General features: G+C 39.3%; 2 protein-coding genes across 10 annotated transcripts; both read left to right on the forward strand.

Moving 5' to 3' along the window:
- Nucleotides 1-23,827: 23,827 nt before the first annotated feature.
- ATP13A3 (ATPase 13A3) lies at nt 23,828-112,649 on the forward strand. 7 transcript variants are annotated; one of them, XM_049628385.1, is made up of 35 exons: nt 23,828-23,917; nt 24,684-24,727; nt 42,018-42,077; nt 49,220-49,318; nt 50,735-50,908; nt 52,126-52,308; nt 52,597-52,667; nt 54,331-54,411; nt 55,587-55,656; nt 57,904-58,038; nt 58,497-58,569; nt 61,296-61,427; nt 62,700-62,879; nt 63,016-63,173; nt 64,114-64,302; nt 66,241-66,302; nt 69,806-69,956; nt 72,645-72,761; nt 73,623-73,640; nt 73,733-73,886; nt 73,981-74,101; nt 83,150-83,274; nt 84,837-85,012; nt 85,875-85,997; nt 86,081-86,160; nt 86,977-87,019; nt 87,106-87,215; nt 87,513-87,609; nt 88,530-88,602; nt 90,422-90,599; nt 92,461-92,648; nt 97,558-97,646; nt 101,042-101,122; nt 102,618-102,707; nt 109,302-112,649. In XM_049628385.1, the coding sequence occupies exons 4-35, from the start codon at nt 49,268-49,270 to the stop codon at nt 109,497-109,499; spliced, it is 3,771 nt and encodes a 1,256-aa protein (XP_049484342.1). In that variant the 5' UTR covers nt 23,828-23,917; nt 24,684-24,727; nt 42,018-42,077; nt 49,220-49,267; the 3' UTR covers nt 109,500-112,649. The 7 variants fall into 7 exon arrangements, with proteins under 7 accessions (XP_049484342.1, XP_049484341.1, XP_049484345.1 ...); XM_049628384.1 differs by lacking the exon at nt 42,018-42,077; XM_049628388.1 differs by lacking the exon at nt 42,018-42,077 and having other exon boundaries at nt 110,972-112,649.
- Nucleotides 112,650-116,282: 3,633 nt separating this feature from the next.
- Nucleotides 116,283-121,443, forward strand: GP5 (glycoprotein V platelet). 3 transcript variants are annotated; one of them, XM_049628392.1, is made up of 3 exons: nt 116,283-116,424; nt 116,963-117,107; nt 117,385-121,443. In XM_049628392.1, the coding sequence occupies exons 2-3, from the start codon at nt 116,980-116,982 to the stop codon at nt 119,129-119,131; spliced, it is 1,875 nt and encodes a 624-aa protein (XP_049484349.1). In that variant the 5' UTR covers nt 116,283-116,424; nt 116,963-116,979; the 3' UTR covers nt 119,132-121,443. The 3 variants fall into 3 exon arrangements, with proteins under 3 accessions (XP_049484349.1, XP_049484348.1, XP_049484350.1); XM_049628391.1 differs by lacking the exon at nt 116,283-116,424 and having other exon boundaries at nt 116,897-117,107; XM_049628393.1 differs by lacking the exon at nt 116,283-116,424 and having other exon boundaries at nt 116,988-117,078.
- The last annotated feature ends 1,953 nt before the right edge of the window (nt 121,444-123,396 follow it).

Consider the following 123,396-nt stretch of genomic DNA (forward strand, 5'->3'; position numbering starts at 1 on the left):
GAGTAAACGGCTATGTGAAATTGTTAGCCATTGCCAGCTTGCCCCGGAAACTGATTTCCATCTGCAGCGAATTATAGCCGTGACAATACAGCGACTGGACTGTGGCACGGAGGAGACCCAGCGGCGATCCCACCCTCTCTGCAGCAGGGGTGCACCTTGACCGACAGTTTGCCCAGTGCTGCCGCACCTGGGGTACTTCCCAAATCCTGGCCCGAGAGGAGACACCATCCCGCCACCCCGCCACCCCACCTTCCCAGCCCAAGGCTTCGGGCTGCTCCGTGGCAGGCAGGCAGAGGGCATGTTAAAGCAAAATCGGCCTCATTTAACGGAAAAGTTCAAGCAAATGTAGCAATTTGTTATCAGAAGGCAGTCAGCTCTCTCAGAAGACTAAGTGGGGACCAGAAGACGGGGCCAGGTGGCCTACAGCTGTGCTTTGAAGAAGACAGTCCGGGCCAGGGCTGGTCACCTGCCATCTCTGGGAAGACAGCAGCAGCCCACGTTTCTCTCAGCGTTGCTCTTTCAGCCTCTGCTGACATCAAGGATCTCCTGCAGAGGTCCTGACAGCTGGAGAGCGAGCTGCTTTTGTTTCTGACAGCCTCCCCTCTGCGATGGTGTGTGTGAGCCTCTGCCGCAGGGCAGGCACCGAATGGTGACGAGTATGTCTGCCCAGCCTGAAGCTGAGCATGCGCTCTGCTGGGCCTTGCCACCGGCTGCCTGGGATCGCCACCACGTGCGGAGAGGACAGGGCTGTGAGCTTCCTGAACATGGGGTTCCGATCTGCATCTGCACGCTGCTGCCCACGGTCCCTGGGACTGACACTCAAACAAAAGCCGCTCGGAAGTGGGAACTGGCGTCCGTCCGAGGCTTTCAGTAGAGATTCACAGGACAGAGTTGGGACTAGAAGCCCTTTGTAAAGGCTAATGTCAAGTGAAATTATCGTTATTATTAGATAGGTACTCAATAAATGTTTAACCGGTGATTAAATAAATGATGTGGAGAAAAAGGGGATGGTAGGAGTAAGTGTTCCAGAAACTCCGATTAGCATGGGGGGAGGGGTTGCTGAAGAAGGGTGACGAGGATGGGCTTATGGGAATGGGGAAAATTTCTAGCCAGGGAAACGCTGCGCCAGCACTCAGCTCAGCAACAAGCACAATTTATCTGCAGCAACATCCTGGTCAGCGGGGCCTATAAGGAAGTTGTGAGAAATAGGGTCCAAAGGTAACTCAGTGATAGCTAACATTGATCAAGAGTCACTTTGTGCTAGGCACTGAGGTAAGAGCTGTACCTTGGTAACCTTGCTCAATCCTCAGAACAGCCCAGTGATGCAGTTACTATTATGATCATCCTCAACCTATAGAACAGGTAATTGAGACCCAGAGAAGTTAATTAATTTACCTGAAGGCTAGTGAGAGCCAAACCATTTAGTGCTTTCAATGCTAAATTAGGACTCTGACTTTCCACAGTGGCACAGGGGAGCCCCTGAAGGTTCTTGAGCAGAAGAGTAACATGGCAATGTAAGTGCTTCTGAAAAAAGCAATAAGGCACAGCAGTTAGGAATTTGGACTTTGACACCAATCTGGTGTTTTAAAAATCCCAGTTCTGCCAGTTGCTAGCTGTGTAATCTTAAAACACTTAAAAAAGTTTTTTGTGTGTGGGGGGCAGAGACAGAGAGAGGGAGAAAAAGTGAATCCCAAGCACAGCCCACACTGTCAGGGCAGAGCCCCAGGCGGGGCTCGAACTCACAAACTGGGAGATCATGATGTGAGCTGAAATCAAGAGTCACTTAACCGACTGAGTCACCCAGGTGCCCCCTAGCCTAATCTTAGGGATATTATTTGACAGCACTGTACTTCAATCTCCTCATCTATAAAATGGGGGTAATAAAAGCATCCAGCTGTTAGGATTTTATGAGGAATAAATGAGATAGGGAAATGCGGAGCCCTTAGAACAATGATGGCACGTATGTGTATGACAAGTGTCAGCTATTATCAATGTGTTATCTGTCCACTGGATGGACTAGAGAGGTCAGAGGCAAGGGAGGCAAGCAGAAGGTTGATGGCAACTGGAATAGAGAGCAAGGTATTTTAGGGGTGCCTGGCTGGCTCAGTTGGTAGCATGTGACTCTCAATCTCAGGGTTGTGAGTTCAAGACCCACATTGGCATGGAGCTTACCAAAAAAAAGAGAGAAAGAGAGAGAGAGAGAGAGAGCGCAAGATATTTTAAAGTAAGTTCCAGGGGCACCTGGGTGGCTCAGTCGGTTAAGCACTTGACTTCGGCTCAGGTCATGATCTCACGGTTCATGGGTTCGAGCCCCACGTTGGGCTCTGTGCTGACACCTCAGAGCCTGGAGCCTGCTTCGGATTCTGTGTCTCCCTCTCTCTCTCTCTCTCTCTGCCTCTCCCTCACTCACACTCTGTCTCTGTCTCTCAAAAATGAATAAATGTAAAAAAAAATAAAGTAAGATCCAGTGGGAGTCATTCACTGGAAATGTGGGATAAAGAAGAGTAGTTAATAAGGACTTTCAGGTTTCCACTCTCATTAACTGGGAGAAAAAGGACTTCTGATAGCAACAGAAAAACTAGGAGAGGGACTAGTGCTTCGAGGGCAAGACACAATTTGGGAACCATGGGAGTGATGTCAGGAGGACCTTGGGTTCTACAGTGGCCTATCACCTTGGCAAAAGCCTCCTTCCTCCTCCAGGCCTGTTTTCCCATCAGCGAAATGAAACTTTTACCCTTGAGATCTCAAAAATCTCTCCCAACTCAGATATTTTCCAGTCTCACCTGGGAGTGCTCTAACGGGAGAATAAATGCTGATGGCCTGGCTCTTAGGCTTTATGAGGTTCAGGCCTAGGTGACAGGAGGAAGGCAGTAATATACGAAGAGGACCACCCCCCCCCTTATTTTTTCACACCCCCTTAGGTGTTATACCTCGTGCCCTGTGATAGCGCCCTCCTCCAGGCTCTCCAAAACAGCTCGTCCCGTAGATCCTTGCACCCCTCAAGAGATATTAGGCACTGGTGTCAGAGAAAGTGAAGTTCAATGTTTATTTGATTTAGCCACACTCTCTTTCACTTGATTGGTTCCTGACTTGGGCTTTGTTTTTCTCCCAGATTAGAGAAGAAAGAGGAGGTTGTTTTTAAAAGTTCACTGTCCTTAGCACTGGCGTCAGACTCACAGCAACAGTGAAACTGAACCCTTGTAGTGGCAGCAGACCAGGAGAGCTTGTATTTACAAGAGGGCGCACCTGAGGGGTCAGAGCACTGTATGCCCAAGTGTGCGCCTGCAGATGGCCTCCGGCAGGTGCCTGCAAGTGACTTCCGTTCAGGATGGCTACAGGAGAATGGGCAGGCACTCTTCTGAGAAAAGCTGCATTTTGAAATAGGAGTTTCACATAAAATAAAATAGAAGGACAAAAACAGGGCTGGGTAATGAAAATGTTGAATGTATGCCGATCAACTTAGGTAGAAACAAACACCTGGGGAGATATTCTTCCCCTAGTAAAGTACCGCTTAACTCAACATAGACGCCCCTTCCTCCTTTTTCTTTTTTTTTTAAACTAGCAACTGTGCCTAGAACCTTTTTCTCAGGTTGTGACAATATTTAGGAATTAAACTTAGGAGGTACAATTAATTCTAACACATAGTGATTGATAGTCATTTAAGAAATCTTAGGGTGCCTGGGTGACTCAGTTGGTTGAGCGTCTGACTCTTGATTTCAGTTCAAGTCACAATCTCAGGGTCATGAGATCGAGCCTCACATTGGGTTCTGCACTGAGCCTGGAGCCTACTTGGGATTCTATCTGTCTTTCTCTCTGCACATGTCCCAGCTCGTGCTCTCTTTCTCTCTCAAAATAAATAAATAAACATAGAAAAAAAAAAAAAAGAAAGAAACCTAACTCAAAAAGAAGTGACTCAAACTTAATGACTAGAGGGAACTTTAACAATAAGTAGGTTTTTTTTCACATCATGCAGAATCATCACTGCTATTTGTGTCAGTAAATATTTACTGGGTATTTCTGTATTTAAAGCATCCTGTTTGTCAAAAGTATTTTGTACACTTTATTTTTTTAATTTTTAAAAGTTTATTTATTTTGAGAGAGAGGGTGAGAGGGTGCATGCATGCATGAGTGGGGGAGGGCTGAGAGTGGGGGAGAGAGAACTCCAAGCAGGGTCTGCACTGTCAGCCCATAGCCCAACGTGGGACTCAAACTCACGAACTGTGAGATCATGACCTGAGATGAGTTCAAGAGTTGGAGGCTTAACTGACTGCACCACCCAGGTGCCCCTTTTATACATTTGAAAGCACTGTGCAAAGATGTTAGCATGTTTGTTGGATTCACAGACTCTAAAAAATGGTCCCTGTCTTACAGAGAGGGAAACAGAGGCCTAGGAAGCAAAAAGAATTACCAATCATCTTTCTCTATTTTAAGTGATAGCACCAGGCTCTCGTGAGACAAGGAGACAAGACACACAAATGATAATCCAGCTCAAGAAAGAAGACATGGAGAAATTCAACCCCTAGTGTTTAATTCCTCGTTTGTACTTCATTTGAATTGTGCAGACTTGTTCCTCTGAAGGTGAACGGGCAAACTGGGAACCCAAGTGTTCTGAGCAAGGCTGGGGAGACAGGAGAGCAACCTGAAAGGGAAGCAGGCAGAGAAGTGACTAGATACGGAAGCAAATCCCTGGGTCCCTGGAGAGAGAGTGCTGCTGAAGAGTGATAGTGACTGAGACCTGACACAAGTATCAGATCTCTAGTAAGAGGCCTGGGAGTCCACTTTTAACCAGCACCTGCAGGGACTTCCGTGATTGGCTAAGTGTCAACACGGAGCACATAGGGAAAGAACGAGGGGAGTGTGGGAAGAACCCTGCTTTGGCCCAGTCGTTCCACTGAGGCTGATCTCAGTGACATAATCAGAAGTATGGACAAAGGTTTACACTTGAGAATGAATTATAACGCCTCTGTTCTCCCCTTGTCTCTCTCCCCCTTGCCCTCATCACGCTGAAATACTTGTGGTTCCCCTAAAAGCGCTGCATCCTCTCTCTCTTGTCTCTAGGCCTTTATACATATGTGTATTTCATTTTCCATTCTTCACTATCCTTCTAGAATCAGCTAAGTGTCATCTCCTTCAAGAAGCATTTTTCTCTCACTAAATGTTTTGGGCTGAATTGAATCTACGTGTTGAGGCCCTGACCCCAATGCCTTGGAATGTCACTGTGTTTGGAGATCGGCCTTTAAAGTAGTGATTTAAGAGGAGTTAAGATGAGACAGTTATGGTGGGCCCTAATCCAGTCTGGGGTGGTGTCCTTGTAAGAAGAAATTTGTACGCACAGACACCGGGGATGCAAGCCCAGAGAGGAAGGACCGTCAGAGGTTACAGACCACCTGTGAGTCAGGGAGAGAGACCTCCGAAGAAACCAGACCTGCATCTTCCAGACCCTGGAAGAATGAGAAAATACATCTTTGTTCGTTGAGCCACTCAGTCTGTGCTGCTTTGTAAGTTCTTTCCTCTTGGGGCGCCTGGGTGGCTTGGTCGGTTAAGCGTCCGACTTCGGCTCAGGTCATGATCTCACGGTCCGTGGGTTCGAGCCCCGCGTCGGGCTCTGTGCTGACAGCTCAGAGCCGGGAGCCTGTTTCAGATTCTGTGTCTCCCTCTCTCTCTGCTCCTCCCCTGTTCATGCTCTGTCTCTATCTCAAAAATAAATAAACGTTAAAAAAAAAATTGTCTCATCTTATATATTGATTGTTGATGTCTGTTTCCAAGTCACTTTGCTTCTGCCTTTGGAGTTCCTGGAGGCCCAGACTTGCTCATTTTTGTATCATCAAACCCAGCACATTGCCCCATTCTTGAAAGGCAAGAGTTCAACAGACGCAGAATGAATGAATTAATATGAATGGAAACAACATGCAACGTAAATGATAAGCCATGTGGGACTGGATAAGGAGACTATGGCATATTGATACGACTAAAATAACGCTTACGACCAATTTTTAATAAATCGGGGAAATGTTTATATTCTTATTTTAAGTGGAAGAAGGTCAGGTGACAGATTCTACCTTTAGGATAAATGCCACCATATTAAAATGACTCAAAAGTGCCGGAAAGGACATGTGTATGGCTCTCACAGTGCCTCGCCTGGGCAGTGCCATCATGGATGTTTGTCTTTGTTCTCGCTTCCTATTTCACAGATTTGTGCTATGCTACTTCTTACTGAAAGTCTTCCTTAGTACCTAGGAAGTTTCCACAACCATCTGTACTCACCTTCTTTGCTGCGTCTCTCTTTCTGTGTCTCAACTTCCTGGTTTCTTTTATTTCTCAGTTTTACTACCTTAAACTGTAAATACCTAGGAACGGGAGCGGTGTTCTGTGCTACTGTTTCTTCAGTGCTTGGCACATTCTAAAACGCATAGTAGTCACTCATGAAATAATATTTTATTTTATTTTATTTTATTTTATTTTATTTTATTTTAGAGAGAGTGAGGGTGCAAGTGGGGAAGGGGCAGAGGGCGAGAGAGAGAGAGAGAGAGAGAGAGAGAGAGAGAATCCCAAGTGGGCTCCACACTCAGCGTGGAGCCTGACTCGGGGCTTGATCCCATGACCCCAGGATCATGATCCGAGCCAAAATCAGACGTTGGTCGCTTAACCAACTGAGCCACCCAGGTGCACCACAAAATACTTCTTCAATGAATGGTGACCACAACAACCACAGAAAAGAACGTATTATTTTTAAGTTTATTTATTTTGAGAGAGAGCGAGCGAATGAGCAGGGGAGACGCAGAGAGAGAGGGAGAGACAGAATCCCAAGCAGGCTCTGTGAGATCAGCACCGAGACCAATGCGGGGCTTAAGCTCATGAACTGAGAGATCATGACCTGAACTGAAGTTAAGAGTGAGGTGCTTAACCCACTGAGCCATGCAGGTGCCCTGGTATTTTTTTTTTTTTTAAGAAAATTCTCACTTAACCTCTTTTCCCTATGTCTCACAAGCCAGGAATAAGTGAGCAGAGGCAATGGTTTGTCACTATGAAAAGAGGCCAATAACTATTTGGGTAAGCTTGCATCAGGAAAAGGGACGAGGTGGATCCTCGGGGAAGAGAAGAATTTTGTAATTCAGGAAAACTGTCTGACAGACCCTGGTGTACAATATGCTGAGGATGGGGAAACAATTTTGTCCACATTTTGTCAGAGCTCTCCAATATCCCTTACCAATCAGTCCACTTGCTCCCTTATAACTTGAGGTCATGGTGAGATAGACATGCATATTTGCAATGAAAAGTTACTAGCAAGGGGCACCTGGGTGGCTCAGTCGGTTGAGCATCCAACTTCAGCTCAGGTCGTGATTTCACGGCTCGTGAGTTTGAGCTCCACGTCGGGCTCTGTGCTGACAGCTCAGAGCTTGGAGCCTGCTTTGAATTCTGTGTCTCCCTCTCTCTCTGCCCCTCCCCCGTCCATGCTCTGTCTCTGTCTCTCTCTCAAAAATAAATAAACATTCAAAAAATTTTGAAAAAAAAGTTACTAGCGAAACATATGGAACATTTACGTGCTACAAGCAAATACTTTTTCCTCTGAAGTTGAGCCTCAGTTTCATTTAGCAATGAACACCCACATCCATCTGTACTGGAAGATGAGAGGGAACCTGTCTACATAAATACCAGATCAAGGTCTCCTTCCAAGGCTTAAAACTGCTGGGACTGTTTGTGGGGCCCTCCACCGAGATCCTTATGGGAGTAACACTCTGGATTCATCTGGGTTTCACCCACAGACTCAGAAGGAAGTGAAGCCCATTGGGCCCGAAGCAAAGATGGGGATCTTAGAAATACAGCTGCAAGTTTGAGCTTGTGTGTAAATGTTCCTCTGCATCATGCATGTGCTGTTTTCTGATTTGCTTGGCTCTGAAGGCTAAGCTTTCGGGCTTTAAATTTAATCCCAACAGACCTGAATTGAAGCCTCTTAATTATGCCTATGATGTAGTAAATCAACACCCTATTAGGAAGTCATTCAAGTATTAAATATTTAGGAACTTATTACAAGAGAATTGCAACATGTAAGCCCTCCGGCGGAAGAGACGCTGCTAATCTCTTTTGCGTACAGAGCTGTGCTGGCTGACGTTGTGCAAGACAGTGCTGGGCTACTGTTCATATGCCCCAAAGCCTACATCCCATCTTTTAAATAATGAAAACATTCAGTATAATGCCTCTCCTCCATCTTTCCTACCTTTTTTCTTCTTGCCTTTTTGTGGCCCCTTTTAAGTTGAAATTAAATCCTGAGTTGCAGCGAAAGAACATTCATTCATTCAACCAACATTTCCAGTATTGAATAGCTTCTGTGTACCAGGCACTGCTGTAAGCACTTGGGATTTATCAGTAGATAAAACAAAGATCTCTGCTCTTGTGGAGCTTATTTTCTAACGGGGAAAACTGACCATAAACAAAAAAGCATAATAAATAAGAAAATTGAATAGGTGTTAGGACACAGGTGCTATGGAAAAAAGATAAGCAGTGATGTTGGGGGTGGTGGGGTGGGGGCTGGACTATTAAACAGGTGATTTGCCACATGGAGAGACCTGAGCATACGTGGAGAATGTGAGGCAGTTAGGCAATTAAACATTTGGAGGAAGAGCTGCAAGAAAGAGCAACCAGAGTAAAGGTCCTGAGGCCACAAGTGCTGCCTGTGTCAGCAGAACCCCAAGGAGACCATGTGGCAGGTAAGGAGTGAGCCAGGGTAGGATAGTAGGAGGGGATATCAGATAAGGAGGTGGGGGGAAGCGGTCAGGAAGGCCTATGTAAGTATGTTTGATGGCTTTTCTAGTCTACGCAGAAACTGGAAGAGGTCAGGTGATTGAACAAAGTCTGGTTCTTTGAATAAGCAGAGTGGAAACCTGGGAATCAGACCTGGACTTTGCTTTTCTTTCTACCACGAAGTTAATTCCTGACCTTGGGCAAGGCCTATTTCAGAGCTTCGATCATTTCTAAGGCTCTTTTCGGTTCTAAGGTCCTGTGACTTTAGGCAGCCATTTTACAACATGTGATTTAAGTAGCCAGAAAATGTCTCAAAGTCCAAGAATCTCACGTATCTTCAGCCACCGGACCCCAAATCCCCAAACAAGCCTCAAGGCCTCAGCCTTTCTGGAGTGGTGGGGCCCATTTGAAAAAAATCAGATGGGAGCTACAGAACTTCTCCCCAGAGAAAGGTAGAGCCACATCTGTACAAAGAATGTTGTTGACAGCTATAGGGGGAGTCACGGGGTCCTCGAAGCATAACCATGTACACCCCCCACAAAGTGATGTGTGGGCTACTCTAAAATCAGTGCGTTAAAAAAATTAAAAATTAAAAATTAATAAAATCAGTGCGTTAATGAGACTTGTTAATTTCCCTTCAACTTCCTTTTTAAAAAAAATTTTTTTTAAATGGTTTTGTTTATTTTTGAGTGAGAGAGAGAGAACATATGCAAGCAGAGGGGGGCGGGGGGCGGGTGCAGAGAGAGAGGCAGATACAGAATCTGAAGCAGGCTCCAGGCTCTGAGATGTCAGCACAGAGCCCGACATGGGACTTGAACCCACGAGTGGTGAGATCATGACCTGAGCTGAAGTCAGATGCTCAACCGACTGAGCCACCCAGGCGCCCCACAACTTCCTTTTTTTAAACTTTCTACTATGAAAATATTTCATATGTTCAGAGAAATGGGAAGAATAGTACAACAAATTCCTTCCCCTCTTCCATGTAAATGTTTTAAATGTTAATATTTTACCATATCTACTTTATCATCTATCTTGTTTTGCTATTGTCAACCCATTCGAAAATTGCAGATATCATGGTACTTTATCCCAAAATACTTTCCACAAGTATCTCTTAAGAATAAGAACAGGGGCACCTGGGTGGCTCAGTCGGTTAAGCATCAGACTTTGGCTCAGGTCATGATCTCTCAGTTTGTGGGTTTGAGCCCCGTGTCAGGCTCTGTGCTGACAGCTCAGAGCCTGGACCTGTTTCGGATTCTGTGTCTCCCTCTCTCTCTGCCCCTTCCTCGCTCACACTCTGTCTCTCCCTCACTCAAAAACTAAATAAACATTTAAAAAATTAAAAAAAAAAGAATAAGAACAAAATCAGGCCGCTCTTTCTGCCTACCAGTCCTGTCCCATGTTTTAATAAAACCACCCTTAAAAAAAAAAAAAACAGATTAAGAACAATACCGTTATCACATCTAAGAACACTAAGATTGATTCCACAATCTTATATCCAGTCCAAACTCAAAATTCCCTTCATTCTAAGAATTCCTTTTATATATTACCAGGATTCCAATCAAGGTTCACACATTGCATTTGATTGTTATGTTTTGTTGGTCTGTTTTATTCTAAAACATTCCCTGCATGGTTTTGTTTTTTGATTGTTTATTTTCAAGAACTGACTTTGAAAGAGTTCAGACCAGTTGTCCTATAGAATGTTCCCACTTCTGGATTTGGTTATTTTCTACCAGTGTCTAACTCATTCTTCTATCCCCTGCATTCTCTGTAAACAGGATGTTAGATCTAATGGAAATTTGTGAGTTTTAATTAAAGTATAATGTAATCTGGGAAGCGGTAATCTGTTTTCTCGGTATTGACTGGATTAACCACTATTTTAGATTGTTGGCACTTTGTAAGACCATCGTTAGCCTTATGGCACTCCATCCCTCATGTCTTCCCATGAGGGTGGGATAGTGGAGATACATGGACAGAGGGGAGTAGGACTGAATTTAGAGTTTAGCTCTGAAGTTGATCATTTTCACTCTTCAATTTCCTCATCTAAAAATTGGAGTAATAATAATTTCCTTTTTAATGGATTGTTGGGCTCACATGAAATAATAGATAAGGAAATTCTTTCCTTGGGGGCGCCTGAGTGGCTCAGTGGGTTAAGCGGTGTCTGATTCTTGGTTTCAGGCCAGGTCATGATCTCACGATTTGTGAGTTTGAGCCCTGCATCAAGGTCCATGCTGACAGTGCAGATCCTGCTTGGGATTTTGTCTTTCTCTCTCTCTGACCCTCCTGCACACTCTCTCACTCTCTCTCTCTCTCAAAATAAATGAATAAACTTAAAATAATTCTTTCCTTGTAAAATGAGAAGATCTATATGGAAACAGATCTGCTTTAGGGAGTGACACCAAGTGGAGAGGTGTCCTGGATTCATCTCAAGTAAGTGAGCAAAGTATGAATCTATGTATCTATCTGTCTGTCTGTCTGTCCATCTATCATCTACCATCTACAGTGATGAATTTCTGGTACTTCTTAGAGTTATTGGGAAGAGTTGGGCGGGGGGGTGGGGCATGGTCAGTTTTTTCCCATGATGATTTAATGGCAGTGGTTTTCAGTTGAGAGCAATTTTGCCCTCCAAGAGGACATTTGGCAATGTCTCAATACATTTTGATTGTCCAACTGGAGAGCTGCTGCTATTTAGTGGGTGAGGGCCAAAGATGCTGCTAAATATCCTACAATGCACAGAGCAACCCCCCACCAGACCCCCACTTCCAAATGATCTAGCTCAAAGTGCCAATATAGAAAAACCTGATTTAATGTGAGGCACAATTAAGTACTGAACCTTAGTCCACAATCCTGGACCAATTCTTCAAATAAATACTGGGATTTGAGGTGACTTGCACCAAAATTCCATGCACTAAGGTGGCAGGTTATGAATAGGAGAAGAAAAACAGAAAGAAAAAAAAAACGGAGACAAAAATTTTAATTACTTCGATCAACATAATTGCTGTGGTTCAACTGAGCTTCCTCCCAGGCTATAAAAGAAATTAAAATCAGTTGTATAGTTTTGATTATCAGAAAGGATAATTCCTAAGGGACATTGCATTTCCTAAAATAAAGCTTAACATGAAATTTTCATGAAGTATTCTGTAATACAAAGAACGATAGTGATATAGTAATGGGATGGGCAATGTTCTTATTATTTGTGCAAAAAAGTGCAGAAGTAAGCTCCACGCAGCTATTTATTATGACAATTTGGATTTTAAAAAACTATAGGGAGGGGTGCCTGGGTGGCTCAGTCGGTTGAGCGTCTGACTTCAGCTCAGATCATGATCTCACAGTTCGTGAGTTCAAGCCCCACGTTGGGGTCTGTGCTGACAGCTCAGAGCCTGGAGTCTGCTTCAGATTCTGTGTCTCCCTCTCTCTCTGCCCCTCCCCTGCTCATGCTCTGTCTCTTTCTCTCTCTCTCTCTCAAAAATAAATAAACATTAAAAAAAAGTTTAAAAAACTATAGGGAAAATGTTCAGGTGATGCTGTTAGGGTGATTGTGAGGCACTAAATACGATTCCATTTGGAGCCTTCCGATGGTCTAATTCAATGACAGAATTGAATTATGGTACTTGGAGGAATATAAGGTTTAAATAAAGCACTACTGAGCCATGGCCCTCATTATGTTATTTAAAACCCTTTGTAAATATACTTTTTTTTTAGACATAACATCTTTATTGGGATATTACTCGCATACCATAAAAATTACCCTTTAAAGTGCACAAGTCAGTGTTTTATAGCATATTCACAGAGTTATAAAACCATCACCAGTATCTGACTTCAGAATATTTTCATAACCTCAAAAGGAAACCCCATATAGGTTAGCACTCATTCTTTATTCCCTCCTTACCCCAGTCCTAGCAAACATTAGTCTACTTTTTATCTCTATGGACTGGCCTGTTCTGGAAAATTCATAGAAAAGGAATCATGTAATATGTTGCCTTTCGTGACGGACTTCTTTTGTTTTGCATGTTTTCAAGGTTCGCCCATGTTGCAACGTGTATCCACATTTCATTTTTTATTGCCAAATAATATTCCATTGTGTGGATATACTGTATTTTGTTGTTTCATGTATCAGTTGATGAACATTTGGATTATTTTCATTTTCTAGTTAATATAAATAATGCTGCTATGAACTTTGGCATGAATGTTTTTATCATGATAGGGTATTGCATTTTGTCAAATATTTTCTCTGCATCTATTGTGATGATCATATGATTTTTGTCCTTTATCCTCTTAACATGGTATATTACATTTACTGATTTTTCTGTGTCTTTTTTGTGTGTCAAGTTGTCTAAGCAGTTTCTCCAGTTATTCAATTAAAGACTAATCTAGAGGTTGCTATGGAGGTATTTTGTAGATGTTATTGACCATATCCTAAAGAATATGGGTGAGGGGCGTCTGAGTGGTTCAGTCAGTTAAGCTTCTGCTTCAGCTCAGGTCATGATCTCAGCTTCGTGGGTTCCAGCCCTGCGTTGGGCTCTGTGCAGACAGTTCAGATCCTTCTTCTGATTCTGTATCTCCCCCTCTCTCTCTCTCTCTCAAAAATAAATAAACATTAAAAAAAAAAAAAAGAATATGGTTGAGCCGAATTCAGTCATTTGAAAGGCTTTACAAGTAGAGCTGAAGCTTGCCTAAGAAAGAAATTCCATCTAAGAGTGCCGGTCAGCCCTTCCTGAGGACCAGCCCTGCAAATTTCAGCCTTGCCTAGCCAGCCCCCATAATCATATCAACCAAATACTTGCAATAAATCTTTTAGTATATATCAATGTATATCTTCTACTGATTCCACTTCTCTGATTGATTCCTGACTTTTACAAGAAGCACCAAAGTTATTGAAAAATGTGTAAGAATTCTAAACCTCCTTCCCCTGCATTTAAGGATATAGGCTAATTTATTCAATACTTTTTGAGTAGTACCACCTGTTGGTTGTTGTTCTAGTCGCTGGGCCTATAGGAATGAGCAAAACAGAGAAAGTTCCTATCTTCATGGAGGTTATATGTCAACAATAACAATTACTGACCATCTACTACTGTGGCCACATGTTGTGGGCAATAAAAAGGTGTATACATGACCCTACCTTGTCTCTTGGAGCTTGCAAATTAGTCTGTGAATATCTGGATTGCTATGGAGGAGGATGGACTGGGCATGATTTTTATTTTTAGGAGCACATAATTTCTTTTCTTTTCTTTCTTCTTTTAATTTTTATTTTAAGTAGGCTCCACGCCCAACTTGAGGCCTGAATTCATGACCCTGAGATCAAGAGTCACATGCTCTACTGACCGAGCCAGCCAGGCACCCCTCAGGAACACATAATTTCTTATGGAGAGATAAAATCAAGTATTTTAGGAACCTAAAGGAGCTTTAGGTACTTCTTAAATAGTTGAGATCATTAGGTCCCTGTGACTTCTTTAAAAGTATGTGTATTTTAAAAATGAAATTAAGTTCATGGGGCGCCTGGGTGGCTTGGTCGGTTAAGCATCCGACTTCGGCTCAGGTCATGATCTCACAGTCCATGAGTTCGAGCCCCGCGTCAGGCTCTGTGCTGACAGCTCAGAGCCGGGAGCCTGTTTCAGATTCTGTGACTCCCTCTCTCTCTCTGCCCCTCCCCTGTTCATGCTCTGTCTCTCTCTGTCTCAAAAATAAATAAACGTTTAAAAAAAATAAAAAATAAAAATGAAATTAAGTTCATAAATTTACTTGAAGATACCTTAGAGTAATCACGTAAACTTAAAAAAATTGTAAAGGGGCTTTTTAGGAAAGCCCCAAGAGGTTTCACTTGGGTTGTCTTTGCTGGTAATAAGGGCTACTTAAATGCATTCAAGGAGTGTAGTGACAAAGAACAGTGTGGAAATGTGGACACATTTCTGGTGTTCTTCACCTTAAAGTCTTGCGCTCTTGCATTTTGCACAGCTGTGTGGAATTTGCAGCACCTCGAGCTGTTTGGACTGTGATTCCTAGGCTGGATTACATTACAGGTAACCTCACAGGGGAGGTGTGTTTTGGATCAACTCACTTTTGAAATGTTTATGAAAGACATTCTTTGGCAGTGGGACTTGCACACAGGAGCTCAGCCGGTGTCGCCTTACCTTACCGATTCTGGGGAGGCATCTCCACCTTGAGGAAAAACACTCAACAAGGAGAGCACACGGGTTCTTTTTCTCCATGACTCTAAGGAAGCAACTGTCTTCAGCAAATGGAAGATAACAAACCGCCTTCTAGTGATCCTGAGGTATTGACCCATGGTTTAGAGTGCAATGAAAATCTGCTGACCTGAGCGGGGCAACCAGGTGCCCATCTGACCTACAATCCTTTCACTGGGCCAGTCTTTTTTGGTGTCAGGAGTGCAAAAGAAACAGTTGACCATGTGTAGCTCAGTCTTGGTCTTCATTTCCTCTGGTAGCCAGAAGTTTCAGCTCAAAATAGGTCACAAGTGACTAGTCCCTGAGAGACTCACAGGAAGTAGCTGCAAAGGTCGGGGGAAGTTTTTAATGACTACACAGAAGACCAGTGTGATAGGCTTTGAGGAGCTGCTCTGCTTGGCATTTGAAACAGCCGTGTGGTGGAACTCCTCGGAGACAGAATGACAGGTGTGGAGATGTGAGCCTGGGGCCTGAGTCCCATAAAAGAGACTCTGCTGTGCAAAAAACCCATGTCTGTGTAGAGGAATCAGCTTGCGGGACTCCAGGGATGATCATGAGGGATTTCCAGCATTAAGTTCAGAAACCTGAAACTGCATTCCCCAAGTGAAGAGTTGGGGTTGGGATGAATCTGTAAAATAATTCCAACCTGGAGATGTTGGGATCCCATGAAGGGAGATACATGTTTCTATTAACATACATTTTCATGGACCATTTGTTTCTGAAGCCTACATTTTAATGCTACTTCACTGATACAATTGTTATAGTACAAATGATGGGGTACAGTTACAATCTTTTTAAAAAAAAATTTTTTAACATTTATTTACTATTGAGAAACAGAGAGAGACAGAGCATGAGCATGGGAAGGGCAGAGAGAAGGGGAGACACAGAATCCAAAACAGGCTCCAGGCTCTGAGCTGTCAGCATAGAGCCCGATGTGGGGCTTGAACCCACGAACTGTGAGATCATGACCTGAGCTGAAGTCGGATGCTTAACTGACTGAGCCCCCCAGGCACCCCCATACAGTTACAATCTTGACATTATTTCTGTATGATCTTATTGGCTCAGAATACAATTTCAGAACCAGCTCAAGATTGGGGACTATAGTCTCACCTCATACAAAGAGGCAGGATATCATACAGCAGGGACAGACAACTTTTTTTTTTTTTTATAAAGGGCCAGAAAGTAAATACTTTGGGCTTTGTAGGTCATATAGGGTCTGTCACAACTATTCAACTCTCCTGTTGAGTCACAAAAGCAGCCACAGATAATATGTAAGCGACTGAGCATGGCTGTGTTCCAATAAAACTCTGTTTATAAAAACAACTTGGGGTTCTAGAGGCTAAAAGCATGGACTCTGGAGCCAGATTCAAATCCTGCCTCTACTATTTGCTAGCTGTGTGACCTTAGAGAACTTAGTTAACTTCTCTGTGCTTTGGTCCTTTTATCTCTAATTTGATCATAGCCTACATTGTTATTTTAAAGATTAAATTAGTGTATTTGTAAAGTACTAAACAGTGTCCGGCCGATAGTAAATGCCATATAAGTGTTTGTTAGATAATTAACTATCCTGTGGAGTGGGTAATATTATTTACATTAAAATTGAAATTCAAAGAAATAAATATGTTACTTCTAAGAAGGCTAAGTCTTGAACCCAGTTTTCCTCTCTTCAATACAATTGCTCTTTACTCAGCAGAGGTGAAATCATTATATCTAAATACAGGGAAATTCTCTGTAACAGCCTACGAGGTAGGTCTTGTCCCTAAAACCATCATTTAAAGGGCTGTTTGCATTTTTCCTCTCTCCTCATCCACATGAGGAGTTACTGTAAGCAGCGGTGTGTTGGAGCTGGTTTGTGTTGGCTCATTAGAGCAGATTGCTAAATTTTCAGGAATTTTGTGAGCAGCTGAAACTGTTGGTAGCCTGAAATTGGCCATAGTGGGAGTATTTACACCAGGAAATTGGCAGGTGCTAGAAATCTGGACTGTTTTCCTCTTGGAGGACTGGTTTATTAACACGTGACTGGCTCTATGCCGTCAGTGAGCACTCCTCCAGCAGGGGCCCTATGTCTTAAACAGTGAGTTGGTGAATAATATTCAGTGTCATGTGACCCACTAGATTCCAGGGCACCATGGCCTGAGAAGAATTTGGGGCCCCTGGCTTTTCTTTCATGTCAGAGGCAAAAAAGATTACATACTTTGCTCAGCAACAGAAACAGGTCAGTGGTAGTTCCTGGACTCTGATTTCTAGACATCTGACTCACAGCTCTGCTCCCTGTTCCTGTTCTAACACACACACACACACACACACACACACACACACACACACCCCTGCATGGTTCAAGCTAAATGGGGACAGAATAGCTTAGAAGGAGCTAAAGGAAGGAAAGCTTGTTAGGCAAACGTCATAATCAAAGAACTTTTAATGGCTGCTCTTTCTGTGGAAGGCAGTGAGTGCTGTGGTGTTTTCCCCCCAGTCTTTCTTAAGGTAAAGTCTTTCTAATCTAAACACATGTCCTCCAACCTTTTAAGGAAGCAGCAGAGGAAATACAAAAGGGAGTGAGAGTCAGTCAAAAGGACAATTAAACAAGTCGCTTCCTCTTGTGAAGTTGTGAAACTCATTTTTCATTTCTACAAAATGGGAATCATGGGACTCCTGGGTGGCTCAGTCTGTTAAGCATCTGACTTCAGCTCAGGTCAGGATCTCATGGAGAGTCTGAGCTCTCCATTTAACTCAGTGCTGTTAAATGCTTCAGATACTCCACCTCCCTCTCTCTGCCCCTCCCCCTCTCTCTGCCCCTCCCCTGTTCCCTGTTCTCTGTCTCAAAAATAAAAAAAATAAAATAAAAAGGAAATCATAACCATTCCATTGCTAGTCCGACATAGTGGTTGTGAAAATCAATGATAATGATTTATCCTCAGAGCTAAGCGCTGAGGCCCCAGAGATGGGTTAGTTAGGTCCTTGCTCATGAGGAAGTCAGAATCTGGTGCTTAAATAGATATTCCAAAGAATTTGGATCCTAGAGGACAAATGACTATTGCTTCATTTGGTCATCTTGGGGAACAGTTGGCTCTGGAGCCAAGTTCCTGGGTTGAATCCTGGCTGTGCTGTTGTTTACTAGCTCTGGGAACCTGAATGAGTTATTTCACATCTTTTCCTATTCTGTAAGATGAGATTTTAAGCTTTCCTCAATATCATTTGTAACCATAGAGATGATAATAATACCTAATTCCTAGGATTATTCTCAAGATTAAATGAGATAATACATGTAAATTTTCCCCAGGTCCTTCGCCTATAAAAAATAGAGAAAACAGTAACTGGTACTTTCAGTATTGGCAATGTTGTGATGATCAAATAACACATGAAAATGTTTAGAAGTATAGAAACAAAAATATGAGTACAACATAAACAAATAGAAGATAGAGACACTAAACAGATACTTCGTTAACGTTGTAAGTGTAATGAATGAGATGCACAGAAGAGAGATTCTTAGCCCGGGATTCAGGAAAGGCGTTTGAAAGAGATGATTTTTGAGATTGTAAATTCATCCACTCATTCATTCGTTCATTCATTCATCCAACTACAAAATTTGAGTGTCTACCATATGCCAGGCTTCATCTAGTGCTGGATATGTAGTAATAAACCAAATTGACTCAGTCTGTGCCAGTAGCAGCACTAAGAGATGGCGTGAGGGGGTATTTTATGTGTCTCTTCCCATAACTCCAAAAGTCCTTCCCCCATTTACAAAAATTGACAACTGACTTTTTCACTCTTAATAAAGTGCCATGCAAACACAGCCTCAGGACAAACCTTCATTTCCTCTTCCAAAAAGATTGCCACTTTTTTTTTTTTAATGCAGTTTGTTTGTTTGTTTGTTTGTTTATAGACAGAGAGAGGTAGAGAGGGGGAGAGAGAGAATCCCAAGCAGGCTCTGTGCTGTCAGTGCAAAGACCGACACGGGGTCCAATTCCACAAACTGTGAGATCATGCTATGAGGTGATATATCAAGGGTCAGATGCTTAACTGACTGAGCCACCCAGGCACCCCAAAGATTGCCACTTTTAATCTCCTTCTAGAAAAATTCTGGAGCTGCAGCTGGTCCTCATCTGGTCTGGTGGGAGAGACAGGTGTTACATACATACATAAACTTGCAGGTAATTGTGATAATGGTTATAAAGAAAACAAATGGAGGTCATCAGAAAATAAAGGAAAGAATGAGTGGCCAGGAAAGGCCTTTCTCAGGAGCTGATGCATATGCATTTAAACCAAGAGCTGAATTTGTAAGAGTTAGCCAGGCAAGGAAAAAAGGGAAGAGGCAGAAAGAACAGGTTTTGCAAAGGCTCAGAGGCAGGAAAGAGTTTGGTGTGTTTGCAGAACTGAAAGAAGGTGCAACTATGGTTGGAATGAGGTGAGGTGGGGAAGGAGAGCTGGGGTAAAAGGAGAGTGATGGTGGAGGAGTGACAGCGAGGCAGGCCACTTCCAACACTGGACCTTGTAGGTCAAAGATACTCACATTTTATTCTCCGTGAACTGGAAGCCTCCATCAAGAGCTGTGCTCCGAGTCCCACACAGTAATACACCCTGGCTGCTATGGGAGAATGGATTGGAAAGGAGTTAAGGGTGAAAGTAGGGGAATTAGTTGGGGGCTAAGGCAGCATCCCAGGTGAGCGATGGAGGTGGCTTGGGTTTTTCTAATAGCAGTTGAAATGGAGAGATGTGGAAGGATGTGAAATGGGTTTGTTATTGGATTGGAAAAAAACGACTGCCAGGTTTCTGGAGTGAGCAGTGGGTGCCTTTTGCTAAAGTCAAGAAACCTGGGAAAAGAGCTGGTTTGGGGAAGAAGGGCAAGCGTTGAGTTTTGGATAAGTGAGTTTACGAGGTAGGAGTGAGACATCATGCAAAGATGATCGGGACATATGGCCCAGGGACTCTGAAGAGAGACAGGGGTTACAGGTATGCAGATGTTAGCTACAGCCATGGTGGAGAGGTCACCCCGGGGGACTGCATGTGGGTCAGTGCTCTTATCCTTTCTGGGTGTCCCAAACACCTTTGAGAAGCTGATGAAAACTACACTTCTTCCTTTTATAATAAAAGTTTTTGCTTTGAAGTTTAAGGAATTTGTAGACCCGTGAAGCCCACCCACAATTCTTGTGAAGTTGACAGATGACAAATTAAACAAACAAAAATTTGTGTAGAGAGACACGTGCACTCTTGAGCCTGAACGTGAGCCTGGGCCCCAGCACCACTGAAAGGTAGGATAGAGGAGACACCACCATAAGTTGAGAGGGAGTAAACAAAAGGTAGTTCCAGAAGCAAGCTATGGAAACTGGGAGAAACTTGTCTCCAGAGCAGGAGAAAAATGCTGAAGAACCAGCTTGAAAGATAAGGTCTGAGAAGTATCAGCTGGAGTAGGCAACAGTGTGACCTTTGGGAGGCTCAGGACGGGACCTACAAAGGGTGGGCTCTCTCAGGAGCAGGCCCTGCCCCTCTCCAAAAGCTGGAATGAGGGAGAGACACCGGGTGCAGTGAATGTGTGGATGTTCCCTCTTGGTGATCTTGGTGGGGAGGTGATGGTGAATGCCAGAGGCAAGCAGGAAAGGGGTTTTGAGGGTGGAGGAGAAGCCAGACAGTCCTTATGGAAGGTAAAGTTAGAGCTTACTGGGAGGACTGTTGTCTATTTGGTGCTGTGATCATGGGTTGGGGCTTAAAGAAGGAGCAGGATCGAGGAGGGAGGGGCTGGGCCCTTCATGAGCAGTTGCTGGGCCCAGAATCATCATGGGTGGAAAATCAGCAAGCCTCCCGGAACTTCTCAGGACTTGCTCCACTCTTTTTCGACTCTTCTTGGGCTTCTCTTCCTTTTCTGGCTCCGTCTTTCCCCTCAGTGTATAAACACACTCAAACTTTTCCTAGTGACTCAGCATCTCCTCCAGTCAGTATCCAAATTCTCTCCTTGTATACCCAGAAGGTCTGTAGCAGGGAATTTCTTGATATATTCAATTACTTTTTTTCTTCCTACAGTTTTCCCTTGCCCTGCCGTGTGTGGCCTTGCTCTGGGGATTTTGGCTGCTTCTTGAAGTCTGGGGGGGCTCTTTGGGGGTCTTTCAAAAGCCTTAATGCGTTGACAGGTTCGTGCTGGATGCCTTGGAGGTACACTCGCAGCCAGAAGCCTGGGGAACCTCTGCAGCATTTTCAGTGAAAGCGCATTTCAGATAGTTCACTCTGGAGGCTGAGTGGAGGACAAGTTTGTCTGAAGGAGGCTGCTACAAAGGATGGCTGGAGCCTGTAGGAGGTAGGGGTTCAGGCTTATTAAGGAGGTGAAATAGATAAGGTTACTGGATAACTGGGTTACTGGATAAGGCAAAGGGCTGAATCAAGAATGACTCATGCCCAACTTTCTAATTCTGATGGCAGTAGGTGGTGGTGTGGACAGCTGAGGGAGGGGCTGAGATGGAGCTAGTGGGATGGGCTCACTCCCTGCTGTGCTGACTTTGGGGTGCCTGTGTGATGGGCTGCCAGGCAGGCAGCTGGATATTTGGGTCTAGTTTTTGTGAAAGAGGTCTGGGCTGGAGATGGCTGATTGGGTAGTTGAAACGGTGAGGATGGAGGTAGTCCCCAGAAGAGTGGAGTGACAGGAGCTTATGGGGAGGCTCTCATTTAAGGTGCAGAGTCACAATTGGTGTCACTGAAGGATGTCATCAGAGGAGGCAGGGGCCTCATTTACTGAGGATGTGAGAATTAGGGGAGGGCACGCCCTTGGAACCCGAAGGAGCATTGAGATTCCAGAAGGTGAGAGTCATCTTGAGGTGTCAAACGTAGCAGAAAGATCCAGAGAGTTAGGCCTGAGGAGTACCTGCCCGCTTTGGGAAAAGGAAGATCAGAGGTTACTCTTGCCTGGGCAGGGTTAGGGAAGGGAGTGTGTGTGGGGAGAAAAAGTAGACTGCCACGCGTTGAGAAATGAGGAAGTGGAGAGGGGCAGGGGGAGGGACCGCGAAGACACTGATTAAGAGGCCAGCAGGAGAGGCAGAGAAGCACTTAGAAGCTACCTGCTGGAGAGGGCACTTTGGAGTGGAGTGCTGGCACCACGGTTTTGTTTTTAGACTTGAGAGACCTGAACTTTTTAAAGGCGGAGGGGAAACAGCCTGGAGCCAAGGAGCCGTGAGAGGTGAGGGAGGAGGCTTTAAGGGCTCAATCCCACCTAGCGAGCTTCTTACAGTTTGCCAACTTCCACACCTCTTATCTCCTGTAATCATTTGAATAGTGTGAGGTTTGAAACACACACACACACACACACACACACACACACACACCGGCGAGACTGCGCCCAGGGGTTGTGAAGAGAGATGTGGACTCACTAGGTCCAGGGCGCTCTACACCACGTGAGGAAATTCGTGGAACCTGTCCAGCACCACACAATTTAGGGGGCCAGGAGTAGCGTGTTCCTGGCTCCCAGGGAGGTGACATCTGCGCCGTAAACTCGGGGGCAGTGTGCTGTCTCAGATGATGTGTCACCATATGTCGCGGAGGGAGCCGGGTAGTAAGTATCCCCTGAGAAGTGTCACCGTGTGCTTCGAACCAGAGGCTGAATGCTTCCTGCGACGTATCCCGAAAGTGCGGTGGACCAGGGGTAGGGCGCGTGCCATCCCTTCCCTTTCTCGCGTTTAGGCACCTAAGAGTTCTGTTAGCCGCAGGGCGTAGTAACAATAGTGATGGCCCAGCTTCCCCGGCGCGGGCGCGGTAGGCTAGCGGCCGAGAGACTGCTGGAGCCCCAGGCAGCAGGTGGCGGGGCGCGCTCCCGGCGCGCGTCGCCGAAGGGACGCCGCGAAAACCAAACGCGCGATTTGTATATCCGGCCGGGGCCCTGCGCCGAGATAAAGCTTCTGCGGAGGGAAGTATTTAATTCGCTTCCAGCACCATCGGAAGAAACTCCTTCACGCCGGAGGCTGTGGGGTGGGCGCGTGGGAGCTTTCTCTTGGGTACGCTCCCCAGTCCTCCGCCCGAAGCCGGGTGCGCCGAGCCGGTTGTCAAAGGCGAATTACAGTATTTTGTTTGTTTTTCGATGGGGAAGTGTTGCTGTTAAGGAATGAAAGAGGCCTGGATTAGAGCTAGGATCTGGCTTCCTCTGCATTCTAGCACAAGTTTCCTGCTCGACCTTGACTCTGGCCAAGTCTATTCCAGGCCCCTCACTGGTCCTCAGTTTCCCTGTTCATTAAATGGGAATTTGGACTATGATCTTGTTTTTGCACAGCCAGGGTGGCAAATTCCATCTCCTCCAGGCCAAAAAAACGCCGTCCTCTATGTGTAGCCTACTCTCCCCTACACCCAGCTCTTTGGAAGGGTCCTCTTCTTCCCTTCTTTTCTTCGCCCGCCAAGGGGGCTGAAGGGGAGGTGGGCGGGGACTGCCCCATCGGCCCGCCCGCCTCCGCTGGCCCCGCCCCCTTACGTCCCCTCTGCGCCCCTCCGCCCTCGGCGCGGGGATGAGGCAATCACGTGACCTCACATCCGGCGCGGGAGTCCCGAGCTCGCAGCGCGCGCTCCCCCGCCCGCCTGCCCGCCTGCCCGCCGGCTCTCCCCGCAGCGTGATCCGGGCGCCACGGCGGAGGGGAGGGGGGGTTCGCGACGTCGCTGGCGGCGGGAGGCCGTTTCGGAGTGCAGACCGCCCCCCTCCCCTGCCAGCCTCCCCCGCCGCCCTCCCTTGTTCTCGCTCTGCCCCGGCAGCACGCCGCCGCCGCGGGCGCCGAGGAGGAGAGCGCGGACGCCCCTGTGCCCGGCGCGGCCCGGGCCTGCCCGCGGCGCCTCCCTCCCCTCACCCCGAGCCGCAGCGCGCGGCGGCGGCGGCGCCTCGAGCCCGAGCGACCCGCGGCCGCCGGCGCCGGCCGAGGGCGATGGGGCTGGGCTGAGGCGAGGCGGCGGCGGCGACAGCGGCGGGCCCGGGCCCCGGCTCCCCGCGGTCCCTCGGCTGCTTCGGCCGGGAGGCCGGCGAGGAGACGGCGCAGCGGCGGCGGGTGAGTGGTCGGGCTTTCCCGGGACGCAGGCTAGGGGTGTGGGTGGTGGTGATGGCGAGGGGTTGAGGGAGGTGAAGGGTGTTGTCGGGGGTGGCGGGTACAAGGAGGGCTTCTGGTCGGCTCCTCGGGCCGGAATCCGGCATCCCTTCCCGGGGGAGGTGAGTGGGGTGGGGAGCGGAGCGCTAAGACCGCGGAATGTGTGTCTGGGACAGGTGAGGCGAGGAGGAGACACCCACGTTGTGGGTGTGAAGGCCTGGGTTGGACACGCTGCCTGCGGGGCCGGCGAGTGTGTGCTGGGACTTGGGAGAGGGATGGTGGTCCAGCCCTTTTCGAAAGTCCCGGAGATGGTGTGGTCGAAGGGCCGGGCGCTTCATGTGTTTCTGCGGGTGCTGCCCGAAGGGATCTTGAGTTCGTCCTTAGCCCCCGAGTAGTGGGAGCTTCTTGCCAGTCACCGCATTTTACGGGTAACTTCAGTGAGGCCCAGAGAGGAAAAGTGACTTCTGAATTGCTCAAGGCTTCTCACTTTGACTCCGTAAGCGAGCCACAGAAAAAGCCAGGGTCCTCTCGTCCAGTACTTGCGCGGCCGCGCTCTCTACGGCCTTAACATCTCCCCCATTACCTTCGCATAGTTAGGCTTGGTAGATGTTATGACCTCTTTTGAGGGGGTTGTGGCGGAGGGAATGGATTGAAGATTGACAGCTCCGTGCGGGGCTTCCCAGTTGGGAAAGCTTTTGTGACAGGTGTTTATCATTTCCTCTTCCCATAGATCTGACAGGAACATCCTTGGATCTTGGTGTCTGGACATAGGAGGTATGAATCACTCACGTAATTAACTCCTTTTAATCGTCAGTGTCTTAGAGCTATATTTAGTGGTTATATTAGTGCAAAATGAATGGGTATGGAGTTGTAAACCTAGAAACAGAATCCTGTGTTGCCTACGTATGATTCTGAACTGAATAAGTAGAACATTTGTGTACATGATGACTATTTTAGATCTATGAGTCAGGAAGTTAGACTTTTGTAAAAATCCAAGAAATGCAGGAAAGTTAAAGATTATTGCAAAATGAATACTGTCTTTTAAAGGCTTTGTTGCTAAAGTGAACGTGTTCTGATTCATTGTCTTTTAAAGAGTGATTTCATAGTTAAAAGTGTTTTACCATTGGTTACAACTCAGCCTCAGCCAAGGCACATATGTTAATTTTGTTCCACTGGAATATATGGGGCAGTCTTTTCTCTGGAGGATTGTTACTTTGCGGAATAGGCTACAGTTGCCAAAATAAATGCATGTGGGCATCCCATTCTGGTTTAGCAATCCTTTTTTTTTTTTTTTTTTTTTTTTTAAGCAGATCAGTTACTGGAAGTTTCAGGTAGTAAGCCTATTATTAATAATTGTTGTTATGGAAGTTTACTTTTGCTACTCTCCTTGCCTTTGCATCATCCACTGTTAGATCAGGTGAGAGTGAGACAGTTGAGATTTTTGAATGTCGTTAGAACAGCAAAGCTTGTGTTTGCACAAGGCATTGGGTAGGAAAAGTGATGGCACTGGTTGTTTCAATTTATAAGCAGTAGAGTTATAAATGAAAATATTGAGTAGCAGTTTATTTTGAAAATACAGTTGACAGGCTTTGATTTGATGCAGTGTTCAAATTATGTAGTAGGAGGGCTGATTTCTTTGTCTAGGTCAACCAGGATGCTTTATTTGGGGTATGCCAGGTAATTAAAATTTTAATTTGTAGCTGATTTGAGATAAATAGGATAAACTACATAGATAGGAAAAATAGTTTTATAGTAATTAGAACAAAGCTCTGTAAGCCTGAATGTCTAAACATTATCTTCTGATGAGTTTCTACCTGGTTTTGCTTATTACATGTTAGAGCTAAAATACTTGTGTTGGTTTAGTTAACCTTTAATAGTTCTCTCATTTAGGTAGTATCAGTTTCCTGCCTATGTTATAGTTCGAATATGGATTCTTAGGTGGATAATAACTGTGTTGGCAGCTACAACATATTGTAGAGAAAGCATGGACATGGGAAATCATACTGGAGTTTGATTTTTGACTTTTCATAACTAGTTGTTTGACCAGTGCTGATAGTTACTGAGTAAGCTCATTGTATGGTAAACTTTGAATTTAACACTTGACATGAATTAATGCATTTAAACCCTGTTTTACAGATGAGGAAACTTGAGATTCAGAGATGTTAAGTTGCTTAGAGTCACGTACAGCTAGTATGGGGAACCTGGAAATAGAAACTGCTTGTTACATACAGTAACAGAGTTAGGGTTCTGGCTGTCTTCAAAGTCCTTTGTATTCTAAGTTGCTTAACTTCCTGATCTTCTTCTTCTTCTTCTTCTTCTTCATCATCATCATCATCATCTTCTACTTCTTTTTTTTTTTTTTTTAATTAAAAATGAATACTCATACTTAACAGGTTTTGAGGATTAACTGAGCACTTGTATTCTCCATTTCCCTCTTGGCATTTCATATACTAAATCAGGTTATGCTTCTGTAACATGGTTTTGTAACCACTTGTGAATATAACGTTTTAAAATGTGAGCATACCTTATTCCCAAGATTAATAGTTGTCCTAGGAGATGGGCTACGATCAGTGATCTGGGGGCATCCTGTGAAACTGTCTTTGTTCTGTATTTTTTCCCAATGGTCTGGGTGATGGTGGAAGTAACTTTATACTTGTGAATGACAGCAAAATGGTTGTAGTTGCTAAAAAACAGAATTTTAAAAGGCTCTTGATTACGTGCTTTATCTCATGCTGGATTCTGTTCACTGGTAAACTTGATAACCTAAACTATAAGTAGTAAGTGGAAGACTTTGTGAATGGAACCTAAATTGAATAGCAGTTAGTAGCTTATCACTTGTTGAAGACCCGTACTCTTAAACCAATTCACAGTGTTATGTTAGAAGAAGATAATCCAGTGCCTGACATGTACCTGATACATCACCAGAAAGTTTGTTCCAGTGATGGGATGCATTCTGAATGTACTGTAGAGCTCATCTAATTAAATCTGCATCCAAGAGATAGCTGATGGGATTTGATCTTTGGTTTTGGAACATAGTTTGTGTGAAATGAAGCTAACTGGCTTATGGAGAGAATAAATCTGTAGTCACCAAAACCATGTTCTAATTAACCCATCTCACTAGTCCAGGAAACATTCAAGAAACAAGGAAATAATTGTTAGAGTTTTACTTAAATTTTGTTGACTTCATATTTTAAGAGTAGAGAAATAAGAGAAGATCAGAATTAGAACACATCTTTTAAGATTTATTTAAAAAAGTAACAGGTTCTGGGCTTATTGAATGTGGAGAAAAGTAGGTGGTATCTGTAGGGTAGAATGTCCTGAACTTAATGGTAGCTAATGATTATATAAGTTATGAGTTAAAAACATTTGTGTTAGTAAGATTAAAAATAGAGAGGTGATGTGAAATGTCATGAATAAATGGTAATAAAAAACGAGCAGTTTGTAATCACGAGTTAAAAGATGTTATGGAATTAGTAAGGAGGGAGAAGAATGCAATGAAGGAAAGGGAGAGCTGTTCAAGGAAACTTGAGGGTGCGGATTGCTGAGTTTCCATAGAACAGTTCTCCAGAGAGAAATGTCCCAATACCGGATCTGGTAACATCTTAGACCCAAAAGGCTCATAATGGGGCCTTTGTTAGGTCTGAGTGGTAAAATATTAACTCAGGTAGCAAACTTTAAGACTGCCAAATTAAAGGAGTTATGTACCACGAGGCATCTCTCCCAGGAAAGAGGCCATATAGACTTGAAAACAGAGCTCCACAGAAGCAGGTTTCTTTGAAGGTACATCTTTTACCTCTTCCTGTCACCAAAGGCCACTAATGCTGGTATGAACTGAGAATGCAGGAAGAAGTACCCTGTGTTTAAAGTTGATTTGTGTGTGTGGGATGCGATGAATTAAGTGAGTTGTAATCAATCTCTTTTTTAAAACATTGTTTTAATGTTTATTTATTTTGAGAGAGAGACAGACAGTGTGAGCAGGGGAGGGGCAGAGAGAGAGGGAGACACAGAATCCAAAGCAGTCTCCAGGCTCTGAGCTGTGAGCACAGATCCTGATGCGGGGCTCAAACTCATGAGCTGTGAGATCATGACCTGAGCTGAAGTCGGACACTTAACTGACTGAGCCACCCAGGCGCCCCTGAGTTGTAATCAATCTCTGAATGGAAATTTCTCTCTCTTTTGTTGACTCTTTCACTTACTCCCTATGATCTGTTGACACCCAGATTCTAGTTAGGTAAGAAATTGAATTTCTGGGAAGAGTGAGTTTAACTACGCAAAGTAGAATTTCCTGGTTATATGATGTGGAATTTGCTGATGTATGTAGTCTTTTTCTCAGCTTTATTTATTTATTTTTTATTAAAAAAATTTTTTTTAAGTTTATTATTGAGAGACAGAGCATGAGCATGGGAGGGACAGAGAGAGGGGGAGACACAGAATCTGAAGCAGGCTCCATGTTCTAAGCTGTCAACACAGAGCCCGACGCGGGGCTGAAACTCTCAAACCATGAGATCATGACCTGAGCCAAAGTGGGATGCCTAACTGAGCTATCCAGGCGCCCCATTCTCGGGAATTTTAAATAAAAATATTTGGGTGCACCAGTTGGTGGAGCATGTGACTCTTGATCTTGGGGTTGTAAGTTCAAGCCTTGCCTTGGGTATACAGATTACTTAACAAAATCTTAAAAAAAAAAAAAAAAAAAAAAAAAAAGAATTGTACCTCTTGTTGGGTGGTGGTATAAAAGACAGTTCTATCTCTGATAGCAAGCTAGATTAATTGGCTATTTTATTTAGTTTTTTCTGTTTTCTTCATAAGGCATTTGTGAGTTGGACAATGAAATAATGAAGTGTGAGATTGGAAAACATTAATGCTGAATGGTCACAGATAGGTCAAAGACTAGTCCCTTCTTTTTATAGAAAAGGAAACGTGTCTGGAGAGTAAGTGATAGCATCATAGTAAAGGATCTGGGCTTAGACGGTTTCTTTAGGTAGGGTATTCTTTCCACTCTTTCCTTTGTTCTAGTTACCGGCCCATCTCAAAACTCGATGTGCATTTTTTCTTTTTTCTATTGAGAACCAACGTTAAGGATTGCTTTTGATTACTTGACAGGCTTTTATTTTATTTTTATTTTATTTTAAAATAAGTCATGGAGTAGTTACTACATGTCTAGTTTGCCTTCTTCTAACAGCATCCTTGTTGCTCTGCTTTTTCCCATTTGTGAAAAAGGATGAATAATGCATTAGTTATTAACTTACTTTGATACACAAGACCAATGTTTTGGTTCCCAATTCTTTCTGATCTAAAGAGCTGAGTAAAATGAAATCACCTTTTATGTGGGGGCTTTGGGCCTAAATTCTCATTTAAAAGGTAAAAATCCAATATAGTCAAAATTACCCTTGAAAAAGTCCTTTAGGAAGGCATCAGTTTGAAAACTGATTGTTGACTGACATACCGTTTTTCACTTCCAACAGCCAGTTATTTCTCCAGCTTTTAGGTTATTTTTTTTGTGTGAGCTGGGTCATAATTGGTTATGTGAGATACCTTTGACAGGTGAATGGGACTTTAGATTGGCTGAGAAACAGCAAATTTATAGTCTCCATTGCATGCTCACTCTGGGACAAGGATGTAAAGGCAGGCATCCTGCCACCATTATTTAAAGTTATTTTTTCTCTTGTTTTTCTTTTTTTCCTATAGCACAGATAGTTGAATGAGTGTAATTAAAGGCATATATGATGTGAGTCCACAATGTAAATAATGGAGAAAGAAATTAGATATTTATGAAAATCTGTTCTCTCTCCACAGTTATATTGGGTGTTTTATAGCACACAAAGAACCTAGCATAATTAAAAGGCTCAATAATAACGTTGGAAATATTAGGGGACCATTTGTACTTTGTATAACTCTGGGTTGATATTCAGCTATATTCAGTGTTAGATAATGTCTTCCTTAACTACTAGTAAAATCTGCATTATTTTAAAAGAACTGTAGATGCACCTGGCTGGCTCAGTTGGTAGAGCGTGGAACTCTTGATCTTGGGATTATGAGTTTGAGCCCCATGTTGGATGCAGAGTTAACTTAAAAATAAACAAACAAACAATGTAAGTTGTTAATGTTTTCCTTGAAATTTAAAGTATCTGAACCTAAACATTACTCTTGGGATAGCACAGTAAGAAAATACCGGTCTGATGGCTAAAGATGCCTTGGGAGAGGGTGTTATACATATAGGGGTTAAAATGTGGGCACCAGAGCCACGTACAAGTGACTTTAAATTCCAGCCTCATCACTGATTAGCTCTGTGGTTGGGTTCAAGTCACTTAACCTTTTTTAGTTTCTTCATTTGACAAATGGAGGTAATAAAAGCTACTGGAGAGAATTGTGAGGATAAGAGCCTCAGTAAATGGTAACACACTATTATTTGTTTAATGTAGTTATGGTTTAATAACATTTAGCATATTCGAAACAAATGTGTGTGTGTGTGAGAGAGAGAGAGAGGGAGGGAGGGAGAAAAGTGAAGAGAAGGGAACGTAGAGGGGGGATTGAGGATTGCTGCCTTTAGTATTTTAACTGGAGCAGCAGGCAATAATGACATAGTTTTGTATTCAGGCTTTTCATAGTAAAATACCATGATTTTGCATCTTTGGGAACAACATCCTAAAAAGCTCAAGCTGTTAATCTCATGTATCGCTAATGTACATTTTATGTATATTTTTATCTTTCCCTTTCTCTCTTTGGGTGTGTTTGCAGTCATTTCCCCCTATCCTCTGTGTTACTGTTACCCATTGTCTGTCCCTGGCCATGTTATAAAATTTAAAAATATGTTTAATTAGGCTTATTTAGTGGAATTTTATGTGATTTATTTTCATTTAGAAATACTGATTAGTGAAATGTGTCTACATCTTTAAAAGGAAGGTTTGAAATTTTATTTTCTTTCTGTGGCCTTTGGATTGATTTCTTTAAATGTGGGTCACTGGTTCTTCAAAGACCAAAGATGTTTCATTCATCTCTAGATTATGCCTTAACTTTTTTTTTTCTTTTTAATGTTTACGTATTTTGAGAGAGGGCAGAAGCAGGGGAGGGGCAGAGAAAGAGGGAGACTGGATCTGAAGCAGGCTCTGTGCTGACTGCAGAGAGCCTGATGAGGGTCTCGAACTCATGAACCAAACTGCGAGATCATATGTAACCTGAGCCAAAGAGGTGCCATCAAGTTGAGGTGAGCCATCAAGGTGCCCTAATTATGCTGTAACTTCTTAAGCCATCAGTTTTCTAAGCTCATTTATAATTTATTTTGTCCATGATTTCCTAAAGTTTCTCTTAAAAAAATTTTTTTTTTGCCTTACTGTTTTTCCATGCATAAAAGATAGAATCCTTATTTACATGCCAATTATAATAATGTGTTTCAGTTTACTAAATAAAATGTAAAGTCCTACAGGCAAGTAGCCTAATTTTGTCTGGAGCACTTAATTATTTGAACGACTAGACTAACCTAACACGTTCTCAGTTAAAGTCGATTTTTACTTCAGGGATCCTTTTGATAGGAAAATATGCTTTTTATAGTGATTACTACTGCCTTAGAGTTCATTGATGGATAATTTTGAGCTAACCCATGCTTGTTTTCTGTTCAGTTTTTGGTGAGAAGAACAGGATAAACTGCTTAGTTAGGTTCAAAAGCATCTTAATGTGTTTTTCTCTTGAATCCTTTCTTATCTCTGATGCAGCCCATAGTGAATGACCCTTCCTCATGTTGCCTTAAAAGTATTGTGGCAATTACCAATTATTGTAGCATCTACGTGTTGTGATTTTTATAGGCAGGAAGGAAGGAAGGAAGCTTGGTTAGGGCCTTTTGGTTATGCTCTTAGGATTGTGTTGGCACATCTGATTATTCAGTATGTTTTAGTCCTGTGTGTGCCAAGCACAGGGCTAGGTGCTGGATATATGTTGATGAATGAGTTCTGCCATCTTAGAGGTGAACAGTCTAGCAAGTGAACACAGTGCTGCTGTGTGGTACAAGCCCAGAAGACACCATTCACATTGTATTGGGAATGGGGCCCTGTGTCATGGCCTTTGGTCTCTTTCAGTAGAAAAAAGTTCAGAATCTCCATCACCTGCAAGTTAATCCATATCTGTATCATATCAGACAAGGCCCTTCATCATAGAGACCACCCTGTGCCCCAGTCAGTTTAGGTAACTTGTATTCCTGACATTTTCTAGGATTTCTCACCTTAGTACTTCTTCTTTTTTTTTTTTAAGTTTTTATTTTAATTCCAGTTACGTAACATACAGTGTTATGTCAGTTTTGGGTGTACAGTGTAGTGACTCAGCACTTCCATACGCCTCCTAGTGCTCCTCATGGCAAGCGATCACCTGTTGAACCCATCCCCAGCTGCCTCCTCTCACCTCAGTACTTCTGCATGTGGTGATTTCTCTGCTTGGATTCCATCCCTCTGTTATTTTCCCTCTTTTTACTGCCTGTTTGCTTGAGGAACTTCACACCGTTTAGGTCTTATATCAAGGGATAGTTCTTCTCTGAAGTCTTTTCTGTCCTTTGCCCTCCTCTCCCTGTTCCTCGTGCTCCCGATACCTACTTTATAGCAGCACATAACCATTTTGTTTGATACATGTTTGCTTATCGTCTAGTTTACTAGACTTGGCTCCTTGAGGTTAGGAGTTTAATCTTTGTAATCTCCAGCATTTAGCACAGTACTTGGCACATGTGGGCAGTGACATCCTAAAACATGACTTTTTATGAAATCAGAAGTGGTGATAAGCCATAATGATTTGTGCTGGAATGTTACTTTAATATTTAGAGATTTATCCTGAAATGTTAGGATACTTGGGCAACATTGATTTTTTTCAATTAATGTGCCTTTTCCTAAATCAAGCAATGGTCTAGGGTAGATTTCAAGATACTACTGGCTAGGATAAAGACACTGTTTTAAGTTCATTGGAGAACATGTTGGTGAGCCTTTCTGTCTAGAATAATGAAAAATTGACCATAAGTGGTCTCTAAGACAAGCAAAGCTTTTCTTTTTTTAAAATTTATTACTATTTTTAAGTTAAGTCCAAGTTAGTTAACATAGAGTGTAATAATGATTTTAGAAGTAGAATTTAATGATTCATCACTTACGTATAGCACCCATTGCTCATCCCAACAAGTGCCCTCCTTAAGGTCCCTTGCCCATTTAGCCCATCCCGCCCCCCAGCACCCCTACAGCAGCCCTCAGTTTGTTCTCTGTATTTAAGAGTCTCATGGTTTCTGTCTCTCTGTTTTTATATTATTTTTGTTTCTCTTCCCTTATGTTCATCTGTTTTATATCTTAAATTCCACATGTGAGTGAAATTATATTTCTCTTTCTCTGGCTGACTTATTTCGCTAAGCATAATATACTCTAGTTCCATCCATGCTGTTGCAGCTGGCAAGATTTCATTCTTTTTGATTGCTGAGTAATATTCCACAAACAAAGCTTTTCGATCGAAGAATGGGTGACCCATAGGATTGCAGTGGCACTCTGTTTCTGCCGGTAGCACCCATGGCTGCTACCGTGGGAGTGGATGTGGTAACGAAATGAGAACACTTGTGGGAAGCCCAGTCAGGAATACTCTTAGACTTTTGCGTGGGCCAGCTTCTGAATGCTAGAACTACAATGCCCATTCCCTCTCTCTTCTACTTTTTTTTTTTTTTAAGTTTTGTTAGAGATTTATCTTAGACTTTCAGCTTTGAGAAGCTATAACTAATTTACATATTAACTTCTGAACAGAATGACTGTTGATGAAGAGGAAGTTGTTGATACTGAAGAACACGGTGCTGTGGGTGGAAGGTGTATAGGGTTACATGAAGTTGGTAAGGGGCCTGGGAGAGGTTATTGGGAGAGTTGGAAAAGGACATTGGGATGAGTATAGGAGCATGCCAAAGACAAAATTTACTTGGTTGTGAAATTTTACCCTTTCTTCACACCCCTTGTCTTGCCCTGTCCCATTCATTCACCTATATTGCTTAGTGCTGGCCTCATTCTCAACCTTTAAGTTTTTAGTCTGTATGTCCAATGTTGTGGGATAAATGTTCTGACACATACAGAGGGACAAAGATGGGAGATGTCCTCTGCTGGAAGGTAAAGGGACACTCAAAGTATGGTGGAGAACATACTTGACCAGGGTCTGGAAAAACTTGTAGGAGTTCTTTAGCCAAACTGTTAGGAAAGGGCATGCTTGGCAGAAGGAACAATGTATGTAAAGGAATGGAGGCAGGAAACGGGCCCTTTGAGGGATTAAAATGTGTTCTATATAGATGGAAAGTAAGGTTTGTAAGAGGTGAATGATAACCTTTGGTGAAAGAAAGGCAAGTGGTGTTGATGGCTAGGCAGGGCCAGATTCTGAAGGATATTAACATGTTTTCCATTTAGTTGTGACTTTGTCCTTGGAGCCCAATTGGCTCTCTCCTCTACTTTACTTCCCCATGGTAGGGAAACACATAGTATTGTGCATTGTAAGACTTTTCAATTTTTTGCTAGTGTGAGGACTACTCAACTTTCTTAATCCAGTATATTTCTTCAAATGATACAAGCAGAGGAAGCTTTTTTTTTTTTTTTTTTTTTAAAGTAGGCTCCATGCTCAGGGCAGAGCCCAGTGTGGGGCTTGAACTCATGACCCTGAGATGATATCAAGAGTCAAACGCAAAACCAGCTAAACCACCCAGATACCACAGGGATACCTCTTTTTTTTTTTTTTTTTTATTTCTTCTATAATTTATTTTTTATAATTTACATTCAAGTTAGCACATGGTGCAATAGTGATTTCAGGAGTAGATTCCTTAAGCCCCTTACCCATTTATCCCATCCCCCCTCCCACAACCCCTCCAGCAACCCTTTATTCATTCTTTATATTTAAGAGTCTCTTATGTTTTGTCCCCCTCCCTGTTTTTATATTATATTTGCTTCCCTTCTCTTCTGTTCATCTGTTCTGTATCTTAAAGTCCTCATATGAGTAAAGTCATATGATATTTGTCTTTCTCTAATTTCATTTAGCATAATACCTTCTAGTTCCATCCACATAGTTGCAAATGGCAACATTTCATCCTTTTTGATTGCCGAGTAATACTCCAGTGTGTGTGTGTGTGTGTGTGTGTGTGTGTGTGTTGTGTACACACACACACGCCACATCTTGTTTATCCATTCATCCATCAATGGACATTTGGGCTCTTTCCATACTTTGGCTATTGTTGATAGTGCTGCTATAAACCTTGGGGTGCATGTGTCCCTTCAAAACAGCATACTTGTATCCCTTGGATAAATAAATACCTAGTAGTGCAATTGCTGGGTCGTAGGGTAGTTCTATTTTTATTGTTTTGAGGAACCTTCATACTGTTTTCCAGAGTGGCTGCACCAGTTTGCATTCCCAGGGGATGCCTCTTTAAATATTTTATTTTGGAGGGACTCTAACCAGTTTGGGAAATGCTTCTGCAGACCATGGGAAGCTATTGAAATTTTAAGCAGAAAGAAATAATCATGTCTGGTTTGTATATTGTTAAGAATGAGGAAGACCAGAGAGGGCATCAGGACCTGAGTTGAGGCAATGTTGATGGAGATAGGGCATGGTGAGGTGGATGTGAGAAAGGTAGAAATGGTAAGACTTAGTGCCTAGTTGGATACAGGTATGGAATAGGAAGGAGTCTAGGATGACTTCCGAAATCCTGGCATGGAGCTTTATGCAAATCATATTCATTTTTTTCTTTTTATTTAAAATTTTTTTTAACGTTTATTTATTTTTGAGACAGAGAGAGACAGAGCATGAACGGGGGGAGGGGCAGAGAGAGAGGGAGACACAGAATCGGAAGCAGGCTCCAGGCTCTGAGCCATCAGCCCAGAGCCTGACGCGGGGCTCAAACTCACGGACCGCGAGATCATGACCTGAGCCGAAGTCGGACGCTTAACCGACTGAGCCACCCAGGAGCCCTGCAAATCATATTCATTTAAGGAGTAGAAAGATACAATAAAGTTATTGAATTTTAGCTGTATGTAAACATGTATGGTTGATGTTTAAATCTGTGGATCTGGAGCTTGAGAGAGATTAGTGCTGAAAATACTGATTGGCAGCTCTTGGTAGTTTTCACCATAGATGGATCAGTGTTGCCACCCTTGGTCCTTGGGTTATTATAAAGAGAGAAGGCCGGAGAATATTAATTAAGAAGTGGGTAGAGGAAGTGGGGCCTCGGGGAATATTAATAATTAAGAAGTGAGCAGAGGAAGTAGAAACTTGGTAACCCGGCTACCTGCCCCATGACCCAGGCTAGTGTAATATGAAGTATAATTTAGAATTGTGGGAAGTAAAAGGTGTGGGCCATCTTGGGAACCTGGTCAGTATTTTCCTTATGAAAGAGTGTATTTCAGGTACATTTGGCTTTGAAATGAATTTTTGGAAACCAGACCCTTGAAAGATGATACTGTCTGCATGTTAATTCCTTAATTTGTTGGTAAGGTTCTTTGACAGAAGTCACCCCATGCTTGACTTTGTGGGAAAATAAATGCTGATTTTGGTTAAGTGAAGTTTATTTTTTTCCTGTTTTTAAAAGACGATATTGACTGAAAACTGGTCAGTAAAGTAGATAAGGCCTGTAAAAGTGTTTTGTAAACTAAAAATCCCTGTACAGATGTCAGTTACTACTGTTATGGTTGGCATAGTGCCCAAACGCATTGGTCTTTTTTTTTTTTTTTTTTAATCCTGAATAGTGGATTACAAAATGACCATAGGAAATGAGAAATTTCAGATTTCTATGATGGTTGTACCATGAGTAAGACCATTATTCTCTTCAACAGCAATTTAAAGTGTTTTTGGAATACTTGTTGAGTGCAGATGTTAAGGGCTTTGCACTTCCTTTCAATGCTGAGTCAACATGGGCAGGTTTCAAGTTGGGGAAAAGGAGTGAAGTGGAAGAAGACAAATTCACATTATTTTAAAAAGATGATCCAAGTACTTACCAATTATAATTGCAAATTAGCAGGATTGTACTTTTTGTACAGAATAGTTTCCTAGTGACTTTATGCTTCTTTTGTGGTCAGGTCTTCATAACGTCTGGAAAAATGAAATGTGAACTGTAGTGTTGCACAGATGATGAGTGAAACTAATTTTGCTTTCTTGCCAACATAATACAATAATCTTGAAGTGAACAACGCTGAGTTAATAAAGAAAAATTATTTTGGAGTTTGCTGTTAATAAGAAAAATGAACATCTCTGGGGTCTGTGTAACTCCTTAACATACTCCTTACAGACTTAGAATGTAATTTCCTGGAACTTTTTCTTCCCTCTGTTTTTCACTTTTTGACTATTCCCTACCCACCCTTGCCTCTTTTCCTCCCAGTTCTTCCTCTCCACTCTGCTCTGTTTAGGTACCTGTCTGTGCACACTATTACTTTTTGTTTCATTGTGCGGGTACAATGTAATCGTTTTGAATAGGTTCAGTCAACAGTTTAAACTCAGTGCTGTACTACCAACAATGTACTTTTGCTCAGCTGAAAGGACATAGTACTATGGAAAGTTGAGACCCACTTCAAGTAGTACATGTAGTGACCACTGCGTAATGATGGTTACCTGCCAATAGCAACTATAAGGCTTTATCTAAGCTACATGTTGGCTTCTGTGCAAAAATGTAGATAATATGAGTCTTAGAATTAAGGAATGTTTAAATTTTATTTTATTATTACTATTTTTTAAGGTAAGCTCTACACCCAGTGTGGGACTTGAACTTATGACCCCAAGATCGAGAACCACATGCTCTACTGACTGAGTCAGCCAGGTGCCCCTCAGTGTTTAGATTTTAAAGCATGAATGTTTAAATTTTAAGTGCACATTGCTGATTGAAATGTCATGCAAGTTTTTAGGGATTTGGATCAATAGCATTACATTTTAGAAGAAATAATCACTAATTTGCATTAAAATGGAAGAAACATTCATATATTACTTAACTAAAGACCTTATCTTACCTCTGAATTTAAAAATGTAACTTTTAGTTTGGGCAGTTAGGCTCACTTAGTGTGTACAAACTGTAATTGGAACTCTAGATTTGTCAATTTGTATTGTATTAAATACCAAACAAGTTCTTTAGTGCTTGTTTTAGAATACTTGTTTCAGTTAGGTTTTTCTGCTTGTAAGTACCCCTAAAGCACAAAACTCATATACTCTATTTCCTGAGTTTGAAGAAACTGTTAATGGTAACATGTATGTATATGTACTTGTACATGTGACATGGATTTCTAATTGAGATTGGTGGATCCAAGTGTGGGAATATTAAATTCTGATGTACTCTTGGTTTTCCAAAACAGTAGTACAGATTCACTCTTAACAGCAGTCCATAGGGTGCTCCTTGTTTTTATTTATTTAGCCAGTTTAACGGGCAAGTAGTGTTTTACCACATAATTGTATGCTTTACCTCACCTGGTTCTCTAATAGGTTCGTGTACTTTTAAAAAAAAATTTTTTTTAACAGTTATTTATTTTTGAGACAGAGAGAGACAGAGCATGAACGGGGGAGGGTCAGAGAGAGAGGGAGACAGAATCTGAAACAGACTCCAGGCTCTGAGCAGTCAGCACAGAGCCCGACGCGGGGCTCGAACTCACATACCGCGAGATCGTGACCTGAGCCGAAGTCGGACGCTTAACCGACTGAGCCACCCAGGCGCCCCCGTGTACTTTTTAATTGTTACTGTAGTCCCTTCCCTTACTCCATAACATTGTAAGATCCCTAAATTCTGGTTTCAGACAATTGTGAATTCGGGAGTCATCTTTGTAAAGGCAGTAATAATACACCTGCCTTCTTTTCCCTTCACCACCATTATCATTTGTTTTATGTCTTATTTTTTCATGGAGACACATGAGACAGAAGTTATATATCTATAGAAAACTCTGCTTTCCCAGATTAGTATTTCCAGTGGCACTAAAAAAAAAAATCTTACAACTTTTCATAATCACTTTTGATCAGCAGCTTCTCTATTAAGGCTAGTGAAAACTGTCAGCCTCTTTCCTTATCAATGTCGGAACATCACCTAGTGGTGAAAGAGTGCAACAGCAAGATGCGTATGGAGGCAATACTCGTGTAGGTCAAAGCTTTCATGGTTGGAATGTATTGTTCGGATTATTACAACTGCTTCATTTCAGTGGGGAAGTTGAAACCAAGACAGGTGAAGGAACTTGCAAAATAGTTCATGTTGAATTAATTGTCTTTTTTGGGGGGAGGGGGTAAAGTTGTATATCTCCTACAATTCCTAGTATAATAATGAACATGGCATATATGGTTACTTAATGCTTGTAGATGGACTAATTTGATTAAATAATTTAGGATTTGCTGCTGTTTATGTTGTGTCACTGGCTACTACTTTGCCTCAGTGGAGCCAAATGGTGGAGGGGACATCAAAATAAATACAAGCAACTCTAGCTTCCTAGAAATGTACTTGTTAAGGGGGCCTTCAAAATGACTACTTTTCTTGCCTGGGGTGAAAAACCTGATGAAGAGAGATCCAGAAAATCTGGAGAATGGTTTGGTAGAGCACCGTGAAGTGCTTTGCAGGTTTCTACAAGTTTCACACCCAAGGGTGGCCATGCATTGGAGAATTAGAACTTTGTACATATGCTCAGCCTTCCTTCTTTCCTTTCTTTAACTATTTAGATGGTAAAAGCATTAAAAAAGCACCGAAGTCTCTCCCACTCGCTCACCCTGCAATACAGTATCACCACTGGTGGCCACTGTGTCCAATTTATCGATTTATTTGGTTAGGGGTAGATGCCAGTTTTCTTTCTAGGCCTACTGATTCTGCTTATTTTAAATATTCACTCTGTAGGACTGGTCTTATTGCAGTGATCTTGTCTATTATTTACTATTGCCTGCTGCAGCATTTTTCCTAATAGATGGTAAGATTTTGAAATCAGTCTAGCAATTATAACACTTTTGTAAATCTCAGTCCTCGAATGTGAAGCTTTGAAAAGTCACATACGTGAAGATTTAAAGGGAGGTTTGAAAGTTTTAAGATCAAAGCAGCTTGAATAAATTAAAAAAAAAAAACTCTCATATAAGTAGACATTTAAAAAATGTAAGCTCTTTATTATGTTGTATGTAAAAGAATTTTTACACATTTCCATTTTTTACAAAGCAAAAGTTAAAGCATAAATATCAATTGTCAGTCCAAAGCTACTTTTCCCCATTTTTACTAAATAAGTGTTTTGCAGTTGACCACTACTCAAAGCCACTATTTTATCTAATGATGACTCTTACCACATGGAATTTCTACGAATAAAAGGGTTGATTTAATGTATTTAATGAAAGTGATAAAAACATACATAGGTATGCTGTAGTGTGGGCTAAGCTGTAACTCTTCATGTTCCTAATATTAACCCGAAGGCAGATAATTACCTTATTTTTCGTAATTATAACTTATTTTGTTTTAGCTATCACATTGTTTTGTAACGTACAAAAAATATAATTATACAAAGACTGCACTTGACAAATGTAAATACAGTCTTGGTTTGGTGTGTTCTGGACACAATGGTCTTTCTTGAGCCTAAACACAGAAACAAAAGCATGTATTATAAGAGAAAGTTCAAGATGGGAAGTGATAAAACGGGTGTTCAGCAGAGCTTTGTTAAAATGTAGCTGGTATCCTTGTAAAATTTCCACGTATTCATTAAATTATATTATGTCATTCTTATTGTTGAGAGCTGACTTGAAGTGTTAGGTTTTGCCCTCATAGAGAGTTGTGGCAATTTGGTTCCTGTAGTTCGGAGATTGAGTTTAAAAAAATCTTTTTACACAAACATTTGTGTAGCTATTAAAATGGAGTAAAGTAAGGGCTTATATGTATTAAGGCTCTTTTTATTTCAAATGTAAAGGGAGAGCTGCTTTTGAGTTTCAGAAGGTTATCTTAGTTGCCGTGGATGCTATGGATTTGACAGTGAAATAATATTCAGAGTGCTGACTGAACTGTTTTTACTTCAGGATCTTTAAAACACCTTTTGCTGAGTGGGCCTTCAAGATGGGTTTATCAAATTTTTATTTAACATGGGTAGGTATGTTTAAGTCTCAGAAAAAAAAAAAATACCTGTAAGTACAAAGCCAATAGGATGATTCATTGTTTCAACAATGCAAGGTGACCCTTTTGAGTCTTAGTCTTAGTGCAGTTTTTAATTTTTAAAACTGCAGAGTGTATGTTACAAACTTATAAAAAATGTTATGTAAGCATTTCTTTTAGAGTAATTCAGTTTTGTGAATTTTGAGTAATAATACATTTTTAACTTTAGTTTGTTTACTTCCATCTCTCTGAACTTGGCAAATACTGAAGTAGAAATTTAAAAATGTGTTCTTCAAAATTGCTTCACTTGAAGTTTTACTCGTTACAGGTCACTTTCTAAGTCACTTTGTGAAATTATATACTTAATAATTCTGGGCACATCTATGGAATATCCTTCAAACCCTCCACACATACTATTATAAAACTTTTGTTCCAACTAATAAATTCAGGTTTGAAGCAAAGATGGCTTAGAGGTTCGGGGATTTCTATGCCAGTTAAGGCCAACCCCTCTTGTTTTAGGAAATGAGATATGACTCTTATCCTAGAGTATTATACTTCAAATGGTTCTTAGTAATTATATAATGTGAAAAAAATCAGTAAACTTACAAGAACTAGCATTTGATTTAGTGAGATTTATTCCTGATAGCTTCACTTTGTCCTGTGCTGCTCTTTTTACTCACAAAAAATCAAGTTCATTGTAAATGCAAGGAAGGGTTTGGTTAAGCACAATAGCCTATAAGCTCCTTGCTATTTAGATAACATCAAGGCTGAGGCATGCACTGTGGAATTGGGAATTCAATGTGCTAGCTAGATATGACTTAATTCAAGAGGAGCTTTACTAGTGGCAGTTAGATGGCAGAAGGGTGTATCTTCCGAAAGTCCATTTAAAGTCCCTGAATATAAAAACCCTAAATTTTAATATCTTAGTCATCTTGAAAACAGTTCAGAAAGAATCAAAACAATATTTGGCAGAAAATTCTCACCTGAATGGATTTTTATGCTTAATTTTATTTTCATTATTAATAGCCAGATTTTGAAAGTGCTGCTGATACAGCAATTGGGAAGAATAATGATATAGTGCTTTTGGTAAGAAAAATTTCTTTAATTTGTTTTCTGTAATCTAAAAATTGACCTGATTAAAAACCATGTATGCACTCTTGCAAACTACCAAAGTTATATTCTGTAAGTTAAATGGATTTTAGAAGTTTGGTATTAATGCTTCAAATGTTCTAATTAGATATATGGTAGAATAGTATTTAATATATATTTTCATCCTTGTAAGCAATATAATTTAAAGTATATTTATAGATTTTTATTTTCATGGAGTCAAAGAAATGTTAGAGGCTTTGTATTATGTACCTGTTTTTAAAATGGAAATATACATTTATAATATGTATATGTTTTAAATGTAAGCTGCTGCAATTTTCTCACTGGATTTTATTAAAAGTTTATATGAAAGTCTTGGTGAAGTCTTGATAATTTCCTATGTGGGTATAGTATGTTTAAAGAGAATAATAATTGATGGTTAACTTTTTATTTAAATTAAATTATTTTTAATATCAATTTCAGTAAAATTGGTAAGACTTAAGAATTTTGCCTTAAAAAGTAAGCTAAATTTTAGAACAATAACAGTTATAAAAAAGAATAATGAGATACAGTGGTTAAGAATTGTATTTTTAGATGATTATGAAAACTAGATTGTTATAGGCAACGTATGAAGATGAGATGATGTAGCTGAGTTAGACTGAGGTGAAGTCTGTCAAGATCCATTTGGGGAAAAGATTTTGAGTAGTTGTTAGTACGTGAAGTTAATGAAAACATTGAATATTAATGATAATTCTTTTTCTAAAATTATAAAAGCATGCTTATGCATCTGCTAATACATTCTACATTGAAAAATTAGGATTTCAAAAAGTGGGGAAGTACATCTGTATTTCTAGGCAATGGATAAAAGACAAAAATGAAGAAGAGTGAGAGTCAAAACTTAGCAGTAAGAGACTATGGATAATGCCTGGTACTTGATTGGTCGGGTCAGTGGATTTGAGATTTATAGAAATAGAGTTCTCAAGGTTTATGGCCTTTGGTTCCAGGAATGAATATCTTCTGAAATTTTTTTTTCTTTCTAAAAGCTTCAGATGAGTGCCTTTTATTTTATTTATTTAAAAACACTTTCTATTACATTTTCTACACACTAAAAAAGTAGGAAGATTAGGATAATGAACTCTCATGTACCTGTTATGCAGCTTTTAACTCAGCTGTAGCAATTACTAACTCATGCGATCCCCTGATGAATAAGTATAGGTTTTTTAATTTTTACTTTTTTTAAATTTGGAAGTGAGTTCAAACCTGCAGAAAAGTTGATATATTGGTGTAAAGTTGTTCTTTAAGTTCCTTGATTATCTTTCTGATATTTGCAGAATCTATAGTGATGGCTCCTTATTCCTAAAATTGGTAATTTGTGTCTTCCTCCTTACCCCTTTGAGTCCAACTAGAAAAATGATCAATTTCATTGATTTCTACTATCAGTTTTATTAATTTCCCTTCAGTGCTTACTGTGGGTGTAATTTGCTGTTCTTTTTCTACTTTCTTCTTCTTCTTCTTTTTTAATGTTTATTTATATTTGAGGGAGAGAGAGAGAAAGAGAGCTCTCAGCACAGAGCTTGACACGGGGCTCAAACTCATAAACTGTGAGATCATGACCTGAGTCAGATGCTTAACCAACCAATTGAGCCACCCAGGCGCCCTGTTCTTTGTCTGCTTTCTAAAGGTAAACATGAGGTCATGATTTTAGGGCTTTCTTTTCAGAATTTGAAATTTAGTGCTATAAATAATTTCTAAATACTCTTTTAGCTGCATCCCACAAATTTTGATATATCTTCATTTTTGTTCAGGATATTTCATATTTTCCCTCATGGGAAATTTCTGCCTCATGGATTTTTTTCTCTACTTATCTTTCTCTTTTGGTTTCTAATTTAATATAATTTTTTTAAAGAATTTATTTTGTATGACTTGAATTTATGTCTTGGAATATGGTCTTTCTTGGTAAATGTTCTGTGCACATGTTCAAAGAATGTATACTTTGCAGCGGAGTAGAGTGTTCTGTAAATATCAGTTGGGACCAATTTGATTGATAGTGTTATTCGGATCTTCTAAGTCCTTTGTGTATTTTGAGGATCTGTTAAATGTATACATGTTTAGGATTACTGTTTTATGTTAATCAGTTGACCCCTTTGTCATTACAAAATGACTTTATCCTTGGTAATATTCCTTGCTTTGAGATCTACTTTGATATTAATACACTTATTCCAGCTTTAATTTGAATAGTGCTTGCAGGTTATAGTTTAACTTTTAGTCTACTATGCCTTTATATTTAGGTTGCATTTCTTTTAGGCAACATATACTTGCTTATGGCCTTGCTTTTAAAACATAAAACCGTAATCTCCATCTTTTAATTGTTGTTTAGACCATTTATATTTAATGTGACTATTGATATTGTTAGGTTTATCATTTTTTTAATGTTTATTTTGAGTGAGAGAGAGAGGGAGAGAATGAATGGGGGAGAGGCAGAAAGAGAGGAACAGAGAATCTTAAGCAGGCTCCGTGCTGTTAGTGCAGAGCCCGACTTGGGGCTCAGTCTCATCAACTGTGAGATCATAACCTGAGCCGAAATCAAGAGTTGGACACTTAACCAACTAAGTCATCCAGGTACCCTGCCATTGTTTAAATTTTTAAATTTTTTTATTTTAGAGAGAGAACATGTGTGAGTTGGGAGAGGGACAGAGGGAGGGAGAGAGAATCTTAGGCAGGCTCCATGCTCATCGTGGAGCCTGATGGGAGGCTCAATCCCGTAACCCTGGGATCATGACCTGAGCCAAAATCAGGAGTCAGGTGCTCAACCAACTGAGCCACCCAGGCACCCCAATTTTTAAAATTTATTTATTAAAAATTTTTTTAACCTTTATTTTTGAGAGAGAGAGAGAGAGAGAGAGAGAGAGAGAAAGATGAACAGAGAGAGAAGGAGAAACAGAATCCCAAGCAGGCTCCAGGCTCTGAGCTGTCAGCACAGAGCTCAGTGTGGGGTTCAAATGCGTGACCTAAGCTGAAGTCGGATGCTTACCTGACTCAGCCACCCAGGCACGCCCCCCCCTTTTTTTTTTAACTTTTAGAGAGAGAGTACGTACACACAAGCAGGGGAGGGGCAGAGGGAGAGAGAGAATCTCAAGTAGGCTCTACACCTAGCATAGAGCCCCATGTAGGGCTCCATCTCACAACTGTGTGAGATCATGACTTAAGCCAAAATCAAGAGTTGGATACTTAACTGACTGAGCCACCCAGCCGCCCCAATATAGTTAGGTTTAAATCAACCATCTTGCTGTTTGTTTTTTGTTTGTCTCTCCTCTTGTTTCCATTTTCCTCCTTTTCTTTTTCTGTTACATCAGTTGAGTATTTTTTATGGTTCCACTTAATAACCTCTTGATTTTTTTTACTTGTGACTCATTTATTAAAATTTTTTTTTTTTACGTTTATTCTTGAGGGAGAGAGAGACAGAGTGTGAGTGGGGGAGGGGCAGAGAGCGAGGGAGGCACAGAATCCGAAGCAGGCTCCAAGCTCTGAGTTGTCAGTGCAGAGCCTGATATGAGGCTTGAACTCATGAGCCATGAAATCATGACCTGAGCCCAAGTCGGATGCTTAACTGACTGAGCCACCCAGGCGCCCCATATTTATTAAAAACATTTTTTTAACGTTTATTTATTTTTGAGAGACAGACACAGATCATGAGCAGGGGAAGGGCAGAGAGAGAGGGGACACAGATTCCAAAGCAGGCTCCAGGCTCTGAGCTGTCAGCACAGAGCCCATTTCAGGGCTGAAACCCATGAACTGTGAGATCATGATCTGAGCCGAAGTTAGTCACTCAACTGACTGAGCCACCTAGGCACCCTATGACTCTTTTATTTTAATGGTTACTTTAGAGTTTAGAGTATACATCTCTAACTTATTACAGTTTACTTTCAAGTGATTAAACTCATGTCTGATGCTTTTCATTCCTTCGTGGAGATCCACGTTTCCATTTCCACTTTTCTACCTGAGGACTTCCTTTAACTTTTTTTTTTCAGGTTTTGTGTCTAAAAGTCTTATTTCACCTTTGATTTTGGAAGATATTTTTGCTGGGTATAGAATTCTCTAAATGGTTTCTTTTTCTCAGTACTTCAAGATGTTACTTAGTTGTTCTCACCTGTATTATTTTTAGTAAGAAATCTGTGTCATTCTTATCTATTTTTCTTTGTATGTAACAGATCTTCTTCCTCTGGCTCCTTTTAATATATTTTTTTAAATCACTGCTTTTGAGCAGTTTGATAGTGACATGCCTTGTTGTAATTATTCAGTGTTTATTTGCTTAGTATTAGTTGGACTTTTGGATCTGTAGGCTTATAATTTTTCATCTAATTTGGAAAAATTTTTGCCCTTATATCATTACATATTTTTGGTCTCTCCTACCTTACATGTGTATTAGGGCTTGAAGTTGTCTCATAACTTACTGATGTTGTTTTGTGCTTTTTTCTCTCTATTTTGTGTTCGTTTTTCATTTTGGATATTTCTATTACTTTGTCTTCAGGTTCATTGATTTTTCTTTTGCAGCATTTAATCTGTTAATCCCATCTAGTAAATTTTTCATCTCCGATACTTTACTTTCTATCTTCTAGTCAGCTTGGTTCTTTTTTATATCTTTCATGTCTCTACTTAATGTGTTCAATCTTTCCTTTTGCTTTTTGAACATAATGGACTAGAGTTACAGTAGCCATCTTATTGTTCTTGTCTTCCAGTTCTATTATTTGTGTCAGTTCTTGGTCTTTTTCTACTGATTGATTTTTCTTATTATGGGTTATATTTTTTTCTTTGCATACCTGTTAAGTTTTAACTGGATGTCGAATATTGTAACTTATTGGGACTAGATATTTTGTATTCTTATAAATCCCTTGAACTTTGTGAAGCTGTTAAATTATTTGGAAACACTTTATTCCTTTAGGTCTTAAGAGTTTTGTTAGGTAAGATCAGAATAGCTTTTAGTTTAGGGCTAATATGATCCCACTGCTGAAGCAACACCCCTCTGAATACTCTTCCTGATTCCTTGTGAGTAATGAGGTTTTCCACTGTGGTTGGGAGGAACAGGCACTCTTCTCAGCCCTGTGTGAACCCTGATGATTTTTTACTCTTAATTGTTTTGGATGGTGCTTTCCCTGGCCTCCAGTAGTTTCCTCACACCTGATCGGTACTCAGCTTAAGACTTGAGGAGGACTGTCTTACAGATTTACATTGTTCTTTCTCTGTACAGATCTCTTCACTGATAATCTGCCCTGCAAACCTGCCTTATCCTCAGGGGATGCCTTTGATGCCTCCCCAACTCAGGGAGACTGTGGGCTCCCCCTGGGTTCCCTGCAGTATTGGACTATGCCTTATGCATTCAGTAACAATAGTTGATCTTTTCTGCAGGGAAAGAGGTTGGGCTTGCTCATTCTCCCAGTAGTCTATTAGCAGTAGGTTATGGCCCTTAAGAATAATTGCCACCTCAAGTCATATTGATGAATCAGTCTTACCATCGTGGAATGACTCCAGTAGTATGCTTCAAAGCTGTAACACTACCCTAGACTGAGAAGAAATTGTTACTAAATTGCCCACAGGGCTTTGTATGATAATGTGGCTTGTTTTGGAGATGTTGGGCCAGATACCTCTAAGACTTCATTTCCAAGATGGCAGAGTCTTTTTTGTGTATATTACATATTATCACGTATATGTGTTATATATAGCATTAATATATGTAACATAATTTATACATAATATATAGTATATTATGTATATATTATATATATTATATATAGTGTATATAATGGTATATTATAACCAAAAGTTCTGTGTTATATTTCTGTAGAAATCCCACTCTAGTTAGCCCTGACCCCATCTCCAGGGCTAGCAGAAAGTACAGAAACTCTGAGTGCTCGTGCAGGAGGCATCAGTATTTTTTATTGGTCATTTTGTTGATGACATAAATCAAGAGATTTCATTACTCTTATTTTTACATATGGGATTTGTTTTAAATTTTCCTGTTTAATCCATATCATGTAAACATCAAATAGCTGTTGCTATCTTAGCACAAAATCTTCCTTACATCATATTCAAGTATTTTTTGAGTGCTTGTCATGTGTCAGGCCTGTGTTTACACATTGAATAGATGAGTAGAGAAATGACATCTGGAATAGAGGTAATATTCCCACCGTGCTGTCCAGGGTTCAGCCTAGTCTAAAGCAGTGGCTATTTGGTCTCAAATATTTTTACAGTTTTGAAAATTAATAACTCTGAAGAGCTTCTGTTTATGTGAGTTATGTCTGCTGATACCATGTTAATTAAAACTGATATCTTTAATAATAACTTAATGAAACATGACAGTGATAAGCTTATTTCATATTAAGTAACATTTTTCTGAAAAATATTTATTTTTCAGAAACAAAGATCACAAGAAAACTGGCATAGTTTTACATTTTGCACATCTCTTTAATGTGTGGCTGACTGTCTGATATTTGAAATTAATATCCTTTCTCCATGCAGGGAAAAAATTTGTCAGTGAGCTCAATGAATTTTCTCCTAGACAGGCATCATAAGTAGTCATATCATCAGAATGTTTCCTAGTGGACTTGGACTCAGAATGAGGGAGTGATCTCCAATAGGGGTACAGGTGCCTGAGGAATTGACTCTTGGCCAGGGATTACCATTCATTTAATAGGTGCTTAATAAATATTTGTTGGATGATTAATAATCTTGGGGAGGTGTTGGGGTTGGTTTCACTGCTGATGCTTTATGTCTTCACTATACTTGAAGCAATAAATTGAGTTGGTGTGAAGTACTTTTAGCTGAAGATGGTTAAACTAGATTAGTGCTGTGAGTCTGGGGAATGGAAAGATTCTGTAGTGATTTCTTCTAGAACTTAATTGTTTTGTGCCATGGCTGTTGCTAGTATAAGTTAATTGATGAAATATGCCATGTTTAGTGATAATATGTATCACGAGGACCAGCACCCTATTGAAAATGTCATTAAAACCAGCTAGTACTTTAGTGAGTACTTAAATATCAGCTAAACTTTGATACACGTGTCATGACAAAAAATCTTACAGTATGAAGTTATATAGTCTGCTTAAGATACAGCAGAATCCCCAACATTTGGTTTTCCTTTCCTTCAGTTATCTTCAATTGTTCTGAAGCACAAGACCTCTCAAACCACCGTAGATATGGACAAAGAAGAAAGGAAGACTATCAACCAAGGTCAAGAAGATGAAATGGTAACCAATTTTTATAATTTACTTGTAAAGTGTGAAGAGTTTATCTGTAATTTATTATTCCAGGGAAGTAGAAAAGTACGTTAGAGAGAAGAAAAAAAAAAACAATGCTAAATCAACCTGCTTTCCTCATCCTGAATGTGCTTTTGACTTGGGATTATGTAACATCTCTATTTGTTGGTTTTAGTATAATGTCTGTTTCACTTGTGGATTGTTAATACTAGAGAAGTATGCTTTTTTTATTTAGTAATTTAAGAAGCTACATTAGCTAATACTTGTATATAATCCCAAATATAAGATTTCTAATTTTGATTTATAAAAAAGGCACTCTTAGGGTGCCTGGCTGGCTTAGTTAGTATAGCATATGACTCTTGATCTTAGGGTCCTGAGTTCAAGCCCCACATTGGGCATGGAGCCTACTTAAAAAAAAAAAAAAAAAAAAAAAAAAAAGGTTTAAAATCAGCTTAATAATAAAAAGCACTTTTCAACTCTTTGTGTGTGGCGGGGGGTGGGGGATGGGATTAGGTTATCAGGTAAAATAAGACACTGTTAAATGTGAATTTCAGATAAATTAAGGAATAAATTTTTCATATGAGCGTGTCCCAAATATTGCATAGGGCAAACAAAAAAATTCATCAATTTTTTATTGAAATTTAAATTTAACTAGGCCCTCTGCATTTTCTTTTGCTAAATTTGGCAGCCCTTGTTAATTATGGTGGTGAGGGGAGTAAACTAGAACAATTTAAATAATTTGGGTCAGGAGGTCAGATTGATCAGTCACAGCAGTATTGAGACAATTAGCTAATTATTTGGGAGAAACATAAAGTTAAAACCTACTGTATCTAAATGCAGTGTGGTATTATGGCTTATATCCTGGAACAGAAATAAGACAGTGGAAAAACTAGTGAAATTCTAATTAGAGACTGGTTTTAGTTAATTGTAATGGGTCAGTGTCAATCTCTTGATTTTGACAAATGTATCAAGTTAATGGGAAACTAGATGGAGGGTATACAGGAACTTTTAATGTTTTTGTAACTCTTCTGCAAATCTAAAATTATTACAAAATTAGAAGTTTATTTAAACAAACCCTACCTTTTAGGGTGCCTGGATGGCTCAGTCAATTGAGCATCCAACTTTGGCTCAGGTCATGATCTCATGGTTCATGAGTTCGAGCCCCGCTTCAGGCTTGCTGCTGTCAGCGCAGAGCCTGCTTTGGATTCTCTGCGCCACCCCCCACTCCCCCCCGCCCGTCCCCCCATCAAGCTTTCTCTCTCAAAAATAGATAAGGCATTAAAAAAAAAAAAAAACCCTACCTTTTATGTGACAAAATAGCGAATATACATTTGGAAGACAAAGAACTTTGGCATTTTTCTCATACACCATGTGATATTTAATTGTGTGATCACTGTATCCTTGCAGGAGATATATGGCTATAATTTGTGTCGCTGGAAGCTTGCCATAGTTTCCCTAGGAGTGGTTTGCACTGGTGGCTTTCTCCTCCTCCTCCTCTACTGGATGCCCGAATGGCGGGTGAAGGCGACCTGTATTAGAGCTGCCATTAAAGACTGTGAAGTGGTGCTGCTGAGGACTACTGTAAGTCAACGTATTCACTTGTAGCTGATCATTTCAGGAGTGAAATAAACGCTTTTGTGTGTACTTCCTTCAAAACAATGTATGAGGAGAACATCACTGCTAGGATATAATCAGGAATACTAATCCTAAAAGCATTTGGGTTAGAAATGAGTTTTACCACAGTGATTAGAATGTGAAGGAATCTTAAAGATGATTATGCCAACCCCTTCCTTTTGTACTCCTTTCTTTTGTAGTTCTTGATGCACTGAGAGATTAAGATTAGATGCTTATCTGTCAGGGTCATCGGCCAGTTTAAGGGCTATGTCAGATCTGTTATTCACTAGGCCAGCTGCCTTTCTACTATGTGATGTTGCTGCATCTAGGGTTTTGTTTGTTTGTTTTTGTTTTTGTTTTGTTTGATTGGAAACATTTCATCAGAGACTTTAATTTCTAGTCTCAGTATGTTGATGAGTACATTAAAAAATCACTCAAGATCTTTCAGGGGATATTGTATTAGTGAAGTATGTGGTAAAATGGTGAGCAATGGAAAGCACTTCACGTTGGAGTTTATACATCTTCATGAGCTGGTTTAACATTTAGTAGGAAGTGATGCTTTCTTAATTAGAGATGAGTAAATATGGGGCGCCTGGGTGGCGCAGTCGGTTAAGCGTCCGACTTCAGCCAGGTCACGATCTCGCGGTCCGTGAGTTCGAGCCCCGCATCAGGCTCTGGGCTGATGGCTCGGAGCCTGGAGCCTGTTTCCGATTCTGTGTCTCCCTCTCTCTCTGCCCCTCCCCCGTTCATGCTCTGTCTCTCTCTGTCCCAAAAATAAATAAAAAACGTTGAAAAAAAAAAATTAAAAAAAAAATAGAGATGAGTAAATAATATGTAAAGAATGGGAATTTAAAAATATATTAAAAACTATGGGGCACCTGGGTGGCTTGGTCGGTTAAGCATCCGACTTCGGCTCAGGTCATGATCTCACGGTCCGTGAGTTTGAGCCCCGCGTCGGGCTTTGTGCTGACAGCTCAGAGCCTGGAGCCTGTTTCCAATTCTGTGTCTCTCTCTCTCTCTCTCTCTGCCCCTCCCCTGTTCATGCTCTGTCTCTCTCTGTCTCAAAAATAAATAAACGTTAAAAAAAAAACTAAAAAAAAAAACACTATATAGGCATTATAGGTATAGGTGTTATGTAATACATGGAATCGACTTTTTATCTTTATCCCTTTCTGTCTTATAAGGATGAATTCAGAATGTGGTTTTGTGCAAAAATCCGCTTTCTTTCTCTGGAAACTCACCCATTTTTGAGTCCAAAATCTATGACTAATAAAGTTGCAAATGGCCATGCTGTTCATTTTACTGAAAATTTGGCTACAGAGAATAGGCATGAGATGAGCAAATATTCACAAACTCAACCACAGCAGGTATGGTGATCTTAGTGTTATAGTTTCTTTAAAAACCAGAATTACTACATTTTATTCTATCGCAGCCTGTAATTTTGTGCTTGCAGTTATTTTTGTTTGGGATGAATATATATGCATGTAAAATACTTATTACTATATATAACACAGTTTAGGTAATACTAGAAGAAGCAGATTGCATTTGCATGTGATCACTTTAATTTTAATACATAATAGATTTGTGTTAGTAAACTTAATGGTTAACAAGTGATGATAGTGCTTTTTGGTGTAACATTTATGTGTGTTCTACAGATTCGTTATTTTACCCACCACAGTGTAAAATACTTCTGGAATGATACCCTTCACAATTTTGATTTTTTAAAGTAAGTATTTTTCTTTTGTTTGGATGCTTTTACGAGTATCTTGAAAATGTTCTAGATGGAAAAGAATTCATTGTAGGGTTACAAAAAACTGAAGAGGTATTTATTGCGTAACTTTTATTCACTTATTAACTCCCTGGTGTTATTTGAATACTTGTTAACCATTTTAGGATAAATCCTACTTGCAACTTGTACCTTGGCAAAATTTACATAAAAGTTTGAAACAATGTGATTCTCCAAATCCACTCTGAGTCTGAGTTCTTTTCTTTTTGTGGGTTCATCTCAAAGTGAATTTTAGAGTACACTTTATAGTCCGTCAGAATATCTGAATTGTCATCTCCCAAACAGAAATTTAACTTTACTGTGTGGGTAAAGATTGAGACATTGTCCAATGTGTTAAGCCTTGAATAGGACAAATTGGAGGAATCCCTTAAAATTTATTTTTTGTGGAGGCTTGAAGTTATGTTAAGTACTGAATTAATTAGGATTCTATTTTTATTGCTATTGTTAAAGTGATTATTATAAACACTCATTAAGTATCATTACTTGAGAGTGCTAAAGGAATTCTTAATATTAGCAATACAAAGAGAATCGCCTTATGAACATTTAAAATATTCATGCCTGGATTTTTTTCCTCAGACACTAAAGAATTGGGATAATCTGGAATAGACTTGGGCATTTCCGCATGCCTAGTTCAGAAGACCATTTCTAGTTAAGAACTATTGCCTTACAGAACACTGCCAGTGAGCTGCCATTTTGTTTTGTTTTGTTTTTAAAAAGACTTGGAGCTGATCCCTGCTGCTTTTGGAGAAGTCATCAACTTCAGTGGAAAAAAGTGTCAAACCTATTTGCCTGGTGGCATTTGTCAGCTGTAGAAGCTTCTAGAATTTAAGCATCCCAATGATAGCAGTTAATTAGGGAGCTTGATTTTTTTCTATCTGAAAAAAATGGAAAAGGATTGGAGATAAATGATGTGTAGGGTTCTCTTTGGAGTTCTTTGACTAGTATCTCAGTCACCATAAGCATAATTAAGACATTTGGGGGGAAAATTAGGTCTGTTGGTTGAATCCAGTTAGAATTGTTACAGATTTTGGACATTGACTGTGACTCATAAATTCTGTACTTCTCTCCCAGGTTTGTATTAGAACAGGGACAGATTTGGATTGATGCTTTTGTAGAAAAAAAATCAGTGAATAGGATTGTTAGCATGAAGCTTAAAAAATTGAAGAGGGAAAATTATATCTATATAACTTAATAATTTAATAATTATAATTTAATTATTAAAAAGTAAAAAAAAATTAGTTTGGGATTCTCAAGTTAGTCATACTTTACCTATAATTTTATTAGTTTAATTAATAGCTCTTACAGCTTTGGTACAGCCTTAAAAGATAATAATATTGTCATACAAACTTGAGTATTTAGAGCCATCTTATCATGTGATAGATACATTGGCTAATTTAGAATTTGGCACTTTTGAGACTTAGAACTTTCATTATTGGTTATCTTATGAATTTGAGATTTAAAAATTCTCATTCATTATTTCAGTTTTTGTTAGGTTTCTGTTTGTAAGGAAGTCACTTTAAAATCAGGAATATAGAAGAATAGGGCATTAAGACATTTGGATATTTTAAACTTTGTTTAAAGTAAAAACTTTGGATTTATTTAGGGGACTGGATGAAGGTGTTTCTTGTACGTCAATTTATGAAAAGCATAGTGCAGGACTGACAAAGGGGATGCATGCCTACAGGTAATTTTTATCCAACTAAAGTTAGATCTGTTATCAAAATTCCTAAATAAAGTAGTATGTATAGTCCACCCTCTTACCATATAGTTGTACATATTAATAGGTATTTAAACATTATAGACCTAGTAGTTGACAACTTACTGGTATTTAATTGAGTAAGACTGTCTCTCAGTTTAAGAATTATGAAAATGTTGAAACTGGAATTTTGAAGTTGGTGTCCCTGAAAATATACCATATTTTACCCATTCTAAGATACATATTTTCGACATTTTAACATTTCTAAAGTGGGGGATGTGTCATGCAGTGGGTGGAGTGTCATCCTTTACTTGACAAATGTTGTCAACATTTTTATCTTGATAGCACATAAAATGATGGGTATGTCTTATAATTGATAGCAGTTTAGATTTTCTGAAATGTATTGGGAATTGTAAGCATGAGCTCAAAATTTACCACAATGAATATTTGTAAATTGGGATGCATAACCTTTTTTATCATGTTATTCTTTGTTGAAGTATAAGATTATACCAGTGTATTGCAAATTTAAAGATAAATGCTATTTTCAAATTAAATTAGCAGTTTTCTTATACTTCTGTAGCATGTTTTTTTCAGTAGAATATTGAAAACTTGATTCATTTAGACCCATACTTCATTAAAGGCAAGAATTACTCTATCACATAGAAAGGACTAATAGGAGTTTAAGTGGAAGGATTTAAGCAAGTTTTTAAAAGCATTTTTTAAAAAGTCAGATGTACAGTGTTTTGAAATAAACACTGTTAGTACAGTATTCTCATTAGAAAAATAGTATAGGACCCCTCAAATTTGTTTATTTAGTTTCTTGCAAAAATGAATTGCAATTCAAAATTGTTGAGGTGTATTGTGTTCAAGGATGAAAAAACATTTGCCGACATGGTTATTATAAACTAGTGGGAAAGATACTTGTCACACAAGAAGATCTGAGACAGAATGAAACAACAGTGTAGTTATCCAGTAGTGACTACTTCGATTTAAATACTGTAGGTAGAGAATTGAATTGTGGAAGACAAGTATGTGGAAACATGAATGTTGAAGTTCCAGATTTAAGAGCAATCTGTGGTTTGAGCTTTATCTAATGAAATGCTATCCCTAAATTATACTATTATTGTATAATGTGACACGATTATTATGTTTTCCTGTTGTAGAAAATTGCTTTATGGAGTAAATGAAATTACTGTGAAAGTGCCTTCTGTTTTTAAGCTTCTAATTAAGGAGGTAAGATAACATTTGTGATCAGTAGAGTTGTCAATTTGAAAAGAGCCATGATTTAAGTAATAAGATATTCTTGGTTTTCTGTTTCTTAATTTCTCTCTCACTAGCTCTCTTTCTTTTAACTTGGGAGGTAAAGGTAGTAACTTTGCTAGAGAAATAATTTGGGGGCATGAATTACCGTTTTATTACTTGTTTTGCTTTTTTTGTCTGTACATTTTTTTCAGTCTCAGTGAGTTGCACATCTAAATCTTGACCTGTTTTATAGTTATATACACCTGTCTTTTCTCTTTTCTCCAATTTTTAGATGATTTATCATGTTTATTCTTCACATGATTATTTTGTGGTGCATTTTTGGGAACTAGACATTGTACACTAACTTTGGAATACAAAACGTGACCTGTTGATTGACCATGAGGAGCTTGTACTTTATCCCAGGAGGGAAGTGTGTCAGTAGTTGTTGTAGTGACTGCCCAGTTGTAAGTGCCATTGAAGAGAGGTGAATAAAGGTTATACATGTAAAGGAAGAGAGCATGGGATTTTGCCTGGCAGAGTTAGGCTCTTTAGTCTTCCTTTTGATTTTTGGCTAAAGATCAGGGTTGGGTGAATACTTTTAATAGATATACAGATTGTTTTCCCTCAGTTCCTGAGAGCAGCTGTATTTTGCTTTAGAACATAGCAGAGTGGGGCCCCTGGGTGGCTCAGTTGGTTGAGCGTCCGACTTCGGCTCGGATCATGATCTCGCAGTCTGTGGGTTTAAGCCCCACATCAGGCTCTGTGCTGATAGCCCGGAGCCTGGAGCCTGCTTTGGATTCTGTGTCTCCCTCTCTCTCTCTGCCCCTCCCCGACTCATGCTATGTCTCTCTGTCTCAAAAATAAATAAACGTTAAAAAATTAAAAAAACAAAAACATAGCAGAGTGTAGTGATTGGAGGAGTTAGAAAGCCTGGTTTATAATATGGTTTTGTCAGTAATTAGCTTTGCTCATTAGAAAATCTTTCTTCTCCTTTATCTATAAAATTGGAGTAAGTCCTTTCAAATTATCTCATGTAATTTTGAAGTAAAATGGGACTATATACGTGAAAGTGCTTTGAAAAGTTCACAAGCATCAATTTTAAGACATTTGGGGGAAGTTATTAATGAAATTGATAAAATACTATGATATTTGACTAAATGAAGGCTATTGCCAGGACTGCTTTATCTCTTTTTTTCATTCAGGTTTTATTTATTTATTTACTTATTTAAGGTTTATTTATCTACTTTGAGAGAGACAGAGACAGTGTGAGCAGGAAAAGGGCAGAGGGAGGGAGGGAGGGAGGGAAGGAGGGAGGGAGAGAGAGAGAGAGAAAGAGAGAGAGAGAGAGAGAGAGAGAGAATATCCCAAGCAGGCTCTGCACCGTCAGCACAGAGCCCGATGCAGGTCTTGAATTCATGAAAACAGTGAGATTATGACCTGAGCTGAATCCGAGTCAGACGCTTAACTGACTGAGCCACCCAGGCACCCCTTTTCATTCAGGTTTTAATCCTTAATTATTTCCTTAGAGAATACAAAATAGTATAAGTTACTGTTTCCTATTTGTCTTCCCTTTAGTCTCCAGTGAACCTTTGACTTACAAGAAAATTGGTATTTGGAGTTCATAATAAGAAACACTTGTTCCTTTTAATTAAAAATTTTATATCCTTTAGTTGCCTAGTAATTATTGGAAGTAAATGTACTTTATTGTTGAAGCAGAATGAAGAATAGCTAAAGACACATTTTTGTCTGTTTCTGGCTGAATCTATATTTGGGTTTGGTATGGGTCCAGATGGATGCAAATAACTTAAATTAAGCTTCTTGAGGCAAACTCCAGTAGTTTAATGGTAAAAAAGTACTATGCTAACTCTTTGGGTTGTATATGTTGCCCTGGGGTATTACAGAGTTTATCCTCTAAGTATCTTGTTGGTTCTTTCTTTTTTTAAAAATATTTCTTTATTTTTGAGACAGAGTGCTAGTGGGGGAGGGGCAGAGAGAGAGAAAGGGAGACTAAGGATCCAAAGTGGGCTTTGTGCTGAGAGCAGTGAGCCTGATGTGGGGCTCAAACTCCTGAGCTGTGAGGCCATGGAACTGTGAGGTCATGACCTGAGCTGAAGTCGGACACTTAATCAACTGAGCCATCCAGGCATCCCTTGTTGGTTATTTCTTAAATGCAAAGGTGGAACATCTGTATGGTTATAAATACCTCATCCAATTTGACTTAAAAATCTTATTTTTTAGGTTCTCAACCCATTTTACATTTTCCAGCTGTTCAGTGTTATACTGTGGAGCACTGATGAATACTATTATTATGCTCTAGCCATTGTGATTATGTCTATAGTGTCAATTGTAAGCTCTCTATATTCCATTAGAAAGGTAAGTCCAGTTTATTATGGCTTTTACAACTGTGTATTTTGTAGTAACATGTAACGTGTAGAGTAGTACTTGGTACAAAGTAATACTCAATATAGTTATTCTTTTAGTTATATGAATATGTACTCCTTTCCCTCTCTTTTTGTGGTAGAGGAAGGCAGATGCTTTTTAGAGTTAGACTACCACCTGACTGTTTAGAGGCCATAGGGATCTATATGTGCTTATCACAGACTGAAATACTAGAGGGTTGATTCTACCATTCTCAGGACTGTCTCATTAAAATACTTCTTATTTTGTCTACAGCTAATTGAATAATCTTTGAACCTTTTTAGTCTTGACATTTTTAATGGCAGAGTAACATACATTTACCATATTAACTTATTTTATAACACCTTTGCTTTTAAATACCTTGAAGAGTGGGTTTATATTAGCTAATTTTCACGTCTTACCCTCTATTTTAGCAATATATTATGTTGCATGACATGGTGGCAGCTCACAGTACTGTGAGAGTTTCAGTTTGCAGAGCGAATGGAGGTAAGTACTTTAGGTAACACTTAGACACATAAATCAATAAAAGATACCCATTAAGCACTAATGACTGAGCAAGACAATGTATTATAAATAAAAAGAAGTGTTTGGATTTGTACTCATCTCTGAGTTTGTATCAAATTCATTCACGTAAAATTGTATTTTTCTTTTTCTATTAATGTAACAGGTACTGTGATAGGCCCCAGAGATGCAGGGGTTACCAAGATGGATATAGTCCTTGCCATCATTTAACTTCAGTCTAGTTGGAAAGGCAGATGATAAATAGTAACAATAAAGTGTGATAAATGCTATGATAAGGAGAGGTCAGGGAATTTAGATATTAGAGCTCATTTACTGTAGGTGTCAGGGACGGCTTCTTGGGAAAAGTGTTTTTAAGTGGTTGAATTAGATAAGAGGTAGGTGAGAAGGTGGTATGATGGGAGTGAGAGAGGGAGAGAAGAGGGTTCTAAGTGCCCAACGTTCTGGAAATGAGAGGGAGCTTGGTCATTGTAATAACTGAAGGAAATTCAGTGTGACCAGTGCAGCAACTACATGATGGCAACTAGATGATGGATCTAAGGCATGTTAAGGAATTTGGCCTCATTCCAAAAGGCAATGGAAAGCCGTCGAAAGGCTTAAAAGCAGGGGGGTGATCTGATGTTTGCATTTTTGAAAAAATCATTTTGGCTGCTGTGTTCAGACGGGTTCAGAAGGGAGTGATATCGAAGACACGAAATGGATCAAGGTGAGGGTTGTGGAGATGGATAGAAATGAGATAGGACTGAAAGATACTTAAATGTGGGCATTGAAAGAGATCTGATGATTCATTGGATACAAGGCGATAGAGTGGTGTCAAGCTTGAGGGGGTGGACATCGGTGCCACTTAAATAAGGAACACTGGAGGAGAAGCAGCATTGTAAGGAAGGATAATGGTTTGGACATGTTAGTTTGTCTGATGTGAAGAGGTGTAAAGGAGATAAAGGAGAGGTGGCAGTCTAGCAGCCCAGGCCTTGGAGGCAATAGCCATTCTGATTGATTGAGAGTATCAAATCAGTTTCCATTCTCTTGGCTCAGTATACTAACTACATCCAAGCATAAACACAGTTTGGCCTGGCAGGTGCTTTCTTCCCTGTGCTTCCTGGTCACTTGTTGCTTTAGTCGGGAGTATCTGTCTTCTCTATTGGTGTTCATCCTCTTCCTGCTCTGCTGCTGCTGAAGACACTGGGATGTTAGGACATTGCATTCAACTTGGATCTTCCTTATCCCCTTTGTAAACTCTAAGACATCATTGCTAGTTTGTTTTCTGGTATACCTGAGAGTAGAATTTCAAGTGACATTAAAGCTTTGGAAGAGTCAGGTTTATTATGCCTAGTATGTGCTTAGTATTATTACAAAGTTGTTTCCTCATGGCTTAGTAAAGTACTCTCCATTTTTCTTTAGAAAGGAAAAGAGTTTTCTTCCTACAGACCAACATCACAAACAGTAGTTTCTCTTCACCCGTCTTTGTTTACAAACTAGCATAACTCTCTCCTGAGCCTAGTGTTAAACCAGAGGGAGGGAAAGAATGAAAGGGAGTCTAAATGTAAGGCAGTCTTCTAGAAAAACCTCCTTTTACTTGGGAAGATCTTGTAAAAAAGCGTTTAGCTAACTTGAATAGTGTACAGATTTCTAAGGAAATAATGAACTCGATAATGTATTACAATGTTTATTTTGTAAATTTGTTTAAAATCTATCTAAAATGTTAGGACTACTTCAGGAATATTGAGAAGGCATTGAAATGTTGAGTAATAAGTAGTGGCAGTGAGAAGAAGAATAGTGTAAAAAATGCTGTTAAAATGGAAAATATACTTGGGTTGTCTGGGTGGCTTAGTCGGTTAAACATTGACTTCAGCTCGGGTCATGATCTTGAGGTTTGTGAGTTCGAGCCCCGCATTGGGCTCTGTGCTGACAGCTCAGAGCCTGGAGCCTGCTTCAGATTCTGTCTCCCTCTCCCTCTCTGCCCCTCCTTTGCTTATGCTTTGTCTGTCTCTCAAAAATAAATATTAAAAAAATAATAAAAATAAAAGAAAATACATTTAAAAATTTCAATGCTTTCTACTATTTCCAAAGCATAATTAATAGAAATTTGAGCTTATTTACCTGTCGCGGGGGATATCATGTGTTGACTCACTATCTGTTCTTTAAGAGGGCTGTTGTTATGAGTGTTGAAGTCTAGCCACCTGTTTAGTAAGAGGGGACTTGGCATCACATGTGTGCAGCTGGCATCCTATCAGGGGTCAAACTACCTGACACACTTAAACACCATGCTTTGTTAGCCTAAGGAATAATAATCTTATTTGTCTTATTTTCTTTTATTGAGATTGGCCTATTTAACTCCATTATATTTTTAACTTATTGAGGTCAGGTTACCTTCAGACAGATCTTTTATTTACTGTATTTGAATTTCAAGTTCAATGATATTCCTTTTTGTTTTTTGCATTTTTTTAAATGTTTATTTTTGAGGAGAGAGAGCTCGCGCGCACATGAGCAGTGGAAGGGCAGAGAGAGAGGGGCACAGAGGATCCAAGCAGGCTCCACACTGTCAATACAGAGCTCCATGTGTGAGGCTTGATCTCACAAACTGAGATCATGACCTGAGCTGAAGTCAGATGCTTTACTGACTGAGCCACCCAGGTACCCCTCAAGTTAAACAATATTCTATTCAGACTTTCTTCTTCTTTCTTTAAATCCAGAGATAGAAGAGATCTTTTCTACAGACCTTGTGCCAGGAGATGTTATGGTCATTCCATTGAATGGGACAGTGATGCCTTGTGATGCAGTTCTAATTAATGGTACTTGCATTGTAAATGAAAGCATGTTAACAGGTAAAAGAAATGAGTAAAAATCAGATCAGTTTATAATGATTTTAGGATTAAGTAGTTACCGATTAAGCTATTCAACTGTTTTATTGTATCTGTAACTGTAAAATATTGTTTGTTTTCTTTACTCATGTCATGAATGTGATGGATAATGAAGATTTTTTTTTTTATTTGGAGGAGACTGAATTCTTCATTATACTCAGTTGTGAGACTAAATTATTATGCTGGTATTCGCTATATCTTTTGGCATACTTTTGACATGGGGAAATATTTTACAGTAAGGGAAGAGGAAATAAGTCCTTTGCCTACAGAGAATGGCAGCATATTTACTTCCCTATTTGATGTGTAATAAGTGGGAATGAAGATTTTATATTTTCCTTAAGCTGGTTGGGGCGGGGTCAGGGAGGGGAAGTAGACCTTGAAATGACTTCACTTTGGAAATTCATAATCTGAAGGTAGAACTTTATATCTTTTTATCACTTTACCTTTTTTTTTTCCTGGAAAGAAGTGATTCCTATATGTTTTCAAACTGTTAAGAGTTTTATCTTAAAACATAGTTGCACAAATATCCCTACATACTTGACACCTTTGAAACAAGAAATGTGAGTGGTACAGAGAATTAAGTTTTAATGTGAAAAAGAATTGGCAGTTTGTTGTTGTTTGAGAGAACTACCATACTACTTACTTCTTTTCTCCCTTCCCCAGAGGTCTTTTTTCTTCCCCGCGTGCGCGCGCGCGCGTGTGTGTGTGTGTGTGGTGGAGGTTAGGAGTAGGTCTTCACATCTTTGTGCTTTAGGTTGCAGAGTGCTTTCCAATTCATTTTTTAAGGATAAGAGAGCAGATGCTGGGCTATGGCAGCTACCTGGTCTTCTTATCTGAAACATTACAAAATCGTTTCCAAATTATTATGACTCATAACTGACTTTGAGGAATTATTGTGGGAGACAGGACTTGATATTTTTCAACAAGGAAATTGGTAGATAGAAAGCTAATTGAATAAGCTTTGTTATCCACATAAGGTAACTCTTTTTTAATTTTGTTTTTTTAAGTAGTTCTTACACCCCTACATGGGGCTTGAACTCACAACCATGAGATCAAGAGTTACATGTTCTACTGCCTGAGCCAGCCCGGCATGCCATGCATATGAGAACTCTTAATAACTATTGAAACAGTAGTATGATAACATTAACTTATTTAACAATTCAAGATTTGTGTGTTTGATGGTAATTTCTATGCTTTATTTATTTATTTATTTATTTATTTATTTATTTTTTAAAGGAGAGAGTGTTCCAGTAACAAAGACTAATTTGCCAAATCCTTCAGTGGACATAAAAGGAATGGGAGATGAATTCTATAGTCCAGAAATACATAAACGACATACTTTGTTTTGTGGGACTACTGTAATTCAAACTCGTTTCTACACTGGAGAACTTGTCAAAGCTGTAGTAGTTAGAACAGGTAGAAAACATTTCATCTCTTCTTGCATGGTTTAGCATGTTTGATGCCTACTGAATGTTTAAAAAGAGATTTTGGGAAATAATTCTCATTTTCTTAAAAAATACAGTCATTTTCTTCTTTAAATTTTTTTTTAAAGGATTTAGTACTTCCAAAGGACAGCTTGTTCGTTCTATATTATATCCCAAACCAACTGATTTTAAACTCTACAGAGATGCCTACTTGTTTCTACTGTGTCTTGTGGCAGTGGCTGGCATTGGGTTTATCTACACTATTATCAATAGCATTTTAAACAAGGTATGTAAATGGGACTCTTAATAGGGTTTGATTCTTGATCACAATTCTTAATGGCTGCTAAGGATTTGAAATGAGATGAAGAACTTAACTTTTAATTTAATTTAATTATATGACCCTAGTAGCTGTTACTTTAGAGAGTACAGATATAGAACATTTTCATCTTAGAAAGTTCTTTGGGATAGCTCTGGTTTAGGCGATCTTTTTCTTGCTCTCTTGTGACTTAAAAAAGGGAGGGTGACCACAAACTTACCAAAACCTTTATTTTCTTTTTTTGTAACTTTTGGGATATATAGCATTCAAGTTATTTGTGAGCCCTTGTCAAACTTCTCTTTTCCATCCCTTTTGGAGATGGGCACAGTACAGTGCTTGTAGCAAGTCAGTATTTGATAGATATTGGTTGAATTTTGAAGTGTTGAAGTGTGTGGTGTGTGAAACGTGTAGAGCTCTTAAAATGAAGATTTCCTTTAAAAGTAGCTTACGTTCGGGGCGCCTGGGTGGCTCAGTCGGTTAGGCATCTGACTTCAGCTCAGGTCATGATCTCATGGTTTGTGCGTTCGAGCCCCACGTCGGGCTCTGTGCTGACACCTCAGAGCCCGGATCCTGCTTTGGATTTTCTGTCTCCTTCTCTCTGCCCCTCCCCCATTTGTGCTCTGTCTCTCAAAAATAAATAAATGTAAAAAATTAAAAATAAATTAAAATTTAAATTAAAAATAAAAAAAAGTAGCTTACATTCCATAGTCCATTGACAATTCATTGAGCTTTCTATTTTGCAGACTCAAAAGGGAAAAAAAAATTGTAAATACTTTTTGGATGTAAATACATACGTACACACTTATATATAAAATTGAAAATGGTTTATAGATTCTTCACTAAAGAAATACACACATTAGTAAATATTTGATATTGGGGAGTCTGACATTTATTTTTGTGTTTATTGTAGGTAGAAATTGGGGTCATAATTATCGAGTCTCTGGATATCATTACCATTACTGTGCCACCTGCACTTCCAGCTGCAATGACAGCTGGTATTGTGTATGCCCAAAGAAGACTGAAAAAAATTGGTATTTTCTGTATCAGTCCTCAAAGGATAAATATCTGTGGACAGCTGAATCTTGTTTGCTTTGACAAGGTTGGTTCAGTTTTATAATCATTCTCAAAGGTTACTTTGGTAGCTTTTAAATATTTAGATTGAGGTTTTCTGTATTCTCTATCAACAAATTTGTACACATTGTATAATGTTCTTCGAATATTCCTCTTTTTCAGCTTATTTGACACATGAATCATTTTTGTACATTCTCATTGCTTTTTCAATTTTTAATACTTTGGGATTGCCCAAATCTGCAATTGTCTTATCATTCATATCCAGAATTATGCCTTATAATAGTAATAAAGATGATCTGATCTTTCTTGTTTTTAACAGAGTAAGCTCCATACAGATGTATTTACTGGAATTTTATTGCTATTAAGTATATATGTTTAGTTGAGGTTTGCTCTATGATTTTATTGAATATTTTTCAAAATTATTAAGGTCACTGATTTCACAATTTTATGTGAAAATGACCAGTTTTGTACACATATGAAATATTCCTTGCTTTGTCCTATAGAGAGTTTTCCTTTCCTCTGCTGAAATTAGTTTTCCTAAGAGTTTTAGGAATTAAATCTTGACCAAAAAACCTTCCATCAAGCACTTGTTGGTAACTGATAGGATAGGAATAAGATTTTTGTGCATGATCACTATTAAAGGAAAAAATGTGAGACGTACTTTTGTTTTTAAAAAAAAGTCATATCCGGGGCGCCTGGGTGGCGCAGTCGGTTAAGCGTCCGACTTCAGCCAGGTCACGATCTCACGGTCTGTGAGTTCGAGCCCCGCGTCAGGCTCTGGGCTGATGGCTCGGAGCCTGGAGCCTGTTTCCGATTCTGTGTCTCCCTCTCTCTCTGCCCCTCCCCCGTTCATGCTCTGTCTCTCTCTGTCTCAAAAATAAATAAAAAACGTTGAAAAAAAAAAAAAGTCATATCCTGGGGCAACTGGCTGGCTCATTGGGCAGAGTGTGCAACTCTTGATCTTGGGGTCGTGAATTGAGCCCCACATTAGGCATGGAATTACTTAAAAAAAAAAAAAAAAAAAAGGTCCTATCCCATGACTACATTTTATATTTATCTGTTTGGAAAATTTCACTTATGCTTGTCTTTTTTGGAAACCTTACAATTAAAATTTTTAAGCAGATAACAAAAGTAGAGGAAAGATACAAGTATAAAAAGTCCTCATTTACCCATCACTCAGCTTTGTCAGTTAATCAGCATTTTGTCATTCTTCACTTCATCTGTCCCCTCACTTTGAAGATGGCAGCATCAGACATTCTTTCACCCAATATACCGCAGTTTTATCTCTAGAAGGTGTTAAAAAAAAAATTAACTGCAGTACCATTATCTTATTCCACTTAACAAATTAACAGTTCTTTAGTATTATCTAATATCCAGTTCATATTCAGCTTTCCCTGCCTTTCTCAAAAGTATCTCAAAATTTTACAGTTTGCTTTTTCTGTCAGAATCCAAATAATGATTGCATTGGTTACAATTAATCTGTAACAATTGTTTTTCTTGCCCCTTACCCTGAATCATCTTGTTGAAGAAACCAGGTCATGTACATCTTGGATTTGGCTGATTGCTTCCTCCTGGTGTCATTTAACGTGTTCCTCTTCCTTTTTTGGTTCCCTGTGTCCTAATGTCTCCTTCCTTTGTAGGGATCCTTGATTAATTGTTGCATTGTTCTGTTTTTTTCATAATACAAGTCCATAAACATATACTTCTACGTATATGCCCTCCGCCCCCCCACAGAGGAACCATATCACAAGGAATGTTCTGTACCCTTTCCCCACTTTAACTGTTTTTCTTGGAAGTTATTTTTTATCAATATACAGAGATCTTACTAGTTTTCTTTATTTATAACTATATACTACTTTTATTATGTATATGTAGCATAGCTTTTCATGTTTTTCTTTTTTTTTTTTGGAGGCATTATACTTTGTATATATGTACTTTAATTAATTAATTAATTAATTTTTTTAAGACTGGAACTCTTACTGAAGATGGTTTAGATCTGTGGGGGATTCAACGAGTGGAAAATACACGGTAAATATTAGCTAGAGTTGATAATTTATTAGTTACTTCCTAATATTTTAATGTATGAGATATGCAAACATATACTGAGTAATATTACAGCTGTGTACCCACCACCACGATTAAACGGTTGATATCTTGTCATACTTGCTTCAAATCTCTTTTAAAAGATTTAAAATATTACAGATATTGCTAACATCTTAAATCTATCCCTTTCCATAGCCCTACCATCATTCTGAAGTTGTGTTCTGTTAACTGTCTTTGCATGTTTATATATTTGGTCTACAGACATCTCTCTCTCTAAACAGGACCTATTTGTAAACAAATGTATATGACTGATACAATGTACATGTGTTTTGCTGCTTTTTTTTTTTTTTTTTTTTTTGGTGCCTCTTAACATTGTTTTCAAGATTTATCCAGGTTGGTATGTATGGGGTCTAATTTACTAATCTTAACTATTGTTTGGTATTCCATGATATGATCAAATCATAATATCTGTTCTAAGGGGCAGTTTCATCTTTTTTCTCCCTTTCCCCTTCCACTTTCACAAATGGTGCTGCAATTATAATTCTTACACACAACTCCTTGTGACCATGTAGTTGAAATTCAGTAAACAGCTTCTTGAAAATGTTGGTGCTGGGTTAGATAGTACACGCACGGCTACAGGTGTAGCAGGTACTGATCTCTAAGTGATGGTGCTCCCACTGCCTCCCTCAGTGGGTATGAGATCCTGTTGCTCCAGTTCTTGCCAGACTTGGTATTGTCAGGCTTCTCATTTTTGCCATGGACAGATATGAAATGGTCTTTCATTGTGGCTTTTTGCAGTTTCTTCATTACTTATAAAGCTGAGCTTATTTTCACATTTTTGGAGGGATGGTCATTTAGCATTCTTCTTGTATTGTCACTTTATATATTGACAATGTTTCTGTTGTGTTCTTAGTCTTACTCATTTATTTGAAGTCCTTTGTATTTATTGGGAGGTAATCTTTTTCAGTACTATGCATTGCAAAAATATTCCAGCAGTCTGTCTTGTCATTTTACTTCCTTGTTGCCTTTTGATGGCTTAGTAGTTGTATTTATGTCATTTTTCCCCCTCAGAAGTCTGTGGGATTGAAGTTTATAGAGTTTGAGAGAGTATTGTTTGGTTCATATAATTTCACAGTTGTTACATCTTCTTGGTAGTTTGTCACATTGTGACCTTATTTAATGCATCCTGCCTTAAATTCCCTTCATCTTGTATTTTTGTAGTTACATCCCACCTCTGTTACCCGAGGGTATCTTTTTCATCACTTTACTTTTTAATCTTTCTGTGCCATTGTGTTCACATTTATAATTCCAAGTAAATTGGAAATTATTTCTACCATTTCTCGCCCTAGTTCACACATTTTCTCAAATTTCTCTCTCATATTTTTGTACATTTTCTCAGAATTTATACATTTTCATCTTTTACTACTTGTCCTTAAATTATTAAGTCATAGAGTTTCAAGTTCATGGGTGTCTTTACTGGGTTTCTAGCCACCCCCCCCCCCAAGAAAGCCATGGACTGTAGGATATTTTTTTGATTATTCTCCTCCCCTCTTATTTATATGTATTTGTTGCACAGTGTTTTATGATTAGGATCTGAGTTTTATGCCATCTGCATGCTAAGATTTACCTCGGTTTATGAACATCTTTGCTAACCATTGCTTCTTATATATCCCATTCTTCTGGAATAAATCACCATCTTCTGCAGCTACATTTGTTAGTGATTCTTTTGTTTCACTATGACTTTTTTTTTTGTTTTTTTTTACTTATGTTTATTTACTTATTTTTAATATGAAATTTATTGTCAAATTGGTTTCCATACAACACCCAGTTCACTATGACTTTTGAAGAATGGCGTAGCTGTCTAGATTTCCAGGCTGTCACTTGTGTTCTCTTAGTGCTTTGAAGGTGTTATTCCATTCCTCCTGACTCCTTTTTCTTTCTGTTTTTTAGGAATCCTTCTTTATCCTTGATTTCTGCAGTTTCACCATGATCTTTTTATTTGTGTAGGACTTACTTGCTTCTTGATTCCAAAGATTTATGCTTTTCATAAATTCTGGAAATTTTTCAGCTTTTTTTTTTTTTTTTTAATTATGACCTTTCCCCCATTCTTTGTTTTCTGTCCATCTGGGAATCCCAGACATAGGTTACATAGGAAATTGCACTTGTTTTTTTTCCAAGTCAGCCTGTCCTCCTCTCCCCCCATAGTGTCTTGTTCTTTTTGTAAGTCTTTAATTTAAAAGTGCCCTTTTTGCATTCTTTCAGATCGCCATTCTATTATCTCAAATTTATGGGATTCTAATTCTGTCTTTGTTATGTCTGTTGAGTCATGGGAATGTTTCCCAGTGCATTTTTAAATTACGGACTTATGCTTAGCAGGAATTTTCTGTGAGATTTCTTTGTGGCTGTGTTGTGGGAGCTCCTCTCTGGAGACTTTAGACTGGGCTTGGGCCAGAGTGGTATCAGTCGTGTCAGATGAGCTTTAATATTACTTTCATAACTTGAGGATCTCTGGACCAGCAGTAGCATGGATTCAAACCCAGATCCTATCCTGACTGGTGTTGTGATTCAGAGTTTATACCCTAAAACCAGACCTCCTGCGTTTGAATCTTTGCTCTGCCACTTGTGTGCTGTGTAACCTTGGCAGGTTACCTAACCGTCTGTTTCAGTATCTCTTCTATGAAATGAGGATAATAAAACCTCTTCCTGTGGTGAGGAGGACATGAGTCAGATATGTTTAAAGTTATTAGAACAGTGCCTAGTGCACGGTAAATATTTTACAGATATTAATGATTTTCTTGAGCTTTGGGTGAGAGAAAAAGAGATCAGCTTATTCTTAGTTTGGATATGTAGGTAAATTATTTTCAGTTTATTGTTTTTCCAAAGATGCTCTTCAAGAGCACTGGCTATCTTGGGTGAAAGGGATCCTCTCAGTTTGAACTCCCCACTTTGTATCTGGCCAGGACTTTGTCTTCCATTCCTATATGGGAATTAAAGCCTGGGTCCTTAGCATACTGGGATGACTCCCCTCCCTTCTTCCTTCTCTCACAGGCAGTCAGCATCACTCAGGTTCATATTCCTCTGGTTTTCCTTTCCTTCCATTTCTGACACTTGAAAATTTCCTTTTCATTCTTATGAGCTTGGTTTTGCATTTAAAGATGATGTGTTACACATTCATTTTGTGTTTTTACAAAAGAGATGTATTCTTACATGCCTATAGGCAGGAATTTTAATTATTATTTAGTATCTAGTATTTTCTATATTGTTATGTCTGGCATAGGTATTCAGAATCTTAGATAAGATGGTATTTTAGTTAATGTGTAATTTACATGGAAGAAAATGTTTTTGAATGCTAAAAACTGTAGTGAAAATTAATGTGCACAGAAATGCAAACGTTTTTATTTCATTTTTTAAAATTATAAAACCTGAGTATGATTAGAATATTTATAGTCTTAGATTTATGAATCTAATTCAGTGTATTTTCTATTTAGTTTTCTTTTGCCAGAAGAAAATGTTTGCAATGAGGTATTGGTAAAGTCTCAGTTTGTTGCTTGTATGGCTACCTGTCACTCACTCACAAAGATTGAAGGAGTGCTTTCTGGTGATCCACTTGATTTGAAAATGTTTGAAGCCATTGGATGGGTAAGTTCAATATTTTAAAGCACAAGTAACTTGAAGGAAAATAATCTTGCAGCAGAAAGATGGTTTCTGCTAGTTGTTTTGATGACCAGTTCATCTTGTACCATAAAGGAACTATGTAACATTGGAGAAACATTTATAATTGTGTAAAAAAGTGTCCGTTTTATTTAAATTAACTCACTCAAACACCCTTAATAGAAGATGATCTTCTCAGGTGCCTGCTTTATGTTTATAAGAGAAAGCAGCTGTTAGCAATTGGGGTAATAGGCCCGAGTCAGAAAGATGATCTTCAACAACAATAATCTGTTGACCATAGGTGAAAAGTATAGCCCTGTGTCTTCATTGTTCCCCATGTTCTACTTTCTGTGTCCACACACACACACACACACACACACACACACACACAGTTTTGTTTGTTTACAGTTTGTTTGTTTTGGCATTGATCATTTTGAGTGCATGCAGTGTTTCCTGGTTACCATTTCACAGTATTGTGTCCTTTTACAGATGCAATAATAAGGTTGTTTTTAAAGTTCCTTCTGGCTTCTGAATTATTTTCTCTGGGTCAGTTTTCTTTCTCCCTCCCAACACTTAATCTTTTTCCTTCATGCCTTTTGTTTTCATGATATATCTTGATGATGGTACATTCATATTTAAGAATTAAGGTTTGCTTCGATAATTCTGGGTAGCTGCAGTCAGGTTTTTATCCTTGCCCGTATGTGTGTAAGTCTGTTTACTTGAGCTGTGTCTCTTCTGAATGGCAAGGCCAACCCAGGGGGAGCTCGCTGTGTGCTGAGGGTGAGTCCTCATCAGGGGGCATCCTCAGCCCAGAGCTGCAGAGCTGGCCTTGTAGGTTGCCCTCCTCACCCGCTCTGCTGACCCTCATGGTAGCAGCCTTCCCTCCTCTCAGGTAGGTCGTTCATGTCTCTAGACAGTCACCCCTGGTCTTGTGTTTTGTTTTTATTTCTACTTAGCTCAGCTATTCGGGCTGGTGAAGAATGTCCCTCCCTTGTATGTCCTCTTGTGATTATTCTGGGCTACTGTTTCTTGCACTGCTGCATTCGTCAATACAGTAATCAGTTTGCCTTTTATCTTCATGTTTGAAATCCTTCTTTTTTAATTTCCTATTTACTTTGACAGGATTCTTTCTTTTTTTGTATTTTGTTGATTTTTTTTTTTGGATGTTTGTTTATTTATTTTTGAGAGAGAGAGAATATCCCAGGCAGGCTCCACGCTCTCAGTGGGACATGGAGCTCAATCCCACGAGCTGTGAGATCGTGACCTGAGCCAAAATCAAGAGCTGTACACTCAGCTGATTGTGCCACCCAGGTGCTCCTGTTTTGTTAATGTTTTGAAAGAGGCAGATGGATGTGTGCATTAGTGTTTGTCCATCTTCTGATAGCCCACAATAAATATTTGTCAAATCTAATTCCCAAAAGGCCTTTAGAGGATAATTTATGAGAGTAAAGCAAAATAAGACTGGTTCATCTTTGATGTTCTCTAAAACTTCTCTCTAGATGAACAGATTTTCAGTAGACTTAGTGTTCTGTTTGTGCATCTTTTAAAAATGGGTTAAATAAGTAAGTTTGTATAATAGCATGTTCCGTTGACACTGAGATGTCTTGATGCTTGATCTTATCACAAACTATCAATGGAATATTTCCACATAACCAGTCACTGCTGTTATTTGATGTGATCGATGCCATATAAGAACATCCCAATTTCAGAGATGTTAAAACGTACTTAGAATTGTAGAAAATTGGCTTATTGGGCACAGTGCCCTTCCCCATCATTTTCCCATCGATTCCTTCACTTTGAGTCTAATTAATTTATTTTTTCTTGGGTATGTGTACTTCATACAAGTTTTTGTTGGAATTATTTCACCAAAAATAAGTGTTTTTAAATTAAATTTCAAGCACTTAGGGTTAGTAGTATCTTAACCAGAAATGTTCACTCTGAAACACTAAACTCAAGTCTTTGTACCTCAATGTGTGCTTCATCTGGTGGTTCTCCTAATTGTATCTGAGCTCCATATACTTTACAATTTTTTTTTTTTTTTACATTTATCTATTTTTGAGAAACGGGGTGAGACAAAGCGTGAGCAGGGGAGGGGCAGAGAGAGAAGGAGACACAGAATCTGAAGCAGGCTCCACGCTCTGAGCAAGTGGTCAGCACAGAGCCTGATGCGGGGCTCGAACACACAAACTGTGAGATCATGACCTGAGCCAAAGTCGGATGCTCAACCAACTGAGCCACCCAGGCACCCCTGAGCTCCATATACTTTTGAATCCTCTCCTGTTAGCAGAAAAGAACCCTTGGATGATAGACTGAACATTTTTGGAACTGCAAGAATCTTCTATTTTTTTGCAGGAATAGTCTCTAAATCCTACGACAAGTCTTAGTTTTAGGAGCAAAATGAGAAAGATTTTCTCGTTTCTTTATTCCACTTCTCATCTCTGCTTCCCATCTCCCATGGATTGCCAGGACTTTAACTTTGTTTAAAATACATACAAGTTTACTTATACTAACATAAATATAAGTATGCTAATATATTAGTGGTCTAGTAGTGCTCGTTTATTCTTTGGGTACTGACTTTGTTGTCGTTATTACTGAAGATAGCTGTAATGTTTCTTTTAAAAGTAGAACCAGTGAATTGAATTTTATGAAGTAATGTGTTGAATATTTTCCTTTCAGATTCTGGAAGAAGCAACTGAAGAGGAAACGGCACTTCATAATCGAATTATGCCCACTGTGGTTCGTCCTCCAAAACAGCTGCTTCCTGAATCTACACATGCGGGAAACCAAGAAATGGTGCGAAATCATGTTAAGTTGGATAATACTTAACTTAATACTTAAGTTAATACTTAACTGTTAACGTTCATGTTCAGTCCTCATTTTGAACTCTTGCTAGAAGATGAAGTCACATGTCCTTTATTTAATTCTTAGGCAGATATGAATATTTTAGCTGCATTTATCCAAAACTACACATCTGGTGTGTGTCGCAGGCACTCTGTGTAAGACATTGAGATGTAATTCTAATTACCATTACTTTTCCTTACTATTTATTGAACAACTTAGGCCTTGTGATTTAAACAGTGATTAATCGGGGCGCCTGGGTGGCGCAGTCGGTTAAGCGTCCGACTTCAGCCAGGTCACGATCTCGCGGTCCGTGAGTTCGAGCCCCGCGTCAGGCTCTGGGCTGATGGCTCGGAGCCTGGAGCCTGTTTCCGATTCTGTGTCTCCCTCTCTCTCTGCCCCTCCCCCGTTCATGCTCTGTCTCTCTCTGTCCCAAAAATAAAAAAAAAAATAAAAAAAAAAAAAAATAAACAGTGATTAATCCTTTAAATTCCTATGATTTAGCAGAAAGAATATGTGAATGGCTTTATTTTTAGGTGAATTTTAAAATATGTTTCCCCTTAGTTTATTTTTAGTACTTAATATGTTAATATTTTAGGATAACAAAGTATTTGAAAATATTTAAGCACACATTAAAAAAAGAGATAGTAGAGAAGCAATCTTGAAACCTGACTTTGAAATACTCAAAGCTCTTTGCTATTTTTTTAGATAATGTTTTGTGCATGTATAAAGTTTTTGTTTTTTTTTTTTAATAACTTGAGTATGTTGATGAATCTAATATGTGCTATTTCTTTATTCTCTTTGTTTTATTTTTAGGAGCTGTTCGAACTTCCAGTAAGTGAAGAATGTTTACTTGTTACTTAAGGATATGTGTTTTAATTCCAAAAAAATAACAAATGCTTTGTGCATCTTTTGAAATCATACAGGCTATTTATGAGATAGGAATTGTTCGTCAGTTTCCGTTTTCTTCTGCTTTGCAACGTATGAGTGTGGTTGCAAGGGTGCTAGGGGATAAGAAGATGGATGCCTACATGAAGGGAGCACCTGAGATCATTGCTAGTCTTTGTAAACCTGAAACAGGTAAGAAATCAACTAGGCTTTGAATGAAATTGTTATTTGTGTAAGCTTGTAGTTGCAATTTTAACAATGGCGTTTATTTTTTCCTTTTTAAAAGTTCCTACTGATTTTGAAAAAGTTCTAGAAGATTACACTAAACAGGGCTTCCGCGTAATTGCTCTTGCACACAGAAAATTGGAATCAAAACTGACTTGGCATAAAGTACAGAATATTAGCAGGTAAGGTGGATGAACAGTCATTCTACAGCTTTTCCGGTAATGTATAGTTTATATGTCATGTACAATAATTTATATGTTGTGAGTAGGTATTAAATATTTATTTTTTATTTAAATCCAAGTTAGTTAATATAGAGTGTAATAGTGTTTTCATAAATAGAATTTAGTGATTCATCACTTAACATATAACACGCAGTGCTCATCCCAACAAGTGCCTTTCTTAATGCCCATCGCGCATTTAGTCCACCCCCCCCCCCCACAACTCCTCCAGCAACCTCTATTTGTTCTTTATATTTAAGAGTCTTGTATGATTTGTCTCCCTGTTTTTATATTATTTTTGCTTCCCTTCCCTTATGTTCATCTGTTTTGTATCTTTAATTCCACACATGCAGAAGTCACATGATATTTGTCCTCTGACTTATTTCGCTTAGCATAATATACTCTAGTTCTATCCACATTGTTGCAAATGGCATGATTTCATTCTTTTTAATCACCGAGTAATACTCCATTGTATATATATGCTACATCTTCTTTATCCATTCATCTGTTGATGGACATTTGGGCTCTTTCCATACTTGGCTATTGTCGATAATGCTGCTATAAACATTGGAGTGCATGTGCCCCTTTGAAACAGCACACCTGTGTTCTTCGGATAAACACCTAGTAGTGCAAGTGCTGGATCATAGGGTAGTTCTATTTGTAATTTTTGAGGAATCTCCATACTGTTTTTCAGAGTGGCTGCACCAGTTTGCATTCCCACCAGCAAAGGGTTCCTTTTTCTCCGCATCCTCGCCAACATCTGTTGTTGCCTGAGTTGTTGATTTTAGACATTCTGACAGGTGTGAGTTGGTATCTCACTGTGGTTTGGATTTGTATTTCCCTGATGATGAGTGATGTTAAGCATTTTTTTCATGTGTCGGTTGGCCATCTGGATGTCTTTGGAGAAATGTCTATTTGTGTCTTTTGCCTGTTTCTTCACTGGATTATTTGTTTTTTGGGTGTTGAGTTTGATAAGTTCTTTATAGATTTTAGATACTGACACTTTATCTGATATGTCATTTGCAAATATCTTCTCCCATTCAGTTGGTGACCTTTTAGTTTTGCTGATTGTTTCCTTTACTGTGCAGAGGCTTTTCATCTTAATGAGGTCCCAGTAGTTCATTTTTGCTTTTGTTTCCCTTGCCTCTGGAGATGTGTTGAGTAAGAAGTTGCTGTGGCTGAAGTCAAAGAGGTTTTTGCCTGCTTTCTCCTCGAGGATTTTGATGACTTCCTGTCTTACGTTTAAGTCTTTCATCCTTTTTGAGTTTATTTTTGTGTATGGTGTAAGAAAGTGGTCCGGGTTCATTCTTCTGCATGTCGCTGTCCAGTTTTCCCAGCACCACTTGCTGAAGAGACTGTCTTTATTCCATTGGATATTCTTTCCTGCTTTGTCAAAGATTAGTTGGCCATACGTTTGTGGGTCCATTTCTGGGTTCTCTGTTGTGTTTCATTGATCTGTGTGTCTGTTTTTGTGCCAGTGTTATACAGTCTTGATGACTACAGTTTTGTAATACATTTGAAGTCTGGGATTGTGATGCCTCCAGCTTTGGTTTTCTTTTTCAGGATTGCTTTGGCTATTTGGGGTCTTTTCTGATTCCATACAAATTTTAGGATTGTTCTAGCTCTGTGAAGAATGAGGGTGTTATTTTGATAGGGATTATATTGAATATGCAGATTGCTTTGGGTAGTATTGATATTTTAACAATATTTTTTTGTTCTTCCAGTCTGTGAGCATGGAATGTTTTTTCCATTTTTTGTGTCTTTGATTTCTTTCATAAGATTTCTATAGTTTTCAGTGAATAGCTTTTTCACCTCTTTGGCTAGGTTTATTCCTAGGTATTTTATGGTTTTTGGTACAATTGTAAACAGTATCAATTCCTTGATTTCTCTTTCTGCTACTTCATTATTGGTGTATGGGAATGCAACTGATTTCTGTGCATTATTAATATATCCTGCAACTTAGCTGAATTCATGGATCAGTTCAAGCAGTTTTTTTGGTGGAGTCTTTTGGGTTTTCCAATAGAGTGTCATGTCATCTGTGATGAGAAAGTTTAACTTCCTCCTTGCCAGTGTGTGCCTTTTCTTTTTGTTGTCTGATTGCTGAGGCTAGGACTTCCAGTACTGTGTTGAACAGCAGTGGTAAGATTGGACATCCCTGTCATGTTCCTGACCTTAGGGGGAAGCTTTCACTTTTCCCCCATTGAGGATGATATTAGCTGTGGTCTTTCATATATGGCCTTTATGATGTTGAGGTATGATCCTTGTAACGCTACGTTCTTGAGATTTTTTTTATCAAGAAAGGATGCTATATTTTGTCAAAATGCTTTCTCTGCATCTACTGAGAGAATCATGTGGTTCTTATCCTTTCTTTTATTAATGTGATGTATTACATTGATTGATTTGCAGATATTGAACCACCCCTACAGCCCAGAAATAAATCCCACTTGATCATGGTGAAGAATTTTTTAAGACATTGTTGGATTTGATTTGCTGGTATCTTCTTGAGAATTTTTGCATCCATGTTCATAGGGAAATTGGTCTGTAATTCTCCTTTTTAGTGGAGTCTTTGTCTGGTTTTGGATCAAGGTAATGCTGGTTTCGTAGAATGAGTTTGGAAGTTTTCCTTCCATTTCTATTTTTTGGAACAGCTTCAGGAGAATAGGTATTAACTCTCCTTTAAATGTTTGGTAGAATTCCCCTGGGAGGCCATCTGGCCCCGGACTCTTGTTTGTGGGAGATTTTTTGATTATTGATTCAGTTTCTTTACTGGTTATGGGTCTGTTGCAATTTTCTATTTCTTCCTATTTCAGTTTTGGTAGTTTATATGTTTCTAGGAATTTATCCATTTCTTCCAGATTGCCCAGTTTGTTGGCATATAATTTCTCATAATATTCTCTTGTTATTTGTATTTCTGAGGTGTTGGTTGTGATCTCTATTCTTTCATTCATGATTTTATTTATTTGGGTCCTTTCCTTTTCCTTTTTAATCAATCTGGCTACGGGTTTATCAATTTTGTTCATTCTTTTAGAGAACCAGCTCCTGGTTTCATTGTTCTGTTCTACTATAATTATTCTTCTTTTTTTCTTTCAATATCATTGATTTCTGCTTTAATCTTTATTATTTCCCTTCTTGCGCTCACTTTGGCTTTGTCTGCTGTTCTTTTTCCAGCTCCTTTAGGTGTAAGTGTAGATTGTGTATTTGAGACCTTTTCTTCCTTCTTTAGGAAGGCCTGGATTGCTATATACATCCCTCTTATCTCCTTTGCTGCATCCCAGAGATTTTGGGCTGTCATGTTTTCATTTTCATTGGCTTCCATGTACTTTTTATTTTTAATTAAAAAATTTTTTTAACCTTTATTTATTTTTGAGAGAGATGGGGGGCGGAGAGAGAGAGAGAGAGCGAGCAAGCAGGGGAGGGGCAGAGAGACTGAGACACAGAATCGAAGCAAGCTCCAGGCTCTGAGCTGTCAGCACAGAACCCAATGCAGGGCTTGAACTCATGGGTCTTGTGATCATGACCTGAGCCAAAGTTGGACGCTTAACCAACTGAGCCACCCAGGCACCCTGGCTTCTATGTACTTTTTAATTTCCTCTTTAATTTCTTGTTTAACCCATTCATTCTGTAGTAGGATGTTCTTTAGTCTCCAAGTATTCATAGTCTTTCCAAATTTTTTCTTGTGGTTGATTTCGAGTTTCATAGCATTGTGGTCTGAAAATATGCAAGGTGTGATCTCTGTCTTTTTGTACTTGTTGAGGGCTGATTTGTGTCCCAGTATGTGATCCATTCTGGAGAAATGTTCCACGTGCACTCAAAAAGAAAGTATTCTGCTTTAGGATGAAATGTTCTGAATATATCTGTTAAGTCCATTCAGTCTAGTGTGTCATTCAAAGCCATTGTTCCTTGTTGACTTTCTGCTCAGATGATCTGTCCATTGCTGTAAGAAGGGTGTTGGAAGTCCCCTACTATTATGGTATCGTTATCAATGAGTTTCTTTAGGTTTGGGATTAATTGACTTATATATTTGGGTGCTTCCACGTTGGGGACATAAATATTTACAATTGTTAGATCTTCTTGGTGGATAGACCCCTTAATTATGACATAATGCCCTTCTTCATCTCTTGTTACAGTCTTTATTTTAAAATCTAGTTTGTCTGATAGAAGTATGGCTACTCTGGCTTTCTTTTGATGACCATTAGCATGATAGCTGGTTCTTCATCTCCTTATTTTCAAACTTCATGTGACTTTGGGTCTAAAATAGGTCTCTTGTAAGCAGTATATAGATCTCACCGACCTGCTATCAAGCACCCCTCCTTTGTCTCAGGCCTCCATCCACTCCCTGCCTCTACCCTGTCTGTGTCCAAGCCATTTGCCTGTCAGGCAGCACCTCCTTCCAGAGTTTTATCTCAGATGGGGTTGTGTTTCAAAACCCCACGCTTCATACACCACCACCACCACCACCATCACTACCACCAATACCCCCACCCCTGCCCTTCCCTGGCCTGGAGCCACGCTGACTCTTTGGGGGAGGGTCTCACTGAGCAATGGCTGTGTGCCTGCTTGCCCCAGAAAACATTTGTGGGATAGTGCAGTGGCAGAGGTTTAGAGATTGTGGCTGATCAGAACACACAGCCAGAGCCAGGGTTTGCTGTACTCTGGTGTCTCTGTCTCAGTACCAGCAAATGTGACTGCTCTCTGGGGTCCTCTGGGACCTTTGCCTTTGTGAAGGTTGTATGGCCTCTACTAAATGCTCTCCAAGCAAGGGAACCACTTCTCCCCGTGTGGCACACCGACCCCTCAGACCCTGCTGCCTACTCCTGGTGATTTGCCCTGCTTCCTCACCAGAGCACCACCAGGCACTGAGCTCCACTGTTCAATCCTGGTGGTATTGAAACCCTCTCCTTTCTTCCTGTCAGTGGTTTTGGCGGACAGATTTCTTGTTCAGTTTCCTGTGAGTGTTTTCACGCTTTCTCTTTCTCTCCAGCTACTTTCAGGGGAGTGTTTTTCCTACACTCTCCTGATGTGCCGCACACTCCCCCTTTCTTTTTCCTTTCTCTGCAAAAATAGCTCCCTACCCTCTGTGGCTTTTCTCTTTCTCAGTTCGCCTGTCCACACTGTGTACCTGCCGAGTTCTGTGGCTCAAGTTATGCAGATTGTTGTGTTAATCCTCAGATCAATTTCCTGGGTGTGCAAAATGGTTTGGTGCTGATCTAGCTGTGTTTCAGGGACGAGACGAGCTGAGGATCTCCATGCTGCTTAGCCATCTTTCCAAAAACCCTATTAAATATTTATTGAATGTATGGAACTGTACCTTATGCAGTGTTTGTTTTAGGTGATTGAGATACAAGTACAAATCTTTGAAACCCTTCTCAGTTTGTTAAATATTTATTTAGTGCCTGCTATGTGTCAGGTATGTTTTAGGAACATAATTATGTTTGAAAACATAAACATAATTCTATAGTAGTTTGTTTTTCCCAAATAAAATACTTGGTTTTGCCTAGTTGTTTGAACCAAGTATTATTTTGGCCAGAGTAGCATGAGTCCTAATAACTAATTACCACCATTCCCCACCTCCCTGCTTCCAAAGGTCGAATGACATAACCATCATCACGTTTACTTTTCTCCAGTCTTTTCCACTCTTTAATTTGTGTTTCATAGTGCCTCCAGAGAGCTTTTTAACACACCGGTCTCTAGTTGGAATTCTTTTTTTTTTTTTTTTAATGTATATTATTTTATTTTTGAAAGAGACAGAGCACAAGCATGGGAGAGGCAGAGAGAGAGGAAGACACAAATTCCAAAGTGAGCTGCAGGCTCTGAACTGTCAGCACAGAGCCCAACATGGGACTCAAACCCACGAACCGAGAGATCCTGAGCCGAAGTCAGACACTTAATTGACTGAGCTGTCCAGGTGCTCCTCTAGTTGGAATTCTTATAAATGGCTTCCCATCATCTACTGGAAGAGTTTACTGTTAGGAAAATGTATCAGGAAAGAAAGAAAACAAAACACGCAACACTTAATTTGAAAAAAAAAAAAAAAAGGATGAATTACACAAGCAGATAAGAATCAGAAAAGGGCATACAAATGGCCGATGAACACGTGAAAAGGGTAGTACACTTTATTTAGTTCTTTGAGGAACTATAAACTAAAACCACAGTGAGACATCACTTCTCTCCTAAGGTTGGAAAAGTTGAAAATTTTGACAATACCAAATGTTAGTGATGTCTTGGGAAAATTTTAACAACATACTGCTACTACACTATTGTAGATCCATAATAAACATGTGTAGTACCTATCAAAATTTGAATTTGCTTACACAGTTTGACCCAGCAAGTGCGGTTCTAAGAATCCAGATTAAAGAGCTATTTCTGTGTGTGCATAAGGGTCCTGTTTAAATAGTGCAAATAACATAATACCCATAGGGCAATGGCTAAACTATGGGCTGTTAACATTGCTGTTAATAACAACTCCTCCTGCTGTCAAAGTAGAGCATTCCTATAAAATCGTTCCTAAGCTGAAATGGCTTAAAGTGAAGAAACAGTTACAATTAATGTATGTGGAAAAATTTTTGCTTCCAGACGCCAAAAATAATCTCTTTGAAGCTTTTCTTATAGCGTAGGACACATCTTGCTAATTCAGGCACAGAATAAATCAAGGTAGAGTAAGAAGCTCACAGACACAGTTCAAAACTATGCGGCTTGATGCTGAGATGCAGATTATAATCCCCAGGGAAGGAACTGGGGGCACCTCTCTCTCTGCGTGGAAGTGCGCTGCTTCTAAAATGGCTTGCTGCAAAACATGCTGGACGCTATATTTGCCTCTTACTTTTTTTTCTCGAAAGCAAAACATCTTCAGGTTTCTTTTGGTTAGTGAAAATGAGTAACGTAGGCCTTTCGTAAAAGTGAAATGGCCTAATGTGAACTTTGAAAAAGTGGGAGATCCCTGTATCTCAGGCACACTAAGTGAAAAGAGTAGGATGGTGTTTATATTTGTTGTGCAATCCTGTTTTACCGAATGAGAACTAAGGAGTGGAGTGGCTAGCCCAATAACTAAAAGGAAAAACGGCGTTAGGAATTCTGCCTATTGAAACAATATTTGGGGGTGAAGCATGTTTAAGCATGAACGTTTCAAAAAAAAAAAAGCATTAGCCAGATCTGATGGATATGCATGGTTGGGAGCTACACATGTACAATGTTACGTTCTAATTCTGGTGAAGGGCACGTTAGGCTCTTTCTCTACAGCTTCACCTTTTGCTGGGACCTTTAAAACTACTGATTTGTCTGTAGTTCTTAAGCCTGTCATATTCAGACATCATTGCGTGCCCTTGAGTAGGCTGTTCCTTCTGCCCAGGATATCCTGTCCCTGTTTTTCTCTTTCTCTACTCTCCTTTCACTTGCTTCAACCAAGACCCTCTCTGTATTTCCATCTTATCTTACAAGAGCAGGTTTTGACATTTCTCTCATAGCTTGAACCTTTCTATCTTGAGTTGAATATTGGATTATTCATTCATTAGAGAACAATATTGCCATGACCTGTATCATTCGTTGGAGAGTAAGGAAACCAGTAGCAGCCAGAACCTAGCAGATCATGGGAACACAGCTTGTAGTGCTTTGACCCCAGAGTTTTCACGTCAGTACAACTGTGCTCTTTGAAATGCATTTTCAGGCTTCAAGGCTTATTTTTCCTATCACCACCAGCAGTGTCATTTGTATTGCTTCTTAACTGTTCTTTGATACCTTTACCACCCATAGATAAATATAAATTATATTTCAGAGTGTTTTATGTTTTAGAGCTATGTGCTTAAAGCACCTTTATTGAATTTTGTGTAGAAAAACCAGTTGGTTATTGCCAGTCTGAAATTTTGGTTCCTAATCTCAGCCTTCTTTCTCCATTGAAAAAAAACAAAAACAAAACAAAACCTATTTCTGTGATACGGTTCTGGTAGTTTGAAATTTCTTAAGAATGCATCCATTTCCATGATAATACACATGTTATTTTTGCATGCATCTCTTTGCTTGCATGTCTGTTTTCTCTCTCTCTCTCTCTCTCATACACACACACACACTCACACAAACACACACACACCACAACAAAAAAAACGCCTTGAAGAGTACAGATCATACCTTTTCATCTTTGACCTTCCAATGACCGGTAGTACTACTTGGTACAGAGTGGATACTCAACTTTTGAAGGAATTGTGTCCTGATAACTATTGAATATTTGTAAATATTCTCAGAGACCCATTTCCGGGGCCCAAATAGATCTCATTGTCAGACTGCTAATAGGTTTAATATCACACTTCTAGAATCAAGAATTTGATCAAAGGGCACATGGGTGGCTCAATCAGTTAAGCATCTGACTCTTGATTTTGGCTCAGGTCATGATCTCACAGTTCATGAAATCGAGCCCTGAGTTGGGCTCTGCTCACAGTGTGGAGCCTGCTTTGGATTCTCTTTCTCTCTCTCTCCCTCTCTCTCTGTCTCTCTGTCTCTCTCTCTCTCTGCTTGCATGTGCTATCTCGTTCTCTCTCAAAATAAATAAACTTGAAAGAATTTGATCAAGACTTTTCTAAAATTCTTCAAAGACTTGATCATAATACAATATAACCATTGAATGTGCTTATAGTCAATTTTTTTCCTTTTCTCTGGACATTTAAGTTAGGGTATGTCGCGTGGAGGTGGGGACAGTAAAGCATAGATTTATTTATGCTTATTCATTTTGCAGGTGGAATATAAGATGAACATTCCTTAGTACTACAAGTGTTTAGTATCTTACAAAGATAACATTTCCAAATTATCCTTATTCTCACATTTCCAAAGATGAAATTTAATTTCATTTATATCTCTTGGGAATTGTTTTTCCAGATATAAGTTTGAGATATTGAACTCAAACATATTTATGCTTTATTCAACATACAAAATGGTTTGATGTACAATTTATGGGTATTTTATATTGCTTTATCAGTATAAAGAGAACAGATACTGTTTCATTACGTGTTAAAATTTCTTTTTCTGCAGAGATGTCATTGAAAACAACATGGATTTTATGGGATTAATTATAATGCAGAACAAATTAAAGCAAGAAACCCCTGGAGTACTTGAAGATTTGCATAAAGCCAACATTCGCACGGTCATGGTCACAGGTTAGATTTTATAAAAGGACACAGGAAAAATTGAGTGTGACTCTTAGAGTTCAAGTTATATAATGTGGTGGAATGACCAGATAGTTATAAAAGCACATAGTGGCTTCATCCTCCCATGCCCCATTTCAGCTCAGAATATTCTTCAAAGTTATAACTTTGCAATACTCTTTTAAGGGCTAGCAAATTCTATTTATAGAAACAGTAAAATGGTGAAGGGCATACTGTAAAAATTTAGATACTGCTCCTTTTTTGTTACCTCTCTTTAATAATACATTATAGCAGTTATTATGTCTTGTGCTATTTGCAGGTTTGTTTTCCCTATTAGAATATACGATTCTAGAGGGTGAAGACAATGTTTTGTTCATTTTGGGTCTTCTGCAATTTTTAAAACTGCGCCAGGTGCATGAAAAATGATTAACAGATATTTGTTAGAATTACATTTTGATGTATAAGAGTATGTTCGTTATCATTGCTTGAATGCATACTAGTGAAGATAGCCATTGTTTGATTTGTTTGTGATTTTTGACTATTCTAAGTGATTCTCCTGGTATTATGCTGTTGATAAATATTATGTAATTCCCATTCCTTAGCTTTGTGAAACTCTGGCAGCTCCTAAGTGTTTTTTCTTAGTAAATAATCATAATTAAGGTAGTCACTTTATGGCTTTATATATTCACTAAGCCTTATATGGAAAGGGCATGTGTACATTTTTGTTTTGTTTTGTTTTAGACTCTGAGATCCATCCAATAGTATACTTATTACTATGTAGCTCAAGTAGATACATTTATTAGCATCCCAGCAATTCCTTGCTTCTAATGATTCCTCCTTGAAAGCACTTTCCTCTTTCTCTGCTGTGACAAACTGTGGCTTTGGTTCCCAAGGGGAGTCACTCTTGTCATAGGAGGATGTCCTTGGAAATAATGTGTGGGAATTGGGGGAAGAAGTAATATGGCCCTTCCGTTCTGGCAGTAATGAACTTCTCATACCTTTGCTGGCTTTTCACATATGTTTATATTTTCTTCTCTTGAGCCTGTCCTTACAGGGCTTCTTTTCAGTTCTTGCCTTTTCACAACGGAGAGGTTCTCTTTATAATAAATCTTGTAAAGATTGCATTCTTGTTACCTTCTTTATCTTTTTGCTTTTGTAATCCATTCTTTTTTTTTTTTTTTCCCCTGTGATCTTAGGCATTCTTGTACAGACTACCGATCACTCTTGAGTTATTTCAACAAATAGTTTTTGAGCACCTGCTGTGTGTGTGACACGGTGCCAGGCATTGGTGGGTGCTACCAGTGCATGACAAAAAGATTCAGAATGTATCTGACTTTAAAAAGTGTGGGTAAGAGTGGTTTGTTTAGCATATGTGTGCTGGAGTTATTTGAGGCTTCCTTTGAAAAGTATGTTTCGATTTTTGGTATTTTGAAGCTCCAAGGATAAGACTGTACAGGATCCTCGTTTTGCCAAGCGTAGTCAGGGGGTAATAGAGATTCTGGATAAGTATTGTTGTCAAGTACATTTATGTTTCCATTTTAATTTTAACATATTGTCAATATTTTGAACATTAGGTGACAACATGTTGACTGCTGTCTCTGTGGCCAGAGACTGTGGAATGATACTACCTCAGGATAAAGTTATTATTGCTGAAGCATTACCTCCGAAGGATGGGAAAGTTGCCAAGATAAACTGGCATTATGCAGACACCCTAACACAGTGCAGTAATTCATCAGCCATTGACTCGGAGGTAATGTCAAGATGATTTTTTCCTTTTGAAGCTTGCTTGTTTGAATTTAGTCTGAAGAAATAAAAAGTGGTGCATTAAAATACAACACAACAAAACATAAATGAAAACAGACGCCTGGGCTGTCTCCTCAGAGATTGATTCATTAGGACTAGGTAAGACCCAGGTACCTCAAATTGTGGATAGTTAGCCAAAGCTGAGAAGCACCATTTTAAAGTATGAGAATCCCAGGTATTTATCCTATTTTAAAAGTAGCGATAAATGATACAAGTGGTCCATAATGTTTCATTCATGCATTATTTCAAACTGAAGCTGATATTTAGCCTTTGTTTATTTGTTTGAAATAAACATCACTGGATGATTACCTTAACATTGAGTTTCTTTTCACTTTCAAAAAATGTTAAACTTTGGTTGTTTTATGTAAAATATCAAATGAAAGAATTTAGTTTTAGATCTTATTTATTTGTTTATTTATTTATTTATATGTTTATTTTTGAGAGAGACAGAAAGAGCGAGCCTGAGTTGGGGAGGGGCAGAGAGAGAGGGAGACACAGAATCAGAAGCAGGCTCCAGCAGAGAGCCTGAAATAGGGCTTGAACTCACGAACTGTGAGATCATGACCTGAGCTGAAATCGGACACTTAACTGACTGAGCCATCCAAGCACCCCACAGATCAGATATATTTAAAATAGGATTGGGGCGCCTGGGTGGCTCAGTCGGTTGAGCATCTGACTTGTGCTCTGTCTCTCTCTGTCTCTCAAAAATAAATAAATAAATGTAAAAAAAATTTTTTTTTAAATTAAAAAATAGGATTGTATTACTTGGTTTGGCTGCCTAAATATTGTTTTGAATGTCTTGTACATAGGCTATTCCAATTAAATTGGTCCATAATAGCTTAGAGAATCTTCAAGTGACTCGTTACCATTTTGCAATGAATGGAAAATCATTTTCAGTGATATTGGAACATTTTCAAGACCTTGCTCCTAAGGTTAGTGACTTGGGTTTATGTATGTTTGTGTTCACAAGAATACATTGCGAATAGTATTTTAAAGAAATTCATATTTTTTTCAGTTGATGTTGCATGGCACTGTTTTTGCTCGTATGGCACCTGATCAGAAGACACAATTAATAGAAGCATTGCAAAATGTAGAGTAAGTATTGGTGGTGTTTTATTTTTATGAATTGTAATTTCATTTTCAAACCCAGAAAAGTAACTGATATTTCATGTGTATAGAATTGTCACCTGCAAGATAGGTGATAACTCTAAGTGCCTCTTTACAAGAGGCTCATGTACTCATTTATTTAGCGAAAATAAATATCCACAATTCCTTTTCCAGGTAATATCTTTTAGATAGAGTTCATTTACTCAGCTTCTAGAAGTGACTTTATAGTTTCTGTAAATAATTATGTTTCCAGTTTTAAAGGGAGAAATCTTTGCTGATAACTTTAAAAGTAGGTTACTAAAGACTGTACAGGCCCAAGACCTTTGTTCAAATAATAAACTATTTGCCCAGCTTGTGACAGAAATGGGACAATAACCCAGGTCATTTGACTTGCAAGCTGGTGCTGTTTACAAAAGCAAAATGCCTGTGGTCAGTGTGGTAAAAAGATTCGTCAGTTTCAGTGGGGAGGTCTTGGTCTGTTAGCTGTTCATAATGTATTAGAAAATCCTTTTTTAAAAAAATTTTTTAGTGAAAAAATTTTTAATGTTTGTTTATTTTTGAGAGAAAGAGAGTGTGAGCATAGAAGAGGTAGAGAGAGAGGGAGACACAGAATCTGAAGCAGGCTCCAGGCTCTGAGCTGTCAGCACAGAGCCCGATGCAGGGCTCAAACTCATGAAGTGCGGATCATGACCTGAGCTGAAGTCAGACACTTAACTGACTGAGCCACCCCGGTGCCCCTGAAGAAATATTAAGTTAAATGTTGTTTATTTTAAAAAATTAATCGACATAATTTTTGTTTCTCAGTTACTTTGTTGGAATGTGCGGTGATGGGGCAAATGATTGTGGTGTAAGTATGGTTTTTGTGATTTATATTCTTTCTCTACCCAAGTCCCATTCACAAAACTTAACTCCTTTTCTTCTTCAAACCATTAGGCTTTGAAGAGGGCACATGGAGGCATTTCGTTATCAGAGCTTGAGGCTTCAGTGGCATCTCCCTTTACCTCCAAAACTCCTAGTATTTCCTGTGTGCCAAACCTTATCAGGTAGCACAAATTGAAAATTTTCCCATTATCTCTTTGTGGCTTGCTCTAATAATGTAGAAAAAAATTATAGAAATGAGCATGAATTTGTTGTAATGGTGTATTAGTATATTCTATACCTTAGTTACCAACTGGTTGCTACTTTTCATCTCTTTCAGTTCTGCTTTGGTTTAGTTCTTTTGGTAGAAAAGTGCTTTGTTGTAGCTGTTGAATGTTGCTATTCATCTGTCAAGATATAATTGTGATTTGGAAGAGGAATTCAAAATGCTTTTATTCACATGCCAACATTTGTTTTCATAGGGAAGGCCGTGCTGCTTTAATGACTTCTTTCTGTGTGTTTAAATTTATGGCTTTGTACAGCATTATACAGTACTTCAGTGTTACTCTGCTATATTCTGTGAGTACCAACATTGCTTATAGAGATGCTGCTTAGTGTTAAGGCATTTAAGCTAAAAAATTGAGTATGTATGCGTCTACTAATTATGAAACTTACATAACTAGCATCTGTAAGTTTTCCTTTGGTTTGTTATATTTTGAGTAGCAGATTGAAAATCTCATTGATCTAGAATAGCATTTTCTTTAAGGCTGACAACTGTGGCTAAAGCCTCGTGAATAAAAGATGATTGTATTCTTTTTTTTGCCTTTAGCTCAGATTGGGCGTCTTTCTTAGAACTCTTCAAAATGTCAAGCTGTGACATATTTCAGAATTGTAGTTAACCTTGCGATACATTTTCAGAAAAGGTCAGAATGACAAAAGATGTTTCAGCAGTAGTTTGTAGGACTTTATGCACTTGGAGAAAAAGTGTAAACAGTGATGTCCATAGGTAATCCACTGGATTTTATAATTGAAGTGAGATCACTTTAGAATTTTCTCAAAATTAACATTAGTGACATGCCAGGGAGTCTTTGTGAAAATATCCCTTCTACCTTGTAGAAAGTATCAGGAGGGATGGTGTTAGATATTAAGGAAGCTTTGAGATACTAATTTTCAAGAATGTTGAATATTGTGAGCAAAAGCTTGTGTTTCCTTTTTGCCAAAAGGTTTAAGATTGATATTGAATGAATTTTTAGGAGATGCCTTTTATATTAATAAATTGAATGTTTGCAAACGTATGTTCTATGTCACTAATATCAAAGGCAAATGTGTTTTAATTTTTAAGCAAGTCCAAGTGTCATTTTAAAGTTGTCTTTATCGGGGTTGAGGGGGAGTGCATGGAGGGGGGCAACTGAAACCAAGGGAGGAAAATCTAAAGCCAGGGAAAATGGTATAAAAATAATTTCTGAAAACTAATTATGTTTTAAAAATCACTTCTGTAGATCTTAAGTAACCTAGGAGACTTCCAGTTTCTCTTCATTGATCTGGCAATCATTTTGGTAGTGGTATTTACAAGTGAGTATTTTGCTTTACTATCGATTTAAAAGCATATGAAATTCTGATGTAACTCATTAAACTTTGGTAAATTTATATCAATAATTATAACAGTGCATACTTCTTCAGATTCCCTGTAAATATGTTCTTTTACTACTCATTGTTTTCATTTGCCCTATTTTATTGTTCTCTGTCCATGTTTTTCTGAAATATTTGAGAATAAGTTTGTGTTATCATGCCCCTTTGTCTCTGAATATTGTGTATATTGCCGTAAAACAAAGCCATTCTCTGACATAATTAAACATAGTTATGGTGCACCTGGGTGGTTCAGTCAGTTAAGCGTCCGATTTCGACTCAGGTCATGATCTCACAGTTTGTGGGTTCGAGCCCCGCATCAGGTTCCGTGCTGACAGCTCGGAGCCTAGAGCCTGCTTTGGATTCTGTGTCTCCCGTTCTGTCTGTTCCTCGCCTGCTCGTGCTCTGTCTCTCAAAAACTAAACATTAAAAAACAAAACAAAACAAACCATAGTTATAAAGATCAGGAAATTTAACACTCATACAATATTATCTAACCCACAGCCCATAATCAAGTGTTATCATATATCCAAATAATATCTTTTCTACTTATTTTGTTCCCCTAGTTCTCTAGACCAGGATCTAACCCAGGCTCACAAATTTCATTATCTTTTCTCTTTAGTCTTTTTTTAATCCAGAATATTACATCAGCCCTTTTGTGGGCATCTTGATGTTGACATTTACGAAAGAAGAGAAACCAAATATATGGATGTCTGATGTAGTCTCTTTAGACTTGGGCTATGAATTCTTGGCAGGAACATGGCAGAAGTGATGTTGTATCCTCAGTACAGCATATGAGGAGACACAAGATGTTGGTTTATTCTGGTCTTTGTGATTATATAAAAATAAGTAATGATGTAATGGGATATGACCCATTTAGTCAAATGAATATTCACAAGTTCATATTGGAAATAAATAGGGAGAGAAGGGAAAGCTCTTCCTGAGAGTAAAATGCAAACTAATAAATATAGAAGGAATGATGGGCTTAGACCATGAAAAGACCCTGATCTGATTGATCTGTTAAAACAGCTAATTCTATCCTGTGCATTAGACCAGCATCTCTGGCCTCTACCCCTACGTGCCAGTAACACAGCCACAGTTGTGACAACCAAGAATATCTCCAGACATCGCCAGATGTTCTCAGGGGTCAAAAGCATGTTGGTTGAGAACCACTGGATTAGATCGTCTTTAGTGGATACTAAAACTGGCGAGTGAAAGTTTAATGAGGAACAGGATTTTTACATAGTTTCAATATCTTTTTACAAATTACTTATCAATTATAAAGAGGAATGTTGTGGAGAAACTTGGGGGGCATCACCTTAATAAGTGATCAAAGCCTTTTTTGGTTACGGTTATGTTTATATAGCTTCCAACCTTTGTTAATGTCTTTTTAAGAGGAGAAAATATGTATTATTACTGTAGATTTGCAATTAAAGATTGAGAAATAAATAAATTTTTAGTTGAACATACAAGGATGGTGATTGAGGTTATAGTTTATGTTTAGTATTCTTTTTACCTATACTAGTGTTTCTCTGAATTTCAGTGGGGTAATGTAAAAGTACTCATGAAAAAAATAGTACACTTTTGAAAAAGCCTAAATTGTTTACTTTTACAGATTACTTAAATCTGTATGACATCTGGATTGGGTTTTGGACAATTTTTATAGTAAAGATTTGTTAGAAATAAATTTAAGTTCCTAAATGAATCTGAGTTTTATTGCAACTAATTTAGATAAAAACTCCTCCTGTTTTTCTTCTCAATATAGTGAGTTTAAATCCTGCCTGGAAGGAACTTGTGGCACAAAGACCACCCTCAGGTCTTATATCTGGGGCCCTTCTCTTCTCCGTTTTGTCTCAGATCATCATCTGCATTGGATTTCAATCTTTGGGGTTTTTTTGGGTCAAGCAGCAATCTTGGTATGAAGTATGGCATCCACAGTCAGAGTAAGTTGGTCAGTCCATTTAAAAAATGTGTGTAAGATATGTGTAACATGTATGCATGTAAAAATAAGTTTTAGGGGCGCCTGGGTGGCGCAGTCGGTTAAGCGTCCGGCTTCAGCCAGGTCACGATCTCGCGGTCCGTGAGTTCGAGCCCCACGTCAGGCTCTGGGCTGATGGCTCGGAGCCTGGAGCCTGTTTCCGATTCTGTGTCTCCCTCTCTCTCTGCCCCTCCCCCGTTCATGCTCTGTCTCTCTCTGTCCCAAAAATAAAAAATAAAAATAAATAAAAAAAAAAAAAACGTTGAAAAAAAAATAAGTTTTAAAATTTATATAACAGTTCACAGGCAGCTTGATTAAATAGTTAAATTATTTGGCTTATATTTGATTATAAATATTATGGTAACTCCTTTTATCTGTAGAAAGATGGTCAGGCAAGGTCCTCATGGTCACTACCAAGATGAGGATATTGGACCAGTTTCTTAATTTGCTAGTGAACTTTGCTTTCCTTACCTGTAAAGTGAGAAAGTTGAAATTAATCACTAGAGTCTTTCCTAAACCCAGAATGTTTGTGTGTCGAACTTTTCTACCCTAAGTTTAGGAGATAGCATTTTAAAACAAACAATAGAAAAAAACTCGTAAAAAAAGTGCCAAGTGCTTCTCTTACTTATAGGTAGAGTGTTCTGTCAGTGACAAATTATGATAACATTATTTTAATTAATCAAACATGTAAGCCATTCACTAAGGTAATTTTGTAGAATTAAATTTTTAGATGCAAACATTTATTTATAGTTTGCTTATAATGAAAGGAGATTGTCTTTAAAAGTTTCAGGAAACTTGGGGCGCCTGGGTGGCTCAGTCGGTATAGCGTCCAACTTCGGCTCAGGTCATGATCTCGTGGTTTGTGAGTTCAAGTCCCACGTCGGGCTCTGTGCTGACAGCTCGGAGCCTGGAGCCTACTTCAGATTCTCTGTCTCCCCCACTCTCTGCTCCTCCCATGCTCATGCTCTGTCTGTCTCTGTCTCTCAATAATAAATAAATGTTAAAAAAAAATTTTTTTTTTAAAGTTTCAGGAAACTTTAAGAAATTTAACATTACTGTTTGCTTATATGTACATATGGACACTGCACATAAAAAGAAATAGATGGAATTGTTCCGGAGTATCTTTCCAGAATTCATTTGTGGCAGATTAACATTTTGTTACTACTTGCCTGTGCTTATGTAGTTAGTGTTTTAGTAATGGGTATTACCTGTGTTTGACTGTCCTGCCCACCTGGGAGTAGAGCTCAAAGAGCACCATACATCGGTGAGAATATTGAGGGTCGTCTAGGTGTCAGGTGCTTTCCTAGGCATTGACAGAGTCATCCTTCATTCCTTAACAGTAACCCTGTGATGGCACAGGTGGTATCCACACTTATAGGTCAGGAAATGGGCTCAGAAATAAAGTAATATTTCCTCGATTAAGCCAAAAAATTGGTAGAGCTAAGGTCAGACCTAAGGTCTGTTAACCTTTACTGTGTTAAAGTTACTCTCAAAATTTGATTTTTTAAAAAATTTTACCCCAGTATAATCCACATACAGTGTTATATTCGTATCATCCTTAAATTTAAACAATGAGTGGGGCTTATTTATTATGACGTTTCTTCTAGTTTTTTAAACTGATTGGAATGTGACTAAAGAGAAGAGACACTTAACGCTGGTGTTGCCTGTTCCATATATTTTACCTTGGTGTTGTTGGATCTCTTCCTCTAAGCACCACCTTATTTCTATTTATGTTATGATAGTGATTGAGGACAGTGAAGGTAAAATGGGTTACTTTTGGGAAGTGAGTATTGTGTTTAGTAATGTAAACATTTTTTGTGTTCTAGTGCTTGTAATACGACGAGAAGCCTGTATTGGAATTCTTCATACTTGGACAATGAAACCAAACCTGATACACATAATATACAAAATTATGAAAATACCACAGTGTTTTTTATCTCCAGTTTTCAGTACCTCATAGTGGCAATTGCCTTTTCAAAAGGAAAACCCTTCAGGCAACCTTGCTACAAGAATTGTAAGTTTGGCATTTGTTGTGATTTCTTTTATCCTGCTTCCTTTCTTTAAAAATAATGTAAGAAGAGTAGAGTTGAAACTGTTCTTTCAATGTGAAATAGGTCTTCATGAATAGAATGAACCTAGTGATTTAGATGTTTACTGTCTTGTTTTGTTCTCATGGGAGCTGCCAGTCTAAAGTTTAAAATTGAAGCCACCCTGTTCTAAACATTCCTGGTTTTCACATCCTATTGCTTCTGGCTCCAGCTTTTATTTTTACAGCGCGTTGCAGACAGAGTTAGAATTAGAAGCAGGAACAGAGGATCTTCAGTTGGAACAGTGGGTATTGCTCTCTGCTGCTGGGCGGTCTGCACAGTGCCAACTGTCTTCCTGTCATTTTTGACACTGGTGCAGACAGTGTTCACCTGCAGTTCTTTCTTTCTGTCACCTCTGCATCCACTGCTGAAAGGGCCAGTAGAAGGGAGTCTTGTGCCAATGTCAAACTTGTCTACCTATGGCAGTAGGAGATAGCATTTTGATTAATCAAAATCGGAGCTTATAGGGAAAAACACCAATTGCCAATTTTTTTAAAAATTGAGAATATACTAATATCTGGGACAACTTAATTTTTTTCATATAAAACTTCAGATATTTGCAATATTATAGAATGAATAGTAGTTATTCTTTGTTGTAGATGTAAAGAAATGCTGTGTTCTACTTGGCAAACTGGTCACAGATTTCGGTAAATTATACCTGTCACGTTAGTTTACAGTGCATTTTCACATTATTTTATTCTTCTACCCTATGTGGTTTGTAGGTCAAGTTTTATTGCTTCATACATTTGGACAGGTTAAGATGATTCAAGTATCAATATTGTCATCTGTTTTTACTTTTTTTTTTTTTTCACAAAAACTGATATTATCTAATAAGTAGAAAGTATATTACTGGGTCCATATTGGAAGCATGCTTTGGGACAAAAAGCCTTCCATAGAAGGTCAATCACTTCTTCTAAGAGGACTTTGTAACTAAAGTTAGCTTTAGTTGAGGTGAACTTAGTGAAAGTTGATGTATGTGTTTTAGTTTTAGTTCCATATTTTTAAATTTCAAGGAAATATTTAGCATGCCCAAGGTTAGCTGAAACATCTGTCAGAGAATAATGCCTCCCCCCCTTTTTTTAATTAAGAAAACTGGTGTTCAGACTGTTTGGTAAGCAAGACAGCTGTGTCAGGAAAGTTAATTTTAGAGGTCTGAGAAAATCCACCATATCCATGCTTCTCCAATTAAAAAAAAGATTGTTTTCCTATTTTAAACGCATCTTTTGTGTTATTTGGAAAACTTCAAAAAACTTAAAGGCTTTGTATTCCCATTTAATTTTGTATTAAGATATTTTATATTCCAATTTAATTTCAAATTCACGTGAATAAAAAATAATCCCAATTGTTGATCACTGGCCTATTTTTGTTAGAACATGTATTAAAAATTGTGGTTTGGCAGAAATATAGCCACAAAACTTTTGTCCTTAATATAAGCAGTTTGTGCATGTCTGTCAGTGGATAAACAGAAGTGCATGCTATCTTAAAACATGCCTGGTAGAAAATAAAATAGGAACACTAAAGTCAACATATACATATTTTGCTAATTTTCACATCTTGTCTCCCTGTCATTGGAGTCTCCTAATCTTGGAGTTACTGATGAATAAAGAAAGAAAAGTAGAAAATAGAAGTGACAGAAATAAAGTCTAACTTTATAAAGGAATATACAACGTAAAGTATAAATATAGTTGAAATGAATGGAGAAAAGGTTAAGGCTTTACTAGAGTTGACATTAGCTTTTCATTTTTTACTGTAGAATAGACAATTAACAGTTCTTTGCCAGGACTTGCTAGTTGCTGTTCTCTGTATCTAAATAGTAAAATGTATGAAACCTATCTTGAGATTACTGTTTTAAAAATTAATATCTGTCTTAGGCATTTAAGGCAGTCTCTTCAGAGTTGGGTTTTTTTTTGGGTTTTTTTTGTTTTTTTTTTTTTTTGTTTTGTTCTCTTCTACTGGTTGGATTCTAAATAAAACCAAATTTCAGTCTGTGGTGACCCATTTTCAACTTTAGCTTAGCCCACTTATATTTTCTCCTTTGACCATGCTATCATTTCGAGGGCCATGATGATACAGACTTAATTCTTACACTCTCATTTAACTAGATGTGATTTCTTGGGATTTGGCTTCAGTTTTTGCTTCGGTTTCTTGACCCTTATAACTCCTGCTTGTGACATCCAAGTCCTTTCTCAGTCTGTGAAGACATCAGTACTGAACTGCCAGGATCTCTCTTCCTCAGGGTATATGCATTTTTTCCTGTTCATCTGCCAGGCCTGAATTGGTTGGAGCAGATACTTAGAGGCCCTGCAGGATAAGCTGGCCTTTCAAAGATAAGAAACTGAATAAGAAAGGGCGAGGGGGTGGGGGGAGAGGAGGGAGAATTAGGAATAAAAAGACTTGAAATTTGTGGTTGTGGGTCAGAAGATCCCAGTTCATATTTTTTGAGGAAGGAACAGCTAGAGAAGTATATATCAGAGTCGTAAACAAGTTTGTAGGCTTATTTATCCTATGTAAGGGTTTATTTTTGAGTCACCATACCAAGGGGAATATAAAAGAAATCCTTCTGGTGCTTGATTTTGTTGCCACATTCCATCAAAATGGTCTGGTATCATCAACAACAAATCTGTGATGCCCTAAGCTGGGACATATTTAATAACTTTAATTTACTTATTGCTTTGCCTTTTAAGGACTAAGTCTGCTCTTTCCTATGGTATCCTCATCATGTTAGTTAAAATACCTTGACTCCAAAGGACTTGTTCCCTGTTCACACAGCTTTGTGGTAGAATCTAAATCTTTAACTTACGGAACATTGTTCCCTGATCTCCAGTTACCACCAGCACAGAATTTGTTTTGATTGCTGTCTTCTGGTGAAGAGCATTACTTGTACTTCAGTAGCAATGCCGGCGGAGTCCAGGAGCAGAGAGCACAGTTTACTAGAAACTCTGTACCTCTCAAAAACGAATACCTGATTTTCTCGTTCTTGGTTTCCCTATTGATCTTTCCATTGCGGTGGTTACATACATCTGCCAACCATGCACCTCCCCGTCACATTTCTTTGAATAGTGCCTCTTTTTCTCCCCTGGCTAAACAGAGGAGAGGTTCAACTGCTCATTTTCTGCTTCACATGGAAAATCTTGGCAGATTTTTAGAGGTGTGATCAAAGGTGTGTCTTTCTAGGAGAAAGACAGGAACGTTTGAGAAACACTGTTGAGGTAGATGTAAGACATTTGTGAGCCTGAGTAAAGGAAAACAAAAAAAAATTTTTTTTTTCTGGCAACATGTCAGGAAGTAGATTGCAAATCTGTTTTGCTTATGGCTGTAAAAATGCATTCGAATTTGGAAAACATTCAATATGAGCTATTACTATTTTGAACCAGCTTTCTTTTCTGTCTCCATATCTCTCTGGCATTTGTATTCTGACCATTTCTTGTCCTTTTTCTGAATTTGTCTTTTGTGTGCTTCTGTACTTGAAATTAGTACTGTCCAAACACTTTAACTGACCACAATAACTGTTTGAGTGACTGTGCAACTTATATATTACTTTAGTTGCTATGTTTATTGAATAGAATGTTATAGTTCCTGTTTATAGCTTAGTAGTATGTTTTAAAAATAAAGATCTAGAAAAAAAATTTTTTTTTAATCTAGCAGGGACCCAAATTTTTCAGCCTGTTGGTCAGTGACTTATAATAAAAAAAGTGTCCCCACTTTGACATGAATGTTAATAAAACTTCCAGCCCAAGTTGTTAGAACAGTAAATCTAGATATTAATACATGCAAACAATAAATACATATATATAGAACATAATGTTATTTCTACAAAACAATAAATATTGGCTTATAGTTTTGAACTGACATATTAACAGTGTTTGTAAATGGCTCCCACATTTAAAAATAGTATGAGATTCCTCATTTAAAGTCCATAAAATAGGATATTAACTTCTTTACCCAATCTGAAGGCTTCGTGATAAAATTTTGGTTTTACATGGTGTTAGTAAAATTTGAGTTTCAAGATGACCTCAAATAAGAACTTGTAAGTAAATATCCAAACCAAAGAAACAAGGGGAAAAAGTTGGGGGGGGGGTAGCAATATAATGGGGAAAGTTCTGAGCCTTAAGGCTCATTATATGAGAGTATGTTTGTATATTTGCAGGTGTATGCATGTATGTACACGGTTAACAAAATGACCACAAGCAGGGAGTTTTATTTTGGAGTTAGGAAAGTAATGCAAAGTACTCTGAGACTGAATTTACCGCTCCTAGCTACTGCAGCAAGTGGATTAACCCACATTTAAAATAGTAGATACTCAGTTTCTGGGTTTTAGCGTACATTTTCTGTAGAAATATTTCATGGAGGAAGTCATTAAGAAAGTGGGATACACTTAACAGAAATATACTTACAGTCAAATTAGAATGTCTCCATTTAGGATTATAACATACTTAATACTGGGAATAAATGTTATTCAGTATTTTTATATTCAACAATAATTATTACATACATGTTTTAAATGATAATTTCATTTTGCTCTACATAATCTAGTCTCCTATCTGTGAATTATATATTGACTTGGTTATCTTATAAATTAGCTGTCTATCTAGGAGAACTACAAAATGTCTCCTATTTTTATAAATGCTGATTATTTCTATGTCACATAATGAATCCTTTGGGCCTGAATGTTGTGCCGTACTCTAGGAAATAACATAAAACACACATTTTATGTACTTCATCAACCTAAATAGATGTATCCAAAACCAAATTTAGGATTGCCAGTATACCAGTTGTTATTATATGCTTTTTTATTTAAAGGAACTTCTAATTTAATTGTTTTACTTTCTTTTTCAGATTTTTTTGTTGTGTCTGTGATTATTTTGTATGTTTTCATATTACTCATCATGTTGCATCCAGTTGCCTCTATTGACCAGGTTCTTCAGGTAAGGGTTCAGCACATCAATTACTACTGGTTGTCTGAGGGTGATAATATCTAGGATAGCAGTAGTAAGACAGTAATAGAAGATGACACACTAATAGTTCATGAAAGTTACACAGCCAAATAGGACTTCTGGATGTTTGCTAGGGCTTATGATCTACCCCCTCCTTTGTTCTCGGGTTACTGGGGACAGAGACTCAACTCTGAAGGTCTTCCCCCCCGCCCCAGGATCTCTTCTTTCTGAATTTTCTAAAATGCAGTTAAAGTGACCCAAAAATACCCTAGGAAGAATAAAGAACAGAATTGGAACATCAGCTTTTATTGCTCTACGTGTTATTTTATGTTTCTTTCCTGTTCCTTCAGTCTTTGCTTCTGGTTCCATTTCCCTGTCTACAAACAAATGTTGCTTGGTCTTTAAAAATAAAAAAACTTTGACCCTGTTATTTGATCTGTCCCTTATCGATCCACTTCTTGAGTAGTCTATACCTACTGCCTCTTCTTCACTGTCCACTGAGTTCTTTTTTTCATTAAAAACTTTATGAATGCTGAAATACCTGTTTTATATAGAAGAAAATGCATACCTATTTAAGTTGTTAAGCGTAATAGTAATAAAATAACACCCATGAGTTCATCATCCAACCTAAAAAGGTAACACTACCAGCATCAGTAAGGCACTATCATGTACCTTTTTCCAAACATTCTGAGGGAACCACTATTCTAATTTTTTGTCTCATTGGCTTGCTTTTCATTATACAATTACCATACTGTATGAAGCCATAGAAGTTTTGCTTGCTTTTGACCTATATGACAATGTTATCTTACTATTTGTATTTTTCTGTGACTTGCTTTTTCCCATTAGCATTGTTTTTAAGAGGCATCCATGTTGATACATGCATTTCATTTTCACTACTATATAGAATTCCATTGTAGGAATATATTTTCATGCATTTCTCCATTCTCCATTGGTAAATAATTAGGTTGTTTGTAGTCTTTTCCTGTGTTAACAGTGCCAGTATGAACGTGCAGTACAGGTCCCGTAGTGTATGGGAGTGAGTGTTGACATACCACAGAGTGGGAATGGAGTGGTTTATCCCAGGTACAAGCAGCTGTGTTATTCAACTTGGAAAAGATTGATGATTTATAGTCCTTACCAGCAGTGTATGAGTGTCTGTTTCCCCACATGCTTCATGGAGGGATTTAGATAAGCACTTTAAGCAAAAGAAGAAAACAAAAACCACTTATGTTTCTCCCGCCACATGTGTCTTTCTGCTGCTTCACATCTGTCTTCTTAAGTTCAGTGGACTTGTCCTTTTAATTATTTTGTTCCCAACCTTACTTGACTCTTCAGCAGTATTTGAAAAGTTAGCCATGTGATTATTCTTGAGACTCCCTCTACAGTTTTGTGATGCTGTGCCCCCTTCTGATTTTTTCCTACCCTTATGACTAGTTCTCATTCTCTGTGATGGATTCAGACTCTTCCTGTTCCTTAAACGTTAGTGTTCCACACGTTCTTGTTCTTCTCGCTCGTGTTACTCTGTACATTTGGGTGAGCTGCTCTATAGTGCCAGCTTCACCCATGGTGCCATCTGTGTTGGTCTAGCTCTCACAACTGAGCCTTAGGATTGAATATGCACTGACATACTGAATATTATATGCGTGGTTCACCCATCAATTCTCTGATTCAGCATTTTTATAACTAAGCTTATCATCATATTCTTCCTCAACCCTGCTTTGTCTTGGTTTTTTTAGTACCACCATTTATCCAAGTCAGAAGTGTGTATATGTGTCCTTGTCTTCTCCTTTTCTTTTTAAAGCCAGTCTTTTCCTAGATTCTCTCCATTTTCTTACTCGGAATCTTTTAGCTTTAATCCATCCCATTTGCCACCTAAAAAGAAACCGTTGTTTCCTCTATTCACAAAACTTCTGACACCAGTTGTGTGGGGGTTTTTCCCACACTCGTCTCCAACTCTGGACTCCAACTCAGTATCTTACAGTTCAGTTCTGGCACTACCTGGAATTAGCCAGACCCTACAGGTTAAGGGCTGTGTCCCACAAGAGTGCTCCCCAACGAATTGCAAGTCCCAAGTCATCACCTGTACTTCTGACTAATTAGCTATGAACCAGAGTTCCCAGAACCCACTTCTCAGGTTTGAGAATTTGCTGTAAAACTCAGGGAAACACTTATGTTTATTGGTTTATAATAAAGATTATAATAAAGGTACAAATGTACAACCTGGTTAAAAGGCAGATAGGCCGAGGTCTAGAAAGGTCTCGAGCATAAGAGCTTCTGTTCCTGTGGAGTTGGGGCTGCACCACCCTCCCAGCACATGCATGTGTTGACCGAACCAGAAGCTCTCCAAACCCTGAAGTTGAGGGACATTTTTTTTTAAATGGAGGCTTCATTATGTAGTCATTGTCTATTATTAACTCAATCTCTAGTCCCTCTCCCTTCTGTGGAGGATGGGAGAGCGGGGCTGAAAGTTCTGAGCTTCTAATCATGGCTTAGTCTTTCTGATGACCAACCCCCACCCTCAAGCTATCCAGAGCCCACCAAGAGTAGCCTCATTAGAATAAAAAACATGATACCAGGATATTCCAGGAGATTTAGAAACTCTGGGTAAGATATTTCTATTGCCAACATCACTTGGGAAATTAAAAGAGTTTTAAAAGCTCTGTGTTACACAGAAACCACATATATATTTCTTATTTTGTGGCCCCATCACTAGTTTCAGCTTCCATCATCTCTTGCCTTGATCACTATAGCAGTCTCCACCCCTGAAATCTTTCTTGCTGGAGTCATAGGGGGTTTTTCTAAAACCTCTTAGATCGTATCAACTCCACAGCACCTAGCATAGTATCTTAGGTGCTCAGTAAATATTTGCTAGTTGACTAAAAGGTGAATGCGTGAATGGAATTTTTTTTCTTTTTCTTTTTTAGACCTTAGAAATTAAACATAGATTTTAAAGTGAAAACGTAGACTGTTTGTTAAATTGATTTGGATAGTCCTTTTATGAATTTGTCTTTATATCAATATGTAGAGTTTTGAATGATACTTCATTATTAGATTGGTATCTGCCTCATTGTTTAAAGACAAGACTTTACTTTAAAAATAGGGACTTGTTAGAAGTTCATGAACCAGTAGAAAGTATGGGCTTTTGAGTCTTAGTGATTAGGATTTGACTCTAAGCTCAGCCGCTTTACTGTATTCTTTTAATCTTGAGTTACACTTTTGTCATCGGAAAAGTGGATATACCTTGTGGCATTGTTAAGGATAGAGTAGATAATGTATGTGAAGGTACTTGGTATATAATAGGAATTCGGTAAATGTAGAAATTATTATATAATGCAGTAATGTTAATTGCGCACTACAATTTTAACTTAAAAATTTTTGTCTTACAGATAGTGTGTGTACCATATCAGTGGCGTATAACTATGCTTATGATTGTTCTTGTCAATGCCCTTGTATCTATCATGGTGGAGGTAAGCACTTCAGATGATCAAATGACTATGTTGCTGTTTTGGGATTCTTGGTGATTTAATACTCCTGGAGGAAGAGGACAGGTGGCAGCATGGAAATCTACCAAGAATCTCAGTTTCATTTTAGTTAAAATCATTTAGCTTTTTCTTCTTGACCTTTTCCATGAACTGAATGTAGTCCTGTTAAGGGATATAACTTAGCTGCACTCATACAGATAGGAGAAAGTAACCAGTGAGATAGCAAAAAGCAGTGATCTTTAGAAGGGAGAGAAGATTGGTGCTCATAGTAAACCAGTGATCATGAAATCACAGTGGGCATGTACCACCAGTGACCTGCGATATACAGTAAAATCTCCCATTGAAGGAAAGAAAGGAGGGAGGGGCTTTCTCCATGAATTGTAGTGAATTTTAATAACAGTTTATCAAAAGTATAAAATAACGACCACTGTGAACTTACCAGCACTGATTGCTGGAACTTCGTACTTGGTAGTTACTTCTAAGTTTCCTCTAGAGGTCTTAAGTCCTCTTTGATCCATTGTATATTTTATAGTTACTCTCCTAGTAGGATTGCCTTTAATTTGGCTTAAAGGGAGCGAGTAAGTTCTCATTTGCTCTTTTTAATAAGATTTTGTCTGTTCTCAGAACTACTATTCTAATTCACTCCTCTAGTAGCAATAGGTTAAATGGAAGAAGGAGATGCAGTTGTGATTTTTAAGTTAAGGGCTTGTTTATGAGGCAGGCTTTTGAACTAAAATTAGGTAATTTGTGGGGAACTGTGTGTGCCTTGGTGATAATTGTTCTCAACTTGGAAATTATGTTTAATTTGTTATCTTTCTAAAAGATGACTTGGTATTTAAATTTGGGCCATAGTGGGCAGCATGGATATTATGGTACTGATCTTTTTAAATTGCCCAGTGAAAATGATTTTCTCTGTTTTATGGACACCAGAAAGTATATCCAAGATACTATATTTTAAAAGCTTTCCTTTTTCTATAGAAGTTCATCTGTTCATATAAATGTTATTTAAAATAAAATTAAAAAAAAATTTTTAAGGGAATCCTCTCATAATTTCTCTTAATTTATTATTCTTGCTCACCGTCAAGAATTATTTATGTTGGACTCTGATGAAGTCATACACATTTATACATATTATGTTTAACTCAGTGAAAATAATTCATTGTTAACTCAGATTATAACCATTATTTTAATATGGGAAAGGCCTGAGGATTCAAATAAAAGCCATATTTTGTGGGAAGTTTAGAGGTCCCATTTTATCAAGAATTTTATGATGATTTATATTTGTTACAAAAGTTCTGTTGTGTAAAACAAAAAAGTTCTATTATACTTTATCCTTTTTCAATATTAACTGAAATTGTATGAAAACCAAGTCATGTTTTTCACTAATGATGCAGCATTGTGTGAGCCTTTTAAAAATGTGCACATTAATAAAGAATGACTTAGTCATTTTTAATTCTTAACTCACTGGAATATCTCTCAGAACTTCTTCCTTGACATGGTCCTTTGGAAAGTTGTGTTCAATCGAGACAAACAAGGAGAATACCGCTTCACCACCACACAGCCGCCACAGGTTGGAAATCAGCACTTGCTCTCCATTCTTCACGTGTATCTAGGCTCCTTTAGTTGTGTGCTCTGCCTTCTGTAGGGTGGTATTCTGTTGTGTGTCACCTCCACCTTTCCCCTGCGCCTGGCATTCCATTTCCTGTAAGGAGTCCTAGAAAATTCTTGGCAAACATTTGTTACAGGCTTTTCAGGACTTCAGGAATTTCATAAGTCTCTTTTCCATTCCAATCCTTATCTTCTCTGTGTCTGAAGATCTTTTTCTCAGTAGTGAGAGTTCATTTTTCCATTTCTCTCTGGCTTACATGTTTACAGTTTTCATGAGTCCCATTAGAAGCTAAATGAGATTCATGTAAACAAAGTTATGAAATGGGAATTGTTCATGAATCAGAGTCCAGAGAACAAAATTTTGAGGAATTATTTCTGATTGCTTGTCAGCAGTTACTGTGCCTTAATTTTGGGCAGCTCTTTGGCTTTTCCAGACGTATGTCTCTCTTCATTCAGAAAAAATCTCAGAGAGACTGTGCAGATCTTTATATAAACCATCGCTTAGGACTTTTGAGTTTTTAGATCCATTAAGCAGCTTACTATTTGAAAGATACACAAGCTCCATGGTAAAAAGAGAAGAGAAAGAGATGAATAAAACCCATTTCCTAGTGTTTGGATGCTGTAGTCATATACTGTAACCTCTAGTCATGTAGTATATGACTAATACACATGTATGTACTTCTACAACACATAAGGAAACATATAAGGTCCGTCTTAGTTTTTTTAAACTGGTAACCATCGAATCAGCTCTGATCCACTTGTTTAGCTGTAGAGAACTTGACAATACAGTGTCTCCTTGCCTCATGATCTGACCCATTGCTGTTTGTAGGTGCGTGATGGGCATTTTACATATGCCAAGTCCTAAATCTTCTGCTCATCCTCAGGCAAGAGGAAAGCTGTCAGAGTTCAAGAGGATTCCCTGGCATTTCTGAGTTGGGTCACTCACTTATTTTTAGCCTTCTTTTACCTAAGTAGCAACTTCCTGAACTTTATTTTGGTAGTTTAGTAGGCTCCATGCCCAGAGTAATATCACAGATTGCTTTCTTTTTAAGAGGTCCTGTGGAGTGCCATTTCCTTTTTTAATGCTTTATGACGAAGAGTGAAAGTTTGGTACTAGTGGCATGCGTCTGGCTTCACCTTTAGTTCCTTTTTCTCAAAACAGTATAGTGATATGGCTAGAACTGTATCAGGGCTCACGTCCATTAGCGAAATCTCCTCTGTGTCTGAGTTTTTTTTTCCTTTGGGTTACCTCACTACATTACTTCAAGGGGTGGGTTTTGGCTCCTATCATCAGTCCTCATATGACATGTTTGCATTGGCAAGGCCCAGGCCAAGGAAAACATTTACATTGAGTTTTCAGCTCTCACTGTTGATCCAGAAAATGCAGGGGTGCCTGGCTGGCTCAGTTGGTGGAGCGTGCGACTCTTGATCTCAGGGTCATGAGTTCAAGCCCCACATTGGGTGTAGAGATTACTTTAAAAAAATAAATAAAATTTTTAAATAAGAAATGCAGATTCTGAGGAGGCATTATATATCCCTATTTAGTCAAAAGTGGGGGGTCATAAGCCTCCTTTAAATATTTGAATTGGACATTTCTCCTCACTTTTCAAACAAAATTAAATGAGAGACAATTCTATTATTTGCTAAGTCTCTGTTTCCTAGAAATTTGTTAGTATCTGTCCTCCTTATTTTATTTTATTTTTTTTTTAATGAATTTTTAAAATGTTTATTTATTTTGAGAGAGACAGAGTGTGAGCAGGAGAGGGGCAGAGAGAGAGAGAGAGGGAGACACAGAATCCGAAGCAGGCTCCAGGCTCTGAGCTGTCAGCACAGAGCCCGATGTGGGGCTTGAACTCACCGTGAGATCATGACCTGAGCCGAAGTCGGATACTTAACTGACTGAGCCACCCAGGGGCCCCTCCTCCTTATTTTAAAAGTCTGTGTCTCTCATGTGGCTTCCTATCTCTGAAGTGTTCAGAGGAGAGAGTGAAAGCAGAAAGTGGTCTAGAATAGACAAGTCCAGCATCCCCTGTGTGTTTGCCACCTTGTTCTGAGAATCACTGAGCAGACAACAATTTTAGTCTTCAGTTTCTGTGATTGTGATTAAGAAAGCATTTTTAAAATTGCTGGCTTTAGAAAAGAGTTCTTATAATGTGTTAGCACAGAATGATACACTTTCATCTTCTGACACTTTCAGAATGTGTAATGTGGCTTCACTGTTCATATTTGTGACCCTTCAAGAACCAGTCAGCTAGTTATATTACCATAAGGTCTCAATCAGAGACCACTCTGTTGCTCGCCACCCCCCGTCCCCAGACATTTGATGGTGTCTGGAGACATTTTTGGTTATCACAATTGGAGGGGAAGAGGGGTTGCTACTGGCATGTAGTGGGCAGAGGCCAAGGATGCTGCTAAATGAACATCCTATGGTAGTATGCAGGACAAACCCCTCCCAACAGAGAATTTTTAGTCCAAGATGTCACTGGTGTCAAGGTTGAAGGTGAAAAGAGACTAGAGGTGAGAGTGGCCTGCTGCATCAGGGACTTCTGTGGCTGCCGTAATTCTCCTGTGCCACAAACTGTTGTTCGTGTCTGCCTGCTCTGTGCTCTTTTCTACCAAGAATCACAGGAGATCTTCTCAGACTGCAAGTCCCAACTGTCTATATTATTTCTGGGGGATGAAAAGCCCTATTTCTTCTTTGTCTTCCTAACCATATAGACCCATATAGGTTGAAAGTTTCAAAACCAGAGGCCCTGGACTAGGCTCCGGGTCTTAGACAGTTGGATTGGGAAGTCAAGAGCCTCATCTGGAAATCTCTGATAACCTTTTCTAAAATACCTGATAATCTGTAAGGTACTGTGCAACACCTCCAGGATCCTCCCAAAATCTTAAGGTATTTCTCACTTCACTATATATGTAAAGAAGCAACATTCAGTCAACTTGCCATGGTTAAGCCATCTACTGAGTGACAGAGTTGGGCGTTGAAACCAGGGTTTCTGATTTTAAGAAGAGTTTTCTATAGAGCTTTACCCTGTTTGGGAAGATCTGTGCAGCACATTCTCTTGCTAAGAAGCACTGGTGCATATCCCATGTCTGGTAAACTGAGGCCACTTAGTGGTAGATGTGGAACTAGGATTACATCATCATGTAGTTTGATCCCGCCTGAGGATTTGTGCCTGATTGTTTTCCTTTTGCGGGGGAAAGCAAGTATTAGTTGTAGTCCTTATGCCACTGAAACATTGTTTGAGCTTACTTAGATAGAATGCTAATTCTGGTTGTCTTTATTTTTATATTCGGGATTGGTATGGAAGAAGACTATTATGAAAACCACAGTATCATTACAGCATTTTTCCCACAAGCATGGCTTTATTCCTTTACATGCTACTCATGAAAACATTTTGTAAAAGACACTGCTGAAAGTAAACTGGCATTGGGGTTCTAGAACCAACAGCTTGGAATGGTCTAAGAAGCAGGAGAATTTTAGCTGTAGATCTTTTTGCAAGTTCCTTGTGGTTTCTCTGTTGGACTGTGGCAGCTTCTTTCCCATCCTTGAGGGATACACTTGGTTGTTTAACCACTCCTTCCAGTTGCTATGGCTACTGTGTTCTCCTGCTTCAGGGACTTATGCCTAGGTGTTTGGGGAGACCCGAGTGCTCATTCTGAGCCCTGTGCTGCTCCACATCTGCCTTCTTGGTGCACAGAGCTGCTTTCTCTTCTTGCTGCCATCATCTCTCCCTTGGTTCATTTCTCATTCTAGCATGCCTGTAGCACCTGTTATTTTCTCTACCAGTGAATTCTGTTGTATTTGAGGATGCATGTGGTATGTTTGTTTCAACTAACAAACCTGTGCTTGCCTATAGTGTACTTCATGCGTATGATATTTGGGGGAGGGGAGGGTACAGGAACAAAATGTTTCCAATTTAAGCAGAAGGGGGATCCCCTAGTGTTTCTTGTGACTTAATTTATTTTTTCTAAATTATAACAAGCGTACTTGTTTTTAATAAGGAAATAGGATTTTTTAAAAAAATATTCACCTTAATGTGGAAGGAGTTCTATTTAATTGTGATTCTATTTGCAATGAAATTTGTTTTAATTTTATTGCTTGCCACACTTTCTACAGGTAGGAAACAGTGGATATAGGTATATATGTGTCTATTTGTGTGTAGTGTATGTGTGTGTGTCTCTTAAATTTGGAGACCCTGGGCTATGATTTTCCTTAACTCAGCGTGCTATGCTTGCCACATTGCCCTTTAACCTGAACGGCTCATCTGGACAGACAAGGCCTATCTTTTCTTGCTTTTTTTTTTTTTTTAGTCTTTTCTTGTGGTCCTTTAACAGTGCTGTAGGCTGTAAAATAAAAAGTGACAGCTTTTGGATTGATTTAGGAACAATGATCTTTCCTACAATTACATTGAAGAATTAAACACCTTTGGGAAAAGATAGATCCAAGTAGTGAGCCTCACCTCAGGTTAAATGTCAAGGGTTATTGTATATGTGCTTGCATGACATGTGTATGTGGAAAGGAATTACAGTTGACCCTTTAACAACACACGTGTGAGAGGTGCTAACCACCCCCCTCACTGCGCGGTCCAGAATCTGTGTATAACTTTTGACTTCTCAAAAACTTAACTACTGATAGATAGCCTACTGTTGGCCTTACTGATAAAATAAAGTTAACACATATTTTGTGTGTTGTATGTATCATATTTAGATAAAACTTGTGACTACAGAAATCATAAGGAAGTACTGTATTTATCAAAATGTGCATAATCGGACCTACACAGTTCAAACCCATGTCGTTCAAGGGTCATCCGTATTTGTTATTTGGATCACCTTGAGAATCCTATATCTAGTCTCTTCTGTATCTTAATGCCAAATATTTTCTTGTAGACTTGTTTTAAGATGATGATGATAAACTCTTTTTAGCTATGACAGTAAAGACGCTACTAGATAAATGATCTCCAGCATCTACCTGCCCCCCAATCCCCTGCACCTTACTTGTGACCACAGTTTGTGCCTGTGAATTCCTGGTACCAGTGCAGCAACAAACCATGTTTGTTGACAAAATAAACTAGAAGACCTTTAAAATTTTTTTTTAAGTTTTTATTTAAAAAAAATTTTTTTTACTGTTTATTTTTTATTTTTGAGACAGAGACAGAGCATGAACAGGGGAGGGGCAGAGAGGGAGAGGAGACACAGAATCTGAAACGGGCTCCAGGCTCTGAGCTGTCAGAACAGAGCCCGACGTGGGGCTCGAACCCACGAACTGTGAGATCATGACCTGAGCCGAAGTCGGACGCTTAACCGACTGAGCCACCCAGGCACCCCATTAAAGTTTTTATTTTAAAGTCTTTTTGCTGCTCTCCACTGGCCAATTTAGAAACATATGTTTCAAAACCTGTGTTATAGCAAATTTGCCTCTCTCAATGATGAAGCCATTTGGGTGTTAAAATTAGAATGTTGTCTACCTCCGTTATGTTACACTTGCATTTTGTGAGATTACCTCCGTTGAGATTAAACCTACTCGTAGTTTGATGGCAAAACAAAACAACCTGGGATTTAGATTTTGCTTTGGAGAAGCAACAGCCAAAATAATTAGAAATTGACTGTTGATCTTCAGAGGTGAATATGACCACAGGTCTCTGAATAGTCATTTTAGTTACCTGATTTCAGGTTTAGTTATTTATCTCAAATTTCAATTAAGACCAGTTCTGAGGGCCTATATTGAATTTACATTTTTGTACAATTACTAGGGACTGCTTTCTTGTTCTTCAGAGACTGTTTATCTAAGATCACATTCATTAAAAACATCAGGATTGATCCAGAAGGATTTCAGTGCCAGCAGAGCTTTTTATTACGAAATAATTCTAAGAAGTAGTACTCAGTTTACCTTTTCAGAAGTAATTTTCTGCGTACTTCTTTCCCATAGTGGAACACCAGGGGACACTATAATTATAAAATGAAATTTTTTTTTATGTTAATGAAAGTGTGTTAAGTGATTGACAATAAACATGATATAAATTCTAATTTTGACCTAACAATATTTTCATCGTGCTTCATTTTTTGAAAGGTGACATTCACTAACAGTAACAATAATATTTAACAATGCTTTCTTCCAAAAAATGATCAGGGGCTAAGTTGCCAGGAGGAATGGTATTAGATAATTTGGGATAGAATATGAGGGTCTCTATATTAAATATGAAAAATGTTTTCTTCCTGAATAGTTTAAAGTTATTCTTCATACACTTGATGTTTTATGTGTTATAGAATTATAAAACCCAGATTTGCAATTTTTTAAAAAAATTTATCTGCACACAAGAGGATAGGTACATAAAACTAAATAAAATGAAATTGCATTGATAATTTAAAAAATCTTAAAAAATATGTTCCTAAATAATTGAAAGCTGACCTTTTTTACTTGAGTTTTTTTCATTTGTCATATGCAGAAGTCATTTCCTCTTACTTTTCTGTGTTGATGTACTGTGCTTTAAAAAACTTGTTAAAAACAAGCAGCCCTTAATCTACTAGTGTGTTTTTCCCCCCCTTATTTTCTTAGGCGTCAGTGGATCGGTGGGGAAAATGCTGCTTGTCCTGGGCCCTGGGCTGTAGAAAGAAGATACCAAAGGCAAAGTACATGTATCTGGCTCAGGAGCTCTTGGTTGATCCAGAATGGCCACCCAAACCTCAAACAACAACAGAGGCTAAAGCTTTAGTTAAGGAGAATGGATCATGTCAAATCATCACCATAACGTAGCGCTGCGTCACTCTCAGTGGTATGCTGGTAGCAGGAGAATGTAATTTCCGGACTTTCCGATCCTGTGCGTCAGAATGGCACCATTTCAATTTATGTCTCTTCTAGTATAGCTGATTTGAGAGGGTTTTTGTTTTTGTTTTTGTTTTTTAAATAAGACAGTTGGCCTTCCAGTTAAATTCTTAATCAGTCTGTAAAGTCTTATGTCTGTATTCAGGAACTACATATTACATATATTTCCAGAATTTTCTTGTTACCCTCAGTGATGCTGTTTAAATAGGGTACAGAAGAAAGTTGATATTTGATAGGTTTTTAGACATCAGCTTCTGAGACTTGGTTAATGCGTTTAAATATATTTTCACAAACCCTTGTCAGAAAAAGCCCTCATTTATTTACCACCCCTAAATTTGTGATTGATAAATAAAATGGGTGTTAATTAGCCTCCAGTGAAAATAGGTAGAAAGCCTGTTTTCATTTGATTCCAATATTTCTTCCAAAGAATTCCATATATACACAGACCAGTTCCCTTTGATAGCCTAGGGGTGAGTTTTATGATGTTGCTTATAGAACAACTCAGGTAATTTCCATTTACGGTTTTATAATTTCTGTACAAACTGCCTGGGTTTTATTTTTCTAATCAGCAAGGTGCTTCACTGCCTTCTTCAGATGTCCCTCAAAGCTATTGAATGGATCTTGTGATCTGTCTGCTGTCAATAGTACGATTTACTTCAGTTAAATGTTGTAGAACCATAGAACCATTTTCACTAGGAAAAAAAGATTATTTCCTTTGGCAATAGATATAGATCTGTCTTTCTAATCTCTCTTCATAGCTGTTTTTTCTCTCAGGTTTTATCATTTTAAAGATTTTTCTTTTCTTCTAGGTTTTTAATTACTTAAAGACAAGATAATAGTGAGTTGTTTGGTTTTTTTTTTTTTTTTTTTGAGTTTTTTGAGTTAGACTTTTACCTCCTAAAAATTTTAAGGGTTGATATAAGTCTCCTATCAATAATGAGGCTTAAAAATGAGTGGTTTTGAATGACTGCTACTTTTTCAAAGCAGGATGAACTTGGTGAATTTGTTTTATGCCATTAGATGGCGCCAGAGGTCAGAGCTTATTTTGGATTGGATGTTTACAAAGGAGCATTTTTTGGTTGTAAAAATTTCTGGGGGGAAAAATTGAAATAAAGTTAAGACTAGACATTAATTGAGCCAAAAGAAATGTGAAAAAGATTTTTCGCCTGTTTTACCTGGTTAATGTTTAAATTTTAAACAAAATTAAAGTAACTTTAAAAATGCCTTTCTAGGTAAGATCCAGCAGCTTGGCAAAAGCCCACAGTTACGATAAACAAGGAAACTGATATTGCTATAAAATGGACACTAAACTGCTAACACTGTGGGACATTATCCTATGTTCTTCCTTAACTGGTAGCATGCTTGTGCTTTCCACTTCTAGCTAATCATTATTTTCCTGATAGATACGTACCAATTTATCAAATGTTAGCTGGAACTATAGAACCACACGGTTCTCATTTCTTATGCTGCAGAGACCTGAATGATGTTTGGTAACTATAGAAAAATGTAAGTTACACTCAGGATCACTGTTATTGCTTATTGCCACTGATGAATGATTCTTATAAAAATACAATCGAAGTTTTCCATCAAAAAGTATGATATTAATACACCTTAGGTAAGAACAGTTGTTCCATGAATGATTCTATGAAGCTATGCATCTTAGACCTCTTGAGCTGTGATTTAGCACTGTTTTCTATAGTTACTTATCTCGATCATTTTTTAATTTCCACATTCATTTCTGATATGTATAAGTGTTATTCTTAAGTGATTTCCCAGAATTGTAAATTTTATTATTTGATTTAAATACTGAAGCATATAATTAAAGTAATTGCTAAGTAGCAGCTTAAAAATCCAGTTATCGGATTGTATTTAACATCTTTAAGAGCATGATCATAAAAAGCTATATTTTTTACACCCTTTTTTTTTTAACATTTAGATTTTATAAGGGTTTTATATCTCATTTGTCCATATTGTTTTCAAAGGAATGAGGTTTTTAGGTAGGTGGAAAAGCATTTGTAGGAAGTTACATTTCAACATAGACAAGGTGGGTTGCTCAAGTTGTAATTGATGGTTTCCAGAATGTTATTTGAAGAATGTCTGTGAATCCAGGTGTGGGTCCTACTCAGTGCCATCGATAGACTGAGTTCTCTCTCTGTAGATCACCATGACATAGTAATTTTGATTCTGAATTTCACATTAAATTATTTGAGTGTATACAGACCTAAATTTAAAAATCTGTACATATATTATTTTGATGTATTAAAGATTAATAAATATTGCCGATTTAAATTTTATTTATGCACATACTTAAAGGACAGAAATGTCCAGGAAAGTAATTGTTAAATAATGATATGTAACTTTTTAACTTTTTAAATAAATAACAAGATTTTTAATGTGTGTCTCCCTCAGGGTTGTTTAAAGTTTTTTGTTCTTTTTTTCCTCCCTCAAATATAAATAGTGGTAACTATATGTTTTGTATCTTCTAGCACCAACTGCTGTAAAGCAATGCTGCAAATAATGCTTGAAGAAAAGTGGCTAAGCCAACAACAAAAAAAATACTTTTTATATTAGTTTTATAATTCTTACATTTGAGAGCTTTCCAAATTGCACTTGGATTTAAACAGAACTGTTGCAGTCTTGACTCTTATTTATTTTGTCTCCCGTGTTTGTGAAGATACTGCACAGTTTCAGAGGCATGGTAAATAACATATCATGGTCTATGTATTCTGTTCCCCAGCTGGCTATAGATCCACTATCCAGAGAAGAGCAAAATTCAAGCTTTAGAAAACATTCTATAAGATCTCACGCATGCAATTTTGACATATCTGAAAATAGGTTTTTGTATATTTATGGTGGGAGGTGGTTGGGAACTTTTGACAAAATGTGGGGTGTTAATTTTTGTACAGTCTGTGGGCATTTACACATATTTTTAATGTAATAAAATTTGGTAATTATGTGCACATTAAATTAATAAGATAGTTACTTCCTGTTATGATTTGTGAATTCCCTAAGACTTTGGATTTTTTTAAGTAACTTTATATCAGAAATGATACTGCATCTTTATATTTTTTAAATTGTATTGCTGCTCAAGAATGGTACCCTGATGTCAAAAAGGCATACATTCATAATTGTACATTCAGCACTGTAAATAACCTTATGAAATCTTTTTTGGATTGAAAGCTATTCAAAATAAAAATTTAAATGATTGAAATGACATTTTTTTTCCTGCGTCCTTCTACATTTGTGTGCCATTTAGCTATACAAGTACTGCCCTCTCTGGATCTACTTTCCTACTTAATACTTCTCCATCCCCCCCCCCCTTTTTTTTAACTTTGGATTTTTGAAGGGAATAAATACCACATCCCACATATTTACCACATCGTGTGTGTGACCATCCTGTGGAAACCCATCTGTCAGATACAATGTAGAATCAAATGTTAACAGCGTAAGAAGGTCTGAGGGAAATAGTGAAATACAAGACTGGAGGCTTATAATCTATTAACAGTTGGGAAGATCAAACCCAGAGCTAATGCCATGTAAAACATGGTAAGTTTGAAGCGAAATGGCAGCTGTGGGTGCAAAAAGAGCATTCCAGGGAGAGAGAAACTGTGGAATTAATTACTTGGTGCTAGAAACCCCAGAGAAGGCAGGGTTTGTGCTGGGCCAGGAGGTCTCTCCAGACGTCATGGGTCCTACAGGAGGTGTGCGTCCTCTGCTGTGGCCCGTGTGGCTGGCTGCGGTGTGATGGATTGAATGGATGGTGTGAAGGTTTAGTTTGAGTCCACATTCTTTCCATTCACTATGGTTTGTGTAGCAAATGACATGTCCCCACAGCCTGTGTGTGGGCACCACCGTCCTGCATGTCTCTATCTTCCCTGTGCGTTGCTTCCAGTTGCCATATTTCGAGTATGTATTGCAGGGAAGGAGGGAGTTGTAGGAGTCTGGATGAGACTGTCAGCGTTCAGAGTGCCCTGGTCTCTGAGTCACCATCCACCGAGGAGAAAAGCCTATCTCATCCAGGTAGACAGAAAGGCCAAATCTTACAGGCCAGGGTGACTTTTATACAGGAGTTGCCTCTTAGGATAGCAGATTTCTAACCTGTTCCTGAATCCAAAATACGAAGGACGCAAAACACTCGAGCCATCAACTTCATTCGTTGTTCAAAATAACTTCTCGGGGCATCTGGGTGGCTCAGTCGAGCGTCTGACTTCAGCTCAGGTCATGATCTCATGGCTTGGGGGATCTCTGTTGTCAGCCTGTCGTCGCAGAGCCTGCTTCAGATCCTCTGTCCCCTCCCCCGCCTGCAGTCTCCCCAAATACATATTTAAAAAATACTTCTCAATATCCCATCCAGATTTTCAACGAATGGACTCACAATTTTCCTCTACCGTCTGCAACTTCCATACCCTTCTTGGGCATTCGAATGTCCTGCTCTCTTCAAAGAATTAACACTTGGAGGTCATTCTGATTGGAGTGCTTCCTGGGGAAGTAGGCCACAGAAGCCTACCAGAGTTTGACACGAAGTCTTATGCTGTTTAAAATCTATACAAATCATGTATATATACTATGTTGCCCTTGTTATACATCATTCTGTTAGACATCAGCACTTGCAGCTCTGATTTTTTCAAAGTCCACATGGCATTCCATTGCATGGGTATTTTCATAATTTAGATGGCTACTTCCCTGTTGATGGTCATTTAATTTTCTTTTTCTGTTACAAACAACCTTGCAGTGTTTTTGTGCACAGTTTTTTTTTAAGTAGGCTCCACACCCAATGTGGGGCTTGAACTCATGACCCTGAGATCAAGAGTTGCATACTCTACTGACTAAGCCCATAGGTGCCCCATTTTGTGCACAAATCTTAATGAGCATAGACACAGGGTGTATTTTTAGCAGTAGAACTGCTGGACAGAGGATGTATATGTATATTTGTAATTGGTTGATACCGCTAAATTTTCCCCCAAAAGTTTGCTCCAATTTATAGTTCTACCACTGTAGTATGAGAATGTGTGTTTCTTCACACTTCATAAAGTGCTAGGTATTTGCAGTTTTTTAAAAAGGTTATTTCAGTATGGTATTGGTACAGGGGTTATTAAATAGCCCAGAAACAGACCCACACATTCATGAGATGGTTGGTTCATGACTGTGGTAACATTGTTGTTCTAATGGCAGAAGGAATTGATTTAATTATATATAAATGGGGCTAGGCCAGCAGATTATCTTAGTGGGGGGAAAAAATGGACTCAACTCACACATCATACACAAAAATTAATTCTAGATGGATTAAGGATCTAAAAAGACAAAACTATAAAACTCAGGCATTATAGGAGATTTGGTGGGGGGGGGGGGAGGAGTGGAGGATTTATTTCAATACAAAAAAAAATCATAAAAGATTGATAACTTTGGCTATATTAAGACTTAATATCTGGGGCACCTGGGTGGTTCAGTTGGTTAAGCATCTGACTTTGGCTCAGGTCATGATCTCATGGTCTGTGAGTTCAAGCCCCACATCAGGCTCTGTGCTGACAACTCGGAGCCTGGAGCCTGCTTTGGATTCTGTGACTCCCTCTCTCTCTGCCCCCCCCCCCCACTCATGCACTTGCGCGCACTCGCTCTCTCTCAAAAACATCAAATTAAAAAAAAAAAAAAAAGACAACATCCATAAAAAGACATCATGAAGAAGATGAAAAAGCAAACTACCAACTAACTGAAGATAATTGACATCTATAACTGACAAAGGATTAGTATCCAGAATACATAAAGAATGCCTACAGTTCAGTTTTCTGAAAGACATAAACATACATATTTGCATATAGGAAAATGGGCAAAAGAAAAGCACCCAAATTTTTTAGAAGATGAAGCACAAGTGAGCATTAAAAATATGAAAAGATGGGGCACCTGGGTGGCTCAGTGGGTTACATGCATGACTCTTGGTCTCCGCTCAGGTCATGATCCCATGGTTTGTGGGATCCAGCCCAGTGTCAGGCTCTGCGCTGACAGTGGGAAGCCTGCTTGGGATTCCCTCTCTCTCCCTCTGTGTCCCTCCCCCCGTTCTGTCTCTGTCTCTCTCTCTGTCTCAAAAGTAAATAAACTTTAAAAAAATATGAAAAGATGCCCAAGTTCATCATTAAATGGGGGAAATGAAAAAAACCACCCGGAGACGATTACTTCCTATGAATGGTAAAAATTAAATTTAAAAAATCAATTCCAGGTATGGGCAGAGGTAGGTATGAAGCACAGGAACTGCCACACACTAGGCATCATATATTGGTACAACTACTTTGAAATGCAGTTGGACATTCCTAAATTAAATTGAACATGTGAACACCCTTCAACTCAGTAATGCCATTTTTTAACATATTCTAGAATGTTTTTAGCCTTATTATTTCTAAGAAGAAGAAAAAAATGAGTGGAGCATTGGAGAATGTTCTTAGCTTTATTATTCCTAAATGGGGAAGAGAAGAACTGGAATAAAGAGTTGGGACAACATGGCAAGAAAAGGAAGACTCGAAGTGTGGTCCATTTGGGGCATGGCTGCCACAATGAGCCCACCATGTCACTAAATTTTCCTAGCATCACAGAGTCATAATGTGCTATTTTATGGAGAAACTTCTCTCCTGCTCTTATCATTCCTTTGACAGTAAGACTCAGGTTACAAATGGTCTCTTCCGTTTGAAGATATCTGTCATTAAAAACCAGAATATGCCCTCTGAGATAAAGTCCTTTCCATGACTTTTATTCTGGTAAAGTCTTTATCCTCAGGATGCAAGGATACTTCCCTCTTCCTTTGGAAAGTGTTGAATCACAGGCAAAGCCCTAAGCCTTTCAGTTGCTTTGGGGTGCAGCACCATTTCAGGTAAGGCCAAATACTTTAAAAATTAGGGATGGGCAACTGGAGGGCTTGGTTAGTCTCTATACGCACAAGATATATAAAATTTAGTACAAGAAATGATTTGTGTACAATTCCACTTGCGAAACATTGTTTTGGCAGATTAGTACTACTGTGCATATTTCACATGTACTTCAACGCCACGAGTTGGTATTAATTTTTTGTTAAGCATCTTAGGAATGATAGCTCCCTGTCAACAATTCTAGCTCTATGACCCTGGGTCAGTTACGTACCCTTTCTGTGTCTTAGCTTCATCATCCTTTAGCTGGGGTTAAGAATAATAGCTACCTCATAGGGTTAACGTAAGGAGTGAATGAATCAATGTAAATCAAGTGCTGAGAACCATGTATGGCATAACGCGATAGATATTACCTGTTTTTCTCACTGTGGCTAAATAGAGGTGTTCGCTATTCGAGGGTGTTATTGTTTTAGTAGAATAAGTACCGTGCATACAGCATGAGTGTGGTAAAAGGAATCAGGTGGTGGTTGCTGTTGTTTTTTACAGACTTTGCCGTTCCCTTCATGACTGCTGGTTATAGCCATCCCTGGGTAAAGGCGAGAAGATCAAGGCTCTCTTCGCCTTGGGCACTGCTCAGTGATGCATGTGAGACATTCTTGAATGTGAGAAGAATTATTTTCATCAGTTCTATGTAAGGATTTTAAAGTATTGGCTTTGAAAACGCTTTAATTTTAAGGCTTTAAACTGAGAGTAAAAAATCGGTAGAACAAAAGGATGAGACCTCGCAGTGTAGAATGAAAGTCTTTTCCCCCCCCCCCCCCCGCCCCAGGAAAATCTGCATTTCTAAGAAAAGAGGGATACTTAGTTGTATCTGGGTAACACTTAAAGCCAGTGATAATCCTGGTGGAAGGCTCATGCCTCCGCAGGGTTGCAAGATCCAATGTGAGCGTTTTGTGTGTCGCCTCCAGACCTCCCGCTGCGGCCCTTGCAGACATGCTGAGAAGCGCCCTGCTGTGCGCGGCGCTGGGGCTCCTGCGCGCCCAGCCTCTCCCCTGTCCCCCCGCCTGCAAGTGTGTGTTCCGGGACGCCGCGCAGTGCACCGGGAGCAGCGTAGCGCGCATCGCCGAGCTCGGCCTGCCCGTCAACCTCACGCACATCCTGCTCTTCCAAATGGGCCGCGGCACCTTACAGAACCACAGCTTCAGTGGCATGACCATCCTGCAGCGCCTGATGCTGTCGGACAGCCACATTTCCGCCATTGCCCCCGGCACCTTCGACGACCTGATAAAACTTAAAACCCTGAGGCTGTCGCGCAACAAGATCACTCATCTTCCAGGTGCGCTGTTGGATAAGACGGTGCTCCTGGAACAGTTGTTTCTGGACCGCAACGAACTAAAGGACATTGACCAAAACATGTTTCAGAAACTGGTTAACCTGCAGGAGCTCTTTTTGAACCAAAATCAACTCGCTTTTCTTCCCGCTCGCCTCTTCACAAACCTGGGGAACTTGAAAGTGTTGGATTTATCGAGAAATAATTTGACCCACCTGCCCCGGGGATTGTTTGGCGCACAGGCTAAGCTGGAGAAACTCGTGCTGCACTCGAACCAGCTCGTCTCTCTGGATTCGGGGCTGTTGAGTAGCCTGCGTGCCCTGGTGGAGCTGCAGCTGGACAGAAACCGCATCCGCTCCATCGCACCGGGGGCCTTCGACCGGCTCCGGAGCCTGAGCTCCTTGACGCTTTCCAGAAACCACCTGGAGTTCCTGCCCCCGGCCCTCTTCCTTTATTCGCACAATTTGACTTTCCTGACCCTGTTCGAGAACCCGCTGGAGGAGCTCCCGGAGGTGCTCTTCGGGGAGCTGGCCGGCCTGCAGGAGCTGTGGCTGAACTGCACGCGGCTGCGCACCCTGCCGGCCGCCGCCTTCCGCAACCTGAGCCGCCTGCGGGCGTTCGGGGCGACCCTGAGCCCGCGTCTGAGCGCGCTCCCCGAGGACGCCTTCCGGGGCCTGGGCGAGCTCCAGGTACTCGCCCTGCACTCCAACAGCCTGGCCGCGCTCCCCGGCGGCTTGCTGCGCGGCCTCGGCCGGCTGCGCCGCGTGTCGCTGAGCCACAACCGGCTGCGGGCCCTGCCCCGCGGGCTCTTCCGCAACCTCGGCAGCCTGGAGGGAGTCCGGCTCGAGCACAACCTGCTGGAGACCCTGCCCGGAGACGTGTTCGCGGATCTGCCCCGGCTGGCGGAGGTCCTGCTGGGGCACAATCCCTGGCGCTGCGACTGCGACCTGGGGCCGTTCCTGGCGTGGCTGCGGCGGCACCCGGGCCTCGTGGGCCGAGCCGAGCCCCCGCGGTGCCGCGGCCCCGGACCCCGCGCCGGCCTGCCGCTCTGGGCCCTGCCCGACGACGACCCCGAGTGCCGGAGCGCCCGCGGCCCGCCTCCCCGCTCCGCCGCAGCCCCCGCGGCCCCGGGCCACACGGCCTCGGTGCCCGACAGCTGGAAACCCCGGGCCCCGGCGCAGCTCGTGGCCGACGGCAGTCGCCAAGACCACAGCCTGTTCTGGGGTCTTTACTTCCTGCTTTTGGCTGCTCAGGCCGTAGTAACGGGGGTCATTGTGTTTGCTATGATTAAACTCGGCGGGCTCTTTCGAAAATTAATCAGAGAGCGAGCGAGCGAGCGAGCGAGCGAGCTTTTGTTTGAGTCAATGGGACAACCTCGCCGCTAATTAAAACGTGGCCAGAGTACTGTCAGAGGTGGCTCGGGGGAGAATCCGGACGGGCTGCAGCTGTCTTCCTCTCCCCTCTCCCTCCCCTCCTCCACTCCTCCCTTCCTTCTTCCCCCCTCTCTCCTCAATCCCACCTCCCCGTCTCCCTCCTCCGTCCCTCCCCTCAGCAGGCATCCTTGTCTGCCTTACAGGGTGGATTGTTCTCTTAAGCTACTTTTGAAAAACAGAACTCTTGCAGTTCTTTCCTTTGTCCTTTTTCTCACGTTGTGTGTCTCAGACCCGTGCACTATTTGGGGGAGCGCTGGGTTTCCTTCCTTCAGCGTTTATTTTCGGAGGAGGCCTCCTCTGTGATAGGCGGGAGACAAAGAACACAAAGCCTTCCCACCAGGAGCTCGGCCCCCAGGGACAGAAGCCACGAGGGTCAGTGGTGCGGGCTAAGTGAGGGGCAGCAGGAGAAACCGGCAGGAGGAGGGGACTGGAGCTGAGGGTTGCAGGAGGAGGAGCAGCTCCCCAGAGGTCTAAGTGCCCAGGGAGTAGGGGCCCTGGATCCTCGGAGTCCCTGTCCGTGCCCGGCGACCACTGCTCTGCCCGCCTGTTTGCCTTCTCTGTTTCTCCTTGCTTCCTGCATGGGTGAAGCGTGTCATTGTGACACTGGGTTGGTTTCCATTTCCTGGCACTAAATGCTACCTCATTTCACAAGCATTTATGGAACACCTAACATGTGACAGGTGTTCATGAATTTTAATGATAAGCTTGGTTTCTAGTTTATTATGGTGGCATCACGTTCTCAATTAGTCTTCCAACTGAGGGCCATAAAGCTCTTATTGCTTTAATTGGATGTCTGTGCTCTTGAGAAGCAGTGGTTTAAACATGGGCCGGACAGTGGACAATCGTGGTGTCAAATCCCACCCCCACCAACTGCACAGGGCTTTGGGCAAGACACCTAAACTCCCTAAGCCTCCGGTGTCCTCCTGCCTGGCAAGGGATAAATAGTGCCTGCCTCACAGAGTTGTTGTGAGAGTTAAGGGCAATAAAGCATGTGCTGACTTCGCCCAGTGCCCCGCATACAGTCAATGCTCAATAAATGTTAGCTCTTATTATTAAAGAGCAAGCAATTATTACTGCTGTCATGATCGCTAAAGAAAAGCTATGAGCTGGTTTCTTCTCTGTGCATTTAAAGGTGAGAGCAAACTTTCTCAGATGGGAGATTACATTCAATCACTTTGTCTTCCCCTTGGTTGGTCTTGGCCCTGGGTAGTCGGGCTCTGTGCTCACAGTCCTGAGCAGTAGGTCCTCTGAACACCAACTGTTGTGGAGCCGGAAGGGCTGGGTTCCTGGCGTTGGTAGGCAGACTTCTCCTTCAAGACCAAGTTCAACTGGTAAAGCCTTCCATGACTGCCCAGGCAGACTCAAAGTGTTCCCTGTTGTGTCGTGTACTCTCCTCCCGGACTACCATGCACTAAGCACCCTCAGCACCCCTGTCCGGCCTGGCTCACCCTTCCCTCTAGGGCATGTGTGTGTTAATGTGACCCCTGCACTGTAGGCTTCTTGGCCCAACCTTGTCTTATTTATTTCGACTGCTCCAAAAACTGAAACTTATCCAAATCATGAAACCCAGACTTTTTGATGGAATGTGAACTCTAGTCCTAACCACTGTGTTCTTGGGCAATCTACCTAGCTCTCAAAGCCTCTGTTTCTTCACCTGGGGAGTGAGGATAATAATGGCCCATACCATTGTGGCAAGGATGAAATGACCTAACCAAATAGTAAAGCCGGTGACTGGTGCGTATGGAGCTCAACAGAAGTTGGCTATCCTTATGATTAGCTCTTTCAGAACACACAGTGTTCTAACATGCCTCAGGGCCTTTGCATATGTTCATTCATTCAGCAGCTATTTGTGGAGTACCTCCTCTGCACCAGGCACTCTTCTAAGTGCAGGGAGAGAGCAGAGCGTAGAGCAAAGTACACGCTTTACATTTCGGTGTCCCCTCCAATGAAAACATCTCCCTGGAACTCCTGGCCATTACCTTCAAACATTCAGAAGAGTATGGAGAGCAACTTTGGATACCTCAACCAGCTTTATAAAAAGCTGCTATATTTGCTTCAGATATTTTTTTTAACACAATAAAATATGACAAAGTTGCAAGTGCCTGCCTGTATCTCTTCTCTGTGCTTGTTCCTCTGACCCTCCTTAGAGGTAAGCTACTTAATACATTTGGTGTTTTACATTCTCAGTGGTGTTTTTATACTCTTTACACCTGTCTACAACCTTGAACAGCGGAAAGTAACGCTTTGCCTTTTTAAAAAGTTTTCTATAAATGATGCGACTCGGCATGTTGCATTCTTCAAACTTTTTTCTCTGGGCTCACAGTTTTTTAAACAAGTTTATTTAATCTCTACACCCAACCTGGGGCTCAAGCTCATGACCCTGAGATCAACAGTCGCATGCTCTTCTGACTGAGCCAACCAGGCGCCCCTCACCTATTTCTGAGATTTATCCATAAGAAACATTTGGCTTTCGTTCATTCATCTTAATAAATGCATAATATTCTGTTGAATGAATTTTCCACAACTTACTTGTTCTATCTTTGATGGACATGTATTCCCGTTGTGTTTTCTTTTTTCTTTTATTCCCTTTATTCCACATCCTCCTCAACGCATGATAATACCATAATTTTGAATTTTTGTAAATCTGATAGGTGCGGAATGGTATCTCATTGTTGATTTATCTTACATTTCCCTGATAACTGGTGAAGTTAACTTACTTTTTTTAATGTTTATTTATTTATTTTTGAGAGAGAGAGAGCACAAACAGGGGAGGGGCAGAGAGAGGGGGAGACACAGAATCTGAAGCAGGCTCCAGGCTCTGAGCTCTCAGCGCAGGGCCTGACACAGGGCTTGAACCCAAGAACTGTGAGATCATGACCTGAGCCGAAGCCAGATGCGTAACTGACTGAGCCACCCTGGTGCCCAAGAAGTTGAACTTATTTTTAAATGTTTAAACTTAAATATTTAGATTCCTTCTTCTGAAAATTATCTGTGCATATACATTGACCAATTTATAATGGGGCATTTTGTCTCTTTTTTTAAATTGATTTGTAGGATTCTTTACATATTCTGGGCACTAATCCTCTGTAAATTGTATGCTTTGGAACTCTCCTTTTGCGGTTTTTGGCTTTTTTCACAGTAGTTATGTTGTCTTTTGTGGAACAGAAGCTTTAATTCTAATCTAGTCAAACTTAGCAGTATAACTTTATGGTTTGTGCTTTTAAAAGAAATTGTTTAAGAAATTCTTCCTACTCTCAAGTCATAAAAGTAGCCTCCTATATTTTCTTCTAAAAGTTGTAAAGGTTTGCTTTTCACATTCAGGTCTTTAGTCCACGTGGATTTTTTTTTTAATGTTTACTTATTTATTTTGAGAGACAGAAAGAGAGAGAGAGAGAGCACGGGAGAGGGACAGAGAGACAGGGAGAGAGAGAATCCCAAGCAGGTTCTCAGTTCCTTGCTCAGCGAGGATCCCCATGCGGGGCGTGCCATGAGGCTCAGTCTCACAACCGTAAGTAAGATCATGACCTGAGCCTGTATCAAGAGTCTGATGCTTAACCAACTAAGCCAGCCAGGCACCCGGGAATTTGTGTTTTTTTATATGGTGTGACATAGGGAACGAACTGTATTTTTTCCAAACGTGCACGCCATTGCCCCAGCCCATTTGTCACATAATCCATCCTTTCTGCGCCGGTTTGCAAAGCTACCTCTGTCATTTGTCAAGTTTCCCGATGTGCATGGGTTGGTTCCTGGCTTTTGCATGGATCAACCACTGGCCTATGGATCTCATCTTATACTCACTGTATTTATCATCATAGCTTTCATAATTCTTGGTACGGGGTCACCACTCCACCCTGTTCTTCCTTAGAAAAAGTCTCATCCATTCTGGACCCTTTGCAATTCTAAACACATTTTAAGATTAGCATGCCAAGCTCCACTGAGACACCTGCTGGAATTCTGATAGGGATAGCAGTGAATTAATTTGTAAACCAGTCTGGGGGAGGATTTGCATTCTGTACATGGTCTAGTGCAATTGTCTGTAAACATGGTTTGTCTTTCTATTTATTTGGGTCTTTTCTAATCTTTCAATGAGGTTTCAGAATGTTTTGCATAAGAATCCTGCACAGGGCACCCACGTGGGTCAGTCTGTTAAGCATCTGACTCTTGATTTCAGCTCAGGTCATGATCTCATGGTTGTGAGATTGAGCCCCACATCAGGC

Source organism: Panthera uncia, chromosome C2, assembly GCF_023721935.1.
Source record: "Panthera uncia isolate 11264 chromosome C2, Puncia_PCG_1.0, whole genome shotgun sequence".
In the NCBI taxonomy this organism is placed as follows: Eukaryota; Metazoa; Chordata; class Mammalia; order Carnivora; family Felidae; genus Panthera; species Panthera uncia.

Bases quoted from the DNA above. Each gene is read 5' to 3' on its own strand.
- ATP13A3 (XM_049628385.1), top strand. From the start codon at position 49,268: ATGGACAAAGAAGAAAGGAAGACTATCAACCAAGGTCAAGAAGATGAA. The intron at 61,428-62,699 runs GTAAAAGAAATG...TATTTTTTAAAG, and splicing joins AAATGAAAGCATGTTAACAG to GAGAGAGTGTTCCAGTAACA. The intron at 87,020-87,105 runs GTAAGTATGGTT...TCAAACCATTAG, and splicing joins ATGGGGCAAATGATTGTGGT to GCTTTGAAGAGGGCACATGG.
- GP5 (XM_049628391.1), top strand. From the start codon at position 116,914: ATGAGTGTGGTAAAAGGAATCAGGTGGTGGTTGCTGTTGTTTTTTACA. The intron at 117,108-117,384 runs GTAAGGATTTTA...TGTCGCCTCCAG, and splicing joins ATTATTTTCATCAGTTCTAT to ACCTCCCGCTGCGGCCCTTG.